This window comes from Nomascus leucogenys, chromosome 8 (assembly GCF_006542625.1).
Source record: "Nomascus leucogenys isolate Asia chromosome 8, Asia_NLE_v1, whole genome shotgun sequence".
Taxonomy (NCBI): Eukaryota; Metazoa; Chordata; class Mammalia; order Primates; family Hylobatidae; genus Nomascus; species Nomascus leucogenys.
The window spans coordinates 16,828,675-16,934,254 of record NC_044388.1 but is presented as its reverse complement, the minus strand read 5'-3'; the positions used below and the strand labels follow the sequence as shown (position 1 = coordinate 16,934,254).

Sequence of the window (105,580 nt, the reverse complement as noted above, 5' to 3'; positions counted from 1 at the left end):
GTCATGCTAGGGAAGGGGCAGGAAGGAGGATGGAGAGTGAGTTACAGAGATCAAGTACTCAAGTGAGTACAGAAAGACTACAGAAGACTTACCTTTATTTTGGTATTTTAAATGAATTCCATCAGGCATAGCTGAGGTCCTGATTCTAACTAGTTGAAAAAAGTGAAACACTGACATCTTTTTTGCTGAAAAGCATTCCCTGAACCTGATGCCACAGCAGTTACTGCCCTGTCTCCTGCCCTTCTCAGCCCAGCTTCCTGTAAGGTGGAGGCTCACTTTTCTGTCTCACTTATTATTGGCTGAACACACAGAGTTTCGTCTTCTGCTTCACCAACTTACCTGAATGTACCCTGGCAAAAGTCACCATCTACCTGCCAACTGTTAAACCAATTCAGGTCTTCCATTCCTGAGCCCATTTCCTGCAGTTGATACAGTTGATCACTCCCTCCTCCTTGGAACTCTTTTCCTCAGTTTCTCTGACATGGCGGGTCTCTGCTTTGATTCCTACCTCTCTCTGTTCATTTGTAGTCTTCACTGTGGGCTCATCCTACTGGTCTGGAAACCTTAGGGAAATCTTCCTGGGGTTTTCTCTTGATCCGGTCAGTGCTCCTGTCACTTTGCAGGCCCTCCTTCAGTGATGCTCATGACTCCTAGGCATCTATGTCTATAGCTGTGACCCCAGCCTCCAGCAGTATCCCTGCACTTATACATCCTACCGTCTACCTGTGGGTCTATACTCGAGTCTTGCAGCAGTCAGAAACCCAACAAATCAAAAATTGAAGTGATCATCCTGTTCTTCTTTCTCTTGCTTCCCTAAACCAACTGTTGTTATAATATATTCCATATCAGCTGAAGACATGGTCATCTACCCAATCACATAAGCCATAAATAGAGGGGTGAAATTTCAGTTCGCCATTTTCCCTCACACTACATCCAGCATCACCAAGTTCTGTTGATTTTGCTTTCTAAATAACTTCAGTTGGCTCCTTTCTTTTCCTGACTCCTAACACAGCCTCATCTTATACTTAAATGCAGAACTGCAGATAAGGAGTATCTGGACACAACATTCCACACCTCTCTCAACTGTCTAGTATTCAAGAAAATAGGACTCTGGGTCCACTTTGCAGTCCAGACCTGATATGGACCTTTTTACACGCAGCCGTGCTTTCCTCTGAGCCTATCAACACTCTGCCTTATTTAATATTCACCTAAACTTACCCCAAATCCTATAACTCTGCCTTTCCCTTTGTTTGGTGAGATACCCCATGGCTCCCCTGGGATGCAGTCTATCTCATTGCAATGGATCAATAAACCTAATTTTATTACACTACAGGTATATTCCTGGAAGTCTTAGACAACTGGGCTAAAACAAAAATATTCAACATCCATTCTTAATTATTAAATTAATTACTAAAATAGGATAGATGTTATTTGGCCATAATTTTATATACATGTAAACAAAAGCTAATATATACCTAATGAAGAAGCAGAAGCATTCCTACTAAAGTTAGGAACATGAAAAACATTGATTACTATCTATCTTATTTTACAGTGTTTTAGAACAGGTAGCCAATCCAATTATATAAGAAAAATAAGTTATAATATTTAAATAAATGCCAAAATTACTTTTATTTGTAAGTGATTATACACCTAGGAAATCCACGAGAACCAAATAATAATAAAGTATTATGGCCAGGCACAGCAGTTCATGCCTATAATCCCAGCATTTTGGGAGGCTGAGGTGGGTGGATCACCTGAGGTCAGGAGTTCAAGACCAGCCTGACAACATGGCGAAACCCCATCTCTTCAAAAAAAAAAAAATTAGCCTGGCTTGGTGGTGCACACCTGTAGTCCCAGCTACTCAGGAGGCCGAAGCATGAGAAGTGCTTGATCCTGGGAGGCCGAGGTTGCAGTGAGCCAAGGTCACACCAGAGCACTCCAGCCTGGTGACAGAGCAAGACTCTGTCTGGAAAATAAAATAATAATAATAGGGCGTGGTGGCTCACACCTGTAATCCCAGCACTTTGGGAGGCCAAGTCGGGTGGATCACCTGAGGTCAGGAGTTGGAGACCAGCCTGACAACATGGAGAAACCCCATCTCTACTTAAAATACAAAATTAGCCGGGCATAGTGGTGCATGCCTGTAATCCCAGCTACTCGGGAGGCTGAGGCGGGAGAATCACTTGAACCTGGGAGGCAGAGGTTGTGGTGAGCCGAGATCACACCATTGCACTCCAGCCTAGACAACAAGAGCGAAACTCTGTCTCAAAATAATAAAAATAATAATAAATAATGTGGTAAAAGTAAAATAAAATTCAGTAAAGTGAAAGGAAATATTAAAATAAAAAATAACTTTCTTTTATACAAATAATAGTGAGTTAGGACAATAATAATTAACAAGAATAAATAAAATGTATCATTTAGTAAATTAATAAAAGCTACATTTAAACCACACTTACCAAAGTAAAAAATAATGTAAAGAAGACATTGCTTTGGATAGGAAGACTCAGTATTGTAAAGATGTCAATTCTCCCTAAATTAATCAATATACAATTTTTTAACTTGACAAGATGATACTAATCCTCAACTAAAAAACAAAAGTGAGACAGATAAGAAAAATTCTGAGAAAAAAATAATGAGAGTGGATGAGCTCTTCCAGCTGTTAAAATGTATGATAAGCTCCTGAACCTTGGCCTTAGCAATGATTTTTTGGCTATCACATCAAAAGCCCAGGCCACAAAAGCAAAAATAAATAAATGGGACTACATCAAGCTGAAAAGCTTCTGCATAGCAAAGACAACAAGCAACAAAATGAAATGGCAACCTATGGATTGGAAAAAATATTTGCAAACTATATATCTAATAAGATACATCAAATTGATAAAGAACTCATACAACTCAATAGCAGGAAAACAAATGATCCCATTTAAAAATAGGCAAAAACCTGAAAAGACATTTCTCCAAGAAGAAAAATGGCCAAGATGGATATGAAAAGGTGTTCAACATCACTAATCATAAGGGAAATGTGAATTGAAACCATTATGAGATACTAGATAATAATAGGATGACTTATCAAAAAGTCAAAAGATATTAATCATAAACGTGGATAAGGGTGAAGAGAACAGAGAACCTTTGTGCATTGTTAGTGAGAATGTATAGCCATTGTGGAAAACAGTATGGAGGTTTCTAAATAAACTGAAAGTAGAGCTACATATGACCCAACAATCCCTCTTTAGGGGATATACCCAAATAAAATGAGATAACCACCTTGTATAGATAAATGCGATCCCATTTTCATTGCAGCATTGCAGCCAATATAGGGAAACAACCTAAATGCCTGTTGAAGAATGAGTGGATAAAGAAACTGATATATATATATATATATATATATATACAATGGAATATTATTCAGCCCTAAAAAGAATATCTTGCCATTTGCCATAACATGGATGAAACTGGAGGACATTAAGTGAAATGAGGCAGACACAGAAAGAAAAATATTACATGATTTCACTCATATGGGGAATCTAAAGAAAACACTCAAATACAGGTATAAAGAGATAACAAAACCTGAGGTGGAGGAGGGTGGAGAGATGTCAGTCAGAGGATACAAAGCAGCAGATAGGAGGGCTAGGCGCAGTGGCTCACTCCTGTAATCCCAGGACTTTGGGAGGCAGAGGTGGGCGGTTTGCTTGAGTCCAGGAGTTTGAGATCAGCCTAGGCAACATGACAAAACCCCATCTCTGCAAAAAAACCCCCCCAAAAAACAAAAAAACAACAAGCAAACAAAACACACACACACACACAAAATTAGCGAGGCGTGGTGGTGCCCATCTGTAGTCGCAGCTACTCAGGAGGATGGATTGAGCCTGGGAGGTCAAGGCTGCAGTGAGCAGTGATTTGATCGTGCCACTACACTCCAGCCTGGGGACAGGAGACCCCGTCTCAAACAAAACAAAACCAAGTAGCAGACATGTATGATGAACAAGCCTAGAGATCTAATGTACAACATAAGGACCACAGTATAGTTAATAAATTCTACTTTATTCGGGATTCCTCCTTCACTGTAGTAATCTTTTTTTTAAACTACATATGTATCTCATAACATGTTGTATACCTTAAATATATTCAACGAAGCTTATTTTAAAAAATGAAATGTATAATGATGACTGGAAAGGGTGGTAGTCACATGGAAATAATGAAGCAGAATAAAAGTTCCAGACATTAAATGCAAATGAGAATTTAATACATGATAAAGCCGGCATTATACTCGGGGGGGATAGATAGGCTACTCACCGAAGTGTTTAGAAGCAAAGTGGCTGAACATTTTGGCACAGAAGAAAATCTCGTGGACCTCCAACTTACCGGTTAAAGTAAAAACTTTCGAAACGTATAAAGGTTTAAATATAAAATTAAAATCGTAAAAACATTACTACGTTAACATATTTCTTATATAGTACTTAGAAAGATTTTCTAACATTCCACAAACCTAGTAGCAATTAAGGAAAATATTAATTTCAGATCATACAAAATTCAGAAGTCCTGTAAGACAAAAATAGACAAAATGTGAAGATTTTTAAGAAAGAACAAAGGGCTAATCTATATTTTGAAATCAGTATAAAAAGACGAACGGATTTGAGACGTGAGCGCGGCCAGCTCTGCTGGGCCCTCCAGGCCCTCCGCCCGGTAGAACCCGGAGCCCTGGCCGCGGCTGCCCCACAGGGCCCATTCCTTGAAGCAGCGGCGAACCACTTTTCCCTCACCCGACCTGCTCGCTGCAGGGTCTCCCCGCCCAACCTTGCCAGGCTCAGACGAAGCTTCCGCCGAGCCGCCTGGACGCAGCGCCCCTGGGCGGCGGCAGGTATGGCAGGGCAGGAAGCAGGGAGGCGGCCCCAACGCCGCGGAGGCCACCAGCGGGTGCAGAGGGGCAGGAAAGCGGGTCTGCGCGCAGGCTCAGCTGCCTCCGTAGGCCATGGAGCCGCGCAGATCCGGGTCTTAGGGTGGCCGCAATGTCCCAAGTGGAGACACCCACCTAGTCCCGAGGACAACCGACAAAGTCCTTAATGGGCCCAGAAGGTGAGGGGAGTCCGGCTATGAGGGGTGGTAGGGTTAGCGGCCATCGCCCAGCTGGTCTTCCTTCTACCAGACGCTGGTGCTGGAAAAGAGAAGTGGAAGAATAACTTGCGCCATTAGGCCCATCGGAAAGGCCCGCCACCCTTTGGGAAGATTATTGGCTGTTTATAGAAGGCCCGTGTATATCCTACGAAAAAACTGCTCTCAACTTCCCCCAGCCTTTTAAAAGAAAACATTTGCTACACGGAGCCGTCCTAGGTGTAAAGAGGTTGTGACTTATGATAGAGTTAGAAAATCACACATCTTGTAAATTCCCATTTGTTAAAAATAATAATAATAATAATAATAGGACATAAATGGCCTCTGGAGATGACTTTTTGCAGTGAAGTTGTTAGACCACCTCTGGAAGTGACAGCAGGAGCCACACATCCACGTTTATTAAGTGGGTTAGAGCAGGAATCCCCAACCCCTGGATCCAGGTTGCACACTCCTTATGAGACTCTGATAATGCCTCATGATCTGAGGTGGAACAGTTTCATCCTGAAACCATGCCCCTACCTTCTATGGAAAAATTGCCTTCCCTGAAACCAGTCCCTGGTGCCAAAGAGGTCGGGGACCACTGGGTTAGAGGACATGGGGCAGAAGACCTGAGAAGGAAGAGAGGACAGTTCTGTGCCACACTGGTCATATTTAGAAGACATTTTCATATTCCAACCATTGTTCTGTGTGTGCATTTTATTTCTCACAACTGTATATGCAGTTGACAATACTAAGTATTTTTTGATCTACCCTTTCTAGATGTTCTGAAATGCCTATGTTAAAATTTGAGTTAGTAAAATAACACATTTTGTAAATCTTTTTGTTAAAATTCATATGTAATGTTGTTTTGGTTGGGGTGGGGAGTGGCCAAACCACCTAATAATACACATTGTGTTTGTGCACTGGTTCAGGGGAGGAGAGAGGAAAGGAATTGTAAGAGCTCTACGCCAATGTGCTTATAGTGAGGCAAGGTTAACCATTGTCTCATGCCTGGGCATTTTGTTTGACTTATCTGGGTATATTGTGTATCTAAAGGACAAATGAGTCCTGACTTTACAACATCTAGTCTTTCTAGATGTTAAAGAGGTTGCTAGTGTATGACAAAAGTAGTTAGTAAACTAATATATTTTGTACATTTCATTTTAAGATTCCCAGGAAAGACTGTCTTCTGAAAATTTGAGCATTATTGCCCAGTGGGTTGATGGAGATGGGAAGGTGTAGGCCATAATGTTCATATTTGGAAGACTCAGTCGTAACTGTTTTTACATGTGTTCACTTTATTCAAGACTTCTGTGCATATAGTGGACAAATTAACTTCTTACCTGAAACATCTTATCTATGTAGATGTTCAGAATTGCCTGATGTATGTTAAGTGTAGAGGTAGTAAAATATCACCTTGTAAATATCTTTTTGCTAAAATTCTTGGGAAGTACTGTCTTTTGGAAGTGGAATTGTGAAGCCACCTCTGTAAGCAGTATAGTACTGTCTATACTTGTTCAATGGTTTAGAAATGGGAGGGAAGAAATTGCCAAAGGTAATATGCTAGTGTGTTCATACTTGGACGTTTTAGTTTACGGAAGAGAAGAGAAAAATTCCCTGACTACAATTGGTTTCATTGTAACTTTCCATCTGCTATTGGAATCAAGAACTAAAAACTTATCAGCAGGCAGCAGTCAGTATCGCATGTCCTTCCTCTGCATCCGTGCCCATGGAGCTCCTGATGGAGATGCGTGAGTACAGGGAAGCAACTAATCTCACCCCTCCTGCTCATTCCTGAGAATGGGAGTGCTAACTTCTGAGTGTGGGAGCTGTGCACATTTCTTTTGCCCAGGAAACATACTGAAGAAAAAAAGTCTGTTTTCTTAAACCTTCTTTCTTCCTTTCCCAACTTCACCACCCACGGCAGCCCTCTTCATTCACATAGCTCTGACCGAATATCCTCAGAGAGTTAAGACAGTTACGGTTGGAACTCTCCGTGTCTGGCTCTTCCTTCTTCCCTGCATCTTTAGTCCCCAGTCAGGAGGTCTAATGGTAATATCCAGTGATTTTTCTAAAGAGGAATCAGTGGTTATATTATACAAGGGGTGTGTGTGCGTGTTTTGGGTGGTGAATACAGAGCAGGGGTTAGGACCATAAGAAATAAGAGAAATGGAATGTGGCATGACTGCTGCCAGTTCTGATATTTTTGAAATTGGTAATTTAAAATAAAGTAGTTGGTTTACTTACTTAAGCCTCACATCTTAACTGTCGTTCCTTGATCTGGAGTTCCTATCGCCTACCTTTATCAATAAAAATGCCTTGAAAATGAATCCTACTATGTTAAAGCATACGGTTAAGTAGATAGAAGCCCAACTGCCTGGGATGAAGTCCCAAGTCTGCTCATTACTATATATCCTTGGGGAAATTACTCAACCATGCTTCAGTTTCCCCTCTGTAAAGTTAGAAAATGAGTCAGTGTGAGAATTAAACAAATTAATACATTAGCAAGGGTGTGGTGGCTTGTGCCTGTAATCCCACCACTTTGGGGGGCTGAAGCAGGAGGATCGCTTGAGCCCAGGAGCTCAAGACCAGCCTGGGCAGCAGAGAGAGACTGTGTCTCTACAAAAATAAAAATAAAAAAACTACCTGGGCATGGTGTTCGTGCCTGTAGTCCCAGCTATTTGGGAGGCTGAAGCAGGAGGATCGCTTGAGCCCAAGAGTTCCAGGTTACAGTGAGCCATACTGTCACTGCACTCCAGCCTGGGCAACAGAGTGAGACCCTGCCTGAAAAAAAAATTAAAAGTATTCAGAATGATGCTTGGCATCAGGAAGTGTTCATTAACATTAGAAACTATCTTCATGCCCCACTGTCTTCCCCATACACCATAGTCTTGCTTCCATCCCCACACTGCCCCATCCCTTGCTTATCCCCTTGAGCTCAGACTCATTCAAAGCCCTGTCAAAGGAGCCTCTCTGCTACAGAAGATGCTACTGACCACGTATAGGACATATCTGTTTTACTCCTATGCCACTGACTCTTCCTTCTTAGGCTTTTTTGTGGGTTCCTTTCCTCATTCTTCATGTTCTCCATGATTTTAATGACCACTTATTTATTCCTGACTCCCAAATGAAAATCTAGTGTATACTTGTGGAACTTTATGTGTTTACTCATCACTTGCTTGACATAAGCTTTTAGATTTCCCAGAAGCACCCGAAACTCAACATATAGAAAAGAGACAATTTTCATTCTGGCTACTCTTACATTAGATCCACAGCCCCAAGCCCCCTCCCGTTGAGGTCCCTAATTCATTTAATGGCTTTCTCATCTTCCTAGTCACCCACACCCACCACCTAGGATGCAGCATTGATAACATTCCTTTTACTTAATTCACAATATCCAACTAATCATATCCTATGTATTTTAACTCTCAGACATCTCTCAAATTTGTGCTCTCGTTTTCATACCTATTTCTGTCTCTGTATTAGACTCTGAGCATCCTTTGCCTAAATATTGCATCTTTTGCCTAAATGCTCTCAGCTGGTCTCTCTGTCTGAAGTTTTTTTTTTTTTTCTCTCTCAAGTCATAGTCCTCCATAGATCTGTCAATTATCTATGTCACCCCAAATGAAACTTCTTATTGCATTCTGGATAAACTCTTAAGTCTCTCAACATAGCACACAAAATCCCTTCTGGTCTGATTCCCACCAACCTTTCTAGCTTCATCTCCTGTCACTCCTACTTAAATTACTGCTCTAATCAATTTTTATAGATTTTATAATTGATGATTTGGCATCCGTTGATCACTAGGCCAAACTAACAGCCAACATTGTTTACATTTCCCCTGTGGTCTGGCTTTTGAGGGTGTGCCTAAATCATATTGCAAATCTTCCTAATACAACCCTTAACGTCTGTGTTTCACTTCTTGCCCCATCAAAAATGTCTCTATCTAGCTACTCGCTGACACATTAGTAATAAAGGCAGAGTCCCAGTTCCTTTTTTTTTTTTTCCTTTTTTGGAGGCAGGGTCTTGCTCTGTTGCCCAGGCTGGAGTGCAGTGCCTGGAATTCCTGGGCTCAAGTGCTCCTGCCTCAGTCTCCCAAGTAGCTGGGACTGCAGGCATATGCCACCATGCCTAGCTAATTATTTTTTAATTAAAGAAAATGTTTTTGGCAGAGATGGGGTCTCACTATGTTGCCCAGGCTGGTCTTGAATTCTTGGCCTCAAGCAATCCTCCTGCCTTGGCCTCCCGAAGTGCTGGGATTAATAGCTGTGAGTCACCGGGTCCAACCTCAGTTCCTCTCTTTTTCCTTGTCCCTGTGCACGGTGAGGTTTTGTGTGGCCCTGAGCGGTATCAAGCTAAATAAAAAGCAGAGAGGGAGGTTCTAAAAGAAAATAATATTTATTCAGGAATAGGCATTGCAATGGGAACACGCAGGCCATAGTCAACTATGTGCATATTCAGGGAGGTGTAAAGGAAGACAAATATTTTTAAAGAAAAAATGAGTCAGATTCCATAATTGTTTTGAGATAATTATCCTCGGCTACAAGGGCCAAATGGCAAGGATGGCATCAGTACTAGGTTGGACAGGCAGTTGCTGGGTAGCTGTCCTCACAGACGTATTTTTTTGTGTGTAAGATTGCGATGGCCTTTGTGCAAGGCTGTGGTTTTTGCAGTCTTTTGTGACAGTTTTTGTCATCAGGCATGGGTGCATGAGAACCCTCCCTCCATGGCCTTTCACCAGCTCCATTTTTCTGATTAAAAAAAAAATACAAGTTTTGATTCTGACAACTTTTTCAATGGCAATGTGGAACTGTAATAAACTTTTTTCAATCTTTCAGTGACACCGACATCTTCATATCTCTACTCAGCCATACAATTAAATTAAATAATGTGTACATTTTAAAACAATGACACCTGTTTAATGACAGAGACTGTGAACTGGGACCCTCTAGGCTGGCCACTTTTGGTGTTTTACTTGGGCCACAAGTTTTTGAATGCTTTCAATTACCTACGGAAAATTTCAAAAGTGGAAAATTTCCTAAAAAAATCTGCCTTCATTGCTTCTCTTGAAAACTGGAAGAACTGGCCACCCAGGTCCCACAACACCTACCTGGCTGAATAGGTTCGGCTCCACTTTCAGCAGAAATAACTTCTGCAGTTTTCAACAACCCCAGCTCTCATGAGCGTAGATTTTCCTAGTTGCTTCCTTTAATGCAGACATTTGAGTTTGCAGCCCTAGACTGACAGTGTAGGGGCACTGAATTAGTTAGGTTTCCCACGTACATCATTTCCTATACTCATTTTCTTCTGCACAGCACCTCTTTTTCCTTTAACCACTCGCAGATGCTAACTCATTCTTCAGGACTCAGTTCGAATTTCCAGAACCTTTTCTCTGAACTCATGATGGACTCCGCGTCCTATTATGTATTCCCACATCGCTCCGTACATCCATCTGTCACATCCCTTGCCACATTAAATTCAGATTAAATGTTTGTAGGATGCTTGAGTTCTTCACAAGTCTCACGTCACTTAGCGACGGTCGGGAAATCCTCAGTGGTAGTTTCGGGAACCATTCATTCATTTTATTGATTTCATCATTCTTTCAACAGTCATAACGTAGGTGACGGCGACTGACTCATATCTTAAAAGATGTGTGTGTCCCTCGACAAATAACCTGTCTGCCCCTATCGTTCTGTAGGAGGACGGAGTCCCAGAGAACTACAACTCCCATCAGGCACTTGGGGATCGCCACGGCTGAGGGAGAGACTGTGGCTTAGGAACCACCATTCGCGTGAGGCTTTTCTGCCCGCGCCTGCGTAGAGTGCAGGGCCACGTCGCTTTTGCGGTGTCGGGAACCACGCGTCTCATCCATGGCTTCCGCGGACTTGCGCAGGGTGGCAGATGGCGGCGGTGCTGGGGGCACCTTCCAACCCTACCTGGATTCCTTGCGGCAGGAGCTGCAGCAGACGGACCCAACGCTGTTGTCAGTAGTGGTGGCGGTTCTTGCGGTGCTGCTGACGCTAGGTAAAAGGCGGCCGATAGTTATGGCGGGTTCGGGGCGGGCAGAGGTCCGGGCTTTGGCTGCACCGCTGCATGCCGGGGACGCGGGGCTAGGAGGGCGCCTTGAGGGCATCAGGAGGGTGAGACCCACCCAGTCTACACCCCACCCTCTCGCTTGAAGCAGCGGCAGCAGCTGGGCATTAAGGGGGATCCCGGGCAACCCCCGGATTTACGTCCTGGTCCTTGGGGCGCGAATTGCTCTTCGTCATCTGCCCTGTTAAGCTGGAGCGCGCTGTTCCTCGCCTTCCGCTGTTCTCACTGCAAAGACTCAGGGTCTTGACACCAACTTTCAGCCTCCCGTGTTTGCGTGCGGGCGCTGGGATACCAAGGTAGTGACATAGCACTTGAGTCCCCAGTCAGAGTAAGGACTGCAAAGAAAAGTTGACAGTTGACAGTGCCTGGCTCTCAGTGGGTCCCTAACAACAGCAATAGTAACCATTATGATAAAAGTTAATTCCAGGTGAATGAGGTGTTTCGTCACAGACTTCTGTGAATTTCCCCACCCCAGCCATGCACATATACTGATTGCCAAGGCGTAATTTCTGTTGTTTTTCTCTGTCTATTCCACAGTTTTCTGGAAGTTAATCCGGAGCAGAAGGAGCAGTCAGAGAGCTGTTCTTCTTGTTGGCCTTTGTGATTCCGGGAAAACGTTGCTCTTTGTTAGGGTAAATGATTTCATTTACACCCCTGTTAAGCTTAATAGAAAATTTTATAGCATCCCAGTATTCCTGTCATGTCATGGTTTATTTTGTAAAAGAAGCTGATGCTGTTAAATTTGGGAGTTAATTCTTGACTTACTTGGGAGAACAAAAAGACTTGTAGAAACCCATAATTGAGAAATATTGATCATTTCTCCTTTTTTTCTGTTTGCCCTTGCCAGATGCTGATATTTAGTCTTTATCACATTTAAGGGTTTTATTTAATTAGTTTCATTCCAGAATAGCAGGAGGCATAGAAGCCGGTGTCCTACAGTTTATAATTCCTTAGTTAACAAATTCTTATGAGAGTTTATCAAAGACACTTTTTCACAGGATGATCCTTCTTTGACATAGTGGGCTAGTTAGGCTTCTTTTTACTAATATTTATTTTTAATACATTTAGTATTTTTAACTGTGTTTTAATGTGGTGAATACGAGAGGTTTTCTGCTTTTTAACACATCTTTTTGAGAGTATAAATTATTTCCCTTCCATTAAAGAAATATCTCAATTTTTTTTTTTTTTTTTTTTGAGGCAGTGTCTCACTCCAATGCCCAGGCTGGAGTGCAGTGGCGAGATCTCTGCTCATTGCAGCCTTGACCTCTGGGACTCAGATGATTCTCCCACCTCAGCCTCCGAGTGGCTAGGACTACAGGCGTGCAACACTACGCCTGGCTAATTTTTTTATATTTTTTGTAGAGATGAGATTTTGCCATGTTGCCCAGACTTCAAGTCATTTTTGATGGTTAAAAATCTTTATAGAAGCTTGGCATATTTGGCCACTAACTGTCTTTTGAGAATAATGTTTTTATTCCATTGAGGAGTAAAATATGCAATTAATTAGATTTTTTTCTACAGGTAAAAAAAATCAATATGGTCTTTTTCACCTATTGCAAGCAGCGTTCATTTGCTTAACCTTACACCTGGGAGACTTAGAATAATATAACTCAATTTAGGTTTGCTATTAAAATGTTGAATATCACCCATCTTTTTTTTTTTTTACAGTTGTTAACAGGCCTTTATAGAGACACTCAGACGTCCATTACTGACAGCTGTGCTGTATACAGAGTCAACAATAACAGGGTAAGATGTTTGTGGAGTTTTGGAGTCTGATAGTCTTACTTTACTGTGGTGTGTCAGTTAAGGACATTTTTAGGATGAGTTCATCTGAGGATGTAAGTATCATTTGTAGCTTATTTTATGGAGAAACATATTCTTTGTGACAAATTCTGCTCTTGACAATCTGTATAGTAGATTTAATCATGCCCTCCTCTGCATTGTTGTACCTTAGTACAGTAATGTTATATCACATTTTATTCTTATTTTTTGTTTCTGTGTCTTCTTTCCAACTTTACAATGAGTTCTTAAGAGTGGGCATTAAACCTTTTAAGTTTTGAATAGGTAATATATGCATATGGGACAAAAATTCAAAAGGTTAGAAAGGATATTTGGTGAAAAGTAATTTTTCCTTTCCTTTCCCCACTACCTAGTCTTCTCCTTAGAAGCAGTGACTTACTTTTTTTGTGTGTAGTCTTCTGGATGTTCTGTGCATATACAAACATGTCTGTATATCCTTTATTATTATTTTTTTTTAAATGCTGTTCTGCCCATTTTTTTTTCATACGGCTGATACAACTTGGGCTTTTCTTATTCTCCTACATTTGTATACATAGTACCATCTGGTTGGTTTATGAGCTGCATAGTACTCCACTCTGTTGCTATACCATAAAATTAAATTCTTACTTAATCAGGACTGTGTTAATAGACATTTAGTTTTGTTATTATAACCTTTGTTTTTACAAACAGTGCTGCAATGGATATCTTAGAGTATATATGAGTGTATTTCAAATATAAGGAATCATGGGGCCTGGCTTCGTGACTCATGCCTGTAATCCCAGCGCTTTGGGAGACTGAGGTAGGCAGATCACTTGAGGTCAGGAGTTCAAGACCAGCCTGGCCAACATGATGAAATCCTGTCTCTACTAAAAATACAAAAATTAGCCGGGTGTGGTGTGGGCACCTGTAATCCCAGCTACTCAGGAGGCTGAGGCATGAGAATCACTTGAACCCGGGAGGTGGAGGTGTCAGTGAGCCAAGATTGCACCACTGCACTCCAGCCTGGGCAATAGAGCGAGACTAAGTCTCAAAAAAAAAAAAAAAAAAAAAAAAAAACAAATATAAGAAATCATGGGAAAGACATTTTACATACCTCTGTAACTTCAGAATGTAGACAGTGACTACCAAACTGATTGTAATGCGTAATAAGTTGGTTGGTTTGTTTGTTTTTGAGACAGGAGTCTCACTCTGTTGCCCAGGCTGGAGTGCAGTGGCGTGATCTTGGCTCACTGCAACCTCTGCCTCCCAAGTTGAAGCGATTCTCCTGCCTCAGCCTCCTGAGTAGCTGGGATTACAGGCGCCCACCACCATGCCTGGCTAATTTTTGTATTTTTAGTAGAGATGGGGTTTCACCATGTTGGCCAGGCTGGTCTTGAACTCCTGACCTCAAGTGATCCGCCCACCTTGGCTTCCCAAAGTGCTGGGATTACAGGCGTGAGCCACTGCACCCAGCCATGTAATAAGTTTTGGTGAGTGAGTGGAATGAGGGCTGGTTGGAGGGTGTGGATGGATGGATAGAAGGATGAATTAGAATTGTGGTTTGAGACCTTTTCTTCTTCTCTTTGTCTTCTTTCCCCTTTCTCATGCCTCCAGAATTAAAGATTGTAAAGAAAGATAAAGGGACATGTTTTTAAATATCTTAGAGATATCTTTGTTTTTTTTTTCGATGATGACACTCTTTGTGGCCCAGACCTTTTTAAACTCCCAAGGATTCAGATTTTGAAATTCCAGGTTTGGAAGATCATCTAGTACCTGCACTAGATTTTTAACTTAGGATATTCCAGGATATGCTTTAAATCTGTACCTTCTAATATGTAGCCACTGGCCATGTGACTGTTGGGCACCTAAACTGGGGCTAGTCCAAATTGAGGCAATGCTGTAAGTGTGAAGTGCACACCAGATCTTGAAGACTTAGTATGGGAAAAAAAGAACCTAAAGTATCATTAATAATTTCTTTTTTTATTACATTTTAAAAGATAATGTTTTGGATATATTAGATTAAATAACTATTAAAATTAATTTTACCAATTTCTTTTTACTTTTTTATTATGGTTACTGGAATATTTAAAATTACATATGTGGCTTCTGTTATTCTATATTTCTACTATATTTCTATTCTGTCAATATTTCTACTGAATATATAGAGCATTTTTCCCTTCCGTCTTCACTCTTTCTCCTACCCCCTTACGTTTTCGATCTAATCTCTTTAGATGGTAATGTACCTAGTAATGTATCTTCCGAATTGCTTAGGGTGTGTGGTGTAGTGCTGCTTTTGAAATGGAGCAGTTAAGTCCCAACCTGGGATCTCCAGACTCTTAACAGTACTTAAAAAAAAAGAGAGGGACTAATAAAAAACATATTTGTCTATAAAGAAATGCACAGGCTATGTGAAAGGTAAGGTCATAATAAACCCAGCTGGAATTGTGTTAAATCTGTACAGGATACTGATTGCCTGCTTCTGAGCTGTGGGTATGGTTGGCTGTGGATAATGTAGAACATCTAAGAAATGATGGTCTGCTGCATGTAGCCAGGCCACATCTGAGAGTCTTATTGTTGAGCACAGCCACATTTACACTGAGTATAAGCTTTATTCACCATTCCAGGCCTTGAACTTATATTCAAGAATGGCAGCCTGGCATGGTGAATAGAACTTATTAGGGTGCATCGTAGATTTGCTCAGTAGGGGCTCAAGAATTGACACAAATACTGATGGAGCTGGAACAAATAAATGATGTGTCTGGAAGATAAATACTTAAATAATTAGATTAAGGGTGGAAATGATAAAAGTGTACTTTGTTATAAAGATTGGAGATCCCAGTAAGAGTAATATGCTCTATGAAAAATGGTAAGTTCTTATATTACATTATTAGTTTATGAGTACTTGTTATTGTTTTCACATTTTTGCTGATACTCATACTGTACTCCTACTTTGCTGTACTCACACTGGTTTATCTCCCAAGCCTCAGGTAGATCATGCTTCCCTGACTCCCCCAGACAGGTTTCTCCTGTACCCTCAAAACATTTATCAACGTTCTCATTTTATATTTATGTGTAATTTTACATTACGTTCACCTTTCTCATAAATTTTGCTAGATCAGGAACCGTGTCTTTGGCCACTGTTACATCCCCAGAACGTTGACTAGTGTTTTATGAGTAGAAGATGCTCTGTGAACATTTGTTTGGTTAATTAATTAGGTACCAGTTTGGTAGCCAAAATATGATACTGAAGGTTTATATTGTGAACGTGGAACTGTAGTGAAACATTAATGTTATTGCTGCCATCCCCAGGGCAATAGTCTGACCTTGATTGACCTCCCCGGCCATGAGACTTTGAGGCTTCAGTTCTTAGAGCGGTTTAAGTCTTCAGCCAGGTAAGAAGGAAAGAAGTGAAGTGGGCTTGTCTAGGTCTGTATCTGTATATCAAAGCCACTCATGTGATTTGCTCTGGTGGTGTTTGGGAGGCAGCATGGTATCCTGTGGTAGACCTTGAGGTGACCTTGGGGTCAGCCAGTTCTGGGTTGCAAGTCCACCTTCACGGGTATGATGAGGATTTTATGGGATTAAAATGCTTAAAAAGTGTTTTTTAGTGTTTAGGAAATGTGAACCCTTCTTGTCATTGTTACTAAATGTTTGCATTTATTCTGAAGATGAATTTAATAATGTATATGACTATTAAAATCTGAAAAAAGAATTTTAAAGCCGGGATGAATCCTAGAAGTTATTAAATGCCAACATCATTTATATATATATAGTGGTTTTTTTTTTTTTTTTTGAGACGGAGTCTCACTCTGTTGTCCTGGCTGGAGTGCAGTGGCATGATCTCGGCTCACTGCAACCTCCACCTCCTGGGTTCAAGCGATTCTCCTGCCTCAGCCTCCTGAGTAGCTGGGATTACAGGCACGCGCCACCACACCCTGCTAATTTTTTATATTTTTAGTAGAGACGGGGGTTTCATCATGTTGGCCAGGCTGGCCTCGAACTCCTGACCTCATGATCTGCTGGCCTCGGCCTCCCAAAATGCTGGGATTACAGGCGTGAGCCACTGCGCCTGGCCCATATATATTCTCAAATTACCTAAAATTGATGTTTCAAGAAGTACAGAACAATATTTCCATATTTCTTTTAGTGTGTGCTGTGGTGTTACTGACTCTTAAGTTCTTCCCTAAAAAGTCTTATGCTGCAGTTTCAGATGCTTCTTTTTTGGTCTCTAACGTTAATAAGAACTGAAGAGGAAAATCAATATGCCACATTTCACTGATTTGAAGACACATTTTAATATCTCTGAATTTGGAATATATCTTATAGTTGATGGTGTCATAGTTTAATTGGCAGTATTTTCTCTTAGCAGTCCCTAAAATAATGTCTTTAATTGGCAGCATTTTAGTTTTGATGGAATGAAGTAGTAGATTCTTTCCCTTTTATTGAAGATGTCTAGACTGAAATTTCATTATTGCATCTTTGCCCACAAGATGGTGGTGATGAACAATTTGTCACAGATAAGAAAATTCCTTGGACAATTGAGACAAATCTAGAACTGGTAAATTTTGCCATAATTGGGTTTTTATTTCCAATTAAATTTTCTTTTTCTATTGCCAGTTCTAAATATTTTATGATTTGCAGTATAACTACTCTGTGATTCATGTATTTTGGGTAAATAAAACATGCAAAATATGAAGATAAAACTTAGTTTAAATAAATTATAATCATGATAACATGCAAGTTGAAAAGACATTTACTATATTGGTATGTGACTTTTTTTTAATCCTACTTTCTGGCTTTGCCAAGTTTCCCTAGTGGCTATTTTCCCTCTCCTGATTTGAACATATGCTGTTGCTTTTCTTATCATGGTTCCCCTCCCCCACTTTTTAAACATTGCTTATTTGATTGTCTGAAACCAATAATATCAGTTTCCTTTTCCTGAACCTTAAACACTTTAACTTTGATCTTCCTCACATCTTCCTTTTATTTATGCTCCTTTTTAACCCCCATCCATACTTTTTTTTCCTCTTACATTCCAGTGATGAGAATTACCAGGATGCTTATGGTCTTTTGCTCCCCATTGCTTGAATTTTACTTCTTCCCTTTAGATTCAGTTTTCTCTCGCTGAGTATACCTTTTAGAAGTGTTTCCAGAGAGGGTGATGAGTAGTCAAATGTTTTCAGTCTTTATTCATTTGTAACTCTATTTGGCCAGCATTTTGGAATGTCTCTTTTAGCTGAGTGCAGAGCCCTGGGTGGCAGCCGCATCACTCCCGACCTCATCCATCTGTTGCAGATGAGAATGCTGTTGCCAGTCAGTCTAATTGTCATTTCACTGGAGTAAGTCTGCCCGATTTGACCTTCTATCCAGGGATAGATTTTTTTCTGTTCAAGGATGGATTTAGCTTTATCATTCTTGGAATTCAGTTGTGCTATTCCAGACCAAAGATTCTCCTCAGTTTTGGAAAATTCTCACCATCGTTTCTCCAGATAGTGCTGTTTCCCCATTATCATTTCTCACACTCTGGAATTCTTATGAATGTTATTGAACCTTATTGTTTTTGCCTTTCTTGTTTCCTATTGTATCTCCCAGATCTTTCTACTTCGCATATTGTAAGATTCCCTCAGATTTGTTTTCTAGTTTATTACACTCTTTTCAGCTGAGCATGATCTCTGCTTAACTTTTCCATTGATTTATTAATATCATTTACTATATTTGTCTAAAATACTTACCTTTTCAAACCAGCCTATTTCTTTTTATACTATTCTATTTTTTATTGTAGTTTGTAGTATTTTCTTAAATAATTTTAAACATTTACTTTATAGATAGCTTTATTATCTTAGTTTTGGGGTGCTGATTATTCTCTTTGGGGTACCAGTTATTCTCCCTCATAATTATTTTCTTCTGTGCCTCGTAATTTTTGCTCCAGAACCTTTCTTCGAGAGCAACACATCGTTGATATTGTGGTTGTTTTTCTTTAATCCTGTAGGATATATCAGCCTTGCTCCATAAGGAGTTCACAGTTCCTTCTGTTGGGGCCATAGGGCTTCAATAAGTCTGGCCCAATTTTTATGTAAACCTTTCCCCTTGGGGGTCTTATACCTGGAGAGAGTATAAATTCATACCCCATATCTGTGCGAGGCAGTGGAGGCCTGCTGTTTCTAAGGGAACTGTTTTTTGCAAGCCCCGACCTCCCTGAGATGATTTTAAGTTGCAGGCTTCGTGCAGGGCATTCAGTTCTAGCTCCCCAGCTGCATGTTGGCCATTGCATGTCTCTTATCTCCACCTGGGCATTCAAACCCTTGCCCATAAGGCTTGTTTTTTTTTTTTTTTTTTTTTTTGAGATGGAGTCTCGCTCTGTTGCCCAGGCTGGAGTGCAGTGGCGTGATCTCGGCTCGCTGCAAGCTCCTCCTCCCAGGCTCATGCCATTCTCCTGCCTCAGCCTCCTGAGTAGCTGGGACTACAGGCACCCGCCACCACACCAGGCTAATTTTTTGTATTTTTAGGAGAGACGGGGTTTCGCCGTGTTAGCCAGGATGGTCTCGATCTCTTGACCTCGTGATCCGCCCGCCTCGGCTTCTCAAAGTGCTGGGATTACAGGCGTGAGCCACCGCGCCTGGCCGTATTTTGTTTTTGTTTTTTTGTTTTCTTTGAGATGGAGTTTCGCCTTGTCGCCCAGGCTGGAGTGCAGTGGTGTGATCTCAGTTCACTGCAACCTTCGCCTTCTGGGTTCAACTAACTCTTCTGCCTCAGCCTCTCAAGTAGCTGGGATTACAGGCTTCCGCCACCATATCTGGCTAATTGTTACATTTTTAGGAGAGATTGGGTTTCATCATGTTGCCCAGGCTCGTCTCGAACTCCTGACCTCAAGTGATCCGCCCGTCTCAGCCCCGCAAAGTGCTGGGATTACAGGCGTGAGCCACCGCACCTGGCCCCCGAAGACCTGTTGTCTGCAGTTTCCCTGGGCTGCTGCACTTTAGCTTTGATATCTGTTTGTTTCTGTCACATGAGGAGTCCCACTATGGCTGCCTTAATTCAAGCCCTACCTGGTCACTGTGCTTCTAGTTCAAGCGCCCTCTAAGATTGCTTTGTCTTCCATTTAGGCACCAATATTCTTCATAAGACAGAAAAGCATGAACTCCACAGGTCATTGTGTCACGCCTCACTGTCTGACTCGGTTCTCCTTCATTTCCCCATCTCCCTGTGTACCAGCTTACCTTGACTTCACCAGGGAATGTGTTTCACGTATTTGTGCCTTGAACATACTGTAGGCTGAGTATCCCTTATCCAAAATGCTTGGAACCAGAAGTGTTTTGGATTTTAGATTTTGGATTTTTGGATTGGGGATACTCAACCTGTACTTTCCAGACAGTCTGTGCCCCAATTTTTGGTCTAGCTAAGCTTCAACTCAACTGTTACATTCTCCTTAAAGTTGCCTTTGAGCTGGTCTCATTTTAATGATCTTTCTCTTTATTCCTGTTACACATGTGCATAGTTCTGTCTTGGCATTTATCATATGGTTCTCCATATGATGATTTGTCTTGGAGGACAGGCATCATTTCTTACTGTCTTTTTTCAGCTTCAGTCATTGATACACAGTAGCACTCAATAGTTCCTTGTTAAATGAGGATTTATGTTATATGATAACATATGCACAGACCTGCATGTGTATCTGCTGAGTGTTAATCACCAAGATTGACTTTGAAGAAGTTCAAGATAGTTTTTCAAGATAATGATGTCCTGTTACATGTTCACATGTCAGTTTTTCTTGTTTTCTCCCTCCAGGGCTATTGTGTTTGTTGTGGATAGTGCGGCATTCCAGCGAGAGGTGAAAGATGTGGCTGAGTTTCTGTATCAAGTCCTCATTGACAGTATGGGTCTGAAGAATACACCATCATTCTTAATAGCCTGCAATAAGCAAGGTGCCATCATGTTTTCTTGCAATAATAATTGAGTTTTTGGGGGATTGCTGCCACTAAGAATTATTTCCATTATTTACAGTTGTTATTATTGAGGAGGAGATATAATTGCTGTAAAGAACTATAAATTGAAGGATTTTTAATCTTAAAATTTATTTCTACTCCTACCTTTTCACCAGTCTTCTAACCAGAAGACCAAGGAATGATAACCAAGTGACTGCTAACTGATTTTTCTTTGATACGGTGTTTTTTCTGATTATAAATTATTTTACTTTACCAAGTTAAGTTCATCAGATTGACAATATGTGATATCAGATGCACAGTTTTGGAGGGTGGAGTCTCTGCTTTCAAACAAGTTTACTGTACAGCACTTTTATCAAGGGGAGTTTGCTGAAGTTCTTTTCTTTTAACCTGATAACCATTGAAAACTTTCTAGTAATCCCCAATAAAACTGGGCTTCAGTTCCGTTACCTGTACAATAAGATAGACTGGTGGATCTGTTCAGGTCTCTTTCAGATCTGAAATTCTGATTCTATGAAGAGTCCAAGGCTTTTCTCAGAAGTGACCAGATAATATTGATAATGCCTTATTGGGAATGCAGTTATTAGCATCATTACCTGACCTCTTTATTTCCCTGATTGAGTATAAGGAAGGGAGTTACTGTTTATTTGCCATGGGCTTTGTGCCAAACCAGAGCTTGTTTCTTACCTTTAATACCCTTAATGCTTTAAACATATCATCTTAGGATCAACTGGAAACATGCTAAGTTTACTTTAAAATGACAGATAGGGCATTGTCTTTTGGCATGTGAAGGCACTTCTCATAATCACAGCACTGGTAGGTTTTCTTTCTGTTAAACTGAGTAAACTTATGTGTGTTTTGAATTGAAAGGTCTGTAAGCTGTGGAGAACTTTAGTGAAAGCTAAAGTCAGTTTTAGGGTCATCAGCATAATATGTTTATAAGCATTATCTTGGGAAAGCCCCTAGTGCAAGTATAAAGCTTACTTTGATAGAGAAGGAACTAGTGATAAAAGGTCTTTTTTTTAAAAAAGAGAAAAGAAACTTACTGGTTTAAATAGGAATTTTCCTTCTGTGTAAGAAGTCTTGGGGAAAAAACTCATTCTCGTTTAAACTACAACAGTGTCTTTATTTCTTTACAGATATTGCAATGGCAAAATCAGCAAAGTTAATTCAACAGCAGCTGGAGAAAGAACTGTAAGTGTGAAAGAGGCCTGTTGGTTAATTATATATCTTAAAACTTAGACTGTAAGCAGCATATTCATGTTTCGTTTGGTTTTATGTGATTATCACAATTATAGACTGAAGATTAGTGTGATAAATATTTGTTAAATAATTTACGAAATAATGGAATCACAAAAACTTACTAGGGTGCTTATAGATATTTTAAAATTTCATGGAAAGAAGATTTTTTTGAAACCATAAACTTTATTTTACCATTGTTACTAAATCATTTATAGTTGAAAGGTTTTAGAAGCTAAAAGTTTACATGCCAACTTGAGAACGGTGTTATTTCAGTGAGTGGAGGTGTTTGTTCACCACTCAATAATGCCTGTGAAGTGGTATTTAAGGATGCATATAAATAATAAAAAATAAAAACTGAGAATCAGGAAAAAAGAAATTAAAACATTTAAAAGCCACTTTGGAAATTATTGTTGACAGAATAAGAACAGAACACTGAGGAAGACTACAACTCTTTGATACTATATTGTAGCTTCTTAGATTGTTAAAATACTTGGCAATATTATATATCCTGCTTTGAGTGTTTCAAAGTTTGTAAATTGAGCTATAAGCTTTTGAATTTTAAGGCATCTAGCATGTCTTCTGCGTTATGCCAATTCGTAAGAGCTAGCCAAAAGCTGGCGTAGAAGAAATGATCAACATTTATAGTAAAGCAAGTTATGTTTTCTTATTGCTTTTGTGTAAGGCCTTGAAAAGGATCTGATGAGGAAAAACTGTATAAATTCAACTTTTAGAACCTTTTCTCCCGACTATGATTTACTGACTCCCTTATTCATTTAAGAAGCACCTGTAGTGCATCTAGTGGATGCCAAGACTGCAGTCGGGAGCAGCTGTAGGAGGAAATGTGTTCCTATACTCAGGAGCTTAAAATCTAGTAGAATCTAGTCAGCTTCGGGCATTGGCAAACTCCTGCCTGGGCCTGCAAGCCAAGAGTAAATCGACATTTTTAAAGGGCAGGTAAAAAACAGAAGAAAAATATGCGACAAAATATTTAATTTCTGGCTCTTTGCAGAACAATTTTGCCGGCCCTGCCTATGCCATTTTCAGTGGTTCCTTTCCCGTCTGGAGCTGCGAGTTTATCACCCTGTCCTCCTGTGCTCTTGATGCTCACTCTCTTGGATTGTATCTGTTGCTGCCATTAGGTTAATAAGGACATTGGAACAATTGGATGGTTGGGTTTTTCTAAAAATTCTCTTGCAATTGTTGGGAATTGTTTTGGGGAAGCCAAAGCTGTCATAATGTTATTTGTGAATCAGTCTTGGTTTATTTTTAACAGTACAGTCCAAGTCTCCCGTGGTTAAAACACATGTTTTCCATAGGCTGTTTGCTTTCCACTCTATAGACTTAGAGAAAAACAATACAGAAGGCAATGCTTTCCTAAAAGGCAGTGAAACAAAATGTTGAAAAGTTGTAAAGGTTAACATCAGTTAAAATTAGGAATCTGGCTAATTTTAATCTCAGATGTTATGAGAATTAGGCCCTGTTAGCTTAGAGGCATTTCATAGTCTCTGAATAACACGGTATATTATATTTACATGGCCTTGTGGCAAAAGCTGAATACATACTTTACTTTTTTTCTTAAAAATTTTTATTGTAAAATATCTTACATATAATAGTATATATGTCACATGCATTAAGCTTAAAAAATATTAAAATGAATACCTATGTACTCACCACCATGCCTAGAAGGCCCCTGTTTCTCCCCAAAAGCTTTTCCCTCAAGAGGTCAGCAATATCCAGTTTTGTATTGTTTTTTAAAAATACTTTTATAGCGTGTGTGTGTGTGTGTTCGTTCCTAAACAAGGTATTGCTTAGTTTTGCCTGTGGATTCTTCACTAATTTTGAAGCAACTTTACAGAACAAGAAATGCTTTTTATTTTTGTAAGAAAGAAGATTGGCAGCATGTATTCCTCTGCTTCTGGATAGCAGAAAGGGGAAGGGGAGGCCGGCAAATGAGTGTTGCTTATGCACCCTTTATTAGGGCCAGCAGGTGGCAGTAAGGGGACTTACATTGGGAAGGTTTTGGTGGTTAAAGAGGTTGGATAATAGTAATTGTGCCCTAGTTAGATATGAGAATCTGGAGTTTGTGGATTTCTAAACTCCATATCCAAATAGACTCAAGATAAAAATACATACCCTATCTACGCACACTTAACTTTCAGAAACTTATGTTTTTATAACACTTAAAGCATGTATTTTAAAAATATATTTTTAAATGGTATCATTCAGGAGATCCTCTTAGAAGGGGGCCCTGGGCTGAAAGAAAGTTGGTATGACCTGGTCTACTGCTGACCTGCCCTCTAGCCCTGTGAGGTCCGACCCCCCCACCCCGCCCCACCTACCTCACCTCTCTGTCCAGGGAGGGACTTATACATGCAAAGGATTATTCAACAATTTTTTTTTTTTTTTTTTTTTTATACTTTAGGTTTTAGGGTACATGTGCACAATGTGCAGGTTTGTTACATATGTATCCATGTGCCATGTTGATTTCCTGCACCCATTAACTCATCATTTAGCATTAGGTATATCTCCTAATGCTGTCCCTCCCCCCTCCCCCAACCCCACAACAGTCCCCGGAGTGTGATGTTCCCCTTCCTGTGTCCATGAGTTCTCATTGTTCAATTCCCACCTATGAGTGAGAACATGTGGTGTTTGGTTTTTTGTCCTTGCGATAGTTTACTGAGAATGATGTTTTCCAGTTTCATCCATGTCCCTACAAAGGACACGAACTCATCATTTTTTATGGCTGCATAGTATTCCATGGTGTATATGTGCCACATTTTCTTAATCCAGTCTATCGTTGTTGGACATTTGGGTTGGTTCCAACTCTTTGCTATTGTGAATAGTGCCACAATAAACATACGTGTGCATGTGTCTTTATAGCAGCATGATTTATAGTCCTTTGGGTATATACCCAGTAATGGGATGGCTGGGTCAAATGGTATTTCTAGTTCTAGATCCCTGAGGAATCGCCACACTGACTTCCACAATGGTTGAACTAGTTTACAGTCCCACCAACAGTGTAAAAGTGTTCCTATTTCTCCACATCCTCTCCAGCACCTGTTGTTTCCTGCTTTTTTAATGATGGCCATTCTAATTGGTGTGAGATGGTATCTCACTGTGGTTTTGATTTGCATTTCTCTGATGGCCAGTGATGATGAGCATTTCTTCATGTGTTTTTTGGCTGCATAAATGTCTTCTTTTGAGAAGTGTCTGTTCATGTCCTTTGCCCACTTTTTGATGGGGTTGTTTGTTTTTTTCTTGTAAATTTGTTGGAGTTCATTGTAGATTCTGGATTATTAGCCCTTTGTCAGATGAGTAGGTTGCAAAAATTTTCTCCCATTCTGTAGGTTGCCTGTTCACTCTGATGGTAGTTTCTTTTGCTGTGCAGAAGCTCTTTAGTTTAATTAGATCCCATTTGTCAATTTTGGCTTTTGTTGCCATTGCTTTTGGTGTTCAACAATCTTAGTAGCATAATTGGCAATTCTATGGTTAAGTTTTAAATGAGTGCTGAAATGTTTAGAAACTAACATGATTTAATTGCTGTATAAAAATTTTGCCTCCCAACTTGTTTCCTTTTCCCTCACAGCAACACCTTACGAGTTACCCGTTCTGCTGCCCCCAGCACACTGGACAGTTCCAGCACTGCCCCTGCTCAGCTGGGGAAGAAAGGCAAAGAGTTTGAATTCTCACAGTTGCCCCTCAAAGTGGAGTTCCTGGAGTGCAGTGCCAAGGGTGGAAGAGGGGATGCGGGCTCTGCTGACATCCAGGACTTGGAGAAATGGCTGGCTAAAATTGGCTGAGAGGCAGCTCCAAAGCACAAGACCCGGATGTGTGTGACACACAGTTGTGGAAAAAGGGCTGTGGTAGTCTGGAGTTGATAAGGAAGGAGTACAAGATGTGGTTAGAAACATTTCCTTGTTCTGGAAACAAAGTACTGTTGAAACCAGCTTGGAATTTTTTTTTTTTTTTTTTTTTTTTAAGTTCAGTTCTCCCTTATGGCTGCCTTTCAAACAAGTACCTTTTATCTGATGCCTGTATCTTCCCTTTGTTAAGGTGTAACTTGATGTAGGGTCAAGGTTTTTGTGACAACAAGCAGACTCCACACAGAGAGGATATGATGAGAATATGGCCATCACCTGAAAAGTTTTCTTATCTTCTGTGCTTTGGTCCCTTTCTCCTGGAAACAAACCCGCCTATTTATGAAGCTAGTTGATTTCCAGTTGCACTGTTTCCAGTTGCCTCTGAAGTTCACAGGCAATACATTGTCTAGTCCTTTGCGAATTTCTCTGATTTGTGGGCACAGTTACGAAGTTTCCCCACATGTGAAGACGGGTACAAAATAGCAGAGCCAAGCAGACAGTGGGTCTGTTCTTCATTAGCTCAGTGACTTGTCCACACTCCAGTCTTAGCACTTATGTTTCAAAAGCTTGTCACAAACCCTTGGAGTCGTTCCCAGATAATAGAACTGGAAATGATAAATCCCCTAATGCCAAGGGTCTAGTGTGTTCTTAGTGGTTATACCGGGAAGTGTATGGAGATTTAGGTGCTGCTCTGCTGTTCTGGATGGCTGAAGGCTCCTGGGCCATCTTCATGTGCTGCTTGAAGAGCTCCTATTTTGTACTCCTGGCTAGAATGCTGTGAGGAACAAATACAAAGTGAAAAAAGTTCTCTAGATTTCTGAAGTGCATATTCATTGATGCCAAGAAAAAAAAAGTTGCCTTTTTGAAGTTATATTCTTTGCTGTCTTCTTAAACATAAGGCTTTTTTGAATGATTAGTATATTTCGTGGTAAAAAAAAACAGCCTGTCTGGCTCAAGGCAATTAAATAGAATGTAATGGTGAGTACAAATGAGTGCACATGTCAGGACTCAGGTCTAACTCCTTGTTTCCCGAGCCTAAAGATTGCAACATATACAGGAACACACTCTCCTACTCCTACCCCACACACTCAGGGACAAGCCCAACTAAAGCTTACAAGACCAGGGTGGCTCTGTCCAGGTGAGAAGCCAGTTATGGAACAGTGCATTAAGAGCAATGGTAGGCGAGGCCCACAGTTCTCTGGAGCATGCGGCAGGGGCACCCCACCTGACCTTGAGGATCAGGGGGAGTCAAAGGATAAAGCATGGGCCTGATGACATCTGAGGGAGTGTGATCCTCCATGTATGGCCTCTGCCTGCTGTCTCACATGTCCCTTCTGGTGGGTCACTTGGGCTCTGGGAGTACATGTCACCTCAGACCATCTGGCAGAAATACTCCAGGCTCCCACCCCAAAGCACGTGTCAGCCTTGCTGCTGGAGCACGAAGACAATGTAAATGAAACATGAAATGGAGGAGTTGTGAGACCCTGACCCTGAGTCCTTACTTGAAAGCTGCTGCTGGTGTTCTGAGTGTCTTTTGGACTCTTATTTCTTGCCCTTTTCCTTATTAGGCAAGCAGTAACTTAGGAAGTAGGTAAGAGCAATGAATGTGACATGCTTATGTAATCAATGTAGGAGCTCATGGGAATAGAAGTCAGTGGCTTGATGCTTCTGTTAGAGGCATGTGTCCCTCTCAGCCTCTTTACTTTTTTTCTGGTTAATAATCTTACTTTATTGGAGGAAGCAGCACACCAGAAAAAGTGACTGAAGAAAGGCTCCAAGTTTGAGTTTGATTCAAGGCCTAAAGAAGGTCTTCCAAAAAAGGAAAATTCTGTCTGGAACAGTGGTCTCAAATGTTAGTGGGCATCAGAATTACCTGCGATGCTTGTTAAGCTGATTTGAGGACCCTACTCTCAGACAATTTGATTCAATAGCAAGTCTGGTATTGCCTCAGGAATCTGCATGCTTAACAAGTCTTTTGTCAGTCTCATGGCACCCCTAGAGATGATCTGGCCTGGAGTGTCACGTGTGCCTTTACTCTTGTTTTTAAAGTCTCTTGGAGCACACACCCTGCTGAGTTTTTTCTGACAGGGTCACGTCAGCAGGCATGGGAACTCTGACCTTACTTCTTACTCCTGTACTAGTAGCAGGCATTCCCGTTCTTGTGGCTTTGGGCCAGGATGAGGTCACGGTGACTAGTCTTTGGGAACTGGGAAGGGTTTTGATGGGAGGTCAAATCTGCTCTCTCCACTCAGGTGGTGCCCTCTTCTGGCCCTGAGGGCATTTGACTAAAGTAAGCCCATTTCGTGAGATGGGCAGGTGTGGCCAGAGTAGAAGGAAGGGTGTCAGGTCATGGAGACAGGCCAACTAGGCACGACTGTATGACATAGATGAGACATTTGAGCTTGAAACACCTTGGGAACATGGCAGTGTATGGGCACTGAGACCTCCTAGGACAGCAGCTGCCTAATGCAAATGACCCTGTTCCCTGCTAAGACTGCAGTGAGATGCCGTCGTGGAGGGGCAGCTGTGATGAGTGAGCCCCTCCTTGGGGTTCTCTGGGGCACTCTGTTGGTGAATATGTCCACTTCTGGAATGGAATCTCCCAGTGGGTATGGACACGGGCAGACCCAGAGGGGTCTAGGCACTGCACTGTTTCTTCCTTTGGCTCCTCTCCAGCCCGGGCCTTGGTAGCCTCTCCACTACCAGGTGCCTGACAGTCCACTGGGGGTTCCTAATCAACAGAGCTGCTGTTGGTGGGGAGTCCCTGGGGTTTGTCACTTCCCACTGCCTCTGTCTCAGTGCCTCCTGGGCTGTCAGTGTTCCCCTGTGGTCTTGCCTTGTATGAAGTGCTGGCCATGCTCTGTTGACTTAGATCATTTCAGCCAGTCTATGCTTTTTCTTGTTTTTGAAGTTTCGGGTTCAGCACAATTGTCAAAGCTTCAGTTGGCTCATGCCTGTCCTTACCTGAAGGCCATCAGTGGCAATTAAGATGCCTATCTCTTTCTTTATCTCATCCCTTCACACATTTAAGGAAAGGTGATCACCACACCTACCTTCATTTAAATGCGCAGGAAAACAATCCCACTTCCCTTCAACTGTAAACCTCGAGAAACTTGACTGCTCACAAGAGCCTTGTACACGTTTATCCATTGGGTAAAGGCCACGCCTTGCAGCAGACCATGGAAATACTAAACAAAATGCAATTCCTGCTTTAGAGGCTAGTAGCCCTGTTCTGAGGTTAAGAGATGTGCCCTTTCAGTGTGGTTTCCCTGCTCTCTCAGTAGTGTGAGCTCCATCACTGCTGCACTTGACTCCTAAGTGCTGTGTGGGCTTGTGGTCAGCTGCCAGCCATGCAGCCCCAACAGGACTGCCACTTTTCCACTGGCCTCTGAAATGCCAGTGTTCCCATGATGCTGATGTGTGAGGCACATGGCCATGTTCTGTTGACTTGAATATTGTTTTCAAGGGTTTTGTTTTGTTTTGTTGAGACAGAGTCTCACTCTGTCGCCCAGGCTGGAGTGCAGTGGGGCCGTCTCAGCTCACTGCAACCTCTGCCTCCCGGGTTCAGGTGATTCTTCTACCTTAGCCTCCCCAAGTAGCTGGGATTACAGGCGTGTGGCACCACACCTGGCTAATTTTTCGTATTTTTAGTAGAGATGGGGTTTCACCATGTTGGCCAGTCTGTTCTCAAACTCCTGGCCTCAGTGATCCGTCCACTTTGGCCTCCCAAAGTGCTGGGATTACAGGCATAAGCCACCATGCCCAGCCTGTGTTTCAAGTATTGAAATCATTTTGTTTCAAAAAGTTTTTTTTTAATTTGAGTTTAGCACACAGTGACCTCCACTCTTGTACAGATGAGGGGAACCATGCTGAGCAGCGTCGCTGAATGCCACATCGTGCACTCTAGGCAGGATGTTCACCACAGCTCTGCCATCCTCCCATCCATGGCTGAGGAATCCCAACAGCACTTCCTTAGTCCGCCAAAGGTAGGAACTGCTGGACAGCTGTGAATGCCGTCCCCAGTGAGATCACTCGCTTCCCTGTAGTGTGAAGTCGTGTCACCGTGAATTCTTGGGGAATGACTGCTTGTGTTGGAACCGCTTCACTCGAGCCTTAGTCTGGCCCATGCAAGCACCTCCTTACTGGCCCTCAGCCCTCTGTCTTGCCATATCCCCCTGTACCTGCTCTGCCTCACATTTTACAACTGGCAGCCAGAAAAAGTAAGGCTTAGTGGGCAGGGACATCTGCTTCCTGTCTCTTCTAATCAAAGATGGCTTCCTTGAGGTGGCAGCAGATTGGAGGGTGTTCTGGAACCTTTATAAGCTTTAAAAGGAAAGGTAATTAGTGAAGTTGGACTTGAAGAAGAGTGAGATTCCCAGGCTAGGGCAATTTACCTAATCTTGGCCTTTGTTCCTCTTTGGATTGGTCCCAGAACTGTGCTGGCTTTCTGAGCATCTTTAGTCTGGAGATAACTGAGACCTGGAGGGGCCACTCAGGGATGTTCCTAACTGGTGTGGGGTGGGGCTGGGGATGGAATATGGCAGCTAGATGTTGTCAAAGGTCATTATAGTTCACCTTAAGTTCTTGCCTTTAAATGGCTTTCTGAAAATCACCAGAAGCATGAGAGATCCCATCCCTGTACGCTCCCCACCCCGCTTCCTAATCCCCTAGCCATGGCAAGCAGAGAGTGGGGATGAAGGAATATATCGTACCCCTGACTCTCAGTTCTGCCTGAAGGCTCCCTTCCCAACAGCCTTTCAGCAGAATGGACATTAGGGGAATGCATGTGGATTTACTCTCATGAGTGTGTCCCATCTTTCCCCTTTCGGAGTTGGTGGACAGCCCAACTCCACCAGTAGGAGGAAGAAGCAAAGCAGCAAAGGGCTTTAGGTAGGGGACATACCACCCAGGCATGAGAAGGACTCTGTGGAGCACACACTTGAGGAACTCTGTTTTTGAACCCCCCATTTATGACTGCACCACTTAAACATAGACAAGAAGCTTTGTTTTGAGAATTAGGACAGTTTATTGTTTGACCAACATGCTGAGTCTTTTCCACATTTTACACAGTTTAATGTGAAATCAACATGGCGGCTATGTCTTCTGAGCCCATAACAGATGGAATTGCCACCCTCTGTGCTCCTCACAGCCAATCACTTTAAAGGGATGGGTGAGGGGAAAGTGAGGGGAGAAGTGGACACACACCGCGAGATGCAGGCTGGCCTTCGATGCTACGGAGGCTTCCCACCTCCTGAAGGAACCATATAAACCCCTGCTGCAAGGATTTCCTGATGAAACCACACGCTGCTGGGAGTGCCAACCAGACAGGGGTCTGGAGTCCAAGGAGTTTGCACATTGGGATCCCAAGGTTTTGGAACACCTAAATAGTTCATGTCAAACAAAAATTCAAAGGGTGTCCTGATCTGTGTGGGTGCCCATGACAATCAGAGTAGACTTGGAGACTGGCCCTTGTGCAGTAGAGGAGCCCAAAATACCACCACTATTCTAACTCATATGCTGGGAAGAACCTAGTGTTCTAACCAAAGAAAGAGTAGAGATGGTTTGAGGAACACACCCATGCACAGCAGTCCTTGCTGTGTAATAAATATGGAGTCACATTTGTTCACACACAGGGCAGCAATGGATGAGAAATGGAAACTTCACTAGTTCTGATCACTCCTAACTTGCCGGGTGATCCTAATAAGCAAGTCACCCTTCTCCATCCTGGTTTTCCTGCCTGTAGACAGGAAGAGTTGTGAGAGCTCTGCTTCACACAGCTGTGACAAGGTGACAATGCCTCACATTCTTTGGGGAGAGGTAGTTCGGAAACGAGTGGGCACACAATCTGCTCGGTTGATGCACACAGACATCTTTCTGTTCAGCTGTCCCTCAAGTGGCTCAGACACGCCTCACTGTCCTTGGCTACCTGGTCCCATCTCATCCTGACATCCTCACCTGCCTTCCATCTTGTGAAGGAATGAGGCTGCTCTACCTGCAGGATGCCGAAGCCAGGAGGGCCATCCCTTTATTGTCACAACTGGAATCCCAGGGCAGGGCCTCCCAGCACTGGCTAGCCACCAGGATGATGCAGACGTTGCACCTCAGATGTGTCTGCACTCTTAACTACCACCATTTCAATCCTTGTTTCTGTTGCCAGAGATACTGAAACTGGTCTGGCCATTGCTCCCCTCAGACCTGGGAACATGACTGAATGTTTAAGGATGACAACAAGAAGAGAGCGGCAATAGATAGCAAGGAGGCCTCTGACCAAGGGAAACTGCTGCCAACAGCTACCAAGCCAACTAGCCTTGGATCACACAACTGCAGCCATGGTGCTCAGGATTCTAATGTCGCACCTTCATGTTGATGTATGTATGATCACCCAGCAAGTTAAGAGTGATCAGAACCAATGTGTTTCCACTTGTAAATCGGCTGTTTGCTTTTTCCATCTTACACTCGATTTTCCTGATGCCTGCAGAACAGGAGCTTTGTTGACAGCTTTTAAGGTTCACCCCCTCACCCCCACCATCCCAAAAAAGGCGGCCAAGGGGATCCTGCTAATCTGCCAGGTCAGGTCTAGTCTTTGGGGAGAGGGACTGAATTGCTCAACTGAGAACATTTCCTCAAAGGAATCCTCCAATTTGCCCTCTGCTAACCCAACTGGATTCAGCAAAGATGCAATGCCCTTGCTGGGGTGCTGAGGCAATGCCATGACATCTTCTTCAAGAGCACCTAACAGTTTATTATGGAACCTTAACTCCGTGCCAACTCTACCTGCAAGCAAGGGGACAGGGATGGTGCCTGCTCAAGACAATAATCAGGGAACCAACAACTTCTGAAAAAGGTCTGGCTGCCTTTCCACACCCCAGGAAGGGAGGGGTGGAAACCGCACCTGCGGAAGGGAGCGCCATGGAACCGCTGAGATGGAAGGATGGGATGAAGCCACCTTCAGCCTCAGAGGCCAAGGGGCTGGGGAGAACCCAAACTCAGAGGATGTTGTGTGCATGCTAGGAAAGGCAAGACTCACTAAGGCCCTGTCAAACCAAATGCTATCTTTTACTGCTCCTCTAGGCCAGGATGGAAAAACAGTCCATGGTGCCTTGGATGTGTGTGCCCATGAGAAGGGAACTGAGTTTCTACTGTTTTATGGTATGTTTTTTAAAAAAGCTAATCTTTAGTGCCAAGAAAATAAAAATCTACCATATGTTCATTCACTGAGACCCAGTGCAGATCCCTGTAAATAGGGCGGTCTCAGAGGCCACAGGTGATGGCCCTCGCTGCCAACCAGGCAGGACACTGTCATGTGGACTCCTGTAAATTCTCTCGAGGTAAGTAAGCACTCTTCCAACAAGCACCACTTGGGGGTGTGCCCATGGTGGGGGGACACTGGCCCACACAGGCATGCACACCCGTGCATATAAAGTACATAGAGAAATGGTGGAGATATTCCCGTGGGCTATGTTTGCCTGTAGTTTAACACAACTATGCATTATTTTATTGATGGCAAGACAATCACAAGTTATTTGACAATATTAAGTATTTCTTATTTCAACACGTTGCAGTACTTTTGAATGTCCAAAACTTATCACAATGCAAGTTCCAACTTGAGAGCAGGAGAAACAAGAATATACATTGAGCACATGTATCTCCGTGAGGATGTGTTTGTGGAGGGTGTATACACAAGTCTATCTCTATATATAATTATGTACACACATATAAAAACTAAACACATGACATCTGAGACACGTTCAAACATTGGTCTTTGCCTTTTGCAAGAGGTGCTCAGTGGGATCCTGCTTCCTCTCTTCTTCACCTGAAGATAAATTCCTTGCTGGAGATGAGCTCTGGCATACAGCCTCCTAGGCAGAGGGTGTGTGGCAGGCCCACTGCACAAATATCAGTCCTGCCAGATTCTGCTGCACTTACTGCCTGCCATTTCAGATTAATTTCTGAGAAGTTTCAAAATTCATTCCAACAACCTTGTGGAGTTCAGCCCACCATACCCCAGATGGTCATTCATCCCATCTATGACATGCCCAGCAGCAGCCTGGAGGGAGAGCCAATGACAGCAGGGAGGGTGGGGTTTACATTATGGCCAGACTCATTGCCCATTGCACCTGGCTCTGTGCAGGCTCAGGGCAGTGAGTCTGAGTCTATTTGGAATGTTGGCCAAGTAGGTTATATCACTTAGTGGGAAGAGAGAGTTCTCTTCAGAGACTTTGCAGATTCTCAGGACTAAGCCATTCTCAGGAATGAATCACAAATGGAAGAGATGGCTCTCTGGGGGCAAGTCCTAGTGCCCTAGGCAGCCTTCTGGAGACCCCACCTGAACCATACCCTCAGGTGACCACAGCACAGCTGCAATGGCCACAAAGATATGTCCACAAAGACTTCAACTGTGCCATGCCAGTGGGGTGAAAACATAGCGACAAATCAGCTTTTCCAGAAAGCACTCAACAATATTAGCAGCCGAGGCTCTAAGAACATGGATCTTTCAAGGTGGTGGTTCTGCAGACAACCCCCCCTCCCCAATCACAGAGGATCAACTCCAGGTGGTCCAGCTTCCCTGACATCCAGAAGAAAGGCTTCAGGATGGCACGCTGCCCAACATCACACACTGAATTTCTTAGACTTGGCCCAGGCATGTGTATTGACTGCTGGGTGGGCTGGTTGAAATATTTTCAGAACTACACATGGCACCCCAGTCTATAAACCATGCACCGTGCAGCTGCAATTGCCAACAGCACCCTGTCCTTCTGATGGCCTCTTGCTCTGCCAGTCCCTGAGGGCACAGAGAACACAAGGTTTCCTGTACCCTCAACCCCCTTCAAGGCTTTTCAGGGAAGGAGAAAGAGACGTGGGAGCAGTTCCCCTGGGGGCTGCTGCCGGGCTGCCTGGATCCCACGGACCTTGGTCTCAGCTCCACACAAGGTTGACGACCCACTCTGGCCATGGAAGGACAGAGTCAGAGCTACCTTTTCAGAGGCTGATGTGTTCAACCAATGTTTGATTTAACCAGAGTAGGGCCTGGAGAGTGGGGCCAGATGGCCCCAGACGGAAGCCTAATTAATTTGCTCAGTTAATTGTTTTAATTTATTGGGCTGGGGATGGGAGGAAGGCAGAGGTGATGAATGGTTCAAAGAGAACAGGAAGGAGGAGGTGTGTGGGAAAGGTTCTCTATAAGTTTACAAATATACAAAAACAAAAACATCTTTCAAATAAAAATGACTACATTTTTATCTGGCAAAAAATTGTATACACATGATTTAAATTTTTTTTAAATTTTAACAGTTTTTGGCAATCTTAATAAAGTACAATATATTACAACCAAACCAAAAAATAGTTGTTTAAGTAACAGCTGTTAAGAGTGATGTGATCCCTGATGCCCAGCCTCCCTCCCCATCCCACCCTACTCCTAGAGACAGAGAGAAAAGAAAAATCCTCCCATCTTGATAACTCAGTTCCCTCCCCCCTTAGGAAGCTAGCCAATAGGAAGCAACACAACAAGCAAGGAGTGTCATGGGAAGCCGCAGGTCGGCTCTGCATTAGCAGGAGCAGCCGCCCTCGCTGGCCGGGGGCTCCTGGGGTTTGTCCAGCTTGATGTCGATCACTGCAGGGGGACGGGCTAAGGAAGATGACTCTCCCGGACAAGCTGCCACCCCACTCAGCGCTGTGCGCCGTACCCTTTGGCTACTGCTCTGTTTCTCTGCAAACACCTAGGGACTTGGCTTTTGGTTTGGCTGGGCTAGGAAGGATGCAATACCAACTCCCACCTTGCCTCCTCTTCCCTTCACCCGTCCACTTCCCCCAGCGCCTGTCCACCCAAGCAAAGCCTGTCTTGCCTGGGCCGTGGGATCACCATCTATACCAAGGCCAGGGAGTCCCTTTCCCAGAAGCCTTCCCTTGACCAGTGCTCAAATGCCAGCTCCCAGCCCTGGCCTCAGCCCAGTTACCTGTCAGCCCCACTCAAAGTGCAATGGAGATGAAGAGCCTGCTGGGTTCACATCTCAAAGCACAGGGGTATGTGGGCCTTGCCTAATTGGCAGCAGGAGCAAACCCCTCAAGCTTTAGTCAGAACACATCACTTAGATCCTGAGGATGCTTATTGTGAGAAGCCACATCCATGGGGCCTAAGAACAGCCAGTCTTTTCCACTGGTGCCCTCAGGGGCTATGGGATAGAGAAGAACTTAGCAGAACCACCAGAGGGACTGGTTCCAAATGCACAGCCAGGCTGGCCCTCTGCCTTCCTCATCAGGCTCAAAACCAACACTGTATTTGAGGTTTGAGCCTTGCATCAAATCAGACCTAATTATAGCTGAGGATCAGGCCCTGTGATACCTCACAGAATTGCTCTTCCTGGACAGGGATTGCCTTAAGACAGGGGTGTGTGGGGTGTGGTGGTATAAGAAACACTGTTTTGGAACTTCTTGCTGGCATCCTAAGGATGCTTTTGTGGCTCCTATTTGAGGACAACAGGAGAGGTTCTTTCGTTTTAAGTATTATGAAAAGCCATGCTTCTCCTGAAGTTCACATTTTCTTTCCTTGCCTTGGCTGTGAGGATGCTCAGAGCCAACTTTTTGGCCACCTCTAACAACCACGCAGCCATGGCATATATTTTGAGTATGACTTTATCTCTGACTTTTCTTTGCTTTTCCTACCTTTATTTTCCCTATGTGTGTGTGTACACACATACACATACAACTTTATCTTGTGTGTATGTATGTATATGTATCTTATACCATGGCAGCTTATAAATGAGTAAATAGATAATAAGCCAGTGCCTTCTTTCCCACTGCCCACTGCAGCCCACCTTTTGTTCTCTCTACTCCAGTCAAGCAACCTGCTTCTCTACTGCCTATCATTTTCTGCAAACCCACTGCCAGGAATGCCCTGCTGTTTCTCTCTGCCAGTTGCAGTTCTATGGCCCATGCCGGCAGCGCACTCCCATTCTGTATTGCTGGCCTGGGCACAGGCCTCCTTGAGATCTCCTGGTCTTCTCTGAGGGCCCCTCTGAGCCCAGCCAGCTCTCTCTCAGCATGGTGGCTTCCCAAAGCCAGCTCTGATGACAATCATGTCACACTCTGCTACAGAAACAAAGCGTCCATGGATTTCTTACTCTGGCATTTAAGGCCTCCCCATTTAAGGTCACCCCAACCACCTGTTGATGCTAGCTCATCCCCTTCCCTCAATCACACACCAAGGCTCTTACCAACCAGATTTTCCCCGCTTTAAACACGTCCTATGCTTTCCTTTTTTCCTTTGTTCATGCTGTTCTTTCCTTCTAGAAGTGATGCTCCCTCCTCCACACCCAGCCTTCCTCCCCATCTCCACCTGTAAAAATGTCCTCATTCCTTGGTCCAGGGTGCACGCATTAGTGGCCTCTCCTGCTGAGCGCTTACTCTGTGCTGAGCACTATAACTGCACTACCTCACTTCCACATTAGACCTCATGCAGTGGGGAGTAAAAGAGCCACCTTCCAGCTGGGAAGCTGAGGTGCCCAGGTACAAACCCAAGGCTATCTTGACCCCAGCCTTCTACTTTCAATGACCTGGCTGTGCTAGGCCCCTTGTGGACTGGCTTCTCAAACTCAGTACTACTGACATTTTGGGCCAGGCAATTCCTTGTTATGAGGGCGTCCTGTGCACATAGGATGTTCAGAAGCATCCCTGACCACTATCTATGAGATGCCAGTTAAACCCCATTCCCTCTCCCCCAACTTATGGTGAGCCAAAACGTCTGATGACATTGCCAAATGTCCCCTGTCAGGAGGGGAGGGAAGGGCTATCAGTCCTGGTTGAGAACTAGTGGTATAGCTTGAAAGTTGGCCACTGTTACAGCATTACGTTCTGCCCAGTATTGAAGTCACCTACTACCACTAAAAAAATCTCATGCACAATTTGAGTCACAATACTTTTGTACACTGCACAGCAATAGTTCTCAAATGGATTGCATCAAAATTTTCTGGGATATTTGTTAAAAATACGTCTCACTGGGTCCTACCTTGGCAGATGTGGGGATGGGCCCCAGATGTGTGTTTTTAACAAGTTCTTTGGAGAGTCCCCATGCACAGACAGCCGGGAAAACAATTCTACTGATACTTCTAGAACAGCACTGTCCAAACAACTTTCTCCGATGATGGAAATATTCTATATTTGCACTGTCCAAGATGTCACCATTAGCAACATGGGCAACTGGGTACTTGAAAGGATGCTAATGCAAGTGAGGAAATAAACTTTTAATTCAACTGAATTTTAACTAATTTAAGTCGGAACAGCCACATGTGGCTGCAGAATTGGAGAGCACGGGCCCAGCTCTTCCGCTAGGAGCTTTCCCACAGGCTCTCATTTAATGACACCTCCTTCCTTGTTACGCCACATGCTGCCGAAATGCAGTGCTCAGGGGCTGCCTGCTGATTGAGAGGATAGGGAAGAATGACTGGACCCACGTCTAAATAATGCCCCAGAAGGGGAAACTCATGGTTTCTCACAAGCCTCAAGAGGTTAGATATGTGCCTTTCTGGCAGGCATGGCCAGAGCACACCCACCTCTTCCCTCTGGGTCAAGTGTGGCCCATCACGGGCCACATTCAGTGCCCACTGTCCTTTCTCCCTGGTTCCTGGAACAATGATGGGTGGGCCCAGCCAGCCTGTTACAAACTTACCCCTACTTCCCAATCCCAGCGCCTCTGACTCTACTGCAGCACAATCCTGTCTGTATCTGGAATGTCAAAGCACACCACAGCCCCATCAGAGAGTGCAACAGGGCTGTGGAATCCAATCATTTGGATGTGGTTCCAGCTCTGAATTAAGGAGCTGGGAGGCCTTGCGCATGCTCTGTCTGGTTTGCGGCGTCACTGTCCTCACCTGCTTAGAGCCACTTCATGAAGTGCCCACACTACTGCTGTTCCTTTGCGTAGCCAGCCTTGTTCAGAAACAGTCCGGGGCCCATGCCATGGAGGCATACTGTATTTGGGTTGAAAGTGGGGGTTGGGGGGTTGTGTATGTAGAACCAGTAAGGGGCTTATGGCTCTACCATTTGGTGGCCCCTTGGCCCCTACTTTGTTGAGAGAGCAGACCAGTGGAGGGTGCTGCTGAGCAGAAGTGTTGGCCAGAGCGGCCCTGAGGGGGGCCTCCTGTCTAGAACGTGAAGAAGAGGTGCAGCAGCCCCCCATCTAGACTTGCAAGCAGCAGACGGAAACCTCAAGCCACACGTTCACCAAGTCCTGAGCCAAGCAAGTGAGGCCAAGTGTGAACAGTTTATACAGCGCCACAAAGCAGTGCTTCTGTGTGGCTGCTCTCAATGTGGAACACAATTATGAACAGGACCCCAAAGCACATACCTTCAAAACACCTGGATTTGGACTGTGAGTAAGCAGAAATGCCAGCACCCCATCCCAAAAGAAGCAGAATGACGGCTGCCTCTGCCTGGTCCCTCTGGGACCTCTGGTGGTCACTCTAGCACCTGCCTCGTGAGAGGCCCAGCAAGCTAGCTCCTGGGCAGAAGTGAGAGGATGGGGGTACATCTACCCAGATGAGGGGACCCCTTAGCTAGAAAAAGGGACACAGGCCACATCACCCTGTGCAGTCTGTTTGCAACCTGCCATGTATCCTTTCTCCCAAGGGGCCCAAAGGTCAGTGGTAGCCGGATGAAATGCTAGGCATACCAGGACGATGACGAGCTCACTGTCACCCTGCACTCAGCCCAGTCTGACCTGATTGTGGGCCCAGCCTGGAGCCCTCAACAGCGCAACTCTGGGAGAATGTGAATGAAACGATCACCACTCACCCCGGCCAGTGTGCCACACCTTGGGAGCTGGTGGGATGGAGAGCGGGCAGCGCAACCCTTCCCCTCGCTGGCAGGCACAGCGGAGATCGCCTGCACCTTGTCTGCCCCTCTCCCTTGGTCCTGCTCCTATGTTCGCCCTTCAGGTTGGCTTCTGTATGTTCCTGGAACCTTGAAGGAGTCCCATGTGACAGGTGATTCCATAGGGGCTCTCTCCTGAGCTCTGGAGCCTGGCTCTGCTGCTGAGAGCCATGGGGTGCCCTCGTTTAAGTTTTTGAGCCTCAGTTTCCTCATCTGTGATTGGAGTCCCATAACTGACCAACCAGGAGATACTCCTCAAACCCCCTCCTCTCGGCCACTGCTTGTCCTCTGGTGACACACAGACCATGGGACTGCTGGGGCACCTGCTCCTTGGTGAGCCTTCCTGACCCCCCTGGGGGGTGGGTCTCAGCTCCTTGAGCAAGGCTGGAGAGGCCTAGCTTCCCTCCAGGCCTGTGTCAGCCTCCCTCTTGCTGCAGCCCTGAGACTCCTGGTGTCCTGCCCGCCCTGCCCCAGCAGCTCCATGAGGCCTCCAACATTAAGCTGTGTGCTGCTTTCGCTTTTGATTCTCATCAGCCCAAAAGTGCCCTTCCATCTTCCCAGGGCCCTTCTCTGATCTGTCAGGGATGTCTACCCTCAGAGGCCTGTGGGATCAGTGGGGGATGCTGGAGAGCTGCTGTGTAGGGACAGGTCCACTCTAAAGGATGCCAGCCAGGGATCTGCATGCTCGGTTTCTGGTGGCTTACTCAGGCAGGGACATCTGACTAGATGCAGGGGAGGCCCAGGTGTGGGCAATGCCTTCCCCTGCTGAAACAGTTTTCATCTGATTCTCTCAAATGCCCTTAGAGGGACAGTGTCCCACACGGAATAGGGCTGGATATGGAGGAAGCAAGCCTGAGTGTGAATCCTAACTCTGTAACTTACATGCTGTGTGACACTGGGCAAACCAGACTACCTCTCTGAACCTCAGTTTCAGCATCTAGCTGTCTCTTCAGGTTGGGGCTGGTTTGTGGGTGATGCGCAACTGTCCCACTGATCAGTGGGGAGCCTCAGGGGCTGTTCAGGGCTGGGCAGAGAAGGCAGGCGGGACAAGGTGGGGGCATCTGTCTGAAGGGGGAAGCTGTTTCGAGTAGACTGAACCACGTTGAGATCATATCCCCAGCGACAGAGACTTTCCTGCGGTGGAGCCTCTGCCTGTGTTCATGAAAGCCATACCCATGCTCACTGTAAAGAAGGGCAAAGTCACTGTTTCTCACTCCCCACCCCACGGCATCACTCTGTGCACACCCCTTTGGTAACTTCCTGCTATTCTGGAAGAAGAAGTAGATGGTTAGAGCCAGACGGGGGCTCCAAACCATGGGGTTCAGCTGCATCCCACCTAGAGGAGGCCCCGTGCCATTTGTGGCAGACCAGGGAAGGCTGGGCGGGGACTGGGCGAGTGTCTGTCCACTGTACTAACATATTCAGTGAATAAATGGCTCCTATACATCTTTTCACTCACTTGTCAAAGGAAAAGGATACTCCCTTCTTTGCTTTTCTCCTGGACATTCTCCATTCCAGGTAGAGCCGATGCCACACGTCGAAAAAGCTGGAAAGATGAAGAAATGCACTGTAAACCCCAACCCTGGCCCTCCCCTCTGCTCCTCACTGCACCTGCACCCTCTCCCCTCTTCCCCTCCCAACCTGCAGCTTTACTCTCCCATCTGCCCAGCGGATGGTGCCCTCAAAGGTAGCGGCTGTGCCTATGTTCTCTCTCCCCCGCCTCTCACAGCATTGGGTCTGGGCAGGCCTCAGTAGCTTGTGGAAGGAAGGAACAAAGCTGTGGCCTCTCACCCAAGCAGACTGGCCACAGGGTCACTGGGGTGAGCTTAAGTCATGGCAGTGACTGCAAGGGACTTCCTCTGGTGCAGAAAATGGTTTGGGCCTCTGGGTGACAGGCCTTAAGGTGGGCTTCTGCACACAGCCCTCATGGGAACCAGGCATAGGGAACCGACTTGCCCTTGAGATGAATGACTCTGCTCGGGGAGCCCTGCAGGTCCGGTGCCAAGGCAGCGAGCAGCAGGGCCAGGGCCGCGTGGGCACAGGGGCGAGGCTTCTCTGAGAGTGCGAGGGATGCAGGAGTGTGAATGCAGTCTTGTGGGCTTGTTTGGATGTGTAGGAGTGTGAGTTGTTTATTGTGTGTAGGAGTGCGTGTACAGTGTATGTGTTTTATCTGTAGGACTGCATGGAGAATGTGTGTGTTGTGAGTGGTGCGTGTGAGTAGCTGCATATGTGTTTGTGTAAGCATATGGGGGAATGTTTGAGTGTGGTGTGTGTGAATGTGTGGCATCTTTGTGTGTGTGTTTGTGTAAGTGTGGGGAGAATGTGTGTATAGTGTGTGTCCTTGGTAAGGTGTGTGTCTGCGTACATGTAGGTTTTCTGTGTGTGTGTGTGTGTGTGTGTGTCGGGGCAGGTGTGGGTGGCAGGCGACAGGTGGCAAGTGGCAGATGGGGTGCTGGCAGAGATGGAATCTTGGAGGTGACAAGTACAAGGCAGAAGTATGAGGCACAGAAGACTCTGAACTGCTATGCTCTGAATGCTGGTCCCCCTGCAAATTCCTATGTTGACACAGAATCTCCAGTGTGACAGTGTAAAGAGGTGGGGCTTCAGGAGGTGCTTAGTCAGGAGGGTAGAGTCCTCCTGAACAGGATGAGTGCCCTTATGAACGAGGCCCCAGGGTGCCTGTCTGCCCCTTCCACCTTGTGAGGATACAGCAGGAAGGTGCCATCTAGGAGGAAATGGGCCCTCACCAGATACTGAATCTGCCTGCACCTTGACCATGGAGTTCCCAGCTTCCGGAGCTGTGAGCAATACATTTGTATTGTTTATATGCTACCCCGCCTATAGTGATTTGTTACAGTAGCCTGAAAGGACTAACCCAGGAGCACTCCCCGCTCTCCTCACAAATATGAATTGCAGGAACTGGGTGGGCTCTGGGCTCATACCCTCCACTGCATGAGCTCTCTGAAGACGGGGTGAGTCTTATTCACGGCCTCACCCCAGAGCCCAGCCCCAACCGAGCACCCAGGCTGGGTGACAGGGCTAAAGGCCATGAGGGCCCAAGCAGGGAAGCTGCTGGTGGGCCCAGCATGGTGTGAGACTCTTGTGGGCGGGCTGCAGAGGAGGCTCTGCGGTGGGGTAGCCATTAGTAGGCAAGGGTAAAAGGGCCTGGGCCATCCTTCCTGAGCTTTCCTTCACGGCATTGGCCCTGGGCGGCTCTGATCTGCCTGTCTGGCTCTCAAAACAGTCACAGCCTCTACTAGTGGCCAAAATGCCACTAGGGATTTTGAAGGGTGCTCTAGGATCAGGTATGTGTTTCTAGGGTCAGGCATGGGTTTCTGTGAGTGGATATGCTCACATTTAGATCCAGGAGTCTGCACTGCATGGAGACTCCTCTGAGCCACACAAGGTTCGAAACTGACCACATTTAACTCCTGCTAAACCACTGCATGGGTTCCAGAGCACTCTGGGGGTGGAGGCATCAGTGCCTCCCTGACCCTGACTGCTGAGGCAGATGCTACCTGCCCTATGGACCTCCTGGTGCTGCCCTCCCTCTGCTTCCCTGCTTCCCATGACTTTAGGGCTCCCAAAGAGCAGCAGCCCAGTCTCTCCTGCATGCCCGCAGGGAGCAGGAAGGACCATGACAGCTTCAGCCCCACACCAAGGGAGGCTGGGAACAGATGGGAGTGAGTGAAGCCCTGCTGCGGACACTCTAGTTAGGGTGGGGCACTGAGTCCTGGAGCTTTGGGGCCCCCAGTGTCACATAGTGTCCCTTCCACCCTTCTTGTCTCTTCTTGTCACTCTGCCAGCCCACCTTCCCCACTGCCACCAGCACTGTCCACATGGGGCAAACCTTCACTGCATCCAGAAGGCCAGTGCTGTATACACAGCTTGCCGAGGGTTCCCAGCAATGCTGGAGTGGCAGGGCAGAAGCGAACGCCAGGCCAACCACACTCCTCACCCAGAGTCCCCTCCCCACACCTCGGGCACCCTGCAGCCACACCTTTGCTGCTCCCCTGCTTGACATGCCCTCCCTCCTCACCACCTCTCCAAGTCCTTCTCATCCCCAACGGCAGGAGTTCTTAACCTTTCCGTGAGCCAAGGACCCCTCTGGCAATCTGGTGAAGCCTATGGACTCCTTTGAAGTATGTGAAATCAATTACATAGGATGATAAAGGGAACTACTGAGTACTGAAATAAACTTCATCGACATTTGTGCTTCCTTATGAACACACTGAACAGCGTGAACTAGCAAGAGATCTAATAACTACTGTGACACTGAAACACTGATGCATGTAAAGTTCAAGACACCTGCAACATTATGAGGTGATGGGAAGGCATCTGTGATTTCTATTGGTGGTAAAGCCATAGGCACTGCTAATATGACTGAGTGTCATTGCCTACATTCATCATTGAAGGACAAATCAGACATCCTTCAGTGCTATGGACGGGTTAGTGGTTAGTGAAGATAAAGGTGCAACGTTTTCCAGCCCTGTCTGCTGACATGCTAAATTCCATCCATGGACTACTCAGGGGCCCTCACGCTGCAAGGCTCGGCCCTAACTCCACCACCTCGCCCTCCTGCAAGTTCCAACCACACCATGGTGGGCTCTTTTCTCCAGGCCTGAGTTGCCCTCCACAGCCCTAAGCACTTGCTAAGTGCAAGGCATGAACCCCAAATGCTGATCAGATTGAATTTTCCTGCACCTGTCAGCTGAAGTGGGGTGAGGGGCTAGGGAACCACTGCTTCCCTCAGCCTCCTGGAAGCTGGTGGCTGGACACTCTCAGGGCCTGACACGCAGGCCATGACTGGCCACTGCTATGGTGGCTGGTGACTTACGTTCTCCAGATGCCGTGCCCGGAGTGGTCCCTCCCTCTCTTGGGCTTTACCAGCTCCGGAAATTAGCTCTCCCCTCCCTGGGCGCATCTATGGGTGTTCTGGTTGGCTGCCCCAATCCCATCACCAGCCCTTCAGGGCAAGGCAGGTCTGAGCCTGCAGCTGACCACAGGGCCACACTGTGCCAGGCCCCGTGCCAGGTGTGTCCTCACCTGCTTCACGTTGTAGCCGGTCTTCGCACTGGTCTCAATGAACATGACGCTCAGTTCTTTGGCACGCTGCTCCCCCTCCTCGATAGTTATCTGCCTAGAGATGAGGGGAAGGGGGGAAATCAGCTCAGCAGAGGAGCAGCCCCTGGCAAATATGAGGAGGGACCCGCCCAGCAGGGCAAAGGGAGCCCACCGGGCCCTTGGTCAGCCCTGAAGACAGGCTCTGATCCCAGGGGTCCCTCCCGGGCACCAACCAGTCTCTCTAGCACAAAGCAGGCACCACTTTGTGCTAGGGAACAGCACGACACTATCCGCTTCCCCCACTCCTTCCTTCGTGTCTTCTCAGCTTCAAAGCAGGCCCTGGGGTAGGGCTGCCCCATACCTGTCTTTCCCAGTAGTCACTACTACAGAGCGTGTGCTTATGAAGAGATTCAAGCCAGGCAGTGCCACTGTGGGTGGTATTATCAGTCGCATTTTCCCTGTGAGAACGCTAATGCTAAAAGTGTCTCCCCCAGGGCCACAAAGCTACTTAGCAGAGAGGGCTCCACAATGGGGCAGGCAGAAGTGGGTGAGGGTATGAAGGGCCTGGGTACTCTTTGTACTGGGATTTGAGCCCAGTTTCCCTTACTTTAAGGACAGAACTCTAGTAAAGTAGGCTCTAATTCAGATGATTCCTCAGGTGGTCAAGGGACACTGCAGGAAGCCCGCACTGCTTGCTGGAGTCCATGGCCTGTCACTTTATCTGCCCAAGTCAGGGTCACGTGAAATGAGTGGACAATGTACACACATGGCACCTCAGTTCTCCCTGTGCATGGAGGGCAGCGTGGAGGAGCCTCTTCAGAGAAAGCTTCATGCCAGACGCAGCCACAAACCAGGCTAAGCAGGCTACGGCTGTAGGTTTATGGTCTGAATGCTCTGCATGCTCACACCCAGGGCCCAGGGTGTTCACAGCCCCACGCACACTGGTGCAGACACTTCACAGGCACAGACAGTTCATGGTGCACACACTGGGGCCTAGGGGACTGCTGTGTCTGGGGCAGTGCTTGGCCATGGCAGGGCCTTAGACCACACACTGCTGGGTCAAGCCAGGTGCACAGGGCTCTGTGGAGACAGCACACGGAGGAGTGCCCCACCCCTGCCTGGTGGTGGCAGACACGGCTTCACAGATGAGATACCCACGGGTGAGAGTCTACCAGGTGTCCTCAAAGCTCCTAGTGTCTCAAGGGACCTTTTCCAGATGCATGGTCAGAAGCACAGACACACCACCCATGCATCCCAGAGCTCCCTGTCCAGGAGCAGTTACAGAGGAGTGGAGGGTGGCACCCTGCACCTGTGTGCCCTTGCACCTACCTCTTATCAGCCAGGTCCGTCTTGTTGCCCACCAGCATGATGATAACATCACTGCCCCTCTCTGTCCTGACGTCGTCGATCCACTTAGAGGTCTGTTGGAAGGAGTTGAGATCTGGAGGCAGAAAGTGAGGATAAACTGAAAGCCAGGGCCAGCCACCAGTGGGAGATGGGAAGGGGAGGTGTGAGCCAGGAGCAGGAGGGAGGGTGAGCATGTGCTCTCAGATACCCAGGGAGGGGTGTGAGCTCAGTCAACACAGATCAGCTGGGTAGGGTCTTTCAGAGGGAACCGGGCCCTGCCCTGCGGCCCTGGGGAGCCACTTGCACTGTTCAGCCGCCCTTTGTGGGAGAGGAATCACCCCATCTGGAAAATCACGGTGTCATGATTTGCTACATGGAATAGTGGCTTTAGGGGCCCACCTGAGAGTCAGACCTGACTCTGGGGATTCAGAGTGGAGAGTGAGAACTGGGTCACACATGTGTGTGCATACACACACACGCACACGTGCGACTTGGCAAGTTTGGAAACAGTGAGGGGTGGGCAGAGGAGGACACAGCAGCCTCCAGGGAAGGGAGGGCCCTACTGAGTGGTGCCCCCACCATGGGAGCTCAGCAGAGTTTGGGGAAGGCCAGAGGAGTTTCTGAAGAGAACCCTCAGGCTCTGCAGGTGAGAGGAGGGGAAGGGTAGCCCCGGGACTAGTCAGGGGAGCCAGGTGCACTCGAAAATCCAGGAGAGACAAGGCCACTTCTGGGCAGCCTGACCCCCCTCAGCTGCCATGATAGGCCTTGCAGGGCAGAGCAGCTATAAGGCAATACCCACCACTCGGCAGCCTGCACACCCAAGGGGAGGGGAGGCAGCTGTCCTCAGAAGCCTCAGTTTCACACAGCCTGGTATCCCTTCTGATGCGCCTCAGGCCACGTGAACCCAGGCCCTTGTGGGCCCAGCTCCCACCTGCACTCAGGTGTGGAGGGGGCCTGTGGTCAGAAGAGAGGTGGACAGAGGGGGTGGGCAGAGCCAGGGCAGCAGGCTGGGCGGTGGGGGCATGCACCAGCACGGGGGCATGCATGCTTCCTTGTGTGATTTTTAAGGCTGTGGACAGCACCTAGGGCGTCCGCCCACTTCAGGGTAACCACAGCCCTGAGGGCTTATCGGGTGTGTTCCATTACAAGAGCCTTGCAGGTCTGGCCTCTGCATCGGCCCCCCACCCCCACCTCTGGCCCTGTGTGCCCTTGAGGCTGTGCAGTCCTGTTAAGAACACCTGCCCTGGCCTGAAGAGCCACAGTATTGGAGAAGGATTACCAGCCTACTGCGCTTCCAGACCCCCTTGCCTACCTTCCCAGGGAGTCCTGCACCCACAGCTGCTGGGCCGGGGTTGGCCTAGGGACCAGCATCTTCTCCCATGGTGACACACATATAAAAGTAGCTCCTTAGGGAGCTTTCTGACAGCCAGGAGAGGGAGGGTGCAGAAAGGCTGGAGCAGGGCCAACCTTGTGAGCATCTGCTCACACCACATGCTGGCCCCCGCTCTGAGCAGGGCCAACCTGGACCTATAAACCCTTGCTGGTTGCAGGAGGGTGGGGAGCAGTAGAAAACATGTTGGTGTTCAAAGGCAACTCACCACTGCTCCCTGCCTTTCTGCATTCAGGGAGCAATCGCACATATGTGTGTGCACACACATGCGTGTGCACAAACATGCATACACACACATACACATACACACAGGCCTGGCCAGGGTCACACCTGGGCCCTGGACCCCCTGTGAGCCACCCTCCCTTAGGAGCAGACCCTCACTCACTTGTGATGTCGTACACCACCACAGCCACTGTGGAGTCCCGGATGTAGCTGGGGATCAGGCTGCGGAACCTCTCCTGACCAGCTGTGTCCCAGAGCTGCAGTCGCACCTGTCTCAGGGAGGGCAGGACCACGGGCAGAGGGGTCAGTGGGGCAGTGAGGTCCTCCTAGTCCGGGGGACTGGGAGAGCCGGGCTCTGCAATGCTGGCATCACCAGCCCCCAGTGTCGGCAGGTGCTCTCAGTGGTGCCCAGTTAAGGGTCCTAGGGGATAAGCCCAAAGGAACCCCCCCGTCCCTCCCAGTCCTAATATTAGGTGCTCACCGTGCGGTCCTCTAAGTACATGGTTTTTGACAAGAAGTCAATCCCAATGGTTGCCTGTTAGAGAAAAGCACAGAATGGTCAAAACCAAAAGGTCTCATGCAAAGGGGCAAAAGCCTGGTGACCACAGGTGGTGGCATAACCAGCAAGAGGGGACACTCATGTCAGGTCTAACGTGGCCATGCTCTGTCCTCCCTGCCCCTCCACCCACCACTCAGTGGCTCTCTCACTGAGGGATCAAGCTGAGGAGAGATGAGGGTGGCCTTTATAGGGTGAGATCCTCTCTGGAGAGGGAAAGTGCTTCGGGAGCAGTGAGAGCGCAGTGGTGAGGAGGCCTCCCCAGGAGCAAGGCCACTCAGGCCACTCAATGCACATATCCTGCCCTCCCCACCTGGGCTCCCTGCCTTGTTCCCCTCACGGCCTAACCTGCAGCTTCCAAAGCCTCTTCCCTCTGCCCTAAAGCATGGGCCTGGGCTCAACACTGACCTCGGGAGGGTGGGAGGGTGGGAGGCAGGGGGCAGGAGCAGGCAGCCTGCTGCTGTGTGGGGGCAAACAGCAGCATGGCTTTTCTCAGGTGCGGGTGCTGCAGACCACCCAGAGTGGCCTCTCGCTGGGAGGCCCCACTGGCTCTGTTCTCCCCAAGCCAAAACATTGGAAGCTGTCACTAGCTCCCCTGTGCCACACCTATGCCTTTCTGCCTGGCACCTGCGAGAGGCAGCCAGCCTTGTGGCCAGATGGCCAGGACCCACCACTCACTTGCTGTGTGGCCTTGGGCAGGCCACCAACCTCTCTGGGCCTCACATGCACCCGGTACCTGTCAGTAGGACTGAGATGCTGTCAATGTAAAATGGAGATGTCACTGCTATGTAATCAATAATAACAAAGACTTGGACACAGCCCGAATGTCCAGGGCACTGAACGAGCATAGTGTGGTATATCCATGTGATTAGAACCCTTGGCAACTATTAACGATCACATTCTTGAAAAATTATTTAAGGATTTGGGGAAATGGTCACCCAGTTAAAAAAACAAACAAACAAAAAACAGGTTATAAAACATCATGTGGCGAGTGATCCCAATTAGATTAACTCAAGTAGATCTATGAGTATTTTTCATGTTTTCTTAGACACTGAAGTAAAGGGAATCTGCTAACATGTTAATAGCATCATGGTCTGAATAGTGACAGAGCATTTTGTTTCCTTCATTACACTCCTTCATTACACTTTTCTCTACTTTCCACAATGAACATATAACAGTTCTAAAATTAGAAAAAGTCCTTTGAAATAAAGTTTGATAAATAAGTTTGTGTGGAATGCCATGATTTTTGACTGCAAAAAAACACAACCAAAGGAAGCCCAAGAAGATAGAAAAGGTCATGTCTCCAGGCCCCCCAGGCTGAATGCAAAGGTATGCACCAATGTGTGTGCACAAGTGTGCATGTTTACATAGTCACACTCCCAACTCATTCCACAAAGGACTGAGGGTGGCTGTACCCTCCTGGAAGCTTGCCTTATAACACAAAGAAACGGAGGGTCATTCTACGCTCTGGATGCTAGAATGTGGGTACTAGACAAACACCTTAGATACAACCCAATCAATCCCTTACTTCGGAGATGAAAGAATAGACCAAGAGGGCTAAAGGACATGCCTAGTGTGACTTCACTCATCAGTAGCAGGGCTGGGAAGATCAGAGCTCCAAACTTGGCAGCACCTGGGCTCTTTCCAGCCCAGCTTTGCATAGTGTAGCCACCGAGGGACAAATCTGCAATGAGCAGTGCTTGTGGATGCAGACTTTTTCCTTCACAGGTATATGTTAGATTGACAGTCCTTGTCTTCCGATTCCCTTATGGAGAAATGTGCGTAGCAGGTAGAAGTCTCTCAACTCCTCAATGCTCAACAGGCTCCCCAGGAGTGACATGCTCCTTTTGTAGAGTCACCTTTGAACTAAAACCAGGTGCACGAGCTTAGGACTGGTGGCAGGGACTGCTGGTTGTCCCCAGTATGTAGTTTCCCTTTCTATAGTAACAGAATTCTGGGTGTGCAGATGGACTCAGGGCTGCCCCAAATAAAGACCATATTTCCCAGCCTTCTTTGCAGCTGGGGGGCTACGTTCTGGTTAATGGGATGTGAAGGTGATGTAGGCATCTTTGGGGACAGGTCCTCTGTGGGTAGGGAGTACCCACAGCTGCTCCCTTTCCCACTGTCCGGTGGGGATGAGTCATAGTGGCCCATCCAGATGAGGATGACAGAGGAGCGATGACATCAACGAAGCCTGACTCCCTGACCCTGAGGAGCTACTTCAGCAACGCTGGACTGCTCAGATTGTTCTATTTTGTTTAAGCCACTGTTATTTTGGGTTTCTGTTAACACAGCCTAATTAACAAGCAAAGAACCATGGAGAAACATATCTCTCAAAGGTAGGCACCCGATGGTAATGCTACTGATAACTGTAATGTTGACAACCCCATCACAGCTCACATGTCACAAGGCACTTCTGCTTCCACAAAGGGCAGAGAAGTCACCAAATGAAACAAGGAATTGTGCCACTTGGATGAAGTCCCAGCAAAGCTCAACCCAGTGGCCTCCATAATCATAAACACCATTACCGAGCATCCACATACTTTCTCTCACATCCCATAACAGACTGACCAGAGGCAGCAACGAGGAACCTGAACGAGGCCAACATCCCATCTTCTCCAGCTCTCTCTTAATTCCCGCTTCCAGCTTCCCCATCAGAGAAACCTCTGGTCCCTTAACTGTCCACTCTCTCAGACCTGTTCTAGCCACACTCTCCATCTGACCAGGCCACTGAGCCACTGAAGAACTTCCACAGCTGTGGAGATGGCGCCAAAGCATAGGCATTGTCTCTGGGTGTAACTGAGCCCTCAGCTCTGCTCAAAAACATATTCCTAAGTTTTGCTTTCAATAATGGCTGAGTGGCTTGTGTCAAACAAACCCTCCACCAGAAAACTATTTTAACATCTGGAAAAATACAAGAAATAACAATTTGCAAGCACTGAAGAATGATCAAAAGCAGGACGAGACAGGGCGCAGTGGCTCATGCCTGTAATCCCAGCACTTTGAAAGACCGAGGCAGGAGGATCACTTGAGCCCAGGAGTTTGAAAGCAGCCTAGGTAACATAGTGAGACTTTGCCTCTACAAAAGATAAAAAATAAAAATTAATCAGGTGTGGTGGTGCCCGCCTGTAGTCCCAGCTACTTGTGAGGCTGAGGGGAAGAATCGCTTGAGGCTGGTGGGGCTGAGGATGCAGTGAGCCATGATGACACTACTGTACTCCAGGCTGGTCAACAGAGCGAGATCCTGGCTCAAAAGAAAAAAAAAAAGTAGGTAGGGGTTACAACCACTCAAGGAATGGAAGAGAATTAGGTAGATTCTACATTAAATCAATTTGCCTCCTGATGAACCTCCCCAGTCCCACCAAATTAAAAGAACTTCAAAAACACCTCAGACTCCACTGAAACACCAGAAAAGCTGGCTTTGGGAGGAACAAGAGCATCTCAGGACTGAGGGTTACACCAGAGGACTAAGAGAAAACCAAAATTAATCTATCACTATGGTCTGAATGTGTCCTCTGTAACCTCAAATTCAAATGCTGAACCTTAATCCTCAATGTGATAGTATTAAAAGGCACATCCTTTGGGGAAAGGATTAAGTCATGAGAATTCTGACCTCTTGAATGGTAATTAGTACCCTTATAAAAGAGGCTTAAGGGAGCACCCTGGCTCCCCTCTGCCATGTGAGGACACAGTGTTCGTCCCTTCCACCGAGGACACAGCATAAAGGTGATTTTTTGAAGCAGAGAGCAAGTCCTCACCAGATGCAGAATCTGCTGGAGCCTTGATCTTTGAAGGCAATCCCAGACTCCTGAACTGTGAGCAATAAATGCCATTTGCTTATACGTTACCCAGTCTATTTTGTTATAGCAGCCTGAATGGATGAAGACATCTGTCTTAACAAGGTCCATACATGATAACTAACCATTCCCTAAATAATATTAACTGCCCATCACTTAATTGCCTATTAAGATAAAACAACACTCTTCAGAGGAAGGTAACAAAATCCAAGACTATAACTTATTATTCATGAGGTCCACTGTACAATAAAAAAGGACTAGAAATGTGAAGAAACAGAAAATTCAAGCCATAATCAAGGGAAAAAACTCAACAGACCCCTACATGACCCAAGTGTTGAATTAGTAGACAAAGACTTTAAAACTCTTATAAATAGGTAAAAAAAATTTTAAAAATAAATACAATGAGTGACTGTCAAGAGATTTATGAAAATTCTAAAACAAAACAAAATGGAACTTTAAACACTAAAAACTATAATATCTGAAATATCAAGTGAGCTGACATATATGCAATAAGAGGCCAGGCGTGGTGGCTCATGCCTGTAATCCTAGCACTCTGGGAGGCCTAGGCAGGCAGATCACCTGAGGTCAGGTGTTTGAGACCAGCCTGGCCAACACAGTGAAATCCCATCTCTACCAAAAATACAAAAATTAGCCAGGTATCTTGGCAGACGCCTGTAATCCCAGCTACTTAGGAGGCTGAGGCAGGAGACTCGCTTGAATCTGGGAGGCAGAGGTTGCAGCGAGCTGAGATCGCACCACTGCACTCCAGCCTGGGCAACAGAGCGAGACTCTGTCCCCCAAAAAATAATAAAAGAAAAAATGCAATTAGAGTCTCAGAAGGACAGCAGAAACAGATGCAGGCAAAAAACATCTTGAGAATAGCCCCCAACTTCCCCCAATTTAATTAGAAACATCAACCCACGGTTCCAAGAAGTTCAGTGAACCTAAAACAGGATAAATCTGTAAAAAACCAAACCAAGGTATGTCATAGTCAAATTGCTAAAAATAAAAAATAGAGAGAAAACCAGAATAGCAGCCAGAAAACAGAACACATTACATACAAGGAAACAATGGTAAGAATTATAGTTGATTTATCATCAGAAACAACGGAAGACAGAAGACAAGGGAACAACATCTCGAAACTGCTTAAAAAATAAAACAAGACACACACAAAAAACCCTGTCAGCCTAGAATTCTATAGCTGGTGAAAATTTTCTTCAAAAATGAAGACAAAACATAAACATTTTCACATAAGGGAAAGTCACATAATTTGTCACTAGCATGCACTCATTATAAGAGATGCTTTAGGCTAAAGAGAAATTTTGTAGATGGAAATTAGAATCTTTAAGGCTGGAATACAAGTGCACCAGAAATGGCAAATCTATGGGCAAATATAAAAACACGCTACTTGTCCTTGATTGCTTCCTATCACAGTAACAATGACATCCACAGTAACAACAACTAAACATCTCAGCACTTAATCATTTCCCAGCTCTTGTACTAACTGCTTTAAATACATTACTTAATTTAATCTGGACAATAAATCTGTGCGATGAGTTAGGCTCTTCTGTATTCTGTGTCACTGCTAAGAAAATGGAATACAAGAGATGCTAAGTGACTTGTCAAATGTCCACAGCTGAGACTGCAGTCAAGATTCAAAAGGTATTTGCAAAGTTGTCTACATATGTCCAGCCTTATCCCCACATGCCTCCAGGCTCTGAGTATTTGTTATTTCTCCCGTTTAAAGAAAGCCTCTTCCTAGGCCCTCTTGGCCCTGGCCTTCTCTGGATGATGCTTTCTCAGCCATCTCCTTTCTCTTCTGTATCTCAGTCTCTCATTCTCTACTCACTCGTTCCTTTCATCCAAGAAACATTCTCAAGATTCTCACATCTTTGAGTGGAAAAATCCCTCATTTTCACTAAGTTGCTCTCTAGCCATCTGCCAATCTCTCACCTCTTCTGAATGGGCTTGCTTCTTGGAAAAGGACTTCAAACCCACTGTATCCATTTCCTCTATGCCCACCCATTTCTCAACTAGGTCAGTCTGGTTTCTGTCCCTCTGCCCATAGCTCTTGCTATGGTCACCAGTAGCCATTTGATTATCAGATCATGAGGACTCTATATAGGCCAGACTCAACACACTTGACCCTGCTGACCATGCCTCTTCTACGGTATTTGTTTCTTCTTTGCTTTCCATGACTTTACTTGTTTCTGGCTTTCCCTGCCTCTCTAATTGCTGTTCCTTACTGTTCTCTTGTAGGATCTTCTTCCTTTCTTTCCCTAAAATGTTGGCATTTCCACTGTTTTGTTTCAGGGGGGATCTCATTTACTTTCGATGCTTCAAATATGATATATTGAGCAGTTCCCAATCTATAACCCAGGCCTTACCCCTGTTCTGAGCCCCAAATCTATGTATCCAGCTACTTACTACAAATCCCACTTAATTATCCACTAGACAGCTGACTAAATATAGTATGTTCTAAAAAGAGCCTATCATCTTCCTCCAAACCTGCTTCTGCTATTTTTCCTATTTCAATAAACGGCACCTTGACCATCCAGGGCACACAAGCCTCTGGAAGCCTGAAAGCCCTCCTGAGTTGCTCCTCTTCACTTGCTGTCTGTTCCCTCACATCAAATGAATACTGAACTGGTTACGTGGCCTCCTAAGGGCTCTCAACCAGCCCCCTTTTTCTCCATCCCCAACACTACTGCCCTAGTTTAGACACTGAACTTCTTTTACCTAAATAACAGCAACAGCTTCCTGACTATCCCTCATGCTTTCCACTGTAATTAATCTTTCATGTAGCAGGCAGGATGTCTTAGTCCATTTTCTGCTGCTGTAACAGAATACCACAGACTGGATAATTTATTTTAAAAAGAAATTTACTTATCAAAATTCTGGAAGCTGAGAAGTCCAAGAACACGGCACCAGTGTCTGGGGAGGGCCTTTGTGCTGTATCATCCCATGTCAGAAGGTGGAAGGGAAAGTGAACACACACAACAGAGAGAAAAAGGGGCCCAAACTCCCATGGTACCACCCACTCCTGCAATAACTGCATTAATCCATTCATGAGGGTGAAGCCCTCATTACCTAATCACCTCTTAAAGGCTCCACTTTTTTTTTTTTTTAAAGCAGCTGCACCTTCTAGGATCACCTCTTAATACCGTCACAATGGCAATTAAATTTCAATATGAGTTTTGGTGGTGACATTGAAACCATTGCACAGGGTTATTTTTCTGAAATATTAATATGATCATATTAATATGATCTACTGCCTCTAAGAAACAGCTCAAACACTTCAAGCTGGCCTATAATGCTGTTCAGGGCCTGCCCCTGGCATTCTATGGACTCATTCCCTCCTTGCTCAGCCTGCACTTTATACTTTAGAAATAATATTCTGTACAGTACTCCTCATAAACAAGTTCCTTTGTGTGTCTGGGCCTTTTCTAATACTGTTCCCTTCTCTGGAATGCTCTTCTACATGGTTTATACTTATTCAGAATTCAAGATTCAGCTCCTCTACAAATCATTTTCTGGGCCCTCAGGTTGGTCCAGGGCCCCTCATTTAACACTTTCTCTGTTAAACTGTAAAGATCTCATACTGATCAATCTCTCCCACTGGCCAGTGATTCAATGATTCTCAATATGTAGCCCACGAGTCACGTGCATCAGAATCACATCGGGAGCTTGTTAAACATATTGGTTCCTGAGCTCCACTCAGACAGACAGAATCACAATCTCTGGGAATCAGAATTCCAGACAAGCCCTCAGATAACTCATTTGTGCAGTAAGGTCTGCAAACTGCCTTCTATTGTAATCAGAGTCTGGGAAGGTTGTGATGTCCAGGAGTGGCAGAGGCCCTGTACGGGGTGAGAGACAAGAGGGAGATGCTTATGCATGAGAAGGTGCTATTCACAGAAAGCAAGGCTTACTCAGAACCAAGGTCACACAGTCAGTAGTGTCAGAATCAGTTTCCCTGAGTGCAAAGTCCCTACTCTTGACTATTCAGTTATACTCCCTCTCCTTCCTGAAATCCCTTCATTTCTGAACCTGTCATGCACCCTGAAGCTGTCACTGAATATTCCTGGGGGTCACATACTATCTGGCTACCTATTGTCATAATCTTATGGTCATCAGCCATAATAGTTCAGCAGAGCCCACTTAAGGTGAGGTTCATTTGCCAGAAGAGAAAAGTCAGCTCTCAAAGGACAGAATAGAAACAAGAACTTTTAAAAGGGCCTTGGCTGGGCCTCAATTACCAGAAAATTTCTAGCTCTTTGACATCATCTATTTGCCTCAAATAAGGCACAAACAGTCTTACTGGTTGAGAAATTAGAGAACAATCTGCAAAGTTACTACAGCAGCCAGAAAGTGTGGAAAATCCTAGAAGTGACAAAGATACAGAGAGGTGACCCCAAATTCTCCATATAAATGCTACCCAAATCTCTGACTGACCCAAGCAGACCCTAAGCAGCCTACCTAAGACTGAAAACAAAATAAAACAGACAAACAAAAAAATCTGAACATAACTTTCAGTTGCTGCCTACCACGGTGGGGAGAATTGAGAATTTGGGTCCAGACAATTTAGCTGCCCACTAAAGCCAAGAGTACTCTTCACAGGAACAAACAGAATCCACAGTTTTAACATAATGTATAACCCAAAATTACTAGTCATATGAATAAGAAAATGTGAGCCATATTCAAGAAAAAAGAGATTAAATGGAGACTAACTCTGAGGTACCCAGATGTTGAAAATAGCAGGCAAGTATTTAAAAATAGTTCATATAACTATGCTCAAATATAAAAATAAGCTCATAATAAAGGCACAGATTTAAAAATCTCAACAGAGAAACTAAAACTCTAAGTAAAGAACCAAATACAAACTTAGAACTGAAAAATACATCTGAAACAACAGATTCAAAAAGAGAAATGAAATAGTGAACTTGAAAATAGATCATATAAATTATCCAAAAGGAAGCATAAAGAGGAAAAAAGTTGAGAAAAATTTCATAAACAGAGCCTCAAACAGCTTAACATATGTTTAATTGGAGTCCCAGAAGTAGAGGAGATGGAGAATTGGACAAAAAAACTAAAGAAATAATGGTGAAAAGTTTTCTGAGTGCAAAATGAGACACATTTACAGATTCAAAAACTCATCCAACTCCAAGCATTACATTAAAAAAATAAAGAGACAAAATCACATGTCTATTCATATCAGAGTCTAACTGCTAAAAATCAAAGATAAAGAAAAATCTTGACAGCAGCCAGAGGAAAATGACACACCCCATGCAAGGAAGTAACAGGGATGACGGCTGGCATATTGGAAAAAAATGAAAGCTAGAAAACGGTGGAATGACACAATTAAAGTGTTCAAGAAAAAAAAAAAGTGGAAACAGAATTCTAAATCCAGCAAAAATACTCTTCAAAAGTATGAAAAAATAAAAATATTTTTCAAGCAGAACTTCACTACAAGAAATGTTAAAGGCTGACAGGAAAATATACTAATGGAAACTAGAATTCTCTGGAAGAAATTGAGAGCATCAGAAATGGTAAATACATGCATGGGTAAATGCAGGACATTGTTTGTTTTAGATAAAAGTGATGGCTTCAGTATACCCTGAGGTGTGAAGCCACACAGTTTCTTCAGAAAAACAAAAATGATTCAGGACCAATGGACTGTGAATTGCCTGTAGAGAACAGGATGGAGCCAAAGAACTGATAAACGACCAAAGAAGAGGGGCTTCCATGTAGCTGGGGCTTTAGAAAGATAACCCTGGTTGAAGGATAGTGAATGGGATGAAGGCAAGGGAGACAAAACGGAACCTGCTGCAAAGGCCTGGACAGGCAAAGAAGTGTGGACAGAAAAGAGCAGGGTGAGAAGGAAGGAGGACACATGAATGATATCAAGAAGCAGAGGCAGGACTCCATGGGTGTGAAAGATGCAGGGAGGCTGGGTGACTAAGATAAGGTACTGTTAACAAGAAAAGGGGGGAGTGGCTTGCACGGCTGGGAACACTAACTACACTTTGCAGATAAGCCAGAGCCACACAGAAGTGAAGTGACTTGCCTGAGGTCCCATAGCAAGTCAGCGAGGTCACAGGAACTAACTTGCATCTTCTCTGATGATAAATCATGGGCTTTGGGTGATGAAATAAAAGACGACCTTCATGGGCTGACTCCTTTGGAGCACATCCCAGCTAGGGTAGCCACTAAAGGAAGGCCCAGGGTGCTGCTTCTCTGGAAGCAACTGCAACCACACACTAGAACTAATGAGAAATGACCACACTTGGGTGTCATTCATGCCACCTCCATGGAGAGCCACAAAGTTAGATCTACACTGATGGGCATTCTCCTCGTCACAGGGAATGAGCATGGTCCAGGCGTGGTCTTGTGAGGCAGCTGGGCTTACCAGCCAATCCAAGATTGCCAAGTATCAAAGCCAATGGTGCTCCTGGGGTTCCTGGGGCTGCTGCGCTCTGTCTAAGAGCTGTGTCTACCACTGTTCTGCTGGGTACTCTAGCCTCAGACTTGTGCCAAATCAAATCCTCAGAGACCACGGGCCTGGGCTGCTTTGTCCACACTCTCCAGAATGGTTTTAGCAGCAAGTGAGCCAGATTATGCTGGCGTTGCACTTTGGAGGTCTGTGAGGGTCTTTATCACAAATCATCATGTGCGGAAAGTCTCTAGCTTGCTGGTAACACTGTCACTAGATGCCCTACCTGCCAAGCCATTAACATATACCTCTTTGTAAGCTGGGGCAGAGAAACCCTTGATATTTTTCTTTTTTTTTTTTTTTTTTGAGACAGGGTCTCACTCTGTTGCCCAGGCTGGAGTGCAGTGGCATGAACACAGACCCCTGTAGCCTCGACCTCCTTGGCACAAGCAATTCTCCTGCCTCAGCCTCCCAAGTAGTTGGAACTACAGGCGTGTACTACCACGCCCAGCTAGTTAAAAAAATAGTTTTCTTTTGTAGAGGTGGGGATCTCACCATGTTGTCCAGGCTGGTCTCGAACTCCAGGGCACAAGTGATCCTTCCGCTTCAGCCTCCCAAAGAGCTGGGATTACAGGCGTGAGTCACCATGCCTGGCACACCCTTGATTCTAAACCTGACCACTCTCCCTGCCTTACTGCGTGACCTTGTTCAAGTGTTAGCAATATCTGGCTCAAAATGCAAGCCTGGGGGCATTTTGCCATTAGTATGTGGGAACCATGCATGGTATTTCCTTTCCCTCCAGCCACCAGGAAACTCGAAGGTAAATGCTAAGCTCCATACAGTATTTCTGCTATAGCTATCTCCGCTACCCTCTATTCCTTTCTGATGCTAGTTTTTCCTCCTCTGCATCTGTAGTACAGTCATCATATCTGTGGCTCCTACTTTGGAGGGATATGGGGACATCAGACAAAAAGAACAACTAGCCACCCAGGTAGGCCATATCCTCCTGAAAAAGGCCCCAGCAACCTTGGTGATTTCCTGTGACCTGCCACAGGGTACACTTCATCTCAAAGGTCACCACAGGCCACAGTGTGTACTGATGGGAAGGTGGGTATGAGTGTGTGTGAGCAGACACGTGGATGAGTGGGGATACATGTGTATGTAATTATGTATTTCTTTGCATGTAGAAGTATGTGTATGTGGGTATGAGAGTGTGGGGGTAGGGAGGGAGTCATTTCTTCTTTGAAGATAAAGCCCAGATCCATGGTATGCACATAGCCCAGCAATGTCAGGCAGCTGAGGTGAAGAGGACGCTCCACAGGCCCTTGGGATGGGGAGCATATGTCTGCCGGCAAATCTAGAATGCCTGTCAGTGCTCCCCGGGACAGACCATAGCCAGCCCCACAGGAGCTACCAGGCACCCTGCCCCAGGGGAATGGCCATGCAGCTGGCAGAGTGCCCCACTCAAACATACCTGGATGGGGCAATATGCCAAGGGAGCCCCAGTCTGGTTTTGGTGGCCTCTGTCAGTGTTGGCAGGGTCTGAGTGCTCTGCCAACACCGACACGGGATTGGGAGTGTCCTGGGAAAATGGCTTCGCTTCCCCGGCCCTTGGCTTCTTCATCTCTAATACACGAAAAGTCACAGCTTCCTTTAAGGACCGTTGGATCAAATGAGTTAGAGAAAGTGAAGATAGTGCATACTCTGTGATATGCTGCGTAAGCAAAAATTATGAATTATTAGTGACCGACTAACCTAGAGATTTAAGAGAAGCTGTAGAACCCACCCCATGGAGACTCTCCAGCAATGTTTCTCAGTGTGATTATGTGAAACACAGCTCCATGAGACCATCTTTGGAACAAAAGTAAATGGTGATCAAGTATTTCTGGGAAAGGCTACATATTCTAGCCCTGAGTAGACAGCCTCTTTAGTAAAGCCTCTCATAAGGCACACTGGCATATAAAAGGCTCTGATGAGTTCTGCACTGAAGAAACATGAACCCAATGTTTCCCCAGCTTCTTTGCCCTAGGAACCTTTGTGGTTGCAATCCCTATAAACATTCCAATAACCGAGTATTCCCAGAGCCTCAGGAAAGGCTGACCTTCAGAGAGATGGGTTCTAAAGGAGACTACTTCCCTCTTCTAGCTTGCCATGGAGTCTTGGTCAAAGCATTCTTTCTCTCAACTTCATTTTCTCTTGTGAGGTACGAAGCAAATTATTTTTGCTGGTAACTATTTTATAGGGATGTAAACACAGGATATCAACACAACATGAGCAGCAGGCCTGACCTTGGGGAGTTTCCTGCCAGCCAGTCCACGATCCCTATGAACCTCTTCTCCCTCCTCGGCTGTGCTGGGTACACCTCCTGCACTGCACCATGTCCTCTCAGAAGGCTGAGCTGCACTCTGCTGGGATTAGATTGCTCCAAACCCGGCAATGCTTATTTATTCCTTTAATATCTTTGTGTTTACAAACAGCACTGTATATGAGAAATGGCAGGCACTTCATTTTATACAAAATGTGAGGAATCTTATGAGCACGGATTTCATAGCTGAATCCACATTTATCTTCTTCGGAACATGGTATTAAACAGTATCTACAGGGGTTCAGACATACAGTGCAGAATGACAGTACATTACACGCTTCCTTCTGCACAGAAGCTTCCATTGGTCCAGCTGATCCTGGAGGAAAGAGACGTTTCCTGAGGCACTTGTTGAATTCTTCTTTGCTATGTGCATTTATTATGAAATACAATTTTGTTTCCACATTCTGACAAGACACAGTAATAAAGTCTGCAATGGAAATCTGCATGGTAATTTGCATAAATTGACTCAAGATTCTCTTCTCAGGAAAAGAAATAATGAAAAGGCATGTATGTGCGTCTTCTTTTAGCCTTGGCCAGGCCTGGGCCCAGGGCTGGGGAAGCATCCATAAGTGGCAGAAAGCAGCTGGGCATGACAAGCCTTTGACAATGAAGTTGCTGTTTGTGCTCTGCACCACTAACTATTAAATGAAAGTATCAGGGTAAAGTCATGCAAATTAGCTTGCAAATGAGCCTGCTGAAACTTCAGGTTCCAGACTGGCAAGTGGGTGCTTTGGAGAGATGAGACAGCAGTCTCTGGCAAATAGGCTGGGCATGTCCTTGCCAGAAGTGCAGTAATGCGCCCTGGGGGAGGGGATGTTGGCTCAGAAGGCCACAGTACAGGTACCTGCTTTCTTCCAGATACCTCAGTTTCAAAGTCTGTATGGTCCTGGAGGCCACTTTTCTCCCAATGGACAGTGGCCTGTACTTTAGTCACCACCCAATTTATATATGTGATTGTTCTTTTATTTCCTGACTGTGGTCTGAAAACAACATACACCTTCAAACTTTAAATAAGGTTAAATTTCATCAATATCAGTGGGTCCCTTCAAAAGCTACCCATAATGTGCAAGGTTGTGTGTCCTGAAGCTCCCTGAGAGGCCTCCCAAAGGGTGACAAATGGATTCATGTGTGCCAGCCCTCCTCTCAACTCTTATAGCAAAAGATACTCCAGGTGTTGGACTTTTGAGGGTATCTAAGCACTTACTTATGGTAACCTACAAAATGAATTAGGAAAGATTACTAAAGCCTGGAGCAGAGAACTGCATCCTGAGTCCATTCCACTTATTAAATGTATCAGGAGCTACTGGTGGGCTCACCCAGTACCCACTGGCAACCTCCTACTCCATCGCTTGACTACTTTAGACTATAAAAGCTAAATTTGGCTTTCCCAGCCTCTCTAGAGGCTAAGGGTAATGGTGTGACTCAGTTCTGGCCAATAAGACACAGGAAGCAGTCTGTGGAGGGGGGAGGGGTTCCAGGGAAGCTTTTTCTGCCTTGAATGTGGATGTGATGTCTGGAGCAGCAACAGCCAGCACACACGAAGATGAGAACCCACAGGCCATGACGGCAGAATGGAAAAAGCAATAGTCCAGGGGCCTGATGGTAGCACCACTCAGTGTGCCAACCACATGACTTCTTGCACCTACAAAATTAAAACTCTCCTTCATTTATGCCACTGTTCATCAGCTTTCTGTACTAGAAGGAGACTACATTTCTAATTTGCATGTGCTGACAAAGAAGTGGACAGGAGGACATAGGAGAGGAGGGAGAGAAAGGAAGGATGTTAGGGCCTGGGCAGTGTGGTTGGCACACTGAGTGGTGGTACATCAGGCCCCTGGACTATTGCTTATTCTGTTCTGCTGTCGTGGCCCATAGGTTCTCATCTTTGTGCGGACTGTCTGTTGCTGCTCCAGACATCACATCCACATTCAAGGCAGAAAAAGCAAGCAAGAGCTTCCTTGGAATCCTTCCCCCACAGCAGACTGCTGCTTGTGTCTTATTGGCCAGAATTGAGTCACACCATTACCCTTAGCCTCTAGAGAGGCTGGGAAAGCCAAATTTAGCTTTTACAGTCTCTAATCAAGCGAGGGAGTAGGAGGTTGCCAATGGGTACTGGGTGAGCCCACCAGTAGCTCCTGATACATTTAATAAGTGGAATGGACTCAGGATGCAGTTCTCTGCTCCAGGCTTTAGTAATCTTTCCTAATTCATTTTGTAGGTTACCATAAGTAAGTGCTTAGATACCCTCAAAAGTCCAACACCTGGAGCATCTTTTGCCGGGTCAATGTTCAGAGGGAACACCTGGATGACTTGCGGTGCCCCAGTGGGTCTCTGAGGCAGGGTCATCTTGCCAGAGTGACTGGCATTCAGATTTCACGACATAAGAGTGTCACCTCATATTGTGACCCCAGAACATAATGTCTGCAAAAAATGAAACTCTATTAATATAAAAAATATCCTCATGTTGCTAGGGTTAACCGAGGGCTGCAGTCCAGTGCTCTGCCCAGTCTATGGGGTCGAGCATCATTTGGCAGAGCTGCAAAGCACAGCACGAGTGCACATGCAGGGATGGTCGGGACACTGTGGAAAGTTATCATTTGTTTCACTTTATCATTATCATCTTGGTTTGTTGCAGGGTTTCTGTATGGTAATGCACATTTGTATCAACAGTGGTTTTGGCCCATAATTTTCCATCACTTCAACTTTAATACCTATATGAGCCATAGTTCAAATACAAATTAATTACACTCCTACTTCCAAAGTTTAAGGCCACTGGTTTAGGTGATAGAGGGGCTAAATTCCATCTGAATAATTTCCAGGTTAAAAAAAAGAGTAATACTAAGAAACTGAAAAGCTTGGCCAGGGTCTCCCAGCGAAGTGGGACTTGAACCTGGGGCTTAAACCTAGGCCTCTTTTCGAAGGGAAAAAAAAAAAAAAGGACTGAGGCATAGGGGACATGCTGAATCCTTCTCCTTGGCGTGTGCCCTCACTCTGACCACCTCTACCAGGGCAGAAGATCCTGTCCCATCTCCCCCAGGTGCTGGGGACACATGGCATTTTAGATTCTGTGGGTAAAAGATCCCTTCTTCTGGTGCTCTGCCTCCGTTCTACATTCCATTAGAGAAAACGCACCCATTTTTAGGGCTTTAGGAATCTAGATTTGCCCAGTCTCTCACAGGCTGGCCTGATAGAACAGCCATTTGCAAGCATTTTGGCTGTTTGATCATTACCTCCCACTGGACTCTTCCTTTTCCTTTGTATTGATGGCACTGATATTCTTCCAGCATTTCTAGACAGAAACCTGGGGCGCATTCAGGCCTCTTCCTCTTCTGTATGTAACCCACAGACACACTGTTTGCTGGCCCCTTCCACTACCTGTGCTATCTCTCCTAGGCCCCTCGCTTACCTCCCACACAGCCCTGCATGGTTCCTCCCTTGCCCCTGCCCTCCCTGCCCTTCCACACACAGCTGTATCTGAGTCTGTGTGCCCCGCCTCAGCTGCCACCCCTGGACCCGGCCCAGCCCCTCCAGGCCTGCCTCCCACAAACTCCGTATCTTTGACCCCGTCAGTGTCCGGGTCAGGAACCCTCCATGGCGCACTCTTCCTACCCAGGGATCCCAACCCGCCCTCGGGCCTTCCACAGTCCCAGTCACTGGGGCCAACTCACCCACCAGGCACGAGGGGCACAGAGCCTAGTGCCCATAAGACATGTAAGGGCCAAGGAAAATGTTTCCATTTTAATTTCTCTTAAAATCAGGAGAAGAAATGACTATAATTATAATGAATCCAGCCTGAATTACATTCATCTCTATACCAATGTAGCTGTAAAAATATAATTCTTAACATTTTTTTTAAAGGAAGAGACCTGTATTCGTTTCCTAGGCCTGCCATAACAAAGTACCGCAGACTGGATGGCTTCGACTACAGTCATTTCCTCACAGCTCTGGAGGCTGGAGGCTGGAGTCCGAGACTGAGGTGTAGGCACAACTGGCTTCTTCCGAGGCCCTCCCTGGCTTACAGATGGCTGTCCCTTCCTGTGTCCTCACATTGTCTTTCTCTGTGAATGTCAATGTCCCCATCTCCTCTTCTTATAAGGACACCAGTCATATTGAACTAGGACCACCCTAATAATCTCATTTTACTTCTATAGAGACCCTATCTTTATCTACAGTCCCATTCTGCGATACTTGGGGCCAGGACTTCGACACAGGAATTTTGAGGAGACACAATTCAGCCTATGTTAGGGCCCATGAAGCGAAATGCCTGAGGCCCATGAAAGCCAAAATGCAGCCCTGCCAACAGCCCACTCACTCACAGGCCCCACTACTGCCCTCCACTCCGACACGCAGAGCTTTTCAGCAGCTTAGTACTTACTGCATTTTTTTAACCTGGAAATTAATCAGATGGAATTTAACCCCTGTATCATCTAGATCAGTGGCCTACTTTAGAGGTAGGAATGTGGCAAATATGTATGCATGTATTTATTAATTGATTGACTGATTGAAATAGGGTCTTGCTCTGTCACCCAGGCTGGAGTGCAGTGGCATGATCATGGCTCACTGCAGCCTTGACCTCACAGGCTCAAGCAATCCCCGCATCTCAGCCTCCTGAGGAGCTGGGACCACAGGCTCATGCCACTATATACAACTAATTTTTAAAAATTTTATAAAAACAGGATTTCGTTATCTTGACCAGACTGGTCTTGAATTCCTGGCCTCAAGCAATCCTCTGGCCTTGGCCTCCCAAAGTGCTGGGATTACAGGTGTGAACCCCCACCCTCGGCTATAAATTTATATTTAAACCGTAGCTCACGTAGGTCTTAAAGTCTAGGTGATGGAAAATTACACCAAGAAAAAAGTGCTCAGTAACCTCAGAATCTTGCCCGAAGTCCTACAGGTGTCTCTTTTCACGCCCCTTTTCTATTCCTGGGTTGGGGGTGGGTGTCAGGGTCCAGTGTCCATGACTGTGTGGGTGTGTCCACAGGGAACCTTCTGGCTTGACCCCCGCTCAGGTCTGTTTTCATCACTGGGCCCTACCTCACCCACACCAGCAAAGACAGTGCGGGGCCTTTTTAGGCTCGAGTCTCTGTTTGTTAAGGTCATGCTGCCAAGGCTGGCAACCCCCTGGGCCACCTGAGAATGTGCTGACCTGGAAAGAGATGGCAGAGCACCAAATACCATGTTGAATAAAGCATAGCCTTCCATGCACCGTGACCTCTCCTGTTTGCCCCTCCCTAAACCCCCTCCCTAAGTGCTGCGTGTGGAGCTCAGCTCCTCTCAGAAGGGCATGATCACTGGGGAGGGGCAGGTTCTGGTTTATGGGCTGAGCAGCCAGATAAGTGGCCTGCAGACACAATGGCCAGGCCCCAGGAAACACTCATATTTATTTCATTAAATCAACTTACAAAATGTTACACAAAGAAATGATCTGGAGACACCTTGTGAGAATAAAAAGACATGCTGCCAAGAAAGGACCCCGGGGGGAAATGGCCTCACCAGGTCGAGATGCTGGGCAGGAGGCACGTGAAGGGCCGGAGGGGCTGGGAGCCTGCAGGGGTTATGCTGGGGGGTGCGGTGGTGCCCAAGCTGAGGAACAGGCCAGAAGGTCCAGTCCCCACTAGGATCAGACTGGGAGGTGCTAGGATTTTGGAGTGAGTTGAAATTTGAAGATATGATTAATTAAGGATCTTGAGATGAAAAATCATCCAGAATTTAGGGTGGGTCCTTAAATCCAATGACTGTCCTCGTAAGAAGAGGTGAGGACACAGAGAGACAGGAGGCCTGCTGAAGACAGAGGTGGAGAGTGGAGTGATGCAGCCACTAGCCAAGGAAGACCCGGAGGCACTGAAAGCTGGGGGAAGGATTCTCTCCCAGCGACTTCAGAGAACAAGGCCCTCGTGCCTTGATTTTGGACTTCAACCTCCAGGACAGGAAGAAAATAAACTTCTGTTGTTTTAAGGCACTCTGCGGCAATTTGTTAAGGCAGCCCCAGGAGGAGAGAGAGGAAAGCCTCAGGGCGGAGCAGCAGGAATGCAGTGAGGATCACCAGTGAGGCCAGAGCATCTCAGGTGACCCCTTGGCCTGGGAGGGCGAGGAGGAAGCCACTCTGTTCCCAGGCTCTGTGGGACCCAGGAAAGGATCCAGCAGAGGCAGAGCTTCACAGGCCTCCAGAAATGCTCCTCCACTCTGTGAGTGTGTCCTCCTGAGAGCAGCTGGGTGAGCTCTGGCAGGCCAGGGACCTGCTCCCAGGGACAGCCCATTAGGTCAGTGGTTTCCTAATTTGTGCCATGGTGTGAGGCCCAGGGATGAGCCAGTGGGCTCTAAGTGCATCACAATCACTGCTGAGGCTTTAAGCATGCTAATATCCGAGCCAGCCCATGAATCTCCCAAAAGGTGATGCTAACAGGCAGCCAGGAGTGATAGAGGGCCCCTGAGAGACCCGAGAAGAGTGCTGCTACCAAATCCTCCCCCTCCATCCCCAGCAGCCACCTGCAGAGGCTGAACCCTTCCACGCTGGCGTGAGTGCAGGTTTCACAAAGGTGGCTCACAGACCAGGCCTGCAGGTATGTTTCATTTGGCCTGCAGAAGGGGAAGGGGGCTGGCCCCAAAGACAGCCAAGTCTCATGACAATGCACATACTGGAAGGTTTTTTTCTATCATAAATTTTGAAAGTAGTTACTTCGTTGGGGTTTTATATGAGAGAACCACTGCAGACATGAATCTCATCTGGCCGTGACTCTTGTTTTTTTACTTCTTCAAGTAAGTGGATTTAGATGAGGTGATGGGCAGGGTGTTGAGAGGCCAGAGAGTACATGTGTCATGAGAACGTGTGTGTGTGTGTGTGTGTGTGTGTGTGTGTGTGTGTGTGCACGCGCGCGCGTTTGGGGGTGAGGAGGTAAGCATGAGGCAAGAGGAGGTACAAGACCTGCTCCCCTGAGGCATCTCACGGGGCCTCCCAGGTGGACAAAAAGTCTTAAGAGGTCTGTAGAACCCAGCTCTGCACACCCAGATCCTCATGCCAGCCCCTCAGGGTCTCCTGCATGTTCAGCTTTAGACCGAGAAAGAACTCACCACTGTCACTGAGGATAGGGTTAAACACCCCCCTCCCTGTCCTTCATGCCCTGGCTGATTCTGTGGCCAGATTCTGTGGCCAGGCAACTTTCTTCTGCCTCTCCAAACATAGAGTAGGCATTTGACAAACATCTTTTGTCAGAATGAGTGAATGAGAGGGGAGTAGTGGGGCCAGAGACAGAAAGTGTGGGAGAGAAAGAGGGAAGGAGGGGTAGATTCAGTTCCTAGGAACTGTCTGGGCACCTCAGCCAATCAAGGCAGGGCAGCTCTGCCAGGTTGTACTGCTGGAAGGATGTCTGAAGGGGTGGTGGGGAGTGATTGCTGTGCAGGGGCACAACTTGGGGTGAGGTAAGCTGAACCCCCAAAGACCCTGGGGATCTTGTCTACTTCTCAAATGCCTCTGCCACCATGTTAGGAAAAACAAACAAAATAACATTTCCCCTTCTCCATCTCCAGAGAATTCATTAAAATGAGCCTCTGTATACACAGAATTGGAGCCCTGGTCTCCCAGCCTAATTACCATTTTTAAGAGCACTGGGAAAGGAATTCCACCTGCTGCAATATTGAAAAAAAAAAAAACAGAAAGCCTGTCCTCTCTGAGGTTTCTGTCCTCTTGTCACCACATTGGGTCCTTGAGGCCTCTTGATCTGTGGGTTTAAAACCCGAGGCCAACCCTCCATGCTGTTTTTTTTTTGTTTTTTTTTTTTTTTTTTTTGTGCCAGCAGGCACTGGTAATACCAATATGGTCAGGCCCTGTGCTAGACTCATGAATGCAGTAGTGGGTCCCAGAGAGTCCTGGCCTCAGCCAAGCACAGAGCCCAGCTCAGAGCCAGAAGCACACAGGAGCTACTGCACAGCTGAGAGGCTAAGCCAGCCCTGAGGATGATGCTATAGGAGAGATGGTCATGGAGGGGACAGAGGATGAAAGGGCCTTGCTGCTCAGACCAAATATGTGCTCTGGGCCTTGATGCATCCAGAGAATTCTCGCAGCAGATAAGAGAGGAAAGGGCATTCCGGCAGAGGCAATGACATGAGTCAAAGTGTGGAGGCATAACAGTGTCACTCCAAGGGCAGCAGAAGCAGGGAAGTCGGCTGGACCACAGGATGGGGGACAAGCAGTAGGCAATGGGAGATGACACTGAACATGGAGGTAGGGCGAGATTTTGAGGAACTTGAATGACATGGGGAGGAGATGAGGCTTTGATCCATACTAATGGGACCCACTGCACAGGCCTGGGGGCCCCCTTTGTCACCCACCACTGCCAAGAACACCAACCAACCAAGAGTCTCACTGTTTTCAATGGGACACTAACAAGAAGCATGATACGTAACTTAATAGTAAAAAATCAAAATAATATATGAGATCATTCATACACACACATGCATGCACAAAAATAAATGAATACCAAGTCAGACTTCAGAACTAAGTCTGCTGCAGCTGTCACCTTGAATTCAAACTGATCCAGTAGAACTCCCCTCATTAGGAGGACAGGCTTGGTGCTACAAAGCCCTGGCCCAGAAAGGATACAACAAAGACAAAGTGTGACCAAGGTGAACATCCCACAGGCCACGCCTAAGGATGTGCACATCAGCCAGGGCCCCTCTCCCAGAGCCTCTGTCAATTCCTGTGGTCAGTTTCACCAAGTCCACTGGCTAGCCAGTATTTCAGACCATAGCAGAGTAGAAGCAGAGGTAAAGTAAAAATTGAGACCACAGCAAAGAGTAAAAATTAGAGACAGGCAGACAGAGGGGCTGTATTTAAGGCAAGGAGGATAACTGGTCCAGAGGGAGACAGACAGACTAAAAAGTAGACACAGAACTGCAATCTGCAGTAAGCTGTGCTCCACATACTCTGTAAATCCAGAAAGGCGGAGGGACATCTTAGAACAGCAGTCCCCACTGCGTTCTATAAATGTTTGTCCTTTGAGAACTCAATGACCAAGGGATTCCATGATCAAATACATCTGAGAGATCCTACACACTATATCCCTCTTTCAGTAAATCAAAACTATACACTGATATAGTCAGGCTCAGAGAAGCCCTACAGCACAGCAGTAGATTTACTTTTGTTCACCCAGTGTTCCCTAAATCTGTACTGTACAAGCTCTGAACCCACTAAACCCTCCCCAACTTTTTTTCAAGTAACACCTACCAACACCTCTTAGTATCTCACAGAATCCACTGGTGTAGAAAAATGCATTATCATTTGTCCCTAAGGAAGAAAACAGCACCTTTTTTCTTTAAAAGAGTTGAAATGATTAAGTTTGGTGCCTTTTGCAAAAAGCTATAATTGCATGGAAAATTCACTTTACTTGCACAAACCTCCCTCCTCACCAGTGGTGCCAGGAAAGTGACATGTTATTACCTGCCAAGAGCTTGGCCTTCAGGGCACCTGGAACCACCTCTGGGCCTCTGGTTGACCCCAGACTACCCGTCCAGGGCCAGGAGCTGCAGAGGTCACTGCATCCAGCCTCTTGCCCATGTAGGGCAGGGCAAGCTCATCACACCAGCCTCTCCAAGGAAGGAAGTACCTCAGCAACCGTGTGTGTGGCGGGGGGGTGGAGAGAGAGAGAAGGTCCCAGCAAACACAACCATTACAACCATGCATGAGGCACAAGTTTGCCTAACACTCTCATTTTTCATCTTGTTCCTCTTCCACATGATGACTCCCCTGAATAACCAAACACTATCATGGTTTAGATCTGCCTGTGAGGAACAAGAGAACACAGACTCTCTCTATTTTTAGAATTTTCCTCTGGAAAATGTTCCCTTTACCAAGGGGTGGATTTTCAGAAGGGCTCAAGCTCTTTACAGGGATGGGGCCAGTACAGAGGTGGGAAGCTCCTCCATAGCGAAATGACACCCTGGGAACCCAGGGCCATTCCACTCCCATCCCAGCTCAGCAAGTTTCAAAGAGAGGCCAGCCACTGCCAGGTGATATGGAGGGTGAGCACCCAGGACCTCACCTGGTATGTGTTGTCGAAGCTGTCGTACATGAACCTGGTAATCAGAGACGTCTTCCCGACTGCAAAACAACAAGGAGAGAGGTGTTCAGTCATGGCATCTGAGCTAGGCTCTTCTAAACACACTGCATTTGAAGAAAACAGATAACACAACCAAAAAGCACAGAGGAAAGGCCGAGTTGCAGAAATACAGAAGTGGGAGATAGGCCCCTGCCAGGGACCCTGTGGTGAGGCCACCGAGTCTCTATACCAGGTGGGCTGAGGGCTGTTCCTGCCAGGCACCAGGGTTTTGCCAAGGAGGAGGTGTCCCACTGCTCCAAGAATTTCCACTACCCAAATCCAGGTCTTCCTTGACCCAGGAGAACCCAGCTGATGCAAGAACCATCTATAAAAAATCAGGGCAAGTGGGTGCAAAACAGGAGGCTCCTCTCGTACTTGCTCATGTACACCTTGTTGTTGGTCATACACTGGGATGGAAGCCTGCCCTTTATTTCCTGTTAATTCAGCCTGAAGATTGGCGGGGACACTGGCTTTCTAAGGAACCAGGGGCGGGGAGGCAAATGTCATTTCCCCATGTCTCTCACAGACAGGACTATTCTTTGTGTATCTGACTGTCCAGCTCATTGCAGGTTGTTTAGCATACCTGGAACCCCGCTAGGTAAATGCCAGGAGGATCCCCAGTCATTGTGATAATTGTGGACTCACTCACACATCTGCAAATGCCCTGTAGGGGCAGTGACACCCCAACTGAGAACAACTGGCACAGCTGAGAGAAATCAGGACGGCTCCTGGGAATCCTACAAATGCTGCTAATTTCCCAAACTGTAGAATTTGGCTTCTGACCTCACCCTGTGCAACTCCCCTGGGGCCTGGCAGTGACAGAAATGCCAACTGCTGCATTTCTAACCATCTGGGCTGGGGGAAGAGGGCAGTCAAGGGACATTCATTAGGACGGGCCCTGCACGATGCTTCTCTGTACTGTCCTATCATGTCTCTGCCATGGCCCTGGGTGGCTCAGTGGGGAATCTGCCTAGCTGTGCTGGCTCAGAGCCCTCTCTGCACTGGGCTTCAGGAGGACAGGTAATGCTGGCAGGCAAAGCAAAAGCACCCTTGCCCTCCCATTTCCCAGGCTGGCAGGACATCCACAAGCTGTGCCTGGTGGGGTGGCTGGTCACTCCCTGGAGGGAGCAGGACAAGCCAACAGGACCCCTTGGCAAAGGCCCTTTACCAGCTTTGAGGCCTCAACAGTGCACCACATAACAGACAAGTGCAGTCAGCTCCCAGCAGCCGGGATTTGCTAGGGGAAAGATGATCTTCTACCCAGAAGGAGCATCTGACTGACTGTGTTTGGGCTAAATTCAGAAGATCTCATCTTTAACCCAGATTTGGTTAGCTGGATTGAAATCCTATTGGGGTACTTTTCAGCTGTGTCACCTTGAGGTGATCACCATCCCAGGACCTCAGTTCCTCATTTGAAAATGGGTATACTAACATCGAAGACTTCAGGGGACTGTAGTAAGAATTAAATCAGGTAAAAAGTACAAGGCACATGGGAAATGCTTAAAAGTGGAAGGAGGCAGCAGGTAACTGAGCTAGGTAAGGCAGTTTCCAGAATATCAAATGGAAAAAAATATATGTATCACCACCACCCCCAGCCCTCAACTCTGGGCAGCACTCAAGTCATCCCCATTTCACACAATGGGCAACTAGGTGGCAGCTCCTGGCCCAGGGTAAGAGCTGAGTGGGGCTGGGATGTGGCTGCCGGACCAGGTGCTCAGTTCCTATCCAGGTCCTCCTTGATAGGTCCTGCTGGGTTCAGGATTCTGCCAGGTCAGAATTCTGCCCTTGTTGGAGAACACTGACCACCACACCAACTCTGGATGGTCGGTGCCAGAAGTGAATTGTAGGGTACCAGCTGGTGTCAGAACAGCCTCATTTTTAAAACAACATTTCTGGGGTGAGCAGAAATGTGCCCAACATCTCTTCTAATTTTACCTGGAAGCAGCCTTTTCTAAACCTCTGATAGAAACAAGGCTATAAAGAGCATTCTGACTGCTTTAAATCTCCCCTTAAATTTCACATGAAGATGAGAAGTAGGGGGCCTCCCACACCTGGAGGATCAGCTCTGAGGCCATGATGCCCCAGGCACCTGGCTGAGGACCACAGAGGGGAAAGTGGGGCAACCCTGAACTAGCAAGAGGCAGATTCATTGGGGAAAACACGGCATCCTCCTTTTTGAGAGGGAGTGGAAAGTTACTGCCTCCTTGGGAAGAGAGGCATCCCAGGGCACGCTGGTCACTTCCCTAGGCAGCGATGCTCTGCATCCTGCACCTTAGGGAAACGGGCGTGCATCAAGGATCAGGGTGGGGAGATGGACGGGAAGACACTGAGTCTCTTCTCCCGGGGGCCTCCAAGCACAGAGAGGAGAGAACGCAGAATCCCAAAAAGCCACTAAGGGCACAGAAAGTTCATGGAGTAGCTGAGAACTTGGAAATCCCTGCAACACCTTCTAATGCCAAGGTGCCTCTCCGTGAGACACCAGCCACTGGCAGTGGATTAGTACTGGCTCACAGGTCTAGGTGGCAGGAAAACATCCCCCAAAAGTTTTTTACTGGGACTGTGCAGGAGGAGCTTTTAGGTGTGGGGTCCTGGCCAGAGCCGATATTTTCTATGCATTCCCACAGTCACTATAATAGGCAACACATGACCCCAGCATTTACAGAGCATGTTCCAGGCACATAGTAGGGGCTGAATCAGGCACAGAATTGACATGAGAACAGTAAACAGAGGAGACATGGCACCTGCCCACTGAAGCTCGCAGCAACACTGGGCACCACACCTCCCAGCCCTCAACTCTGGGTGGCACTAATGTCATCCACGTTTCACACAATGGGCAACTAGGTGGCAGCTCCTGCACCAGGGTCACAGCTGAGTGGGGCTGGGATGTGGCTGCATGACCTGGTGCTCAGTTCTTATCCGGGTACTTCCTGATAGAGCATGCTGGGTTCAGGATTCTGCCAGGTCATTATTGCCACTGCTGTGGCGCTCCAGGGAACAGCCCGTCCCAGGCCAAGTCTGGAACTGGGGGCCTTTCCCCACTTGGGAGGGGCTTGATCCAATCTGAAAGGTCAGAAACTGGTCACTGAGGTGCCCTGAAAGTGCTTTGTGGGGCATAAGGAGGGCTCAGAAAGTGAGGGTTTTAACTTCTGGGGCCCAGCACCCCAACTCAGGCTTGAAATGGATGAGGGACTCATTCTTGCTTTGCTGCAAAAGGCAATGACTTTACACTACTCCTCTAGGCTCATTTTTCTCATTTCTTGGAGCTGAAGCCTTCTTCCCCACCTCAGAGCCCGCTAAGACTACCCATGTCCTCATCACACCTGCCAGGGTAATGTGTGTTACACCCCTGCAGTGGTATCCGAGACCCTTGTCCTCCATGCTTTGTCTCTGGGGAAGTGTCTGCAGACCTGAGGCAGAGCTTATTAAAAGGAGCTCCTCTTGTCCATTTCTGCTCAGCCTCTGCCCATGGTGTCACATAAAGGAGCTGGGTGGGTATGGGGTTGTGCTGTGCTAAGCTCCTCTCCCCTCTAAAGGGCAAAGACCCCTTCCTCAGCCCACACCTGCCCTCAACAACTGCCCGGGGTGGAAAGTGCTAGAACCTGCAAATGGCGAGCTTGCATACTGCATCTACCTGGCTACTTTCTCAGTCTCCCAACCATAAGGGGTGGGCAGAACCCATCCCCAGCCACCCGACCAGGCACTCCCACTCAGCCTGAGAGGAGCAGTAGCACAGGTCATCCCAGCAGGCCTGCAGGCAGGCAGGTGGAAGAGCCAGGAGCTCCTCCTGTGTCCCCCTGCCTCGCAACAGCTGCCGGAGTTTCTGCAGGAGCTGTCCTCCCGCCAGCTCTGTTCTCAAGGTCACACTGCTGTGCTTCTACCGCAGCTCTCGGACACCACTGCAGCAAAGTGGAGCTTTTCCTGAAGACAAAGATTCAGCTCCACTGGCAGGTTTTATTAAAAATAAGCAGGCAAATCATTATTGAGCTTTTTTATTTTCTCTCTGCTCATGGCTCAGCAATGTTTTTGTAATCTTCTGGTAGTTTAGTCCCACATGATTAAGCAGGAAGATGCATTTCTCCTTTTTCAACCAAATGAGGGTGAGAAAATTCATTACTGAGCATTTACCAGGAGATGCTAGAAAGAAGAAGAGGAAACTCAAACTCTTACTGGCCTCTATTTGGCAGCAGATGAGAATTTGGCACTTTATTTAGGTTCTCTCATTTAATCCTCATCACAATCCAATGAGTTAGTTATTATTCCAAGGTCACAGAGCTGGGAAGTGGTGGAGCTGGGATAGGAGCACAGATCTGAGCCAGAGTCGATGCCTCATCACTCTGCTGTGCTGGTTTATGTAAAGGTCTGACAGCAGCAAAGCGGCAGATCCCAAAGGCAGGGGTGCAGGTGGCCGGGCAGTCAGGACACCTGCAAGGAGGACGCAGGGCAGCCGCAGGGCTGGGAAAGGCTGTGGGTGGAGGTGAAGGGGAATTCCACACAGAGGGAACAATGTGCGCAAAGGCACAGAGGCAGGGAGACAAAACACTCGTGAGAAGAAACAGGAGGCAACGGTCTAGGATGCTATGGGGGACACACTTGGAGGCCCCTCAGACTGAGGTTCATGTCAGGGCCAGTGATGCTAGACAGTGTGTGAGGAGGAGTGAGTGGTAAACACTGTTCATGGAAGCTCCATGTGGCTGTCAGGTTGATTTAAGCCAAACCCATCTCTGGGGCCAGTTGTGGAGGGAGGGAGGGGCAGACAGAGAGAAGCACGAAGGCAGGGGCAGGGGCCAGATGGCACAGGCCATGTCAGCCACATGGAGGAGCATGGATTCTCACCCAAGGGCAGTGGGAGCTTCAGAAAGGATTTTCAGCAGGAGGATGGTGTGAACAGGTGTGGCAGTTCATAATTTCCATAGTGGGCTCATAAAATATTTCCCATCCCATGTGCTCTTCTTACAGTCTAACCCTGACATTCCATCATGGGGTGAATCCGGGCAAGCCTGTGACTACGGCAGAAATGGCCCTGTGGGAATCCCAAGGCTAGCTTAGAAAGAACAGCACAGCTTCTGCCTGGAGCGCGCTCACACTGACACACTCTGGAAGCCAGCCCTGCAACCCAGCGACCATGTTGTGAGGAAGCCCAAGAAAGCCTACAGGAGGGAGACACGCATGCAGCAACCAGCTGGGGCCCCCGGCCAACAGCAACCAGCAGACCTGTGAGTGACGAGCCTTCAGGTGACTCCAGCCGGCAGACTTCAAGCCGCCTTCAATGCTGCATGGAACAAAGCCACACCTTCCCTACCAGATCCTACTCAAACTACAAATTTGTGAGCAATGTAAATATTCTTATTGTCTTGAGCCACTAAGTTTTGGGGTGGTTTGTTACACAGCATTAGGTAATCAGAGCAATAGACCTGTGCTTTAGAAAGAAGAAAACTTGTTAGTCCATTCTCACACAGCTATGAAGAAATACGTGAGACCGGGTCATTTATAAAGGAAACAGGTTTAATTGACTCACAGTTCCCCATTGCTGGGAAAGCCTCAGGAAACTTACAATCATGGCAGAAGGCAAAGGAGAAACAGGCACCTTCTTCACAGGGCAGTGGGACGGAGTGAGTGCAAGCAGGGGAAATGTCAGATGCTTATAAAACCATCAGATCTCACGAGCCCTCACTATCATGAGAACAGCATGGGGGGAACCACCCCCACGATCCAATCACCTCCACCTGGTCCCGTCCTTGACATGTGAGGATTATGGGGATTACAGTTCGAGGTAAGATTTGGGTGGGGACATTCTGCTACAGAATGGCCTACAGAAGCCAGACTAGGGGCAGAAATCTTGCCAGAGATGGAGGATCTCAGTGAACAATGCAGAGGTGGTGGGGCTGGAGAGAATGGGGAAGACAGCAGGAGACAGGACCAGTGACTGGTCAGATTTAGAGAGGAGCCCAGAACTCCTCCCTGTGACCTGGGTTCATGACCATTAGATGCTAGAGCTATTCCCTGAGCCCAAGCCAACTGGACAAGGAACACACACCAAGCAATCACCTTGGATTCAGTCACTCATAAAAGCCTTCTTTATAATTGTCAGATCAAAAGCACAAATGCCAGCACTGCATTCAGAAAAAACAATTAACAATAATCATTCAATCCCTTGAGCTAAAGATGTAAGCTTATTTTTCACTACTGGCATCAGCATGAAACAGTTATTTTCTTACCCTAGTGAGAACTACTGGCCCAGGGGTCTTGCACATCCATGGGGATGTCCAGAGGAGCTTGGTCCCGTGTAGCCTGGAAATCCCACCAGTGCAGGCTGCACTGGATGCTGGCCCTTCACAATCAGCTACCACTGCCTACCTGGACCTCACCAACGGGGGCCATTCACTCCACCAGTGCCCCATGGACCCCACGCCCCCATCTCACTGGCAGGTCCCAGGTAAACAGATTCTTGTACCTTCTGGTGGTTTCTAGGTAGCTGCAGAGGCCAATGAGTCTTCTCCAGCCACTCAGCAAACACCCACTAGGGCTCATTGTGTGCCAGTCCTGTTCAGGGCACAGAATTTGTAGTGACAAAGCAGATGCACCTCTGGCCTCAAGCAGTCCATATCCAGTGGTGAAGCGAGACCCAGATCCAAATACTAAAATGCCAGGCAATACGGGAAGGGTCTCCTGAGAGGCCCATGCAAAGAAAGGCCACTCTGCTGGGGAAATCACGGTAACCTCTTGAAAGAGGCACCATTTGGGCTGAGCCTCGATTGATGGAGATGAGGGGGTCACAGTGAACAACATTCCCGGGGAAGGGACTGGATGAAACCACAGTCATGTGAGGCTGAGATTCCTCTGCTTAAAATCATTTGCCCACATTTCTCCACTGCTGCCATGTGATGCCAAATCCACCCACGGCGTTGGGGTCAGTGGCTATGAGGACTTCTGGTCTTGTCTTGTGCCCACATCACAGGCTGAAAGCTGAGTGGGCAGTAAGTCCCCAGACTCCTCCACTGACACTGCCTCCCTCCACGAAGGACAGCTCCTCTCCCTGTCGCCTCCAAAGCGGGTGTGGGTGTGGGTGGAGAGGCTGCTGTAAGGGCCAGAAACTGGGAAGAGCAGGAGGCAGAGCACAGATATTAGCCAGAGACTGCATGGAGGGTTTGCCAGGACCTGGCAGAAGGTGTACCACCCACTAGCTAGCCCCTCGCAGAGCCAAGCCAGAACCCTGGCCCACAGCCTGCTCTCAGCTGTGCATCCACACTTACCACACACACCAGCTCCTCAGAGCTCCTGGCCAAACAGTGGGATCCTGATCCTCCTGGGGTCCACAGAGCTGGGCTCAGGGCCTAGGGCCCCAGGAGTTCTGGGAGGAGAGGGCAGGCAGGACAGATGTGGCATAACTCACTGCCATTTCTAGGCCACCTTGGTGGGCTGCCCACCTCTCAGATGCTTGTGTTTTCAGGAAATCAGTCCCTGTGCCAGGAAAAGAATCTCTGCATCCCTGGCCCACAGCCCCCAGCATCCAGGCCCATTTCAGATAATGTCTGCAGCTTTCAGAAGGTAGTCCTCAGGGCTGAAAAGGCAAGTCTGCTTCCTTATTGTGCAGACCAGTAACCCAGTCCTAGCAGAGACCCGGCTGACTCAGCCATCCCATCAGCTCAGTTTCTAGAACAGAAGTGGGAATTGCTGGTATAAATGCTAGGAAGGACCTGCAGAGGGACTTGGCCCTTGCCCTGCAGCTGGGAAGGAGGCCAGGCTACCCGCATCCCTGCTGCAAAGGGCCCTTGCGGGGAGGCCTCCACCATCCCTGTAACCTCTGCTCATAGTCTACCATTCCTGGCCTGACTGTGAGGTGCGGCCCTCCAGGCCCTGTGGTAACAAGTAAAACAGAGACACCAGCTATATCCATCTGAACCTTGTTTCCTTTGGCTCTGTTTTCACCAAACAGAAAGTCCAGCCCCATTCTTCCTCAAAGGTGGGTAAGCTTGGGAGCTGGGCTACCTGCTCCACACCCTACCCTGCCACCCTGGACTCCAAAAGGCAGCCCCCAAACTGGGCACGCATCTTTGGCAGCTCCCACTAGAGCCCTGAGGGGCTGGCTGGCTCACCGTAGGCTAAATGAGGAAACACGTGAAAAACCCCATTTCAAACCATCCCCCAAAAGACTCAGATGGTAATTAAGAAATATGCAAAGCTCTTCATTGGACATTTTAATTAAGTGTGTTAATTCCCTCTGCCAGAGGACGCTCAGCCGCCTGGGCCTCACCCAGGGATCCAGAGAAGATGGAAAGGGGAGGGTAGAGGGGAGGGAGGAGTCGAAAGAAGGTGAGGGAGGGAGGGGTTAGCCAGACAGTGGTGCAGGCTGGTCTGGCCCAGGCCCTTCTCCTGCACCAGCTAGGAGGCGGACCGATGCCTGACCCTCTCACTTCTCCACTGAGTGCCCTGTCTCACTATCCTGCACCCACCCCATCTCCTCTATCCAAGCAGGGGGCCCAGTAAGCCTGCCCACCACAGCAAGAAGGAACAGGGCGAGTGCATCCTAAGGGATCCCATCCACATAACAGTACATGGACAAAGGCAGAAAAAGGAAAGGCAAAATAAAGGTCCCTTGTGATCAAGAAAACTAAGATTCTAGACAGGAGTGTTCCCAGGATGGCTGGTCCTCTAGCTCCTCCTGAACACTTTCAGCAGCTCTGTGGTTGCTGGGGACGTGATGGTCTGCTGGGGCTCCACAGGGTGACTGGCTGGAGACTGGAAGATTTAGTCTCAGTTTTCCTTCCTATACCAACACCCTGGACCTCCTCCTGCTTTTTTTCCCCAGAGGCTCCACCTTTAACACAAAGAGGCAAATTCCAGAGAAACATGCTGCCAGCACAGCTGGGCTGGGAGAGGCCCCATCCTCAGGTACCTGACCAAAGCCCCAGCCGCCACAGAGGAGGGCTCGGCCTCCTCTCCTGCCCTGCAAAAGGTGCTATCATCTTTGGTTTTCTTCTTTTCCTCTCTAGCTTCTTCTCTTCCTGCCTCTACCCCAAGGTTTACTGAGGTACAATCAACAAACAAAAAAAGTATATGCTCAAGGTGTAAAATGTGATGTTTTAATACATAGAGAGTTGACCCTTGAAGAAGGCAAGAGTTGGGGCACTGATACCCTGCATAGTCAAAAATCCTCATACGACTTTTCAGTCCCCCAAAACTTAACTATTATAATAGCCTACTGTTGACCAAAGCCTTCCTGATAACATAAACAGTTGATTAGCAGGTATTTTGTGTGTTATATGTATTATATACTCTAATCTTAAGATAAGCTAGAGAAAAGAAAATGTTATTAAAATCATATGGAAGAGAAAATAAATTTACTGTTCATTAAGTGAAAGTTGATCATCATAAAGGTCTTTATCTTCATTGTCTTTACATTGAATAGGCTGAAGAGAAGGAGGAAGGGAAAGGGTTGGTCTTGCTGTCTCAAAAATGGCAGAGAAGAGGTGAAAGAGGTGGATAGGGAAGCAGGATAGGCAGGCACACTGGTGTGAATTTTATTGAAAAATATCTACCTTTAAGTGGATATGCATAGTTCAAACCCATCTTGTTCAAGGGTCATCTATCTATCTATCTATCTATAGTCATACTTTGCTTAATGACAGGGATAAGTTCTGAGCAATGCATCATTAGATGACTCTACCGTAGTGCAAACATCATAAAGTATGCTTCCCAAACCTAGATGGTACAGCCCACTACACACCTAGGCTATCATGGTACCCTATTGCTTCTAGGCTACAAACCTGCACAGCGCATTATTGCAGTGAATACTGTAGGCAATTGTAACTCAGTGGTATTTGTGTATCCAAACATATCTAAACAGCAAAAGTACAGCAAAAGTATGGTAAAAAACGTAAAACATGAACAGAGCCATAGGACTGGAAGTTGTTCTGGGTGAGTCAGTCAGTGAGTGGTGAATAAATGTGAAAACCTATGACATTACACTACAATAGACCGTACATTTAGGCTACACTAGGTCTATTTAAAAATATTTTCCTTTCTTTAATAATAAATTAACCTTAGCTCACTACAACTTTTTTTACTTTATAAACTTTTTAATTTAACATTTTGACTCTTTTGTAATAACACTTAGCTTAAAATACATACATCGTACAGCTATGCAAAAATTATTTCTTTTTATATTTATATGTTTTTGTCTATTAATGTTTTTACCTTTTAAACTTTTTTTGTTAAAAACTAAGACACAAGCATACACATTAGCCTAGGCCTGCACGGGGTCAGGATCACCAATATCGCTGTCTTCCACCTCTCCATCTCCCACCAGAAGGTCTTCAAGGGCAGTAACACGCATGGCGCTGTCATTTCCTGCTATAACATTACTGCTTTCTGGAATTCCTCCTGAAGGACCTGCCTGAGGCTGTTTTACAGTTACCTTTTAAAAAAAGTAAGTAGAAGGTGTACACTCTAAAAATAACAACATAAAGTATAGCATAGGCAATACTAGGCAACAGGAATTTTTTGAGCTCCATTATAATCTTATGGGACAACCTTCATACCAAAACATTTGTCGTTAACCAAAACACTGCTATGCAGCACATGACTATATATTCATTGTGAAATGATTACCACAATCAAGCTAATTTAACGTATTTACTACTTGACATAGTTACGTGTTTGTGTGTGTGTGTGTGCGTGCGTGTGTTAAGAATACTTAAGATCTACTCGACAAGACATAGACAAATACTGCATGATCTCACTTATATGTGGAAACTAAAAAAGTAGAACACATATAAGCAGAGGGTAGAAGGGTGGTTACCAGGGGTCAGAGGTGGGGAAATGCTGATTAGAGGGTACAAATTTGCAGTTATAAGAGAAGTAAGCTCTGGAGACCCACTATACAGCATGGTGACTCCAGTTAATAATACTATATACTTGATATTTCCAGCTTTTCTTCTTCACTTTCCAAAGCCCCCGGGCCCAGCCTGCACACCAGTCTTGGCCTCAGCCCTTCCATACTACCGCAGAGCCTCATGAGCTCTCAGGACACTGCAAATCATCCCTGCCCTGGGGCTTATAAACTGAGAGTCCATACCTGACTTGAGATTTCCTCTTGTCCCCCAGCCTGAAGCAGACACTCAGGGCACTAGGGACAATCTATCTCCCTACCTGCTACAGCCAAGTCTGCTGTGAAGACTAATGACTTGGGGTACACTGCCCACAGAATGCATCCCATTACCTTACCCTAAGAAATGTTGGAGCCAAGAGTCAACCCCAGCTTCAAAATCAGGCAGAGGAGAACCGAACGCACTGGTGTGGAGGGAGAGGCAATACTATCTGGCATGCGACTACTGTGCACAAGGAGTACTTGTACTTATGACGCATTAAAATAAGATTTGAAAATATAATTATTTAAAATAGTATCAGAATAAAGTAGCTACATATCAATAACAATGAATAGCCTCCCAATCCCTCTGAATACCCCTACTGTGTTTGGGGAGGTCCAAAACCATTCTCCCCAGCGTAGGAACGTCCTTTGCAGCTATTTTGTAGGCAAATAACTGAAGTTTCTCCCAACAGATGTTCACATAAGACTCTACCAGATTCAACTGACATGAATCTGGTGAGACAGAGAATTCCCTCTGGATTCTAAATTCAGGGGCAGCCATGACATGCGTTTCAACATTGGCACCTGCCAGAACACAGCATAGGAGCTGTGTCTCCCCCTGGACCAGTCCTACATGACTCAGGCTGCTGCTCCAAGCCCAGATCTCTGACCCTCCCAAGGATTCCATGAACTTTCCAATCATTCCTCTAATACATTCACTGTTTGCTCAAATCTGCTGGATAGAGAGAGTTTCTCTCTCTTACTCACAACTACAAATGCTGAGAGAGATAAAATATAAGGCAAAAGTTATGTAAGCTAAAAAGAGAAAGCTGGACCACAAATTTGCTTACAAAAAAAAATCTTGAAAAATCTTTCCTAATTATTGAAGTTAGACTAAGAAATGTCTAAGCTCCCTGGCAGTCAAAGGGGAAAAAAAGAAGCACGACCAAAGGTAAGATTCACAGTGCTCAGGAGATAAAACTATATCAATTGCCAATATTGAGCTTTTTATAAGAGGTGGGCAGCAGAAAGTTCTCAAAGAGTCTGGAGTGCAGAAATTTTGTTGCCACTTAAAGGGCAAGTCTACACATTTATACAATCAATCTGGATGAACATCCCAGATGAAAATCAAGGCTGATAACCAGACCACGCAACACTGCCTGCCCAGACTGATGTTCCCTACAAACAAATGAATACACACACACACACAAGAAGGTCCCAAGACTTTAGCTCTGGTCAAAATGGAGTAACAGGGACCAGATTTAACCTCTAACCTGAAACAACCAAAAGATAGACAAGATATATGAAACAACAATTTTCAAGCCACAGGATATTAGGCAATGATGACCCCAGATATATATGAAACAAAGGAGGGGAGCCGCACAGATTACTGCCCTCAGAAAATTCCAGGCCACAGCACAGGGAGTGGCGACCCAGGTGAAACCCACTGGACACCCTAGGTTGAGTGGATAGGGCTGAGGCTCAGAGAAAACACAGCAGCTAGAGTTCAGAAGATGGAATACCAGAGAGGAGGGAGATGCAGAAAGGGAATTGCAGAGACCTGCAAAGGGTTTCCCTCAAGCCTTCAGCTGAGCACTAATCAGCAAATGTGTATGAGGAAACTACTTGAGACTGGGGAAGACCACCCAAATGGACTAGAGGAAACAGTGCTTGGCATCCACGCCAGGCTGGAGACAGTGCTCATGCCCAGCAGCCTGAGTGGAAAGTCTCATCACTCACGGGATGCTGGGGAGAGTCCTCAGAAGGGCTGGGCCTCATAGTGGGTATAATTAGCCATACACTGAGCCCTACTCTGGCCACAGCTAGCAAATCTTAAGAATATTTATGGGAACAGAAAAACTATCCACACACAACATGGCAAAAATCATAATGTCTGGTATCCAGTAAAAAATTATCAGGCATGTAAAAAAGCAAGAAAACAGACTCATAAAGAACAGAAAAAACAATCAACTGAAGCCAACCCCAAACTGACAGAGATGTTATAATTAGCAGATAAAGATATTAAGAAATAATTATTATATATTATAACTGTTATGTAATATATATTATATATAACTTAGTTATTATATATTATATATAACAGTTATTACATATAGTATATATGTTATGTACTATATCTTAGTATAATAATATATAGTATAATATGTTTAAGAAGTTACATGGGGTAAAAAACAGATTTTCAAAGAGACAAATCAAACTTCCAGAGGTAACAACTACACTGGCTGACATGACTAGACAGATTAGATGTTGCAGAAAAAAAGATCAATGAACCTGAAGACAGTAATAAAAATTACCTAAAGTGAAACACGGTGAAAAAAGAATGACAATAAATGATAAGAACAACAGTAAGCGCTACAATAATGTCAAGTGGTCTAACATCCATGTAATTGGAGTCTTCAAAGGATGAAGGGAGAGGCAGTGACAGAAAAAATATTTGAAGAAATGACTGAAAATACTCCAAAATTAAAGAAAACTATACATCCACAGATTCAAAAATCCCAAGCACAGGAAACATAAAGGAAACTACAGCAAGGCATATCATAGTCAAATTGCATAGTCAGTGATAAAAAAAAATCATAAAAGTAGTCAGAGAAAAAAAGACACATTATTACAGAGAAACAAACATAAAAAGGACAGTAGATTTCTCCTCAGAAACAATGCAAGCAAGAAGGCAATGGTGCAATATCTATAAAGTACTGAAAGAAAAAAAACTGTTAACCTAGAATTCTATGTCCAGGGACAACATCTTTCAAAAACAAAGGTGAGATAAAGACTTTTTCGAACATACAAAAGCTGACAGAATTCATCACCAGCAGACCCTCACAACAAGAAATGCTAAAGAAAGTCCTTCAGGAAGAAGTGAAATGAAACCAGATGGAAATGCAGATTTATACAATGGAATGATGAACATAGGAAATGGTCACTACATGGGTATGTAAGATCTTTCTCTTATTATTTGAGTCTCTTTAAAAGATAATTGACTATTTAAACAAAATTAGCAACAATATATTAGATCACAGACCTAAGAAAACATAGAGAAATATCTGTCACCCTGTCAGATGCTATGCAAACTGGGAGAAAATGAAGTGCCACCTTTGAAATACTAAAAGAAAAATATTGTCAACACAGAATCCTATACCTAGCAAAAATCTTTCAAAAATGAAGGTGAAATAAAGGCATATGTTGAGACAATTCACTGCTAGTAGATCAATAATACAAGAAAGAAAGCTCTTTGGGCAGAAGGAGCAGGATACCCACACATTCACACTTACATCACATGTGTTCAGCATGTGCACTAAAGTCTGGCAGACCTGGGTTTTAATCCTGGCTCTGCCACTCATTTCTTGTGTGATCTTGAGTTAGTTCCTATTCTCTCTGAGGCTCGGCTTTCTTCATACATCCAATAAGGACAAAAATGCCTATCTCACAGAATTGTTATGAATTCTATGAAAGCAGTAACAAGTTAAAATTCAGGGAATCTGGGTGAAAGGCATATGTAAAGTCTTTGTATAATCCTAAAAGTGTGTCAAAATAAAAAGTTAAAGAAAAAATAACTATTTTAATTACACGCACACATCCATGTTTCCTAGATTCCTAGCACATCCAGAAAATGGCTTGTTCTGACTAATTAAACATTCTGGTCAGCATAAAATTTTCCTCAGGAACTGGAATATAACTGTACTTGGAATCAACTCAGGCTTCACGAAGCACCAAGACTTAGCCGGGCACTGGAGAACTGCTATGCGCCCTTCTAATCACAGGCCAGGAGACAGAGAAAGCCTGCATCAATCAATTCAATGGCCAGGGTCCATGTGTAACCACCATGTCTGCACACGCACAGAGAGGCATGCAAGTATACATACACACACATGCTCAACTCAGCAGGCACCAGAGGCCCTGGTATGGTAGGAACTCTTTAGTTCCCCGTTGTCTTAGCTATGAGGACTGACAGTCAAGGGCAACACCTTCAGGGTTACTTGAAAACCACCTGAGATCTGACCAAACAGCTTGTGTAGACTGCATACCTCCATGGTCAGCTCACTCATGTTCTGAATCCTCTCTGCCTTGCTGAGCCTTCTCACATACACTTGGCAGCTTCAAAAAGGAGCAGGATCTTTCCTCCTGGACCTAAGAGCAGCACCAGCACCAGCTAGCTTTGAGTGCTAGCCATCCTCCTCTTATAGCTCAGAGAACAGGAGTCATAGCTTCCCTGGAGGCTAGACTGGAGCAGGCAGAATATAGTCTATTTCACTTAGTTTGAGGCTCAACCCAACTCTGGCCAGACCCTACACAGGCCAATCCTGCCTGTGCATTTGAGCAGTTGCATGGGTGCTGTGAAGAATTAATTCACAGTGAGTATGCATAGTTGTAGAGGAGGAAGTTAAATTTCCTCCACCATCTGATCTTTGACAAGGCTAGTATTAATGTAATTTGGTAGCTTATTTAACTGACAGAAGTCTTGGCCCATCCAACCAGCATGGAGTTTGGCAAAGTAATGTATATGCTTTAATATCCAAGGCTTATACACCCAAGGCTTAACTGCTGGTAGTGTTGATGTTAAAAGACTCAGTAATAGGAAAAGAAGGCTGAGGCAGGGAGAATGAGTAGACAGGGTACTGAGAGCAAAGCTTGTGTTTCCCAGGTTGTCAGCTGAGATCCAGTCAGAGGGTCTGTGACAAGGCCAATGGGCCCACAACCCCCAACAATGATGACACAGCTGTGGCCTGGCCATGACACAAAGCTTGCTCATGCAAGTGGAAGGAGGCCTCTAGACTGCAGGCTGATGTAGGCAAGGCATCATCCCGGATGCCTGCCCCCTTCTCAGAGGAACCCTTGGCCTTGGCAGCCATAGTGCTGACCTGCTAACCCAGGAGGCCCTGTGGTCTCCATGAACATAGGGAGATGTCCCTGCACTTCTGCAGCCCCAGCTTCTCTTCCTGTCCTTCCATACACCCTCACACAGCCTGCTCACTGCTGCTCAACCTTTCTGCTTTGCCAAGGAGGAGGGCACAGGCCCAGCCCCTGCCCCTGCCCCTGCAGAGCCAGGTGGTGAGGGGAGCACAAGGGGCAGAGTGAACTTCTAGACCTCTCATTCAGTCACAGAAAGAACCCTCCTCCTGCCCCCAGAAGGACTCAATGTCACCTGCTCAAGATTGATTCAAGAGTAGGGATGGCCTTTCCAGTGAAATTTAGAGATGGAGACCACTGACTCTGGAGTGCAAAATGCACTTAGATACCAAGGACCCTGGACCCAGGAGTAGGCACAGGACCACCCAGCAGGCCAGGAGGCCCACTGTGTCTCTAGCCCTTACGGACTGAGACTGCTGGTCAGGCATCAGGGTCAACAGAGGGCCAGGCTGGGGGATGGATCAAGGGGAGCTGCGTCAAGGTCCACATATCCCCCACTGGAGTTGAATGCTTGGGCACGAGGGCAAGGAGATGGTGGCCAGGCTCATCTGTCCCCATGCTGCAAGCTCTTGGTCCCTAAGGTTAGCCCTTCTCAAAAGCAGCATTACAGATGAGCCATAGAGGAGACTGGAGCTGATCTTATCAGGGGAGATGCGAAGAGGGGCCACAGAAGAGGGACCACTTGCCCAGGATCATACAGCACCAGGGTCATGGCCAGACACTATCTCTTTCGGTGCACAGCCAAGGGCTTGACCTCAGAGACTGCTCTTCTTACTCCTGCTTTTGCCACTAATCTGAGCCCAGAAGGCTTACCAATGTGTCCCCGTGTCATGAGGCCCAAATGGAAACACACAACATGGGAAGTGCCAAGAAGCAGCAGAGAGTGAACCACACTAAGGTCTGGAGGCCCAGCTTCTAGAAGGATCACAGATGATCAGAGTGACCTCAGAAAACCACATCATGTCAAGAAGGGCCTAGAGAATGTGTGGTCTAGCCCTGCATGCCACAGAGGAAAAATCTGAGGCCTAGAAAGAAGGAGGGTTTACTCAGAACACAAAGACAGAACAGGAAGAAAGAACAATAGCAGATCAAGAACCAGGGCCTGACCCCAGTGAGTGCTTCACAGGTTGGACCAGGCTGGCTACTTAACCTAGGGCAGGTCTCAGCTCCTCCTGGACACTCCAATGCCTTATGTGTAAAATGAGGCCATCTCAGGTGTCACCTTCCTCTAAAATCTTCATCCCATCTGTATTAGTTATCTGTTGCTTTTAGCAAATACCAGGAATTCAGTGGCTTAAAACAATATATTAATACATTTATTATGTCACAGTTTCCATGGGTCAGGAGTCTGGACATGACTTCACTGGATCCTCTGTGCTCAGCATGTCACAAGGATGTAATCAAGGTGTCAGCTGGGCTACATTTCTTTCTGGATCAGGGAGTCATTTTCCAACTTTGTGTGCTTGTTGACAGAATTTGGTTCCTTGTGGTTGTAGGACTTTCCCCCCACTGGCTGCTCTTATTTCCTGAAGGCCACTCACAACCCTTGCCACATGACCCCCCTCACAGGCCCTCTCTCAGCACAGCAGCTTACTTCTTCAAGGCCAGCAAGAGGAGTCTCATAAAGAAACATAATCTTGGGAGGGACTATCCCATCACCTTTGAACCTTTGCCATATAACATAACCCGATTGAAGGAATGCCACCCATCACCTTTGCCACACTATATTTGCTACAAGCAAGTCACAAATTCCATCTGCACTCCGGGGAGGAGCCTATGCAAGGGTGTGACTCACCTGGGGTCACCTTAGGCTGTGTCTACCACACCATCTCACAGTCAGGTTCCTAAGAGATGCAGCCTTTACTTGTTACTCCACCTCTGCCTTTTCTCCCACTGTGGTGAACTGGGCTGATCATCTGGAACAAAACCTCACAGGTCTCTGCCTTGTGACTAAAGCGCTCCTAGCTGGCCCCCTAGCAGAGGCTGAGTCCTGCCTGTGTGCTTCACTGGGCATTTGCATGCTGCTCTATCCAGTTCTCCCACATCACACCCAGCCCTCCCCCAGGCAGAGGTGGAAGGACCAGCAGACACAGCTGCCCAGACCACAACTCCAGCTGAGGGTGGTCTTCTTGCTACATGATAGAGGCAGGAGAGGAGCTGAGTTCTTCTGGCCCAACATGTGCGGTGCTATCCTCTTCTGATGAAGATGGGTGAGAGTCAGGGTCAGGTGGCTAGCTAGGTACCTCTTCAGGTCTCCAGTTCACTTCTAATCTGGGCAGCAGCCTGCAGTGTTTGGGTTGAATGTAGGGGAGGGAGGGAAGGGTTGAATGTAGGGGAGGGAGGGGAATTTAATGAATCAGAATCAGGGGAGAATTTCCAGATCTTGGTGCTACAAGTAGCATTTGTTAATATCCTTAAAATAATTTGGGAGTGGTTTCTCCCCCAGAAGAAAACCTTTGGAGGTTTTCTCTGTTCACAGAAGTGCAGAACCAAACAAAGATCACTAGTGCCAAGACCTGACTCTACTGGCAGCAGCCCAGAGACAGTCTGGGAACTGCAGGGTCACAGTGGGGCAGAGCCAGACAGCCTTGGGGAGGAAGAGACAAAGCTCGGTCTGCTCCTCAAAGCCAGTGCTGGCGGCACAGAGGCAGTGTGCTGGAAAAAGCCCTCCCTCAACCTCCAAGGCAAGGTAACAGCCTTTCTCTCTTCTCATTCCTCCTGCTTTGCTGGGCTGGAGCTCCTAATCTTGTCCTCCACACAAACACAGAACTGGTCACATCGTCCTGTGCCCCCATACTCATCAGTGGCTCCATGGGAACCTCCAGCCTTTAATTAAATTTGGTCAGGACCCTGGGATGGACAGCACCCCGCCTGGAGCTTGACCCACCCTGGCTCCGAAGGGCCCTGTGTGTGGCCAACAAGCCCCCGTCTGTGTCTGGTAGGAAGCAGTGTCTGTGAGCCTCTCCCTTCGGTCTCAGCACTTCTATGGATCTCTCTTCCCCAGTGCCCCTTGCTTCCCTGTCTGGTAGGAAGCAGTGTCTGTGAGCCTCTCCCTTCGGTCTCAGCACTTCTATGGATCTCTCTTCCCCAGTGCCCCTTGCTTCCCTGTCTGGTAGGAAGCAGTGTCTGTGAGCCTCTCCCTTCAGTCTCAGCACTTCTATGGATCTCTCTTCCCCAGTGCCCCTTGCTTCCTTCTGTGCTGTCTGTGAGCCTCTCCTTCGTTCACTTCTATGATCTCTCTTCCCCAGTGCCCCTTGCTTCCCTGTCTGGTAGGAAGCAGTGTCTGTGAGCCTCTCCCTTCGGTCTCAGCACTTCTATGGATCTCTCTTCCCCAGTGCCCCTTGCTTCCCTGTCTGGTAGGAAGCAGTGTCTGTGAGCCTCTCCCTTCGGTCTCAGCACTTCTATGGATCTCTCTTCCCCAGTGCCCTTGCTTCCCTGTCTGGTAGGAAGCAGTGTCTGTGAGCCTCTCCCTTCGGTCTCAGCACTTCTATGGATCTCTCTTCCCCAGTGCCCCTTGCTTCCCCTGTTTGCCCTCTTAGCCCTCCCCCTTTACTGGACAGGGAAAGAAACAAGAAACGTGTTCTAAGTGCCTCACTTACTGTTTAGTCTATGCAGTGTTTATTCCCCCCACTCACAGACAGTGTCAGAAGAGAACATTTTCTCTTCCTTTCTCAGAATTAGCACAGCCACTCCCAGAGAGAAAGGTTTTCCTTGTCTCTAGGGACTTGTCTCTGGTGCACAGGCCAAAGTTGCAGCTCTCCAGTCCTGAACCAGAATGGTCCTCCTCCTGCCTGCCCCAGGGCTGGGGGAAACGGAGGGACCGGAAGAGGCTGGAACAGGTCAAAGCTGGGCTGAGTTGTCTGTGGCCCAGCCTTCCAAACCAGTTTTTGTCTGGGCCAGCTGCTTCAGGAAGAAGAGCCATCTCTGCTGAGCACCAAGATGAGGGGGCAGCTCTCCTTACCCACCCTGAACTCATGGACAACCTGGCACTGCTCAAAGAGGCCAAGGGTGGTGACTGAAAAACGCTGTAATCATTGATGCTCTAAAATTAGGATTATTCCATGCACCAGCTACACTGGCAAAGGAATACCCAGGTGGTGCTCAGTAACCTCCAGTGGGCACTGCCTATGCAGAAGAACAGGAAAGGCAGGGAGCGAAAGTCATCAGGCCTTTAGAGGGTGGGGTTTCAAGCCTTAAAGTAGATCATGAGCTGACCCATGAGCAGGGGGCTGCACCAATTGACCTGAACAGGCTGCCCTCTCTGGGTTAGGGGAGGATTCAAAATGGCAGTCCCTGCCTCTACTCTGGCCCCCTGGCTTTCAGCCTTAGCTTTTTGTGCAGCCAGCTTAAGATGGGTCTCAGTTCTCCAAGGAATGGAAAAGGGCAATCCCTTCCACAATGCTGCTCTCTCTCAAGTCCTTGGGGACTCCGGAGCTTGCTGGGGTGATGGAACCCAGCAGACAGGCATTGGGGAAAATATCCAAGAAAGCAAAAGAAGTGATCAAGTGTCCACTGGAAGAGAAGTCCAGTGAGACAGGGAGGGACAGGAGGCTGCATAACAGGGCCAGGGGGCCTCATATAACTAATGACCAGAGGACGGGGGTGCTCACACACCCAGTGCCCAGAGGACAGGACACAATCACACCTAATGACAGAGAATGGAGGACTCACATACCCAGTGCCCAAAGGACAGGGGGGCTCAGATATCCCAATAACCAGAGGATGGGGGGCTCACACACCAATGATCAGAGGACAGGGGATTCACACACCAAATAACCAGAAAACGGGGGGCTTATATATCCCAATAACCAGAGGACGGGGGACTCACACACCCAATGACCAGAGGATGGGGGATTCACACACCCAATGGCCAGAGGATGGGGGACTCACACACCCAATGGCCAGAGGATAGGGGACTCACACATCCAATGGCCAGAGGATGGGGGACTCACACATCCAATGACCAGAGGACGGGGGACTCACACACCCAATGGCCAGAGGACGGGGGACTCACACACCCAATGGCCAGAGGATGGGGGACTCACACATCCAGTGGCCAGAGGATGGGCTGCTCACACACTAATGATCAGAGGATGGGAACTCACATACCCAATGACCAGAGGACGGGGGACTCATACATCCAATGACCAGAGGATAGGGGAGCTCACACACCCAATGGCCAGTTTCTTGTCATATGCCACATCCAACCTGAGCAGGTAGCAGAGGGGGAGGAGTCCAGAAGGGCTGCCAGCAGTCCCGCAGAACACCCATGGAAGGCCAGAGCAGTCAGGGAACCCAGGGCACTGTGGAGATAGGATGGACAGGGTAGCTGAAAGGGGCTAGCTTTGGTCCATCTGCGTCCAGTGTGGCCTTGCAGAGAGAGACAATAGTCCCTCCCCTACAATCCTTCATTGTTCCTGAGGCCTCATTCTAAGAGAAAGAATCAAGAAAATACACATCTGCAGTGGAGCTGAGCTTCAGAACTGGAAGGAAGCTTAAGTTTACAAGCCCTCTCTATAAATTCCATCCTCGGAATGTTTCTGTTCTGACCTAGTTCAGCCACCTGGATCTCCTGCCTCCAATCAGACCACATTCTGCCTTCACCTTCTAATCCATGAGCATGTCCCTCTGGGTCAAAACTCCCCAGTGGATCCCCACTGCCTGCAGGGAGGTCCTCCAGGGCCTGACCCTACTGACTCCTCCAGGCTCAACCCCTTCTCCCACCACTATTTCCCCACCCACATCAGAATCCCACCACCCTGAACCACACCCAATTCCCCAGAAGCCCCAAGCCTTTCACTGCCTGGGCACAGTCAGGCCCTCTGCCCTCAGTGCCTCCCCTTGTTTGCTGGTGAGTTTCTGCTCACTATGCAAAACCTCCTCCGGAAAGCCTTCCCTGACCCCTCCAAGCACATCATGCCCATAGCCTTGCTTGTGTATGTAATATTAATCTTAATACTGGCTGAGATTTGTTGCCTGCTTATTGTGGGCCAAGTACTGCCGACCTCACCCGCCTGAGGGCATGTAACCCCAGCGCTGCAAAGCCTCTGCCCTTATACTCTACCCTGGCTGAGCTCCTTAGGGGAAGTAACAAGAGCTGTGAAGATGAGGTGCTCTTCCCCTGAGCAGCTGTGGTGGCCCCAGAGGAGCAGGCATGGTGAGTCTGTCCCACTTTTTGCCAGCCTGTCTCTGAGCAGGGATGGGGAGCTGGGGAAAACACTGGCCAGGGAGTCAAAGGGTCCTTCCATCCGTGTAAAAGCCTTCACCTGGCAGACCTTAGCTTTCTTTATAAAACGGGATGAGCAGCTTTTCCTGCCAGATCACGAGGATGTGGACCCCACAGTTCACAATATAGAAATGATCAATGATTCTCAAAACCTTGCACCCTACTTCTGCAAGGAGGGAGGAGATGGAGATTGCTGTTACTATTTCATTAACAAAATTACCTATCACCTGAGCTTTTATCATGCGCGCTTTAATCACATGCCATGTATAGATGCACCTGATCTTCCTGGAACCCCAACAAGGTAATGATCACCCTCCTGCACAGGTGAGGAAAATAAGCACAGGTGGTGCCACTGCATACCAACACCATCCATTCAGCAGAGGGGTGGGCTGAGGTGGAAGCCCAGGACGCAGGAGGACCAATATGGTGATGGGGTGGGGGTGGGAGCTGGGGCCGGGTCTCTAAGCCCTCCTTGGTCTGCTGGGGACACCATATACCCCTCTTGGCTCTGCCCTTTCCCTGCCCTCCCAGCTTACCCCTCCCACCAGGCTGTGGAAAGGGGTGCCCCTGGGTTAGGAGCACCTGGAAGGTGTCACCTGCCCTGTCGTCCTCATCATGGTTCCTCTCTGTGTGGAAGACACACCTCCTGGAAGCAGAAGTGCAGGATAGCCCCATCCCTGTTGCTTGGCAACCAGAGCCAAGCACATTTTCAGGAGAGGGGAGCCAGCATGCCCCTTCCCCACACTGTGCCCCCAGGGAGGGTTGCACTCAGGTGTAGGCGGGCCAGGAATGCCTCCCAGGAGAGGAGGTGGTAGGCTGGAGAGGATCCTGCATGTGGGACCCGGGGCAGTTCTTGGGGCAATAGTCGGCAGAGCCCCTGATCCCACACCTCACTCCTGCAGCCCCTCTCACCAGCAGCACGCTCGTCTTCAGGCTGGGAGTGTTATCAGCTTGGCCTTATACTCAGAGCTGACACTGAATTGCAGAACCAGAGTTAGAGCTCCACTGGCCCAAGGGGTCACCCAGCCCAGTAGCCTTGAGGGGATACACGGAGAAAGCCAGAGATGGGCTGGGGCTTATCCAACATAGAGCCAGCCAGCGGCAGACCAGGGATAGAATCAGGGTCTCCAGGGCCCTGGTATCTCCAAGCCAGGAGGGAAGATGTGGCCAGGAAAGGGTTACCCCAGAGTAGGTGGGAATCAGCCATTTAGTTTAATTGGTTCTTCCCTCGTTAGTAATTAGTTCTCAGCTAGAACCATGGCAGTGGGATGAGGGCTGACTTGGGAGGGATTTAGCTGCCCCCATAGGCTCTATCAACTCCCTTCAAAGCACCCCAAATAAGCAGTTCATTCCATGGAAGAACAGGGTGCCTGCTGTGCAAGACCAGCTCCAGCAGCTCCCACACGGAGACCCTGCTTCCCTCCTCCTTGCTCAGGGCCCCGCAGGTTCCTCTTTAGCAAAGAGCTTGGCACAAACACTCCCCACGAGTCACGCACAGCAGACCTCGTGTCCAGAAGACCTCAGTGTTCTTCTGTTTCCTCCGCTCCAGTCCCGGGCCAGAGCCTGCCTTTGAGGCAAGAGGTCTGACAGTCCACTGTGTTTCTCACAGTGACCTGGGTCTGAATTCTAATTCTGCCACACTCATAGTGAGTCCTTGGGCAGGGCCAGCTGTCTCTGAGCCTCTGCCTCCTGACCCACAAAACAGGGATGATCCCACATCCATCACAGGGTGGCTGGGAAGATAAAAAGTGCCCTGTGTGGAGCCCCCGGCATAGTGGATGTTCAATAAATGCCACGTGAGTGAACTCATGTGAGGAAGGATACAGGCTGCCATTCTTTTTATGCATTTCCTGGAATTAATCTTTGCTTTGAAAGCTCTATTCTGCCCTCAGGGGTGAGGTGTTATCTGCCTCCTCAGGACTTGGCCCTGTCCCTTAGGTATGTCAGCCCCTTGGGACAGGTGATGGCTGGCCCAGAGCATGTGATCTGGTCACCTGGACTCCCTCTGGCCTTGTTACCAAGAGATCGGAATAAATAAGTTTTTCTACTGAAAATAAATCACTTTATTAAAATGCTAAATTATGTATATCAGTCAATATTTATTTTTTAAAAAGATCTTACTTTGTTTAGGGCAAAAGTTATGAAAATAATGAAAACAATTTTGAAATCTCAAGCCCCAAGATATGGTAAAGAACATCCTAGGAGTCCTTAGGAGTTGTGAGTCTTCATCTTTTCCTTCCCTTGTTCTAGGAAACAAAGCCTGGCCTGGCATTCCAAGTTCCCAGGGGCTTCCAGTCCCCAGGCCCTGCTTGGAGCCCCCATTTCCTGGCAGCCCGTCTTTCCGCCCTAACAAAAGCTGTCCATCTCAGGGCGTGTCTGGTACTTCTCCCTGGCAACCTCCACCAGGGCTCCCCCGGCTTCTCTTCCCTGTGGTGAGAAATGGAAAGGAATGGCAGACGCAGAGAAAATGCCCAGCAGCTTTCCCAGTAGTCCACCCCAAATGTTTATGAATTCTGCTGTTCTACCTAGCCTTCTCTCACCTTCCCTGGTGGTTCTGTCCAATAATTTCTCAAAATTATCCACATTGAAACCAGACAGCCCTACACATTCAACGGCTGATGCATTCGGCAACGATGGATGACTTGGGTGGGGAGGACGGTGGAAGTCTGCAGCCTGGATGGGATACAAATGTTACCACCCTTGGGCCTGTCCCCGGCGAGTTTGCAAAGTTTGCAATGTCGGGGCAACACCTATAAAGATAAATATCCATAGACTGATTTTAGGGATAGAATAAGGAACAAAAGGACAATAAGGTTATTTTGTTTTATTTATTTATTTATTTATTTATTTTGGGACGGAGTTTCGCTCTGTTGCCCAGGGTGGAGTGCAGTGGTGCCATCTCGGCTCACTGAAACCTCCGCCTCCCGGGTTCAAGTGATTCTCCTGCCTCAGCTTCCCAAGTAGCTGGGATTATAGGCATGCGCCACCATGCCCGGCTAATGTTTGTATTTCTTAGTAGAGACAGGATTTTGCCATGTTGGCCAGGCTGGTCTCGAACTCCTAACCTCAAGTGATCTACCCACTTTGCCACCTCGGTCTCCCAAAGTGCTGGGATTACAGGCGTGAGCCACCACGGCCAGCCTTATTTTGTTATAATTTAATGTGATTCATTATAACCTGGGGGCTGCAAATGATAATGATAATCAGATCATGCAAAAGACAGTAATTATTACATCTACGCAGCCAGAACATATTCTAAGTTTCTTTTTTCTTTGCTGGCAAGTTCTCTTGCTATGCATCATCAGATTAAAGGTGCCACCTTCCTCTTATACCAAGTACAGGTTAATTCTCATCCTGGTGTCTCTCTCACACACATCTCTTTAAACAAATAAAAAAGCAAGGGTTCTGGGTCTGTACCTAACCTCCACAAAGGTGCCCCTTCTTATGCCAGCCACTGAGGAAAGGAGAAAAATTGGGAGGAGAGAAATCAAGAGAAGGAAGCTAAGGCTCAGGGCAACAGGGTGATTTCTTCCAGATCTCAAAGTGAGCTCTGGCAAGCTGAGGTCTGGTGTGTCCCTTTCCACCTCTGGTGGCCTGGTTATTCTCATGTATCTCTTCAGAGACTAGGAATGAGGAACTGCTCCCAAGAACTTCAGGTTTTTTGAGATGAATTGTGAGTTGGGCATGACCAAGGTTAAATGATCCAGCTGGGCGCCATGGCTCACACCCATAATCCCAGCACTCTGGGAGGCTGAGGTGGGCAGATCACTTGAGGTCAGAAGTTTGAGACCAGCCTGGCCAACATGGTGAAACCCTATCTCTACTAAAAATACAAAAATTAGCCAGGCGTGTTGGTGTGGGCCTGTAGTCCCAGTTACTCGGGAGGCTGAGGCACAAGAATCGCTTGAACCCGGGAGGCGGAGGTTGCAGTAAGCCAAGATTGTACCACTGTACTCCAGCCTGGGAGACAGAGGAAGACTCCATCTCAAAAAAAAAAAAAAAGAAAGAAAGAAAGAAAAAAGTTAAATGATTCAATCCTTCAGTAAAGATTCTTAGATACTGCTGGTAAAAAAATCTGGCTTGAAAAAGCAGCAGGTGTCGGGAATTTGAATTAGGAATCCTATTTCAAAGCCACCTCAACTTCCTTCACTTTTAATCTACTGATGGGCCATCAGCAAATCTCACACAGCAAGGATAATCTCATCATTTTCAAATCAAGATACTTAATAAGCACAAACCACCTGCAGGTGGGGAGGGGTGAAATGATGACTAAGACATAGTCCTCAGAAGATGCTTGAAATTCAATTACGGTTTTTGTACCTGAAAAAGTTAACATTTTAAAATCCTTAGCTAACAGAGACAACAGAAGACAGGTAATGGGGAAGCATATGATTGTATTTAAGAAATGTTCAGAGAAAACCAAAGCTATGCCACGGTGTGTGGTCAGGTGGGCTAATAGCCCAGGGGAGCAGGAGTCGAAGTAAGCACCTAAGAGCAGTTAAGTCTGGAAATTGGTGGGAGGAGCAAACTTGCTAGGTGGGGCTGCTGGCACATCTACAAGGCCGATGAAGGGCTCCCTGCAGGAGGGCAGGTGTTCCATGGTGTGGCTAGTGGGAGGGCAGGGGTCAGGATGGGACAGGATGGGTCAGGCTGTGGGCAGAGGAGTAAGGCTTCCAGGCAGTGGGGGCCACTGGGTGATCATTAACCCTTAACCACAGAGGAATGGGCTGAAAGTGCAGGGACAGCCCCAACTCAGTACCACCAAGCCAGATACCTGAGAGTCACCCTTGTCCTCCTGAACCTCCACCTCATACACTTTCTACAGGGCAGAGCAGAAGAACAGGCAAGGCCCTCTGGGTAGGGTGGGCTCGTTCCAAGACCTACTTTCTACACACAGCCCAAAGACGAAGTAGTAGTAGCCTACTGCCTATAGAAGCATCCCTTGCTAGCCTACGGAAGCTGCCTCTGACACCAGCCCCCAGAGGCGGGTCAGGCGTCCCCTGCTCTAGGCCCCAGTAGCAGCTGTTCTTCTCTCATCATGGCTCTCATAGACCCTTACTGTAATTATATCCACAAATGTCTGTGCTCCCAGTGGACTGTAAGTTCCAGGAGGGCAAGAATATGCTCAAAGAATAAATAAATAAACAGATAATGGAGGGAGGACAGGAGAGAGAAGGAGCGGGAGGGAAGGATACATGAACAAATGACTAAACAACTGAACAACAAAAAGGCAGCTGCTGCAGGGTCGCTTCATTGCACAGCTCCAAGGAATGCTATTCACATTATGCTCAACATGGACAGCACCTCCAGCAGCACAATACCAGGGGCAGGGCAGGCGGGTGGCTGGTCGGAGCGAGAAACTGGCCTGTGCTGGCCTCAGCTAGGAAAGCAGACAGAGCTTTTGCGTCTCCATCCAGTCTTCCTGCTTTCGCTGGAAGAGTCTTGGGGAAGGGGAGGTCAGAAGAAGACAGTGCACAGCAGACACATCCCTGACCCTCCCTTCCCACCACACACACTGAGATGTGCCAAGTGAGGCCTAAAAGCCGACAGAATGCCATTAGAGCTTAGGAGGAAGACATGGGTCCCACAGGCCCACTCTCCCCTCCTCAAACACCTGCTCCTGCTTGTCTTCTCAGACGCCATCAAATGCCCCAGTCGGGACTGGTATATGTCGCCCCCCCATGTCTCCTACCACTGCCATCAGCATAGGGGCATACCCAGTAGGCCCAGAGAGCCATCTGGCACCAGTGGGACTCCACAGCCTCCCTGCCACAAGGAAATCTCTCACCCTGGGTCCACAGCACCCTCCCCACAATCCCAGCCTGTGCCAGCCTGACACTGTCAGCCAGCCTGTATTCCACAGCCCAGGGGGACAGCTGCCAGGAGGGGGGCTCTTTCACTGGCTTGAGGTATTTCCTCCAGAGTGGCTTCTCAAGGGCCTCCCATTCAAACCAGTTCCCTGGTATCTTCAAAGACCTGATGTCCACCTGGGATTATCTGGCCCAGGGTGTGCTCCACACCCTGGTCCATGTACGCCACTCTTCTTGGGAATCCATTGCCCTTGCCCACCAGCCTAGAGAAATGCCACCATTATGCTAGGCACAGGAAATAAGATAAAGCCACATCCCTCCAGCTCCTTCCCCTGGCCCGTCTCCAGGGCACTCGGCTCATATCGGCAAGCCCATGCTGCTCTGAAAGACTCTGCTGAGCTCAGCTGGCCCAAGTCCCCCAGGTACAGAAGGTAAAGGACCTCCGAGGTCATATAAAAAGAGCGAGCCAGGGCCAGCGTGAGGGCCAGCCCTTAGGAGGCTCTCTCCACTGCACAGGCTGCAGAGAATGCTGGCACAAATGACCAACAGATGCAAAACTGTGCAGGCAAGGTAGAAGAAGCGGCTGTGGAGGTGACTCCCCATCCCATAAGGCTTAGAGATGCACATACATGTCCCCTACCTAAGTCAAAAGCTCTGTAAAACCTAAAACAACCCGCTAACGATGCAACACAGTGGAAACAGGCTTTTCAGGGCCTTGGGACTCCCTGACAGAAGGCACCAGGGTGGCCAGCAGCCCATCTCACTGATAGCAGTGACTCTCTAATGACCATGTTCCAAGGGCCCACAACCCTGCTCCTTACCAACTACTCAGCATTCCTACCAGTCACGAGCCCCAGCTATAAGCCTGGCTGGACAGAAGCAACCCTTACTCCCTCTTGGGGAGGCTCCCCAGTGGTTGGCTTCCCCAATTCAAGGTCATCTTACTTCACAATGACACGCTAGTGAAAAATACTGGACTGGAAACGAGAGGTGGGGCTCCAGCCCAGAAGCATTAGCAACTCACAATGGGACTCTGGGACTCTGGGACTCTGGGCAAGGCCTCCCTGTTCCCTGGGGCTCAGACTTCCCATTTGAACATATGGGAGAGGTGGTGGGTTCATTTCTTAGGCTTCAGCTCTCATTTCTGTGATTTTGGGAGCAAAGGGGGTCTGTGGAGCCCAGCAGGGGCCTCCGTTCATCAGGGATTCTGAAGGAGCCCAGATGTTCCCTCAAACTCACCAGAGACACTTTCTTCACCAAACTCCAGTCCTTTCTGAAGCTTGTGCAGACTTAGAATAAACAAATGTTTGCTGAGAACCTACCAGGGTCCAGGCACTTTGAGAGGCACTCAAGAAACATGAAGTAAGAGAATTGTCTTCAAGCAACCATTTTTCAGAGACAGAAAGTGAGTCACAGAGAGGCCTCAAATTTTACTAAAGACAACACAGCTAAGAATTCAACCCCCAGGCTGCCTGATCCCTGCAGGTTATCTCCCAGGGCTCCAGGCCCGGTGAGACTAGCACTGGGATGTGAATACCACCCAAATCCCTTCCAGACACAGGGTACGGTCAGCTCTATGAAACTGGGATCTATTAAAAACAGGCAATCAGAATCCAGGGCAAACGCTGGCTGGCTGAGTGGATCTTCTTCTGAAATGCCCAGCCTGTCCCCCAAACCCATCTCCATACTGGGCCTGGACACTACCTTCTAACGTCCTTCTCTGAACCATCCATCTTAGGCAATGAGTATCAGCAAACAGGAGCCAGCCACGTGACCTCCATAACCCTCATGTACACACAGCACAGTAGCACTATTGCTGGGCCCACCCAGTCCTCCCACAGCTGCCTTTCTTTTGGCCCCCCTTGTCAGAGAGGCACCAACCCAGGTGAACAGGACTGGTCTGCAGAGGCAGAGCTGGGGTCCTGCCGGGCAAGGACAGCCTTCTCCCACAGCAGAGCTGAACAGAGCTCAGTTTGTCTCCCTGCAGCCCCATGCGAGAGGCCTCTGGAGGGATGCTCTGAAAGCCACTCCTTCCTACAGGTGGCAGAGGGGTCCCTGCCCTTCAATCTGGGCTTCCCGCCTCTAGGGACCAACCTGGTTTTCAGAGACGTTTTCCTGGGAGGGAGCCGGGCAGCGGAGAAGCAGTCTCCCCCTCCCCCAGCTCTGGCCGACTGCCAGGGTGACCTCCCCTCCCCCAGGAAGGGCGGTGAGCTGGGAGGTGGGGGTGGGAAGAATCCACCGATGCTCTCAGGGGGAGTACTGGGAAGCAAGGCAGGGCGTGTCGCCTGGGCCTTTCTCTGCCCAGAGCCAGACTTCACAGCCTCTTGGTGTGAGGTGCCCCTGTATCATTCCCCAAATCGCCTCGAGTTGGGGTAGCCCTCACTGTAATTGCCCAGATCCCTGAGCAGCAAGGAGACTAACAAGCGCCGAAGAAGGGCAGCGGGTCTAGAACCTTCTGTGCCCAGTCGGACGTGAGCCAGGGAAGGTAGGCGCCCCATTCCCCCATGGCCTGCACTCGCTCTTTCGAGCAGAGACAGGTGTCGGTCTTTTCTCCCCCGGTGGCGGCTGTTTGTCCCAGGCCCTGGACGTGCCCTTTCGCATGGTTCCCAGCAGGTTCCGCAGGGAACACCCCTCCAGTGCAGCGGAGTGGGGCCCGGCCAGACCCCAGCTTCGCTTCGTTCTCCAAGGTGGGGGCCCGTCGCTCTCCCCACCCCCGCCAACACCCAGCCACCTGCGCGGTCGCCCGCAGCCGGTGCCGCAGTGTGAGCTAGCCGGCGAGCCCGGGTCCTTTACGCCCTGGCCCGCGCCGCGGGGCCAGCCGCCGCCTTCCGGGCCCCCTGCGGCGCCGCACCTGCACCCACACCCCGGGCCCCCCACCCAGAGCCCACCCTCACCTCCACCCCGGGCGCCAGCGCCTCCTCCGTCCTCACCCTTGGCCCCTCCCCAGCCCGACCCCGCCCCGACCTCCCCATCCCTGTCCCTCTCCTCTACCCTCGCACGGAGGGGCCTTTCCGAGCCGGGGCCGGGGGTCCCAAGGGGGTGGGCGATTGGGCGGCGGGGGTCGACTCGGCGACAAGCCAAGAGATTAAGCCGGGTACTTACCGCTCTGCTCCCCCAAGAACACCAACTTGAATTTTCTCAGTGGATTCCCAAAATCTCCCCCTGCGGACATGGTGCTGGCAGCTGGGGCCGGGAGAGGAGGAGGAGGAAAAAGCGAAGGAGCAGGGAGGGGAGAGGAGGAGGGCGAGGGGAGGCGGCCGGCGGTGCGGGAGCCGGAGGGGGAAGGGCTGGCTGCGCGCGTCCCTGACTCCCCAGCTGCGTCCCGGCCCCGGCCTGCGGCTGCGTGTCCGGCTGCGGCGGAGGAGGAGGAGAGGGAGGAGGAGGCGGAGGAAGGCTGGGGCTGGGCTGCTGCGAGCTGCACTGGCTGCGGTGCGAGGGGCGCGCTCTTTACGCCCGAGGCGCGGCGCTGGGAGAGAGGCGCGGGCGGAGCGGGGCGCGAGGGACGGCGCGCGGGGCGGAGGAGCGCTCTCCAGAGCCGCGCCAGTCGGCCCCCTCCCGCCTGCCTCCTCCGCCGGCGCCTGCGCTCTGCGCGCTCCCCAGCCTCTGATGTCATGCGGGGCCCGCGGCGCTGCGGGGCTGGGGGGCGTGCGCCCGCCCACCCGAGCCCGCACCCGGGCAGGAGAAAACCTACTCGCCGTACCCCTGAGAGCACCCCGGGGGGGACCGTCTCTCGCTGCCCCGCTGCGTCTGTCTTCCCCACTCTACCCCTCTTTTGAATCCAGAAAATGACAGAAATTGTCAGGGGACATTTGTTTCTGGTCTTTTAAACCTAGATGCCAGTCCCTTCCTCCACCTCGCGAGACACCGATGCACAGCGCAGTCGTCCGACAGGGCGGAAAGGAACGAAGGTGGGGGAGAGCCAGGGTGTGGCGAGGCGCGTCAGGGCAGGCAGACCTAGGGAGACCTGGCGTACTTGGCGCAAATGGGGCTCGACTCTTGCCCCCTGTGGCTTCTAGCCCGCCCTCCCCTCTCAAGGCCTAGACCCTTTATTTGGGCGGCCTCTTGTGGAGTCTGTGGGTGCCCCCGCAGACCTGGCCAGCGAGAGAGGAGCTGCCAATATAGGGCGCGCCTACCTCAAACCAGCTGTTCATTTGGATCATTTGATGTTAAATCCTAACCTGCCCCATGGGAGAGAAGGAACGGTGACACTCTGAATGCCAGTGCCACTATCTCCAGGACAGTGCCCTGCGTTTCTTGATCGCGGGGTCGCCAGGCTGACAATGCCACTCCCCACCCTGGCGATTAGGTGTATCTGGACAATGAGCTATCTGAGGACATGTGGGCGACCTCTCCTTGGCCTCTACTCGCCTGGTCCATCGAGGCACACAGACCAAGTTGTGAGTGGGTGAGAGCAAAGAGCAGACGCCAAGCGCTAGAAACACTCCCAGGACAGCCCGAGCCTAAGGCATGCTGGTTAATTGAGGTTTTACAAAGCTGTCCCTTACTGTTCTGCCACAGCGCGGTCTTGTTCATTTATGGCTGTTCAGTGAGCATTTATTTGAGATAATAATCTGCATGTCGGTGAACACGATGGTGTGTGCACGCACGTGTTATACAAAGAGAAAGAGGAGTGAGATACAACCTTCACCTCCAGATTTCTCGTGGACACTTGTTACCCCCTTTTTGACTTATGGGGCTTGCTTGGGCAAGCCTGTCTGTCTCCGTGGTGTGCTCACCTCGAATCCCTTTCCTATTTCTTGTTAAAAACCTGACCACAAGTTCCATAAAAGCAGTAGTTGAAGCTCCACCACTGCATCCCAAGGACAAAGCTCAGAGTTTAAGAAACAGTTGTTGAATGTTTGAATGAACATCCAGAACTCAAATAAAAATAACTGTCCTATTGTCATAATCACCTTTAGTTTGGAACCCCAGGGATTGTAAGTCATCACCTAGAATATCTGCCCCATTGTGGCTGGCACCAGGCTCAGGGTAACCCTCCAGACACTCACCCACTTCTCTGGGGCTCCTGCTCTCTTAGGAGACCATATCCAGCTTGGGGCTGAAGAAAGCTCTAGAAGGAGAGGAGACTCCCAAGTCACAGTCCTTCCCGTCTCTGTAAGTGATCCCTCCAAAGAAGGGCCAGGGAGCTACTGGCCAAGGTACCCAGCCATGCAACACTCCTCCAACCTGCACCTTCTCCTAACATCTAGTGCTATCTCCCTGTACCCTCTCATCCTGACCTGAGGAGATAATCGGTGGCAAGACAAAACAGCTGAGATGTGCCAGAAAAGGCACCATCTTTTGGGTAAGCCTAGGCAAGTCCTGTACCTCCTTTGATCATCTGGTCCTGCACATGTAAGGTGGTATGGCAGTAGGGGAGGGAGGGCTGGGGCAGGGCCCCTCTGGGCACCTCTAAGCCTCCAAGTCATCCCATATGCTTACCAGGTCCAGCTGGGCTGACTATGGTCCAGCTTACTTTGGGGGACTCTGTCATAATTCTTCCAGTTCAAATGACAAAAACCCGGCTCCGACTACTGGGCTCAAGTAGCTGGAGCAGATACTGGCATTGCTCTCAGAATGCAGTCATCACGCTGTGGAAATGAGAGCCTTAGAGACTGCAAGTTTGCTCTGCTCTAAGTCTCTCTCCTCCAACTATCATTGCTTATCTCCCTTGATTTTGGGTCTTGTCCTTAACCTGCCCTAAAGCAGACAGACTTTCTCCAGGTGGAAAATGTGGCCACTGAACATCAGCTTGGCAACCTCACCAGAAAGAGTTTCTTCCATATAACAGCATCTGTGTGTTCCATTTAAAAAAAATTCTTTAAATCTTCCTATTTAGTATGTGCTGTGTATATGTAAGTTACAAAGAAAACCTATCACTCTGAGTGCCCATTTACCCTCTACGCAGCTGGAGGGCTCAAATATTACAGTACTTTTCAGGCTCCCGGGTGTTTTCTTCTCCTTCCTCCCTCCCCAACTTGGAAATCCAGAATCTTGGCTTTTCTTTGTTTGAGTTTTATCACATTGGATGTGTCCTTCACAATACTTTGTTTTGTTTTGCATCTTTTGAATCTTATATAAGGTATCAAACTGTGTTTTCTGTCGTGACTTGCATGTTTCTTAACACAAAAGTATTCTCAACAATACTTTTCTGAGATCCATTTGTTAATTCATGTAGCAGCAGTTCTTTCATTTTCACTGCTGGTTAGTATTCTACTTATGCCCCAATTTTTAAATGATTTTCAGTAAAATGTGTCATTTAAAATTTTTATTTTATTTTATTATTGTTGTTATTATTTTTGAGATGGAGTCTCGGTCTGTCACCAGGCTGGAGTGTAGTGGCGCCATCACGGCTCACTGCAACCTCTCCGCCTCCCGGGTTCAAGCAATTCACCTGCCTCAGCCTCCCGAGTA

The 105,580-nt window shown here is 47.4% G+C and overlaps 2 protein-coding genes across 3 annotated transcripts; one reads left to right on the top strand and one right to left on the bottom strand.

Annotated features, from left to right (window-relative positions):
• Positions 1–10,789: 10,789 nt before the first annotated feature.
• SRPRB (SRP receptor subunit beta) lies at positions 10,790–27,664 on the top strand. Of its 2 annotated transcripts, none has more exons than XM_030816809.1 (7): positions 10,790–11,115; positions 11,722–11,816; positions 12,853–12,930; positions 16,252–16,334; positions 20,728–20,864; positions 22,022–22,076; positions 25,711–27,664. In XM_030816809.1, exons 1-7 carry the CDS (start codon positions 10,962–10,964, stop codon positions 25,922–25,924), a joined length of 816 nt encoding a protein of 271 aa, XP_030672669.1. In that variant the 5' UTR covers positions 10,790–10,961; the 3' UTR covers positions 25,925–27,664. The 2 variants fall into 2 exon arrangements, with proteins under 2 accessions (XP_030672669.1, XP_030672670.1); XM_030816810.1 differs by lacking the exon at positions 25,711–27,664 and adding an exon at positions 23,134–24,552 and having other exon boundaries at positions 10,882–11,115.
• A 3,322-nt stretch (positions 27,665–30,986) lies between these two features.
• RAB6B (RAB6B, member RAS oncogene family) lies at positions 30,987–102,748 on the bottom strand. The gene is made up of 8 exons (XM_030816808.1): positions 102,269–102,748; positions 71,059–71,117; positions 48,352–48,405; positions 48,034–48,139; positions 46,241–46,352; positions 44,894–44,987; positions 41,327–41,393; positions 30,987–35,594 (listed from the first exon to the last, which is right to left on the bottom strand). The coding sequence occupies exons 1-8, from the start codon at positions 102,336–102,338 to the stop codon at positions 35,530–35,532; spliced, it is 627 nt and encodes a 208-aa protein (XP_030672668.1). The 5' UTR covers positions 102,339–102,748; the 3' UTR covers positions 30,987–35,529.
• Between the last annotated feature and the right edge of the window lie 2,832 nt (positions 102,749–105,580).

Coding starts and splice junctions, on each gene's coding strand:
- SRPRB (XM_030816809.1), top strand. CDS start 10,962: ATGGCTTCCGCGGACTTGCGCAGGGTGGCAGATGGCGGCGGTGCTGGG. Junction 12,931..16,251: donor ACAGAGTCAACAATAACAGG/GTAAGATGTTTG, acceptor TGCCATCCCCAG/GGCAATAGTCTGACCTTGAT. Junction 20,865..22,021: donor AATAGCCTGCAATAAGCAAG/GTGCCATCATGT, acceptor ATTTCTTTACAG/ATATTGCAATGGCAAAATCA.
- RAB6B (XM_030816808.1), bottom strand. CDS start 102,338: ATGTCCGCAGGGGGAGATTTTGGGAATCCACTGAGAAAATTCAAGTTG. Junction 41,394..44,893: donor CCGGCTACAACGTGAAGCAG/GTGAGGACACAC, acceptor TCATCTTTCCAG/CTTTTTCGACGTGTGGCATC. Junction 35,595..41,326: donor GGAGAAAAGCAAAGAAGGGA/GTATCCTTTTCC, acceptor GTCCCCCTGCAG/TGATCGACATCAAGCTGGAC.